At 39.1% G+C, this 126,900-nt stretch overlaps 11 protein-coding genes across 16 annotated transcripts; 6 read left to right on the top strand and 5 right to left on the bottom strand.

Annotated features, from left to right (window-relative positions):
- Positions 1-2,524: 2,524 nt before the first annotated feature.
- On the bottom strand, positions 2,525-4,189 carry LOC113023844 (claudin-9-like). Its single transcript, XM_026170250.1, has one exon. The coding sequence runs from the start codon at positions 4,003-4,005 to the stop codon at positions 3,337-3,339; it is 669 nt and encodes a 222-aa protein (XP_026026035.1). The 5' UTR covers positions 4,006-4,189; the 3' UTR covers positions 2,525-3,336.
- A 10,980-nt stretch (positions 4,190-15,169) lies between these two features.
- Positions 15,170-16,838, top strand: LOC113023235 (GTPase IMAP family member 4-like). The gene is made up of 2 exons (XM_026169262.1): positions 15,170-15,401; positions 15,505-16,838. Exons 1-2 carry the CDS (start codon positions 15,290-15,292, stop codon positions 16,356-16,358), a joined length of 966 nt encoding a protein of 321 aa, XP_026025047.1. The 5' UTR covers positions 15,170-15,289; the 3' UTR covers positions 16,359-16,838.
- A 1,185-nt stretch (positions 16,839-18,023) lies between these two features.
- On the bottom strand, positions 18,024-19,965 carry LOC113023234 (GTPase IMAP family member 4-like). Its single transcript, XM_026169260.1, has 3 exons — positions 19,798-19,965; positions 19,550-19,621; positions 18,024-19,151 (listed from the first exon to the last, which is right to left on the bottom strand). Exons 1-3 carry the CDS (start codon positions 19,805-19,807, stop codon positions 18,220-18,222), a joined length of 1,014 nt encoding a protein of 337 aa, XP_026025045.1. The 5' UTR covers positions 19,808-19,965; the 3' UTR covers positions 18,024-18,219.
- A 3,915-nt stretch (positions 19,966-23,880) lies between these two features.
- LOC113023841 (GTPase IMAP family member 7-like) lies at positions 23,881-35,845 on the bottom strand. Of its 2 annotated transcripts, XM_026170244.1 has the most exons (4): positions 35,786-35,845; positions 35,463-35,575; positions 34,454-35,016; positions 23,881-24,196 (listed from the first exon to the last, which is right to left on the bottom strand). In XM_026170244.1, exons 2-4 carry the CDS (start codon positions 35,554-35,556, stop codon positions 23,885-23,887), a joined length of 969 nt encoding a protein of 322 aa, XP_026026029.1. In that variant the 5' UTR covers positions 35,557-35,575; positions 35,786-35,845; the 3' UTR covers positions 23,881-23,884. The 2 variants fall into 2 exon arrangements, with proteins under 2 accessions (XP_026026029.1, XP_026026031.1); XM_026170246.1 differs by lacking the exon at positions 23,881-24,196 and having other exon boundaries at positions 33,764-35,016.
- Positions 25,169-27,043, bottom strand: LOC113023842 (GTPase IMAP family member 7-like). The gene is made up of 3 exons (XM_026170247.1): positions 26,992-27,043; positions 26,666-26,779; positions 25,169-26,434 (listed from the first exon to the last, which is right to left on the bottom strand). The coding sequence occupies exons 2-3, from the start codon at positions 26,757-26,759 to the stop codon at positions 25,596-25,598; spliced, it is 933 nt and encodes a 310-aa protein (XP_026026032.1). The 5' UTR covers positions 26,760-26,779; positions 26,992-27,043; the 3' UTR covers positions 25,169-25,595.
- An 8,788-nt stretch (positions 35,846-44,633) lies between the features above and the next one.
- Positions 44,634-46,352, bottom strand: rasd2b (RASD family member 2b). Its single transcript, XM_026169259.1, has 2 exons — positions 45,444-46,352; positions 44,634-45,275 (listed from the first exon to the last, which is right to left on the bottom strand). Exons 1-2 carry the CDS (start codon positions 46,069-46,071, stop codon positions 44,731-44,733), a joined length of 1,173 nt encoding a protein of 390 aa, XP_026025044.1. The 5' UTR covers positions 46,072-46,352; the 3' UTR covers positions 44,634-44,730.
- A 411-nt stretch (positions 46,353-46,763) lies between these two features.
- Positions 46,764-61,554, top strand: mycbpap (mycbp associated protein). Of its 2 annotated transcripts, none has more exons than XM_026170242.1 (18): positions 46,764-46,873; positions 48,003-48,056; positions 48,188-48,311; positions 48,436-48,542; positions 48,637-48,814; positions 48,966-49,081; positions 49,226-49,376; positions 49,698-49,816; positions 52,101-52,195; positions 53,765-53,864; positions 54,352-54,544; positions 54,667-54,854; positions 54,979-55,128; positions 57,952-58,050; positions 58,208-58,347; positions 58,486-58,648; positions 60,850-61,032; positions 61,389-61,554. In XM_026170242.1, the coding sequence occupies exons 2-18, from the start codon at positions 48,033-48,035 to the stop codon at positions 61,476-61,478; spliced, it is 2,220 nt and encodes a 739-aa protein (XP_026026027.1). In that variant the 5' UTR covers positions 46,764-46,873; positions 48,003-48,032; the 3' UTR covers positions 61,479-61,554. The 2 variants fall into 2 exon arrangements, with proteins under 2 accessions (XP_026026027.1, XP_026026028.1); XM_026170243.1 differs by having other exon boundaries at positions 46,765-46,873; positions 54,982-55,128.
- Positions 61,555-61,815: 261 nt separating this feature from the next.
- epn3b (epsin 3b) lies at positions 61,816-76,593 on the top strand. 2 transcript variants are annotated; one of them, XM_026170240.1, is made up of 12 exons: positions 61,816-62,115; positions 67,621-67,676; positions 67,848-68,006; positions 68,232-68,315; positions 68,455-68,752; positions 69,083-69,201; positions 70,474-70,560; positions 73,048-73,171; positions 73,271-73,441; positions 73,826-73,921; positions 74,353-74,646; positions 74,736-76,593. In XM_026170240.1, exons 1-12 carry the CDS (start codon positions 62,100-62,102, stop codon positions 75,026-75,028), a joined length of 1,797 nt encoding a protein of 598 aa, XP_026026025.1. In that variant the 5' UTR covers positions 61,816-62,099; the 3' UTR covers positions 75,029-76,593. The 2 variants fall into 2 exon arrangements, with proteins under 2 accessions (XP_026026025.1, XP_026026026.1); XM_026170241.1 differs by having other exon boundaries at positions 67,442-67,676.
- A 3,260-nt stretch (positions 76,594-79,853) lies between these two features.
- On the top strand, positions 79,854-94,686 carry qtgal (queuosine-tRNA galactosyltransferase). Of its 3 annotated transcripts, XM_026170236.1 has the most exons (12): positions 79,854-80,269; positions 81,306-81,422; positions 81,517-81,616; positions 82,811-82,875; positions 83,678-83,743; positions 84,575-84,670; positions 88,014-88,109; positions 89,186-89,310; positions 91,514-91,649; positions 91,773-91,841; positions 91,940-92,014; positions 93,522-94,686. In XM_026170236.1, the coding sequence occupies exons 1-12, from the start codon at positions 80,135-80,137 to the stop codon at positions 93,600-93,602; spliced, it is 1,161 nt and encodes a 386-aa protein (XP_026026021.1). In that variant the 5' UTR covers positions 79,854-80,134; the 3' UTR covers positions 93,603-94,686. The 3 variants fall into 3 exon arrangements, 2 of the variants coding, with proteins under 2 accessions (XP_026026021.1, XP_026026023.1); XR_003272608.1 differs by lacking the exons at positions 91,773-91,841; positions 91,940-92,014; positions 93,522-94,686 and having other exon boundaries at positions 89,186-90,357; positions 91,514-91,577; XM_026170238.1 differs by lacking the exons at positions 79,854-80,269; positions 81,306-81,422; positions 82,811-82,875 and having other exon boundaries at positions 81,555-81,616.
- A 7,303-nt stretch (positions 94,687-101,989) lies between these two features.
- On the top strand, positions 101,990-107,141 carry LOC113023837 (meteorin-like protein). Its single transcript, XM_026170239.1, has 5 exons — positions 101,990-102,332; positions 103,589-103,772; positions 103,858-104,083; positions 105,403-105,462; positions 106,296-107,141. The coding sequence occupies exons 1-5, from the start codon at positions 102,238-102,240 to the stop codon at positions 106,610-106,612; spliced, it is 882 nt and encodes a 293-aa protein (XP_026026024.1). The 5' UTR covers positions 101,990-102,237; the 3' UTR covers positions 106,613-107,141.
- Positions 107,142-110,795: 3,654 nt separating this feature from the next.
- Positions 110,796-115,768, top strand: LOC113023232 (polymeric immunoglobulin receptor-like). Its single transcript, XM_026169258.1, has 8 exons — positions 110,796-110,832; positions 111,040-111,366; positions 111,911-112,231; positions 112,359-112,658; positions 113,212-113,271; positions 113,526-113,627; positions 113,716-113,792; positions 115,364-115,768. Exons 1-8 carry the CDS (start codon positions 110,796-110,798, stop codon positions 115,526-115,528), a joined length of 1,389 nt encoding a protein of 462 aa, XP_026025043.1. The 3' UTR covers positions 115,529-115,768.
- Positions 115,769-126,900: the final 11,132 nt, after the last annotated feature.

Below are 126,900 nucleotides of genomic sequence, written 5' to 3'. Positions count from 1 at the left end.
CTGTGGTATTTCAACCTTGTACCAGCCTGTGATTCTCACACATCAATTCTTGGGTCAAAGAGAAAAATAACTAAAACAAAGGGGCCTTATTGAATGACAGAGTTTTCCTGCATAATGTCACTATAAAACAATATCCAGTAAATGCTCCCATGGTACTAAAATACCTAACAGCTACAATGTAGCTGCCATCACCAGTGTGTGAATGTGTGTGTGAATGGGTGGATGACTGGATATGTAAAGCGCTTTGGGGTCCTTAGGGACTAGTAAAGCGCTATATAAATACAGGCCATTTGGTTTTGTTAATTATTCCCATATATTCATATATTGAACATGAACATGATTTTTTAAAACATAATCTCCATTTCAGAATATATTTGTTTGTACAGGCACAGGAAAGAGCTTTGACAGTATGACAGTGACAGGGGATTTCTTTAAATCACCCTGTAATTCTTCAGCTAAGACACCTGAGTTAGAAAACACAGAGACTGCAGTCATTTTTACACGCGTGGGCAGCAGCAAACGCACCCTGCAACTGCACACTGCTGCCTGCGTTCCTTTATTTTATACATGTCTGTGTGTGTGTGTGTGTGTGTGTGTGTGTGCGTACAAAAATAACAACGTCACTCAGAATCAGCACACACTTAAGATTATAATTTCACTTCTATAAAAAACATGCTCTGCAGACCTGTAGTTTCCTGTCTACACTTACCTACACTGTACAGAGTGTACTAAAAGCAACGGTTTATTTCCCTTTTCTACATCTGTTCTCAAAAAGAGGAAATGGTTCAGTAGCTGAAAGAGTTCATCAAAAATTATTAGGTGAAAAAGTCACATAGACATTTAGATTGCTTAAACAACAGAAAAACACATTTCATGAAGCTGATCAAATTATATAAAAACAAAAATCTCTTGACAGACAGGGTTGTACATGCTTTGAGTCCATAACAGTCCATAACATAGAAAGACAACCACACATGCTACATGCTATTTAATGACTAATTGTAAAGATTTCCTTGCATTTAGCGTGTTGTTGTCAAATTCACTGGTGAGAACACTCTTAATGAATTACCTGTGGAGAGGTAATCATGACTGAGGCCACTCTAGCTTTGCAGCTTGATGTTTAACTTTTTATGCTGAGGCTCCAGAGCTGACCCCGAGTTCAGCAGGGAACTTATTCTTCTAGTCCCAAGAGAAAAGACGCTTAAGAAAGGTGTGAAAAAAGTTGACTAGAATTCAGGTAGTTTTCAGTTTTAAAATGACATTTTTTATGTTTACATTTCACCTTAACTGAATTTGACATGTAGATTGCTTAGTGATCAATAAAAAGAGCACATCTCATGAAGCTGATCACATTATATACAATTTTTCCTCTGACAAATTGTACCATATTGCAGCTGAGGGTGCTTGGAAATAATTAGACTGTGAATTATGTTGTGTCAAAACAAAAGCGATAAGGGTGACTGAAAATAAACTCACTGTTTGTTCCATTCCAAAAAGAAGAACTCCTCATCAATATATTGCCCAATTGCACAAAAGAGGCCTACCTTTAAAAAAAACTTTTTAACAAAAGTTCAATATGTTGCTGTGAGGGCAGCATAAAGGAAACACTACATAGAGACACATCTTCTCAGGTGATGTGTGCTTTGTTTCTTTCTGATGTAAAACTAAACACTGATCACATAACACATAATGACACCTAAACCGGTCCCAAAAGTAATATATAAAGGTTGTTGTTGGAATAGTGCATTGTTTCCTTACAGTTTACTTGTGCCCCCTTGTGTTTTTTGGGTGCTATTACTACTCAAAGTGCTTTAAGATCCAGCAGCATTTCATTCTTCTCTTACTCATACTCTGTATGGTTAAAACACACACACACACACACACACACACACACACACACACACACACGGTAGAACAAACATGCAGTAAATGGGAAATGGTTAACAAGAACAATGTGAGCCGAATGCTTAAATGATAATCTAGATTCTGCATAACGTTCAAGTTCAGACTGAAAAGACCTCAAAGGACAAATTTTGTTCTGTGTTCATAATCGGTGACATGTGAGGTAATCATTAACATATCATTGCAGCTGTCCTTCAGCGAGAATGTGTGTTGCTCTTGAGGCCATTTTTTTAAAGCAAACCCAGCTTGGATTTTTTTTTATTAGATTAGGAAATGTTCAATGTGTGGTAAAGTCTTGACAATAAAGAGCACTGGGAATAGAATTTTGTGAACATCTTTTTCTGGGATGGTTACATTCAATACATGTTTACTCAGTTTCATTAGACATCAAATATGAACAGGACAACCAGCTGTTGTGATGGCAAACACATTTATTGTTGTGCATAGGTCATTACAATCCAAATAAAATAATTAATTAAAAACAATAGGAATAAAACAATTCTTAGTAAAGTATATTGTATTATATTCATTGCATTTGCTGACTTGACAGAAAAAAAATGCAGTATTAAAACACAATCAGAAAAAACACAAGTAAAAATGTATTTGTTTTATTACACTAAAATAGAAAAACTGTGTTTACTGGAAATAACATTTAGATCAATAATTATTACTAGTGGAAAAAGTCCCAACTGTCATCAAGCTATAAAATGTATATCTAATAATAGCAGACTAAAATGAAATTTAACAATTTCTTTGTGTGTGTTAAAAGTAAATGGCATTGCTCCAACTGCCCACACATATTTTCAGTGCAAACACCAGCTCACACAGCTACAATATGCACACTGGTCTTCTGTACACAGACAGCCCCCCCACACACGCACAAACACAAGCAGAGGCTGATTGGAATCTGACAAATGTAAGTCACATGCATTAGTAAACATCTGCAATCCACCCACAACTCATTTCACTTTCTACTCTTTTAAAAAGCCCTTCTATCCATTTCCTTAGCAGCTTGTTCAAATTAGGATTAATTAGTTCTTTAAAACCTGAATCATGAAATAACTGCCAGAAATCTTTTTTTTTTTTTGATAATGGAGTGTTTGTTGAACTTTTAGACAAAATATATATAACATTATTTCAAATTTTAATCTGCATATATGAGTTTTAATTTGTATCACATTTGTTACATAAGCCATATTTTTGCAATTTAGTCATTAAATATTTGTCATGCAATTTATATCATTTTTGAGAGTAAAAAAGTCATAAGCCTTCCCCCTTATTAAATAAACTTAATTTAACAAACCAAACTTAACTTTATAATACTATGAAACCTATTATGTTCTGAATATCCCCTTGTAGATAATGACCTTGCAGTTTCCAGAAACTTAAATAATGAAGTTGTGACCTCTGTATCTGTTCAAATACCCACTGGTTTCATACAAAGGATTTCTCTTGTTGCTTTACCTCTCCTGTTGCTACTGTTTGTTGGTCGTCTTTTGCTGGTCTTCCGATAATGGGCAGAGCTCTTGCTCCTGGTGGAGGAGAGCCGATGTGCAGCAGAGCTCCCCCCACCAGGAGCAGTATGCTGGCCCCCCAACCCAGGTACAATGCCGGCCCCAGTTCTCTTTTCAAAGGCGCAGCAACATTTGGATCATAGAAGTCCCTGATGATTGCATAGGCAGTTCCACAGATGGGTATCAAGTAGGCAAGCCCAGCCACAATGAAGAGCACCCCTGCTATCCTTTCCAGTCTTGCCTTGGAGTCCTGGTTATTGTCTCCCATGCAGTGAGTACACTTGGCTCCTGACACCCCGAGGATGATGGCCAGAAGACAGAGAAGTAAAGACAGAACTGCGAGGCTCCGGGCTGCTTGGGTAAACATAGGCAGTGCCAGGGTGGAGTCATAGGTCTTGCACTGGATCTGTCCTGTGGTCTGAGACAGACAGTTCATCCACAGTCCTTCCCACAACACCTGAGCAATGACTATCTCTCCACCTACGAATGCAGATACACGCCACAGAGGAGCAGCACACACCAGCGCCCCACAAACCCAACCCAGCAGAGCCAGCACCAAACCCATCAGCTGAAGACCTGTTGATGCCATTGTTGCTTATGAAACTTTAAAAAAAATACCCAAAAGTGATCTTTTCTTTGAAATACCCTGGTTCAGTTTTTTTCTTTTCTTCTCCACTATATTCCAGTCATTTAAAGGGATTTTAAGCTGTTTGTATGGGTCCCTTCAATTCAGTTCAGTTCAACTGAATTTTATTTATATAGCTCCAAATCACAACAGCAGTTGCCTCAAAGGCACTTCTTCTCCTCAGTGTGCTTTCTTTTTCTTCCAATAGGTATGCTGCAAAGATGAAATCAACTTCAGGAAATTAATTTCATAGAGACACATTTCAAATTTGCTAAGACATAAAGTAGTATCAGAAAATTTACACAGCAGTCAAAATGTAGTCCTTTCAATAACATATCTTACACAAATTTCAACACTTACTTTAATCTGTTATCCACAGACGATGTGATGGTTTGTTAATCATTTGTGTGTTTCTAGTGATGGAGAGTAGCCATATGATGCAAGTAGTTGATGTCTTTCTTCTGTTGTGACTGACCAGTTTGTCTCACACACAGAGATGTAGGAGGGCAGCAGTGTAATAGTGCATACTAAATACACACCACATACACAGAGCTGGTTATGCAAAAAATGAAATAACAGCACAAGGACACTAGGACACTTTGTTACAGACATTGTTGCTTGCTACTATGTTCTCATCTCTTTGAGCTTGAGTGGGCAGAATGAGGCGGAGGATGAAGTCAGGGAGTAGTTTGAAGCTCATTAGCATATGCCAAACTGACTATAGTGGGATACTACAGAATTGGAAAAACTCTAATAAGAACTAAAAGTAACATATTAAATTATATATAATATATAATAAATTATATAATATATTGCTTTATATATTATATAATGTTTTAAGTTTTAAGCTGACAAAAAATTTGTTTGGTTTTTGTAAGTTGTTCTGTGATCAGACAGCCACTAGATGACATTAGAGACACTGCTAACACTACCACACTGGCATAAGGTCCATTTGAGGCCTATGTTTTCATTATTTCCGTGCTACACAGGCTTTCCTGATGGTGATATCCTGTTAACAGTTTTGAATAGCATCCACTTATACTCCTTCTGACACAGCTGGTTTCATTGTTTCAACATGAGGTCCCTTGTTTGTTGTCACTGCTTCTCCAGCTCAAAATAAACCTACTAAATAACGCCAGACTTTCTGAGAGTAAAAACACTGTCTCTGAATAAATTACCTAAAAGTCGAGTCGGCTTCTAAACCTTTGGTCCATTTATAACTCTACATAAATTAGTGTGAAAGTGACAAAATGAACGATAATGAAGGCAATTTAATAATCCATATAACAGGTAATTTAATGGAGTTGTATTTGTTTAATTTTAATTTTAGTATGCACTTTTAAGAGTAATGCTGTGTCTGGTAATGTGTTGTTTGTTTATGAGCTGACGATGTGCAGTGGGAGTTATGAGGGTAAAAACTAAGCAAAATCCATATTTGACATGTCTCACAGCATTAAAGAAACATACAAATAAAACGTGTTAACAGAGAAATGTTTGCTAACACTGTTGAAAAAGACCATTTAAGATGTGAAAATCTGACTCCATATTCAGAATGGATTTCCACCTTACAATATACAGAAATTACTTATAAGAATTACCCATTCCCGCAGTTAATAATCACTGTTGGTGTAAAGGTTTTACAGGACACAATTATCTTTTTTTATTATTTGAGCTATTATTTACTTATGAAAGTGGCCCTTTTGCATTTGGTTGGTTCATACTTAATTCCCACAATATCAGAAAAATGGTAAAAGGGGCCACATTTAAGAGCAAATTGTTGACACCTAGACATAAAAGTCCGAGTTTTTATAGCATTTACTTTGTTATGCTTCTTGTGTTTAGTACAGAACTGAAAGCCTTTGTGATCACTGTATTCAGAATACAATGGGATTAGGTGTGTTCCTCCTGCTTGTTGCAGTTGTAAAGATATAACATTAAATTATAATTCAAATATACTAAGAACACCATAAAACCACTTGCACACATTAAAAAAGAAGTAGCTTTACCATGATGTGAAATGTAATGAAATAGCATAAAATTTAATATGTAAAGTCTATTTTTAAGCAAATTAAAATGCTATTTTGAGCCTACTTATCAACATCTTACCTAAAGTGTGTTTGCCAATTCAGGGTGAGACCCTGTTCTATGGGGGGGAAGTGTGACGGCCAGTGGGCTGGCCTTGTGTTTTGCTTTTTCTTTTACCTGTTTCTTGCAGGTAGGTGGAGCTGACCCAATTACTGATGCAGCACACCTGAGGGGCCAGTCCCAGTGTATATAAAGACACCTTGACTGAACCAGGGTGGCTGGCTTTTGGCTTCCTCTGACGTGTTATGTTTATTTGGAAGTTTCAGTTATGGCTGTTATGTCCTTTAACTTGTGTTTAAGTTGCTTTACCTTATTTTCATTAAATATGTCTTACAGTCTTTAAAAGCCTGTGTGTGGTCTCCCATTTGTTTGTCACTTCCTATGAGCCGGGTTGTGACAGTGTTGCCTTGCAAGATGGCACCGGTGTACGTGGCTTGCCGTCCTCGGCTACATCTGCTTCGCTGCTTCTTACCCTCTCTACGCTCTTTATGGACCTTGGCATTGTATTTTTTTATCCTTTTAGTTGTATGCGCATCTAATGGCTGTGCACTGATTACATACGACAGGCAAACACTTTTAAATCTAAGACTCTCTCATTCCTCTCGGCCTGATCCTTGCTGGAACCTGAGTGACGCCACCGCGCCCCGACCGGACCCTCCGACCGGACCCTCCGACCGGACCCTCCGACCGGCTTCCTCCACCTACCTATTCCGAATCTACACAAGAAACGCTATAGGAAACGCAGTAGAAGGAGCGGCCATCGCGTTCGCTTCAGGCTCTACTTTAAAGCCAGAGCCACAGGCTACCCACATGCCAGCCTGGATATTTTATCTTCTTTCCCTCCTTCCCAGGAGCGCTCTGATGCTAAGTTGCTCACCCACCGTTGGATCTGCTTGGCCGACCACGAAGTCTACCCTGCGATTCCAGTGGCATGTTCTCCTGCTCGGGTTTGGATAACATTGCTCCGACGCGGCGTTTGCCGAAGCAACCTAAGTGTCCTACGACGCACCACCCGTGGCGACTTAGCCCCTAGGATACGGATGGCATTGCTTAATGTCAGGTTGCTGGTCAATAAGACCTTTCTTTTAAATGACTTCATCTCCACTAATGGGATTCAGAATCAGAATCAGAATCAGAATACTTTATTGATCCCTGGGGGAAATTATTTTTTGTTACAGTGCTCCATTTTAAACCAACATTAAGACAAGACAGACAATACGCTAACTAAGAATAGTACAATATATACATATATATACATACATAAGTCACTTATAAATAAATAGTTGGAAAAGAAACATGTGTAGCTGTAGCAGCAAACAGTGTGTTAAGTGGATGCCTTATTCCTGACTGAAACCTGGATTCGTCCTGGTGAGTTCATCCCTTTTACTGAACTTCTTCCGTCGGACTGTGTTGCTTTTAGCTCACCAAGGCTTACTGGTAAGGGTGGCGGCGTAGCCTCGGTTTTTAAGAATTCGTATGCAGTTCGGCAGCTACCCTCACCTACCTACTCTAGCTTTGAAGTCCAATTATTGGAGATGACTGCATCCACGACCACACTCTGTGTGGTGGTTTATCGACCGCCTAAATATAGCAAATATTTTATCACGGACTTTGCTGATCTCCTAGGCTCCGTTCTTTTTAAGTATGGTTGTGTTTTCATTGTCGGTGATTTTAACATACACACTTGCTGTAAGGATGACTCATTTGCTAAAGACTTCCTTGCCTTAACGGACTCTTTTAACCTGGCTCAGTGGGTTAATGAGCCAACGCATGTTAAAGGACATCTTAGTGCGCATGCGCCAACCAGCGTGCAGCCTGTTACAGTCGCTCCTGCTTTTCTCTTAGTTTAGCTCTTTTTTCTTACGTATTCTTTTTTTTTTCTGACTTGTATTTTCCTCCGTTTTCTATCTCTTACTCAATCATGTGGATTGAGAGAGTTTTTGTTCTTCTGGTGGCCGTGGAACTGTTACTTTTATCATGGAACGGGACCGCGGCACATCTCCTACACGCACGGACTGTTTACTCCAGAGATCAGCTGATCGCCCTGATGCTGGCCAGCTCGCTGGCCAGGCCCGCAGAAGTACCAGCTGAAATTTGGAGGAAAACACATCGGGGATGCAGAGGTCAAGGACAGAAGAGAAGAAAAAAGGTGACGGTGAGACAGCGGAGGCTCGAAGCGAGGAGGAGGTTTAAACCGTGTCTGCCGTCTATCGTGATGGGAAATGTGCGATCGTTGGCAATTAAAATCGACGAGCTCTCAGCACTGGTACGGAGTCAGAGGGAATACCGAGAGTGTAGCCTGATGTGTTTCACCGAATCATGGCTGCACCAGGACATTCCCGATGAGAATGCTTCCGTGGAAGGCTTCCACACTGTTCGGGCGGACAGGGACAGCATCGCTAGCGGTAAGCGTAAAGGAGGTGGGCTTGCTGTTTTAGTTAACAACCGGTGGTGTAACCCTGCCAACATAACAATCAAAGAAAGGATTTGTTGCCCGGACACTGAACTGTGTGCTGTTGGACTCAGGCCGTATTATTTACCCAGGGAATTCTCTCACGTCATCTTTGTGGCTGTCTATGTTCCCCCCTCTGCTAACCCCACAGCTGCATGTGACACTATCCACTCTGCCATAGCTCGGCTACAGACTCAGCACCCGAGTGCCTTTATTGTGATCTCGGGTGACTTCAACCATGTATCACTGGACAATACACTACCAACATTCAAACAATATGTGGACTGTCCCACCAGGGGAGAGAAAACTTTAGACTTACTGTATGCTAACGTCAAGGATGCATACAGCTCCTCCTCCCTCCCCCCACTTGGTAGGTCAGATCATAACCTGATTCACCTCACCCCCCGCTATGTGCCAATTGTGAGGAGGGAACCTGTGACCACCAGGACTGTTAGGAGGTGGTCAGAGGAGGCCTTAGCAGAACTACAGGGCTGTTTCGAGGTGACCGACTGGGAAACACTCTGTGAGCCTCACGCCGAGGACATCAATGGGCTTACTGAGTGTATCACAGGCTACATAACTTTCTGCACCGACTCCATTGTTCCAGCTCAGACTGTTCATTGTTACCCAAATAACAAGCCGTGGGTGACTAAGGACATCAAAGCCCTCCTCAACAACAAGAAGAGGGCTTTCAGAGGGGGCAACAAAGAGGAGGTGAGGAAGATCCAGGTGTTACTAAAGGACAAGATCAGAGAGGCTAAGGACAATTACAGGAGGAAGCTGGAGTGGAAACTCCAGCAGAACAGCATGAGAGAGGTGTGGAGGGGCATGAAGACCATCACTGGATTCAGGCCAACCAACAGCAGGGGAGCTGAGGGAGGTGAGAATAGAGCCGACGAGTTGAATCTGTTTTTCAATAGATTCGACACCACAGTGTCTGCTCCCACCCCCACAACCTCACCTGCAGTCAGCCTGGAATCCAGAGCCACACCACTGTGCCAGCCTCTCTCTTCACATGTTGCCTCCTGTGAGATTCCTGACACCCCTCCCCCACCCATCACCTTCACTCAATACCAGGTTGAGATGCAAATGAGGAGACTTCACTCAGGCAAGTCTGCTGGACCAGACGGAGTGAGTCCCCTTGTCCTCAAGACCTGTGCCCCCCAGCTGTGTGGAGTCTTTCATAAACTGTTTATGCTGAGTCTGAGTCTGCAGAGGGTCCCGGTGATGTGGAAGACATCATGCCTCGTCCCTGTACCAAAGACGCCTCGTCCCAGTGGCCCCCAGGATTACAGGCCCGTGGCACTGACCTCCCACATCATGAAGACCCTGGAAAGGCTCATCCTGGACCAGCTGCGACCCATAGTAAGACCCAGAGGTGGGACCAAGTCATTGTTTTGCAAGTCTCAAGTAAGTCTCAAGTCTTTATCCTCAAGTCTCAAGTCAAGTCTCAAGTAATGTCAGGCAAGTCAGAGTCGAGTCTCAAGTCACTGGTGTAAAAGTCCGAGTCAAGTCACAAGTCTGAAACTTTGAATTTCAAGTCCTTTCGAGTCTTTAAAAAAAAAAAAAACGAAAAAATAATGTTGCACTTATGCTAAATGTAAATATTAGACCATGTAATTTTTTAATCTGTGTTTTTCTCAACACATGACAAAATAGTGAACTTAGAAAATATACACAAATTGTGAAATTGCACCTCTTTAAAATGCAGCTCAATTAAACCTAGCTCCAAGAATAATTTTCACCGACAGTTCTGAGATAAGCTGCATGTTATTCTTGGATGCGGTTGTAGGACCAGCTTTAAAATCGCATGACAAAAATATCATACACATTAAAAAAAACTGAATCACCAACGTAGCCTGGAAAACATTTGCTAGTTAGATGAAGTCTTGACAACAATATTGTATGCTGTAATCGTACTGGGCAATTAGTGATACAAAAAACCTGTTTTATCCTGTGAATAAAAGTATATGTTTTTGTCAATGTACCATAATAACAGAAGCGAAACGCAATATTGTGTCAGGACAATTCACTATTTACAATAAATAAAGGAGCATAGCGCGACAATTTCTGTTCAGTGCCAGACTTGCTTGTAACCTATATCACCAATTATGTTATGAAAATGACGTATTAAGTACTAAAAGACACTGACCTTCGTGTAAATGCTTGGAGCAGACTAACCTGTGAGCTGGAGTGTTCTGGGACGTTATATTTGATCTTTGAATGGCTGCAATCCAGACCATCCGTCGCGTCTTTGTTACTTCGGAAACATGGCTCGAACAATTTCTCTTCAACGACGTAATCCGATAACAACCGATCTCTTTACCCGTCGGCTTCCCGTGGCTGTCATGCGACCGGCTATTGCAGTTAATAATACAACAGCTTCTTGACATTTTTGTGTTTCTTTTTATTGCTGTGTGACTGATTTCAATTGAAAGCCTGCGTGCGCTAGTACCGCTTGCCACGAGTTCCCAGAATCCTTTGCGGTTCTACCCGTGAATGACGTCACATTTTCAATCTCTATATAATATGCATGTTAAATTTTATATTTGGGGTAAAATATCAAGTCTTTTCAAGTAAACCGGTTCAAGTCCAATTCAAGTCCCAAGTCATTGGTGTAAAAGTCCAAGTCAAGTCACAAGTCTTAGAACATTTTTTCAAGTCAAGTCTAAAGTCATAAAATTAATGACTCGAGTCTGACTCGAGTCCAAGTCATGTGACTCGAGTCCACACCTCTGGTAAGACCACATCTGGATCCCCTTCAGTTCGCTTATCAGCCTCGTCTCGGAACAGAGGACGCCATCATCTACCTGCCCAATCGTGTCTACACCCATCTGGACCAGCCGGCAAGCACTGTGAGGGTCATGTTTTTTGACTTTTCCAGTGCTTTCAACACCATCAGGCCGACCCTCCTGGGTGATAAGTTAGCAGCGATGCAGGTGTATGCTTCTCTGGTGTCCTGGATTGTTGATTACCTGACAGGAAGACCACAGTATGTATGTCTCCCACAGTGTGTGTCTGACAAGGTGATTAGCAACACAGGGGCACCACAGGGGACTGTCCTCTCCCCCTTCCTCTTCACCCTCTACACCACAGACTTCAGCCACTGCACAGAGACCTGCCATCTTCAGAAGTTTTCTGATGACTCTGCGGTGGTTGGATGCATCAGCAGGGATGATGAGACAGAGTACCGGGCTGTGGTCGACTCCTTTGTCACGTGGTGTGAGCAGAATCATCTGCAGCTCAACGTGGCAAAGACCAAGGAACTGATCGTGGACTTCAGGAAGACCAGGAAACACTTGACCCCTGTTTCAATCCAGGGGGTCAGTGTTGACATTGTGGAGGACTATAAATACCTTGGAGTACACATTGACAATAAACTGGACTGGGCTAAAAACACCACAGCACTTTACAGGAAGGGCCAGAGTCGTCTCTATTTTTTGAGGCGACTGAGGTCCTTCAACATCTGTCAGAAAATGCTGAGGATTTTCTATGAGTCTGTTGTGGCCAGTGCGATCCTCTATGCTGTTGCATGCTGGGGGAGCAGGCTGAGGGTCGCAGATGCCAACAGACTTAATAAACTGATCCGTAAGGCCAGCAATGTTGTGGGGATGGAGCTGGACTCCCTCAAGGTGGTGTCGGAGAGGCGGATGCTGTCCAAGATAAAGACAATGTTGGATAACACCTCCCACCCACTCCATGACATGTTGGTCAGTCACAGGAGCTCATTCAGTGAGAGACTGAGATTACCGAAAAGCACCACTGAACGACACAGGAAATCATTCCTGCCTGTGGCCATCTCCCTGTACAACGCATCCACTTAACACACTGTTTGCTGCTACAGCTACACATGTTTCTTTTCCAAATATTTATTTATAAGTGACTTATGTATGTATGTATGTATGTATGTATGTATATGTATATATTGTACTATTCTTAGTTAGCGTATTGTCTGTCTTGTCTTAATGTTGGTTTAAAATGGAGCACTGTAACAAAAAATAATTTCCCCCAGGGATCAATAAAGTATTCTGATTCTGATACTTTGGACTTGGTTTTCTCATATGGTCTGGACATTTGTATCAAGGATATAAGTGACGCTGGGATCTCGGATCATTTCCCAGTTATATTTGATACTGGCTTATGCACTAATGAACTACATCCTGCGGCTCCCCTTCGCCCGCTACGTGTAATTAATGCTGAAGCGATGTCAAACTTCTCTATGTCTTTCTTGGATTCTGCATCTGTCACTCTCGACTGTTGTTCTTTTCACTCGGTTGATGACTGTGCTAATCCCTTCCTATCGCTGATTTCTTCAATCCTTGATACTGTTGCCCCCATTAAGATGAAGCGCCCTAGAACCTACTCTCAGTGTTGGCTTAATGACACTACGCGCGCCTTACGTCGCGAGTGTCGGCGCGCTGAGAGAAGGTGGAAAAAAGATAAACTTCAGGTTTCCCATGACATGCTACGGACTAGCCACTTAAAATTCCAAAGTGCTGCTAAAACGGCCAAAGCGTCCTTCTTGTCCAAAATCATCCTGGCCAATGACCATAACCCCCATACCTTATTTAAAATTTTTAAACTCTGTGGTTAACCCTTCCCCGGACATGCCTTTAATTCATTCTCAGGGTCTTTGTGAGCGATTTCAAACTCACTTTTTAAAAAAGGTCTCATCTCTTTAGTCCTCCCTTCCCCCTGCTTTATATCCTCTCCCCATTCCTGAGTGCATTTCAACTTTCCACCAGTTTGAGCCTGTGTCACTTTTGACTCTTAAGCGGCTAGTTGCTCAAATGAATAACACCAATACTGTGCTTGACATTCTTCCATCTCGTTTAGCTAAGGACTGTTTTGATGTAATCGGACCTAGTATCCTATTTCTTATGAATTTTTCCTTGCTCTCAGGCTGTGTTCCTTTGTCCTTTAAGCATGCTGTAGTCCACCCGATTCTTAAAAAAAGAAATTCTGACTGTTATGACCTTTCAAACTATAGACCGATCTCTAAGCTTTCGTTCTTATCCAAGATCCTGGAGAGACTAGTTCTCTCCCAGCTCCAGGCGTACTTGGACACGAACAATATTGCTGAGAAATTTCAATCTGCCTTTAAGCCATTGCATAGCACTGAAACAGCGTTGGTTAGAGTTCTTAATGATATTCTTGTAATCACTGATACTGGACGCTCTATGGTCCTAGTTTTACTGGACCTCTCTTCGGCCTTTGATATGGTAGACCATAACATTTTATTACTAAGACTTGAGCACACTGTGGGTATTAGAGGCACTGCCCTCGACTGGTTTAAATCATACCTCGCTGATAGATCCTTATCAGTTCACTTAGGCACCTTCTCCTCTTCCTCCGCTCCGGTCTGTTGTGGTGTGCCTCAAGGATCAGTTTTAGGCCCTATTCTCTTCTCATTGTATTTGCTCCCTCTAGGCGCAATCTTTGAAAAATACAATATCGCCTTCCACTGTTATGCCGATGACATACAAATCTATTTTGAACTTACTGACGACCTTGCTGTGTCCCTGCACTACTTTCAAGAATGCATGCGGGAGGTCAAAGAATGGTTCCTGAGTAATTCCCTCGTTTTAAATGATAAGAAGACTGAGATTGTGGTGTTCAACAGTAAAATCCCTCGTGCCCAACTCTGTGCTGCCCTGGGTTCCTTTGCTAGTTTTTCTTGTGACTATGTCAGTAACTTGGGTGTACTGCTGGACAGCTCGCTCAAACTCGATAAGCAAGTGTCTGCTGTAGTGAGATCTAGCTTCCACCAACTGAGCCTTATCTCTAAGGCTAGGCATTATATTCCGCATGAGGACCTGGAGAAGCTTATTCACGCTTTTGTGACCTCCAGGTTGGATTATTGTAACTCCTTGTATTACGGTCTTCCCTCTTCTCTTCTTCTTAGACTGCAAACAGTCCAAAATGCAGCAGCCCGCCTTTTGACTGGTACCAGGAAATTTTGCCATATTACCCCTGTCCTAGCTAGCCTGCATTGGCTGCCCATAAAGTACCGTATTCAATTTAAAATATTACTCCTTACTTTCAAAACTATTAATAAATTAGCGCCAAGTTATCTTAGTGAACTTCTCAAACCACATACTCCTGCTAGAACACTCAGATCTGCCACTCAACTACTTCTGACCCAACCCAGATCTCGACTGAAGTCCCGGGGTGACCGTGCGTTTGCTCTGGCTGCCCCGGTACTGTGGAATACCCTTCCTCTCGACCCCAGCGCATCTGATTCCATTGCACTGTTCAAATCACGATTAAAAACCCACTTATTCAATCTTGCCTTTCCCTCTAGTTAATATTTCTTTTATGATTTTATATCATGCACTTTTATGCTCATTTAAATTCTTGTTTGCTCTGTACCTGTTGCTTTCCTATGTATTAGTGACAGTTATCTGCTTGCATATTTAGTACTTGCTTTGGTCCTATTTCTATTATCCTCCTCCTATACTCTATTTTACTTGTTAAGCACCTTGGCATACCCTTGGTTTTTAAGTGTGCTTTATAAATAAAGTTTATTATTATTATTATTATTATTATTATTATTAAAGTTTTAGTTTCATTTTTGAAACCTCTGTGTTGTGAATAGTTTCATTTCACTGAAACCCACTGTGGTGAGCAAGAGTTTCATTTCACTGGAAAACACTGTGTTGGAGAGAGCCAGAGACAAAGAACGATAGAGGGTGACTGGCACGCCTCAGTATGAACATACCTGCTGTAGAAGAAAACATTACACGGAATAACAGACAGGTTTTGTGGGTTTTTTCTGTTCCTTTTTTTCCCTACAGCAAGATGGGTTTAACCACGACTGAAGGTTGGTATTTTTACTTTTGTGCATGCACGCATTTTCTAACATGCTTATGTAATCTGATACAGAACCCATGAGTTGTTTTGATTTTTAAAATCGATCCCCACAGACTCCTTTTCCCCAGTGATCGGTGACTTAAGGATTGTTCTGCTGGGGAAAACTGGCTCAGGAAAGAGTGCAACAGGGAATACTATCCTGGGTTACAAAGCTTTTGACGAAGAAATATCTCCATCTTCTGTAACAAAGATGTGTAAGAAAGTGACTGGACATTTTGATGAAAGAACTGTGAGTGTTGTTGACACCCCTGGAATCTTTGACACATCAATTAAAGAAGAGGAACTGAAAAAGGAAATAGAAAAATGCATAATGCTGTCTGTCCCAGGACCCCATATGTTTCTGCTAGTGATCAGATTGGATGTGCGCTTCACAAAAGAAGAGAAGAGTTCTGTTAAATGGATCAAAGAAAACTTTGGGGATGAAGCCTCAAAGTATACAGCAGTGCTTTTCACAAGGGGTGATCAGTTCAAAGAAACATCCATTGAAAACTACTTAGAGCAAAGTCCTGATCTGAAGGAGCTCATCGCTGAGTGTAAAGCTGGGTATGTTGTATTTGACAACACATGCAAGAAAAATCGCACTCAGGTAGCTGATCTGTTTGAAAAGATAGACCAGACAGTGCAATTAAACGGGAACCATTACACCGGCAGCAAATACGAAGAGGCCCAGAAACAGATGAATTGGAACAAATGGTGGCGCAAATGTGGAGACACATTGAACTCTGCAGGTAATTATTTGCTTGTGGCAGGAGCGGCAGGAGCAGCAGCTGCTGCACCTGCAGTTGGTGCTGCTGTAATGGCAGAGGAAGCAGCAGTCGCATCCGTTCGGCCTCTATTAATGTTTGTAGGAGCAGGGATTGTTAAAGGCATTGGGGGCTGGATCAGACCTAAAACAGAGAACAGCTAAGTATTACCAAGCCACAACCTTTATGAAGTCTCTTTATGAAGAAGAGGCTTTTTGTATACAAGGACAAATTCACGCTTGATATTATACCTGCTGTTTTAAACTTTATGAAGATCATCAGGTTTGGTGTACGGTTTATTTCATAATGCTTTTTTTTATTTTTATCATGCAATAGTTTGTTTCCATAGATAATCAAAAAAAGAGAATATTTATTGAAAACATATAGTTATGTAGAGGTGAAGTAAAAAGAAAATGATTCAACATCTCTTAATCATATTTTAATCTGCATTGTCACTACTCTCTCATCTTTGTATTGTATTACAACATTTACAGCACTTTTTAAGTAGTATTTCTTTTTTTTTTTTATTTGTTTTTCTTGTACAATGGTGCGACTTATTCAAATCATCTGTTGTGTAATGATAGACAAGCTGGACTATGTACCTGAAGTTATCTGATACTTACGGTTCATTATAGATATTTACTGTAAATTCTTGTCAGGATTGGGTTTTTTGTTTTTAAATTTAATGTATAATCTGATTTACAGTTTTATATTTAATTTTACTATAAAAGGGCATTTGAAAGTACATTTTCCACTAAAATCAATGCCATTTCTTGTGCTAATGCCTTCTTTCATTGTTTTAAATAAAGTCATCCACTCTGTACCAGAATGTCATTAGTTCTTTTTTTGCTCATGCCCCACCGCCAAGATTGTGCAAAAACCTCCATGTTGAAATTCATCAGTTTTGCTGATATACAACACTAATCATACACTGGCTGACAGCTAAATTACCATGTTATGATATCACATTCAAACTGCATTAAAATAATTAGATTTTACACTTGGTCTGGTTTAGGCTATATGAAAGGTCATAAGGTTTTCTTGGCATAAATGGATGGAAATAAACACAAAACGCATAATAAATAAACAAACCGCACTTATGACAAATGAAACTGAAACAAGAAATGATTCTTGGTACACGTTTTCTTGTAAGATTCATTAGCAAATAATACATAACACTCATTCCATTGCAGGTATTAGTCAAACAGATGAAAATAGACCAATCTAACCTGTAATACAGGTTGTAGGTGTAGTTGGCATTTAAAATATAACCTGTACATTTGAAGCACCACAACTCAGTTTACAACCTTTTCACATCTGAACACACCCATTATTTGATACTGAGCCTCCTTTCATTTGTAATTTTAAATAAATAATGTTCAGCTTCAGTGTGTTTTGTTCTTAATTGCAGAACAAGTAGCAGTGTCCTTACTTTGATCCTTTTGTGGCTGACAGAAACTGACTACCATTCATTTTAACATCTGTGCTGGTCTTATTTGTACTGATGGTATGCACTGACATTGTTGTAGTGGCAGGACAATGAGGACTTGCTCTGTTTCCGCAGACGTGATGGGTCAATGGACGTCTACCATTGTTTCTCATTTCCTTTGGGGAAATGAGCTCAGAATGCTACTAATAAAAAGTAAAGGAAGCAGTGTGTCAGTGTCTGCGCATTTTAACAGTTATAAGTTACCAAGGTATAATCTATAGGTGAAAAAACCTTTTACATTTGGGTTTTAATATTAATTATTTTGAATCCTACTAATGAGCCAAAAGAAGTGATACTCACATTCATATATAAGATGTAAACGATAAAAAAGACAAACAAGTACATTTCATACCATTTGTTTACTATTAGCTTTAAATTCACATACTCGTTTTGAAACAGAACCTAAACAAGTCACTTACGTATAGTTCCAAACCATAATGTGTGGGATACTAATACTGTGTATGGAATATTTCTGTTTTTTATTCAGTGACACAAACTGTAGCCGAACAATATCCTTGCCACTACCCTCCATCTTGTTATACAGGCACGTTTGCTTTAGCCTTGCATTTTATGCCTTTCCAAATGAAAATGGCAGATAAACCGCATAAGATTCCCAGGACAAGTGCAGGGGCGCCTAGAGCCAGGGCCACTGTGGTGTTAGCTCCCACTGCAATGACCACCCCAGCAAACACCAAGACAACAGCAGAAGCTGCGGCCACGCGTATATTCTTTCTTTGAACCTTTTTCTTCCTGATTTTCTTTTCCTCCTGCTTCTGTCTCTCTGCATCCCATATTTTCCTTTCCTCCTCTTTCTTCTGTTCCTCCTCTTGCTTCCTCCGCTCCTCCTCCTCTCTCAGCTTCCTCTGGGCTTTCTCATACATTTCATTTGTGTAGTGCTTACCACCGTTATCCTGTACCATTTCCTTGATCATGTTGATCAGCTCTTTTACCTGTATGCGGTCATCCACGTCAGTGTTGTTGAAAGCATGATATCTGCGTCCAAATGTGATCGAGAGTCTCCGCAGCTCCTTGCACTCCTTCAGAGCATTGTCAGCTTTAGCTTGATCTTTACACGTAAACAGCATGATTGTGTACATGGAAGCATCGTCTCCAAAGTTATCTTGGATCCACTTAACAGCATTTCTTTCCTCTTCCGTGAACCTTACTCCAAGCCGGATTACCAGTAGGAAAGCATGAGGGCCAGGAACTGACATTTTGACACACTCCTCTATTCTGACTTTTAATTCTTCCTCTGAGATGCCTGTATCAAACAGACCCGGAGTGTCAATAACCTGCACCAAGGTCCCATCCACTTCCCCACTATGCATCTCACAGTGTTTGGTCACAGACACAGGGCTGGGATCCTCTTTGAAGGCAATTCTTCCAAGGATAGTGTTTCCTGTTGCACTCTTCCCTGATCCAGTCTTTCCCACTAAGACTATCCTCAAACCTCCAGACAAATCCAGACCTGTGGTAAAAACAACAGACACAGAATTACTGGCATTTACAAAAAAAAAAAAGAATCCTTTCTTTTCTGCCTTGTTAGTCTTAAGTTAGTGTGTTTTTTTGTTGTTGTTTTTTAATTTAATCTCTGGACTGTCTGGAGAAAAAAAAGCCTTTAGCATATTTTCCTTGAAATATACTATTCATTCATTTGTTGTTATTTAAAAAAAATAGTAAATAAAACAACATTTATATATTGTTGTTAGTTACTGTTCTTACTGTCTTGGAGCTCCTGTGATCTGTGACCAAATAATTTCCCCTGGGATTAGTAAAGTATTCTGATTCTGATACATAATTACTGAAATTAGAGTAGAACAGCTACTAGTAGAGTCGAGTGACCAGAGAGAAAATGAAGGAGCATACCATCAAAGTTTTTCAGACCACACCCATCAGACCGAGGTAGAGTTTTCTGCTTCTTTTCTCTGAGTTGTATTTCTGTCACAAGTTACACCATTGAGAGAAAAAAAGGTAAGATTAGTCACTGACATCTTTAAGAAGGTCTGTATCTTTTTGACTTTGCCTCTTTTGCCCTTTTCAGTGTATCAATATCACATCCTAGAGTAATTAAATAATTAGTGCATTTTTAAACTAGTTCAGAGAGATGATCTTACCTTCAGCCATTACTTCAGATCTTGCTTTATATGTCCCAGGTGGCCAAGTCAGTTTTTTCAGACCTGAGTTCTGAACTTAGACAAGACAAACGTAGACTGTGTCTCGACACATTTCACATTAAGTTTGTGGGAAACTTCTGGAAGCCTAGGCACCGGGGGCTTCCCATTTCCTTGTATTGTCTTCAGTTTGAAATGTGAAAACTGTCTGTGTAGGCTGTCCGCAGCCCTCTAAATATGGTTAACAGGTTTGTGTTTGGACATTGCTGAGAAGTTTTCATAGCAAACCAACAAAAATATTAAGGTTTCTCATTTAATCGCATAAGAATATTTTATTATTTACATAAAATGTATATATTTTACAATAACTCTATAATGACTTTGCTCTCTTTTTAAAGGAGAGATATTCTTGACCCCCTCATGCTCAAGTTCATCTTATTCTTTTTTTAAAAAATGTAAAGAAATTTAAAATAAAAGAAAAGGATCTGTCTGAGCCTAGAGTTGTAGGTCAGTACAGATGAAAATGGTTTTACTTTGGTAGATGTTTGGTATTTGAAGTAATAATAATGACAGATTGCATTTATATAGCGCTTTTTGAGACCCTCAAAGCACTTTACAATTCCACTATTCATTCACACATTGGTGGAGGCAGCTACAGTTGTAGCCACAGCTACCTGGGGTAGACTGACAGAAGCGAGGCTGCCATATCGTGCCATCGGCCCCTCTGGCCATCACCAGTAAGCAGTAGGTGAAGTGTCTTGCCCAAGGACACAACGACCGACACTGTGCGAGCCAGGGCTCGAACCGGCAACCTTCCGATTATAAGATGAACTGCCAACTCTTGAGCCACGATCACCCATAAGCAAAGTCTCTTGTTTGTTTCCCATTTTAATTGACAAAAAAAGTGAAACTATAAACAAACAGTCAATAGGTAAATAAGAATGGAAGACAAGTGTATTCAAAAATTCATTTCATGCGGATGAATGGAATGCACAAACATTTTAAAAGTACATGTTATTGAAAGTTATTGTTCGCCACATTCTTAGCCATTATTTTCACTTTTTCCATCATAGAACTCACACCTATAGAAAAAGGTCCATTGTGCCATTTAATTGAATGTGTCCAAGTGCTCCAACTAATGTCACCAGAACATATGAGGGGCAACATGCTTCTACACCAAAAGGTCCCTGGCAAGTCTTCGCTCTAGTCTTTGCTTCCCCCCGCACATTTACTCTAGGTTTCCTTTCTTATTGATGTAGTAATACCATCCATTGAATATTACTATGTTCTCTGTTTAACCTAGAATTTCCCTGACTTGGAATCGATTCTAACTCGGGTCATTAAAGAGAGAATATCTTCTCTGAGTCACATATTAGTTTCTTTAAATTTTTTGTTCTCTTTCACATAACCATCAAAGGATTTACCCTCAAGCAAAACAGCATCTGTAAGCAGGACTATGGTTTATGTGGAAGCATCTGCAACAACAGTATCCTGAATCCGCTTCACAGTGTCCTGCTACTCTTGTCTGAACCTCAGTTCAGACTGATCACTAAAAGGAAAGTGTGATGTCCAAGAACTGATTGCTCAATACACTCCTCAGTGTTTACGGTCACTTCATCTTTGCCACTGAATGGTGTGCTACAGAATAATTCAGAAAGTCTGCAACTCTACTGTTGAACTGATACACTTAAAAAACCAACCAAATATAATCTAGAATTAAATAGATATCATCACTTACAAGGAGTGTAAGCTTATGAATCATCTTAATAAAAAGTAGCTCAGTGTGCCCTAACTAGTACAAATGAGTGGCGGAGACATTAGAGGTCTTTCTGAAAGTGCTATAATTAAGTTCAAGGATATAATTCCTCCACTGTTATCCTCTTTACTCCAACTCCCAACCACCACTGTTTGTTTCACACAGCAAAAATGTACAGTAAAGCTAAAGACATTTTGTAGCATTATGTTTCAGATTTAATGTAAGATAATATACAATAATATTATTTAATATCTATTCCTATTTCAAAATATACAAATAAAAGCTTATTTTTTCAAATCAAGCCAATTTCACTATGCCTGATGTGCAGAGAAAAATTACATATTTGTTTGGTGGTGTGCCGTGTGATTTTTCTAATGTGAAATATGTGCAGTGGCTCCAAATGGTTGGGAAACACTGTCTTAGAATATACACCACCTGGAGGAAAATGTGGTTTTGAATTTGCACTATATACATAAATTTGAACTGAACTAAATGAGGATGGTTCTACTGTGGTACATTGCAGAGGTGTGGACTCGAGTCACATGACTTGGACTCGAGTCAGACTCGAGTCATTAATTTTATGACTTTAGACTTGACTTGAAAAAATGTTCTAAGACTTGTGACTTGACTTGGACTTTTACACCAGTGACTTGGGACTTGAATTGGACTTGAACCGGTTTACTTGAAAAGACTTGATATTTTACCCCAAATATAAAATTTAACATGCATATTATATGGAGATTGAAAATGTGACGTCATTCACGGGTAGAACCGCAAAGGATTCTGGGAACTCGTGGCAAGCGGTACTAGCGCACGCAGGCTTTCAATTAAAATCAGTCACACAGCGATAAAAAGAAACACAAAAATGTCAAGAAGCCGTTGTATTATTAACTGCAATAGCCGGTCCATGACAGCCACGGGAAGCTGACGGGTAAAGAGATCGGTTGTTATCGGATTACGTCGTTGAAGAGAAATTGTTCGAGCCATGTTTCCGAAGTAACAAAGAGGCGACTGGATTGCAGCCATTCAAAGATCAAATATAACGTCCCAGAACCCTCCAGCTCACAGGTTAGTCTGCTCCAAGCATTTACACAAAGGTCAGTGTTTTTTAGTAGTTAATGCGTCATTTTTCTTAACATAATTGGTGATATAGGTTACAAGCAAGTCTGGCGCTGAACAGAAATTGTCGCGCTATGCTCCTTTATTTATTGTGCATAAATAGTAAATTGTCCTGACACAATATTGCGTTTCGCTTCTGTTATTATGGTACACTGACAAAAACATATACTTTTATTCACAGGATAAAACAGGTTTTTTGTATCACTAATTGCCCAGTGCGATTACAGCATACAATATTATTGTCACTGCTACATTTCTGTGATGCTACCAGAAATTATTTCCACTACTAATTAATTACCGTTGAGCTCAAAGGTTATATTAATAAACGGTTAACGAATGTGTATTTATGAAGACGATTTGTGAGACTGGTAAACTTATGATACGTACGATGGTCTTTCGTTCTACACGGTGCATTTCAAGGTCCTGCACCCATCCGTCGGTAAACTGTACCTGGGCTTGTTGCAGTGACCGGAAGTTACTAAACTTCATGAGTGTATGCACTCACTCCAAGAAGCGTATGATTATAAATATGCATATAAATATGCTACGATGAGATAGCTGACTTCATCTAACTAGCAAATGTTTTCCAGGCTACGTTGGTGATACAGTTTTTTTTAATGTGTATGATATTTTTGTCATGCGATTTTAAAGCTGGTCCTACAACCGCATCCAAGAATAACATGCAGCTTATCTCAGAACTGTCGGTGAAAATTATTCTTGGAGCTAAGTTTAATTGAGCTACATTTTAAAGAGGTGCAATTTCACAATTTGTGTATATTTTCTAAGTTCACTATTTTGTATGTGTTGAGAAAAACACAGATTTTAAAATTACATGGTCTAATATTTACATTAGCATAATGCAACATTAATTTTCTTTTTTTTTTTGAAAACTATTAAATTAATTCAGACTGTATCTCGACTTTTCACATGTGGATGTTTCTGACACTTACTGCTTGAGATTGTGACTTGACTACAAAAAACAAGATACTCTCGGTACATTGTTACAGTGCGATGAATTTAAAATATTAATATATCTACAAATCTGTTTCACAGTTGTTTCACATATTCTTGAATTGTGATTTGACAAAAAATACTCTATTAAAAAACAGTCACATTAGATTAGAAATGAATGCAACATAAAGTAAATATAAAGTGAATTGAAACGCAATTTAAAACCACCTAATTCCAAATGACAAAGATTTGATGCCCAGTGTGTTAGCCATTATATATTGGCCTTTTTGTTTTGTAAAGGTGTAAGGCCCAAGTAAGCATACTTATTATGCAATTAAAGCCAAGTCCTGAAGCTACTGCCATGAGAAAAGGTGAGGTATAAAACAGCCCTGCACCCAAAAGTGCTGCAGATGTATATAATATCATTTTACACCACTCGTTTAATTTGATCCTCTCCTCTTCTTCCCTTTTTCTTTGCTCTTCCTCCCTCCTCCTCGTTTCCCTTTCTTCTTCAAGCCTCTTCTGGGCTGTCTCATACATCTCATTGGTGTAGTGACTTCCTCCATTCAATTCCACCATTTTCCTCTATTTTATCTACATACACAAATATGAAGCAATTTCACAATACGTAAAATTATTCAACAAATGCTTCCCTCCGAACCTAAATTAATAGTGACTATTTACGCAAAATTTATTAAGGTGAGCTTCACGGATCGGATAAATGTTTGAAAAAAACAAGTAACGCCCCCTTCGCTCACTTACAGAACTTTAAATGCGCGTGCACCAATCGCCCAATGTACAAAGCTGGCAGTCTGAACTGTTGTTCAATTGATATTCTACAAATACTATTACTGCTATCAGTTGACAAAACATTAAACACCTTGTTCCTCCCCTAATGGAGATTGTGCACAGGGCACACAAGCTGATGAACTAAGTAGAGCTAAGTGATCCGGACTAAATGCTACGCCAAGGTTAACGGTGTTACCACTAAAGACGACGTACATCTATTTCTAAGAGCTGTGCAACACAGCCAGGAGCCTTACGAACATAACACCAGACACTTTTAACTCACTAATGGTGAAGAGACGTTATAAAACAAGCGTTTCGGCAGGTTGCCACATACCTCTGTTAATTTGCACCACGTTTGCAAAAGTTCCTAACGAGTTCTGTCCGCACTTCACAAAAAAGCCTCCAGCTTGTTTGGCGCTGTGAAGCTTTTAATATGAAGCAGCAGCAGCAGGAAGGTGATAGGTTTGTATCAGCGGTAGCTTCACCAGTTTTGAATCAACTGTTGAATTCCGTTGCAGTGCAGGAATCGTTCATCTATCAAAATATTTAAATGTTTTATTTTGAAAGTACCCGTCCAAGTGCTTCCTCAGGTGTGCAGTAGCTGTTAGGTCAGCAGCTTCTTTCACGAAACACATTAATTTCACTGAAAAACACTACTTAAACCAAGAGGAATGACTGACTGAGGAGGCTAAGTATGAAAATGAAAACCAGCCATTATAATTTAAACATTTATTTTATTGTTGCAAAATTATACACTGAGAAACCTTTGAATAAACAAACCCCTGCCCCTAACAGAGAAAGCATGCACATTTTCATCTTATTTTAAAATTAACAAAGTAGTAGTTCAAGTAGTGATTGCTGAAAACTATTTCTAAACTCACTCCTGGATCTTTTTTTTTATTTCCAAGTTCCTCTGTCTATATGACAGAAGATGATAGAAGTTGAGTCATACTGAGGATCATATAAATGACTCAGTAGAGTAAAATAAATATGCTATATGAACAGACTACAAAGTATTTGTTTTTTTAAGTAGTCAGTTTTATGTAACAGAAAACCCTGTCAAGTGATTGGTCAGAAATCGCACCACAGTATTATATAATAAAAAGTACAACCATCACTGGATGCATGACTTATTTTTTTCTTTGCTGGAGGAGTGGTGTAGGTTTAGTGGTCCTATCTCCCACACTTAAGTAAACATTCCCATTGTGCAATTTAACTGAGAATATCCAAGTGCTCCCCCTATTGCCATTAGAGCATATGATGAAAAGTATGCTCCTGCACCAAATAATCCCACGGAAGCGATACCAAGCATTTTACACCACTCGTTTAATTTGATCCTCTCCTCTTCTTCCCTTTTTCTTTGCTCTTCCTCCCTCCTCCTCGTTTCCCTTTTTTCTTCAAGCCTCTTCTGGGCTGTCTCGTACATCTCATTGGTGTAGTGACTTCCTCCATTCAATTCCACCATTTCCTCTATTTTATCTAGAAGATTTTTGACCTGTTTTCTGCTTTCTTTCTGATTATTGATGAGTGAATGGTACCTTCCTCCACACTTGTTTATCAGTCTTTGTAGATGTTTACTTTCTTTTACATAGTCTTCCACTGATTTATCCTGCAGCAGGTCACCATGTGTAAACAGAACTATGGTGTATATGGAAGCATCTGAACTAAAGTTATCTTCAATCCACGTGACAGCATCCTGTTCCTCTTGTGTGAACCTTGACTTCAGGCTGATGACTAAAAGGAAAGCATGTGGTCCAGGAACTGACTGTTCAATGCACTCCTCAATTTTTGCTTTCACTTCATCTTGTGTTTTGCTTGTGTCAAACAGCCCTGGAGTGTCAATCACAACAATTTTTCTTCCACTTTTGTCTACCTCTTTTCTGAGACAGCCGTCAGTAACAGACTCAGGTGAAATGTCCTCTTTGAAAGCAGTTGAATCCCCCAGAATGGTGTTTCCAGACGCACTCTTTCCTGATCCTGTTTTACCAACCAGGATGATTCTCAGTTCTTCATGATTTGCAGAGCCTGTGGAAAATTAATGATAACATTTATGATATGTTGGATGAACAAGGCAAAGTCCAACACTAGGTTAGTTGTTCATATGTGTTGATTAAAAATATATTTAAATAGACACGATGAAATATATTAGAAACAAATCTTCTTCAAATTAAGTCATTTATACTACAGCATGGGTGAACACTTGTTATGTTTATGTATTCATGACAAACCGGCTGTACAAGTTCTTATTCTGCTTACCTCTGTATTGACTTTGGCAGTCAGCAGTTTGTCCACATAATGTCAGTAACACCAGCAGGATGCATCCTTGGATCCAAGCTTTTGCTGCCAACATTTTAGTAAACTAGCAAAAAACTTTACATAGAAACGAAAAAAGGAAAAGTATTAAAGGAAAGTCTTTCTAATCAGATCGCAGGTAAATATTGAACTACACTGAGAATATATGTTGAATAAATCATGCCCCAAATTGGTTGTTTATACAATTAGCACTGTAGACTTTTTATAGAAACTCTATCAATAAAATTCGTCTTCTATTGAAAGATTTAAAGGTTCTATTTTGAACGTACCTGTGCAAGGACTTTCTCTTGTGTACAGTAAACTGCTGGGTCACTAGAATCTTTCAAAGCAGACAGGACACGCCCACTTTGCATTTCCAAGGAAAACAATACTTAAACCAATGCGGAATGGTCGGCTGAGCAGCACCAGCCAGTGGTGACAAGATGAACAGCATCATGTTCAAGTGAAAAATGTGTGACGGTAGGTCTGCTTTCTCCAGAAAATGAATGCATTGAAACAAAAATAGTTTTGCATATGAAATAAAAAAAAATATACAGTCATTTAAAGAAAAACATACGTTGACCTCTATAACTTGATTAATACAGATGTGAAGAGCAGGTTTGTGGGTAATTACATTTTTTTTTTCACAAATACCCTTTTATAACCTAGTTTGTCTCACATAATTGATAGTGACTATAGAACACCAGCAAAATAGGCAAGCATTCAGTAGGTAAGTAAATATATAAATTATCTTAGAACAAGAAGTCATCAGAAATAAAATGAAAATCAGCCTTTTTTATTTAAACAATGATTTTATTTTTTGCACAATTAAACACGGAGAAACTGTTGAATCAAATAAACCCCTGCACCAACAGAGAAAACACCGGCATTTTTATTTTATTTGAATATTAACACACTAGTAATTCAAGTAGTGATTACTGAAAACTATTTCTTAATTTATTCTTAGATCTTTTTTGAACGTTTAAACTTGTTTCAACCTTAAGAAACAACGTTTCATTTCATTTATTTATTTATTTCACACTTGGTCAACAGTTTCCACAGTTAGTTCTTTCAAATAAACCAACTACACTTTCTGTCAGTAAAGCACTGCAACCACGTGTGAAGAATACGAAAGAAAAGAAAACGTTCAAGTTTTTTTTTTGAAAACTAGGTCACATTAAAATCCAACATCAGTTCCTCGAATTCAGTGAAGTCATGCTACAAACATGGTTCTATAACTAGAGGAAAAAAGTTTAAAATTACATACAAGTATGATTTCAAATTCAGAACCATTAGCCTGACTCCGGAAAACAGATTTGCTGGATGAACGAGGAAAAGTACAACACTAAGCTATTTTTAATGTCTTTCCATGTTCAAGTATTCATGACAAACCAGTTGCACAAGTTTCTGTGCCACTTACCTTTGTATTTATTTTGACAGTGAGCAGTGTGTCCACAGAGTGTGAGTAGGACAAGTAAAATGCATGCTTGGATAAATGTTTGTGCTGCTGTCATTTCAGCCAACTCTCAAAGACAAGACAAGATACGAAAAGTATCAATAAAATACATTTTCTGGTAAAATATTTAACCTGTGCAAGTACTTTCTCGGGCATGCAATAAGTTGTTAGGTCAACAGATTCTTTTCTAAAAGGCAGAACACATCCACTGTTACACTGAAAACAATAACCAATGAGGAATCACCAGCTGAGCAGCCTAAGTAATGAAGAAGCCAGCCAGTGATGAGAATAATAATAATGTTTAAGTGAACACTGTTTTAGTGTGTTTGTATGTGTGCTTTATCCACAAAACATCAGAAATTCATTAAAACAAAATCATTTTGCTTATTAAATTTAATAAAACAATAATTTAAAGAAAAAATAGGTTGACCTTTTTTACCCTGACTCCTATGGATGTGACAAGCTGGTTGATGAGTATCTACAAGTTGCTTTTAAACATAACAGCTGGTCTTATTTTCTTTCTGCAGGATTTACAAAAAGATAATAGGGAAATGACAACTTTTAGACACAATAATTCACATATATTCTTATATATAATATAATGTACAAGAAAATCTGAGAAAGCAAAACTCTCTTTCCCAGAATGCCCTGGGCTCTTCTTGTTTTCCAAGGCGGCAAACTGGGAAAGTGGAATGTAGGAGGACAGAACTCAGCCCATGCAGATCAGATGCACCTGTGTCTCCCTCATCAAACAAAGAAAGAGGTTGGCTGTGGGTGAGTGCTTGTACTGTGCCCCTGCGCCATTTTATTAACACTTGCCCCATGTGGCCAAAAGAGACTGCTCGTCAGTAACGGTGGGGATACTGACAGGAAATGAAAAAGATCCTCTCTAAACTGATCCCCTCTAAACTTGATTCCCTTCACCCTCCAACTACTTATTGATTATAGTTCTGAGTAAAACTTATTTTATTAAACGCCGGCACAATCGTGCAAAATTCCTCCCAAACCCCTTCCCAAGGTTTTGCAATTCACCGCCTTGGATGTAAATAGACTGCCGGATATCACACACAAAGCTCAAACCAGTCTCATTCGCACTCTTACGAAACACACTGAAAAAATATGATTTGTGTTTAAGCCCCAATTACTCCAGTTATACTCCGTCACCCCGGCTACAAACTCACACCCTATACCTCGATTGGTAAAAGAATTGTGTGCCAGGGTGAAGTTGGTTTTGTCATGAAAACTGTTTAAGATCCGCAGCCCCCAACTTACCTTCCTGTACCTTCACTGTACAAGCACCACCCACTGAAAGAAATCTCCGTCATCCGTAGATCGAGTTTCCTCCTAAGGCGTGGGCACCAATAAGCAGAGTTCATCCTTTAACATATAACAAAATTAAAATATTCTCATGCATGATCAACGGTTAATCACGGTACCGGCCGGAGTACCGGGAGCAGTTTGGAAGAACAAGAAGACGCGGAGACTGTTCTAGATTGTGATTCCAAACTGACTCAAAGTTTATTCTCTGTGCAACAGTTTTATAGGCAGACAACAAGTTTCAGTTTCAGACCCTGCCCACTGAGTGGGGTGGCGTCCTGACAGTTGAAATCCTTTGTTCAGCAAGGGCAATAAAGATGCACTCACAAGACCAATAAATCTTACAGAGATCCTACATCCTGAGTTCTGACACAAAAACCATATAAGGAAGTTCCCCCTAATTCTGAAAGGGGCCTTCTATAATCTCAACATACTTTTGACAGGTCCATTAAACACTAGACAGTTAGAATCCTTTAGTGATATAAGTTTGCACATGGTAGAATACTACATGTAGTTATTTGCATTAGGAAATGTTTAACCATATATACCTAAAGGCACGTAATCAATGGTGTGTGATCTTTTAGCAGGCTGCACTGAGGAATGCACTGTCCCACGGCAGGATCAATGCAGCTATGCCTGTTCCAGTTTAAGTGCCTTCTTTACATATAGATGAACTGTTGGATTTTCCAGACCAGCAGGCCAAAAGAAATGCCCTGGGGTCGCAGCAAGAGGAGATGAAGTTAAAACAAAGGGCATTGCAAAAACAGGATCCTTTGTATAATATCATCAAAAACAATATCCTGTAAATGCTAACCGTAGTGCTAAAATTCACAACACCCACCTAATGTCTCATCCACGCCCCCTGTGTACCAGGATTTAGCAGAAGTTTTTCATGAGGATCTTGTCTTGTCTTTCCTTCCACACCGACCCTATGACTGTGCTATTGACCTGTTACCCAGCGCACCACTTCCCACATGTAAGCTGTAGAGTTTGTCAAAGCCCAAACGTGAGATGATGAAAAAGTACATAACAGACTCTCTGGCTGAAGGTTTCTTTTAGCCGTCTTCCTCTCATCTCTGTGCTGTTTTTTTCTTTGTGGAAAAGAAAGATAAGTCCCTTCAGCACTGCATAGATTTTTGAGGATTAAACATGATTACTCTGAAAAATAAGTACCCTTTGCCACGTCTTTCCTATGCTTGAGAGTCGTTACAGGGCGCAACCATTTTCAGCAAATTGGATCTCTGCAATGCCTACCACCTGGTAAGGATTAGAGAGGGGGACGAGTGAAAGATAGCCTTCAACCCTCACCTTGGACACTTTGAGTATCTGGTAATGCCCTTTGGACTAACTAATGCACCTGCTGTTTTTCAGCTCCTGGTAACAAAGTCCTGCGAGATTTCAGAAATCATTTTGTGGTCGTGTATCTGGATGACATCCTGATCCTCTCCCAGTTCCTTAGTCATCATGAAGATCATGTAAGGTTAGTTTTGCAAAGATTACTAGAGAACAAGCTGCTCGTGAAGGTTGATGAATGTGAGCTTCATGCAGAGAAGGTCTCCTTTCTTGGTGAAAAGGGACATTTCCGTTCCAACTAGTCTTAAGTACAAGCAGTAATGAACTGGCCTATTCCAGAAAACTGCAAACACTTGTAATGGTTCCTTGGCTTTGTTATCTTTTAACACAGATTTATCTGTGACTTCAGTAGAATTGCTTGCCCCTAACCCAACTTATCTCACCTGGTTTCAGTTCCAGTGCACCACCATGGCACAAGATGCCTATGATAATCTCAAACACCGCTTCTCTCAGCTCCCATTTTGTCTTTACCGGAACTCTCCAAACAATTCTTCATGGAGATGGATGCAACAATCTGAAGGTTAAATGCACCCTTGGACTTTCTTTTCTCATCGCCTCTCATCCACAGAACAGAACAATGATGTTGGGTATCGACCAAGTCCATGCACAAAAATCTTATGAGCTTAAACTATCTAAAAATTGCATGGATTACAGTGAGACACTTCAGGTTTAAGCAGATGTCACATTAAACTCACTACATGTCACATGTTTTTTTTACACCAAGTACATCTCTTCTTCTTCTGATCATCATCAGCCTTTGTGATCTCTTCTACAATTTTCTTCTGATCTCTTGTAGTCTATTGTCATGCAGCACTTTTCTTTGCAGTCTTCTTTCATTGCTTTCTCTCTGGACCATTGGAAATGTATTTTGGCCTCTTGTTATAAAACATAACAAAAGGTAGCTCATCTGTGTGTTCTTGGCTGGTTAAAAAGCTAGGTATTTCTCCTGATTTTGATTCCATTAAAAATTGACCTTTAAAAAAGAATGCAACTATGTGCACAGCCCTCCCTCTAGTGAGCATTAGAAAGCATTGCAACATATATAGTACCAGGGGTCTAGGTGTCATTTGAAAACTGAATTGGAGAGAAAGCATGGGGGTGGAGATCCCCATCCAGATTTTTTTTTATTGTTCTAGATATTACATGTGTGTGTGTGTGTGTGTGTGTGTGTGTGTGTGTGTGTGTGTGTGTGTGTGTGTGTGTGTGTGTGTGTGTCCTGAAAGACCAAGAGAGTGAGGGAGAGAGATTTTGTTGGCAACAGCTGCTGAATAACTTTCAGAGCACAAAAATCTGAGAAGCTAAACCAGAAGAACTGAACAGAGAAGAGAGGCAATGAGTGTCTGTGTGAATGTTTTCGCTTGTTTCAGTGTTAACATTATGTTTCTCTTCCATGTAATTGTGTGACAAGCTGCCAGGCTGTCTCCATCCTTATCTCTATGACATGATCTTGCTTTAGCTGCTGTGAATTAACAGCTGATTAGACTGTTGACAAATACAGTCCCCCATGCATAAGGTGTAGACAGCCTTACATTTCCACCTCATGTCTGATAATAGTGGTTCTTAAGGTCCGAACCTATATAGTTCGTTGTAAATGTAAAATACAATAAAGGACTATTTTATTCTATTTTATTCTATTCTTTTCTAAGGAGAGCAGAAATCATACTATAAGAGAAAGTACCTTTAACAACTAAATTACACAAATATATATGTAAGCTACAAAAGCATAGATGGGCTTTGCAGCCTGCATGTTTTCTATTCCTATTCAGGGTTTAGGTGTTGAAGCGCTCAGCTCAGTGTTACAAGACGACGTACATCTATTTCTAAGAGCTGTGCAACACAGCCAGGAGCCTTACGAACATAACACCAGGCACTTTTAACTCACTAATGGTGAAGAGACGTTATAAACAGTGTTGGGAAGGTTACTTTTAAAATGTATTCCATTACAGAATACAGAATACATGCCCCAAAACGTATTCTGTAACGTATTCCGTTATGTTACTCAATGACAGTAACGTATTCTGAATACTTTGGATTACTTAATATATTATCATGCTTTTTACAACAACGTGAATGTACTATTGCTGTGTGATTTATTACTGTTACTGAAGGTCCGCGACTCCGAACTGTAGTAAAGGGACCTCTGGCTAATACGGCGGGGTCCCTGTCAGCTCGTAGCCGAAAAATAGCTTTACTTTGTTGTGTGGGTCAACTTTTCTTGCGAGAGACAGAGAGAGGCGTTGAAAGGCTGCTCCAACAGAACTTATTGTTTTCGGAGGAAAACACGAACAAAGTGTACAGTCGAGTCTTAATAGCTTACTTACAACTGGGCTCGTCAGGCTCTCTTCTTGGCTGCAGTGGTTATTATCATATTTACATGCATCCAGCTCCCGTTTTTGCTCGATGACAACTCGTACCTTTCCACTCCCCTTTTTTCTCACAGACCCATAACGTGTATGGCAGTCCATTCACCCTGCAACACGGACTACACTGCCCATGATGCTACATTCTTTAGAGCTATGCTTGTAGCATTCTGCCTGTTAGCTTAGCACAACAACAACAACAACAACAACGAAAAGTGAAGCTTTTAATATGAAGCAGCAGCAGCAGGAAGGTGATAGGTTTGTATCAACGCTAGCTTCAACAGTTTTGAATCAACTGTTGAATTCCGTTTCAGTGCAAGAATCGTTCATCTATCAAAATATTTAAATGTTTTATTTTGAAAGTACCCGTCCAAGTGCTTCCTCAGGTGTGCAGTAGCTGTTAGGTCAGCAGCTTCTTTCACGACACACATTAATTTCACTGAAGAACACTACTTAAACCAATGAGGAATGAATTACTGAGGAGGCTAAGTATGAAAATGAAAACCAGCCATTATAATTTAAAAATTTATTTTATTGTTGCAAAATTATACACTGAGAAACCTTTGAATAAACAAACCCCTGCCCCTAACAGAGAAAGCATGCACATTTTCATTTTATTTTAAAATTAAAAAGGTAGTAGTTCAACTATTTCTAAACTCACTTCTGTATCTTTTTTTTAATTTCCAAGTTCCTCTGTCTATATGACAGAAGATGATAGAAGTTGAGTCATACTGAGGATCATATAAATGACTCAGTAGAGTAAAATAAATATGCTATATGAACAGACTACAAAGTATTTGTTTTTTTAAGTAGTCAGTTTTATGTAACAGAAAACCCTGTCAAGTGATTGGTCAGAAATCGAACCACAGTATTATATAATAAAAGGTACAACCATCACTGGATGCCTGACTTATTTTTTTCTTTGCTGGAGGAGTGGTGTAGGTTTAGTGGTCCTACCTCATACACTTAAGTAAACATTCCCATTGTGCAATTTAACTGAGAATATCCAAGTGCTCCCCCTATTGCCATGAGAGCATATGATGAAAAGTATGCTCCTGCACCAAATAATCCCACGGAAGCGATACCAAGCAATTTACACCACTTGTTTAATTTGATCCTCTCCTCTTCTTCCCTTTTTCTTTGCTTTTCCTCTTTCCTTTTTCTTTGCTCTTCCTCCCTCCTCCTCGTTTCCCTTTCTTCTTCAAGTCTCTTCTGGGCTGTCTCATACATCTCATTGGTGTATTGACTTCCTCCATTCAATTCCACCATTTCCTCTATTTTATCTAGAAGATTTTTGACCTGTTTTCTGCTTTCTTTCTGATTATTGATGAGTGAATGGTACCTTCCTCCACACTTGTTTATCAGTCTTTGTAGATGTTTACTTTCTTTTACATAGTCTTTCACTGATTTATCCTGCAGCAGGTCACCATGTGTAAACAGAACTATGATGTATAGGGAAGCATCTGAACTAAAGTTATCTTCAATCCACTTCACAGCATCCTGTTCCTCTTGTGTGAACCTTGACTTCAGGCTGATGACTAAAAGGAAAGCATGTGGTCCAGGAACTGACTGTTCAATGCACTCCTCAATTTTTGCTTTCACTTCATCTTGTGTTTTGCTTGTGTCAAACAGCCCTGGAGTGTCAATCACAACAATTTTTCTTCCACCTTTTTCTACCTCTTTTCTGAGACAGCCATCAGTAACAGACTCAGGTGAAATGTCCTCTTTGAAAGCAGTTGTATCCCCCAGAATGGTGTTTCCAGACGCACTCTTTCCTGATCCTGTTTTACCAACCAGGATGAGTCTCAGTTCTTCATGATTTGCAGAGCCTGTGGAAAATAATGGTAACATCTGAAATATTTGAAGAAGTGTACATGACTGACGTGACTTTTTAAAAACTTGTCTTAGGGTAAAGTGAGAAAAGTCTCTGATACAGTTGAAGCTTTCCAGGTAGTTTCACTGACACTAGTGATTCTGTAGTCTCATACTTGCAGCTTTTATATGCTGGTGACCACTTAAATTAAAGTTGTTGTAGATGTTCACTGAAAAAAAAAACCAGACTCCAAAAACAGATATTTTGTCTGAACAAGGCAAAGTCCAACACTAGGTTAGTTGTTCATATGTGTTGATTAAAAATATATTTAAATGAACACAATGAAATATATTAGAAAGAAATCTTCTTTAAATTAAGTCATTTATACTACAGCATAGGTGAACACTTGTTATGTTTATGTATTCATGACAAACCAGCTGTACAAGTTCTTATTCAGTTTACCTCTGTATTGACTTTGGCAGTCAGCAGTTTGTCCACATAATGTCAGTAACACCAGCAGGATGCATCCTTGGATCCAAGCTTTTGCTGCCAACATTTTAGGAAACTCTCAAAAACTTTACATAGAAAAGAAAAAAGGGAAATCATTCAAGGAAAATGTTTCTAATCAGATCACAAGTAAATATTGAACTACACTGAAAATATGTTGAATAAATCATGCCCCAAATTGGTTGTTTATACAATTAGCACTGTAGACTTTTTACAGAAACTCTATCAATAAAATCTGTCTTCTATTGAAATATTTAAAGGTTCTATTTTGAACATACCTGTGCAAGGACTTTCTCTTGTGTACAGTAAACTGCTGGGTCACTAGAATCTTTCAAAGCAGACAGGACACGCCCACTTTGCATTTCCAAGGAAAACAATACTTAAACCAATGTCGGCTGAGCAGCACCAGCCAGTGATGACAAGATGAACAGCATCATGTTCAAGTGAAAAATGTGTGACGGTAGGTCTGCTTTCTCCAGAAAATGAATGCATTGAAACAAAAATAGTTTTGCATATGAAATAAAAAAATTATACAGTCATTTAAAGAAAAAAATACGTTGACCTCTAACTTGATTAATACAGATGTGAAGAGCAGGTTTGTGGGAAATTACATTTGTTTTTTTCACAAATACCCTTTCATAACCTAGTTTGTCTCACATAATTGATAGTGACTATAGAACACCAGCAAAATAGGCAAGCATTCAGTAGGTAAGTAAATATATAAATTATATTAAAACAAGAAGTCATTAGAAGTGAAATGAAAATCAGCCTTTTTTATTAGAACAATGATTTTATTTTTTGCACAATTATACACAGAGAAACTGTTGAATCAAATAAACCCCTGCACCAATAGAGAAAACACCCGCATTTTTATTTTATTTGAATATTAACACACTAGTAATTCAAGTAGTGATTACTGAAAACTTTTTCTTAATTTATTCTTAGATCTTTTTTGAACGTTTAAACTTGTTTCAACCTTAAGAAACAACGTTTCATTTCATTTATTTCATTTATTTATTTATTTCACACTTGGTCAACAGTTTCCACAGTTAGTTCTTTCAAATAAACCAACTACACTTTCTGTCAGTAAAGCACTGCAACCACGTGTGAAGAATACGAAAGAAAAGAAAACGTTCAACTTTTTTTTTTTTTTGAAAACTAGGTCACATTAAAATCCAACATCAGTTCCTCGAATTCAGTGAAGTCATGCTACAAACATGGTTCTATAACTAGAGGAAAAAAGTTTAAAATTACATACAAGTATGATTTCAAATTCAGAACCATTAGCCTGACTCCGGAAAACAGATTTGCTGGATGAACGAGGAAAAGTACAACACTAAGCTATTTTTAATGTCTTTTCATGTTCAAGTATTCATGACAAACCAGTTGCACAAGTTTCTGTGCCACTTACCTTTGTATTTATTTTGACAGTGAGCAGTGTGTCCACAGAGTGTGAGTAGGACAAGTAAAATGCATGCTTGGATAAATGTTTGTGCTGCTGTCATTTCAGCCAACTCTCAAAGACAAGACAAGATACGAAAAGTATCAATAAAAACGTATCAATAAAATACATTTTCAGGTAAAATATTGAACCTGTGCAAGTACTTTCTCGGGCATGCAATAAGTTGTTAGGTCAACAGATTCTTTTCTAAAAGGCAGAACACATCCACTGTTACACTGAAAACAATAACCAATGAGGAATCACCAGCTGAGCAGCCTAAGTAATGAAGAAGCCAGCCAGTGATGAGAATAATAATAATGTTTAAGTGAACACTGTTTTAGTGTGTTTGTATGTGTGATTTATCCAGAAAACATCAGAAATTCATTAAAACAAAATCATTTTGCTTATTAAATTTAATAAAACAATAATTTAAAGAAAAAATAGGTTGACCTTTTTTAACCTGACTCCTATGGATGTGACAAGCAGGTTGATGAGTATCTACAAGTTGCTTTTAAACATAACAGCTGGTCTTATTTTCTTTCTGCAGGATTTACAAAAAGATAATAGGGAAATAACAACTTTTAGACACAATAATTCACATATATTCTTATATATAATATAATGTACAAGAAAATCTGAGAAAGCAAAACTCTCTTTCCCAGAATGCCCTGGGCTCTTCTTTTTTTTCCAAGGCGGCAAACTGGGAAAGTGGAATGTAGGAGGACAGAACTCAGCCCATGCAGATCAGATGCACCTGTGTCTCCCTCATCAAACAAAGAAAGAGGTTGGCTGTGGGTGAGTACTTGTACTGTGCCCCTGGGCCATTTTATTAACACTTGCCCCATGTGGCCAAAAGAGACTGCTCGTCAGTAACGGTGGGGATACTGACAGGAAATGAAAAAGATCCCCTCTACACGTGATTCCCTTCACCCTCCAAGCACTTATTGATTATAGTTCTGAGTAAAACTTCTTTTATTAAACCCCGGCACAATCGCGGATATCACACACAAAGCTCAAACCAGTCTCACGCGCACTCTCACGAAACACACTGAAAAAATATGATTTGTGTTTAAGCCCCAATTACTCCAGTTATACTCCGTCACCCCGGCTACAAACTCACACCCTATACCTCGATTGGTAAAAGAATTGTGTGCCAGGGTGAAGTTGGTTTTGTCATGAAAACTGTTTACGATCCGCCGCCCCCAACTTACCTTCCTGTACCTTCACTGTACAAGCACCACCCACCTAATGTCTCATCCACGCCCCCTGTGTACCAGGATTTAGCAGAAGTTTTTCATAAGGATCTTGTCTTGTCTTTCCTTCCACACCGACCCTATGACTGTGCTATTGACCTGTTACCCAGCGCACCACTTCCCACATGTAAGCTGTAGAGTTTGTCAAAGCCCAAACGTGAGATGATGAAAAAATACATAACAGACTCTCTGGCCGAAGGTTTCTTTTAGCCGTCTTCCTCTCATCTCTGTGCTGTTTTTTTCTTTGTGGAAAAGAAAGATAAGTCCCTTCAGCACTGCATAGATTTTTGAGGATTAAACATGATTACTCTGAAAAATAAGTACCCTTTTTCCACGTCTTTCCTATGCTTGAGAGTCGTTACAGGGCGCAACCATTTTCAGCAAATTGGGTCTCTGCAATGCCTACCACCTGGTAAGGATTAGAGAGGGGGACGAGTGAAAGATAGCCTTCAACCCTCACCTTGGACACTTTGAGTATCTGGTAATGCCCTTTGGACTAACTAATGCACCTGCTGTTTTTCAGGTCCTGGTAACAAAGTCCTGCGAGATTTCAGAAATCATTTTGTGGTCGTGTATCTGGATGACATCCTGATCCTCCCCCAGTTCCTTAGTCATCATGAAGATCATGTAAGGTTGGTTTTGCAAAGATTACTAGAGAACAAGCTGCTCGTGAAGGTTGATGAATGTGAGCTTCATGCAGAGAAGGTCTCCTTTCTTGGCGAAAAGGGACATTTCCGTTCCAACTAGTCTTAAGTACAAGCAGTAATGAACTGGCCTATTCCAGAAAACTGCAAACACTTGTAATGGTTCCTTGGCTTTGTTATCTTTTAACACAGATTTATCTGTGACTTCAGTAGAATTTCTTGCTCCTAACCCAACTTATCTCACCTGGTTTCAGTTCCAGTGCACCACCATGGCACAAGATGCCTATGATAATCTCAAACACCGCTTCTCTCAGCTCCCATTTTGTCTTTACCGGAACTCTCCAAACAATTCTTCATGGAGATGGATGCAACAATCTGAAGGTTAAATGCACCCTTGGACTTTCTTTTCTCATTGTCTCTCATCCACAGAACAGAACAATGATGTTGGGTATCGACCAAGTCCATGCACAAAAATCTTATGAGCTTAAACTATCTAAAAAGTGCATGGATTACAGTGAGACACTTCAGGTTTAAGCAGATGTCACATTAAACTCACTACATGTCACATGTTTTTTTTACACCAAGTACATCTCTTCTTCTTCTGATCATCATCAGCCTTTGTGATCTCTTCTACAATTTTCTTCTGATCTCTTGTAGTCTATTGTCATGCAGCACTTTTCTTTGCAGTCTTCTTTCATTACTTTCTCTCTGGACCATTGAAAATGTATTTTGGCCTCTTGTTATAAAACATAACAAAAGGTAGCTCATCTGTGTGTTCTTGGCTGGTTAAAAAGCTAGGTATTTCTCCTGATTTTGATTCCATTAAAAATTGACCTTTAAAAAAAGAATGCAACTATGTGCACAGCCCTCCCTCTAGTGAGCATTAGAAAGCATTGCAACATATATAGTACCAGGGGTCTAGGTGTCATTTGAAAACTGAATTGGAGACAAAGCATGGGGGTGGAGATCCCCCATCCAGATTTTTTTTATTGTTCTACATTATTACATCTGTGTGTGTGTGTGTGTGTGTGTGTGTGTGTGTGTGTGTGTGTGTGTGTGTGTGTGTGTGTGTGTGTGTGTGTGTGTGTGTCCTGAAAGACCAAGAGAGAGATTTTGTTGGCAACAGCTGCTGAATAACTTTCAGAGCACAATAATCTGAGAAGCTAAACCAGAAGAACTGAACAGAGAAGAGAGGCAATGAGTGTCTGTGTGAATGTTTTCGCTTGTTTCAGTGTTAACATTATGTTTCTCTTCCATGTAATTGTGTGACAAGCTGCCAGGCTGTTTCCATCCTTATCTCCATGACATGATCTTGCTTTAGCTGCTGTGAATTAACAGCTGATTAGACTGTTGACAAATACAGTCCCCCATGCATAAGGTGTAGACAGCCTTACATTTCCACCTCATGTCTGATAATAGTGGTTCTTAAGGTCCGAACCTATATAGCTCGTTATAAATGTAAAATACAATACAGGACTATTCTATTCTATTCTATTCTATTCTATTCTATTCTAAGGAGAGCAGAAATCATACATTACACCAATATATATGTAAGCTACAAAAGCATAGATGGGCTTTGCAGCCTGCATATTTTCTATTCCTATTCAGGGTTTAGGTGTTGAAGCGCTCAGCAAAACATCTTAAAACATCAGTGAAAGAAAAAGATGATTAAAAATACATTTATATGTTGTGCTGCGAAGCTGAACAAAAAGGAGTATCAGCCCATTTTCCCCATGAGCTACTAACTCAAAGCTTCTCACTTCCAGTTTTAAATTAACCTTAAATTGGCTCTATGCTAATAAAACAACACCTCTCCTTTACTGAGTTACATTCAGTTCTGTTTTTTCAATTTCAGTTCAATTCAATTTTATTTATACAGCACCAAATCAACACAACGGTCACATCAAGGCAGTTTATATTGCAAGGTAGACCCTAAAATAATTCACACAATAATAATACATTTCCTGTAAAGCTTTTTGGGGGGAATGTAAAAATGTGAGAATAACAAAATGGATCCACATTGTAGAAATGGGGACTTGTGATTGTGAGCTGCCCTGAGTAGAATAAGAAATGTGGAGGACAAGGCTGAGTAGAAAAACAGCATCACGTTTCAGCAGTCCATGCACTTAAGCAAGCAGTTAACTTATGTGTGTGCGTGTGCCCATTTGTATGTCTATGTGTGTGTCAGAGAACAGAGAGAACAACAGGAACATATGTCAATGCTCCTCACGTGTAGGGACAGGAGCATCTGTTCAGATAAGTGTTTGTGTGTGTGCATGTCTTTATGTGTGTAATGATGGCTATACAACAACAAAAAAGTATCACTCCACGTGCAGTAAAGTCACTGGGACCCAAGCAGGAGTGAAAATTGCCAGAGTTTCTTGCAATATGAAGTTCACAGCACGTGACTGCTTCACTGCAAAAACACAACCTGACATTAGAAGCAATCAATCAATGTTAATGAAAGATTATTTTAAACGTTTCTATGTAATGCATTTCTTTTCACAAAATGTTTATTTCACCGATTCACTGGTGTTACATGCTCTCAAAGATATTCTTGCAAAAGTAAAAGATAAGATTTTTATTATCAGTATATCAGTCTATCTTTGAAATGCCCATGTGGTTTAGCATATGCAGAGAAACTGAGATTTAAAATTTCTGAACATAAAAGTAATTTTATTTGAGTTGATCATGATGTTGGTTGTCTTTCAAGGCACATACATTTTACCAACTCCTAACAACAGACAAGAGTTTTTCCCCTATTATATATATGATGTAATTTTATGTAAACATTAGGCTTACGGTATTTTCTGTCATATACCTTGTGCAGAAATACTAGTGATATTTTGAATTGTGTGTTGAATAGTGTAATATTGAGTTTGTGATCAATGTACTTTTTTCACTGATGATTCACTTTTTTGTTAACTTCTTGATGTTGATGTTGTCATCTCCTGTAGTGTAGTATATTGTGTGTGTGTGTGTGTGTGTGTGTGTGTGTGTGTGTGTGTGTGTGTGTGTGTGTGTGTGTGTGTGTGTGTGTGTGTGTGTGTGTGTGTGTGTGTGTGTGTGGATAACCATGGCCTACTCCAGGTGAATTAACATGTGGAGCTATTGGATTATCTTGTCCTGCAGTCATAATACATAATCTACATTGACTACTTATCTGTTTAGCAGTAAAGGAGTGTAGGGGCAATGATGGCCACTTAGATCAGAAGTCAGAGAAACGTCATTAAAAAATATAATGAGAATTTCAGGTAGTAAATGGTTACCTCTGTACAAAATAAATAAAATGAAAGGTGGACTGCAGGTTTAGACTACAACCTGCATCCACCCAGTCACACAGCGCTTTATCCTACGCTTTTTACCTGTCATCTTGCCCAAGGACACTTTGACACGTGGGTTGGAAAAGCAGGGGCTCCAACCGTTCAGTGCAATACAACCAGCTTTATCTCCTGAGCCACAGCCTCACAACTGCAAAATAAAAGAACAAACAAAAATAAATAAAAACAGGAGTCAGGTTTTAAGCAAACAGTCATTTGTAAATATACTTTTTTTTTTTTTAAATATAGGTGATGAAAATGATACACTATTCTCTGGTGGTAGTACCTTTCAACAAGCAGTTAAAGAATTTAACTTGCAGCTTCATAAGCTGTGAAAATGATGACATGCATGTCTCATAAACCTACATTTTACTCACAGTAAAACATATTAAATGATTAAACTGAGACATTTTATTATTGCCTGGAAATATTAGCTCATTTTGGACATTTTAGACAAAATATTGGGAGGGTCAAGAAAAGGTTGGAGACTGAAGAGGCAGTTTTACAGAAGTAAAGATGAGTAGTGGTTCATCAATTTGTGTTTATAAATTGTGAAACAATTTCCTTAATGTAACATTGTGAAGTCTTTTAATATCTTTCTTTCAGTATTTAATCATCTACAATGCATGATGTCATCAAATTCTCAGATATAGATTCTCAGAATCTGGAGAAATCTCTGTGCGCTAAGGACAAGACCATAAATCACTGTTGGATACCTGTGATCTTCACTCCCTCGGTTAAAACTGTAGTAAAAACAGGCATGATTCTGTCATGGTAATCGCTACATGGTCTCAGCAGCACTTTCATCATCTGTGAAGACAGTTTGACGTGCCATCGACAAATACAGGGTAAAGCTTTAATTGTGAAAAGAAGAAGCAACATGTGAATCTGATTCAGAATGCCGCAGTCTCTCACGGCCAAAACTAATTTTAAATGGACTGAGGCAAAGTGGAAGATGAGGCAAACTGGTCATATGCATCAAAATTTGAAATCCATCTCTAAATTTATGGGGGGGGCATTAATGTCTATAAGATTGGTCATTCATACATCTAGAATGAAAGGTGCTGAAAGGTATTTGCAGGTTTTAGAGCAACATATGCTCACATCTAGATGACATCTTTTTCAGGAAAAGCCGTTTATATTTTAGCAAGACCGCTAAACCACATACTGCCTCTGTTACAACAGTATGGGTTTGTATTAGAAGAGTCCGGGTTCTGAACAGGCCTACCTGCAGACCATAACATTCACCAGCTGGAAACATCTGATCTGTTTTCTATGCACTGTTGTGAATAAAATGTGGATGGGGGAACGCAATATGCTTGAATACATTGCAATAAAACTTTTTGTCACTTGATTATGCATTTCATTAACCCACTGAATCAACATTTTAGCCCATAATAACCTGATTCTCTTTATCTGTTCTGTATGTGTTTCTCCCAGATGTGTCTAACCGTCTGTCTCTCTTTGGTTCAGACATTGTTCTGAGGCTTTCAGGCATCATGACTCACACACTCACAACACGAATTTTAGAATGGAGCCCAATTTTCTTTTTCTTTTTTTCTTTTTTTTTGTTGTTGAGAAAACCGCATACAGAACATTAGTGTGATTATCAAGATTAAAAGAAGTTTGAGAGTTCACATTTCAATCACTATTTTTACATGATGTTGTTGGAAGGGTGTTATTAATGCTTTTATCAATGGACATGAAAAGCAGTATTTTATTTTGCTTGTTACAAATGAGCACACAGGAAAATAAACCCCTGCAAGGTTAGGATCACCTGAATGTAAAACCTGAGTCATCTGTTAGTTGCAGCTCAATAAACTCAAAAGCAGTGCCCATGGAAACACATATTTCCGGCATGAGAAGTGAAAAGCCTTCTCCGAGTGCACACATAAAGCACCCAGAGATAAATCTTTGCAAGGTTGCTTTCTTATTGGCATCAAGCTAGCAAAATGTGTCATGTATTGCTTCTTTAAAAAAAACACTTGGAATCTGTGACTCAAAGCCTGTTGTTCGAAGGGAGACTTCTTCAGCTTCAAAATATAAAAAATGAAGAACAACCATGCAAGTGAAAGCTAAATAGTTGAGTTCATAGAAGCCCTTGAGTGGTAGGCTTATATTAGGAATAATTTATAGGGTATGATGTAGGATGAGGAAAGTGTATGCCAACTGGAAACCTTTAAGCTGGTTGTTTGGGATGTGTGGGATTCAGATTGTGGACTGCTGGCAATCACGAATCCAGTATTACACACACAGAGACTCACAGGAAGCGAAAACAAGCGTGGGTGAGGAAAAAGAGTTGCCATCTAATAGATTTCTGAATATAGGTTATGCAATAGTCATACAATAATCAAATAGTCAAGGTACTGACTCAACCTCCTCCTACTTTGTCCATACTCAGAAAGAAAAAAAGAACACACTATAATATTAAAAATATTTTATTTCAAAAACATTTCAAGTACATGTAAACGCACAATAAGGCATTATTATTATTTTTAAATAAATATCGGTGCTTTATGAACTGTGTTATTCGCTCTGTGTTTCTTCTCATAGTTTGTGTGTCTCTCACTGAATATAACATTTCTCCAGTCCTTTGCCGGGCTTCCTTGTCGTATGTGGTCCAATAACCTGACGAAGGTCAGTGGTAAAACTCGGTCGCCGGGCCAGTGGGTACAGTGTGCCGCAGGGAACATCTCTATCAGAGACCTGCTTCCCCCTCCCCGCTACACGGCCGCTCCGCATTGCCTGATATGAGCGGAGAGAGACTTTGCGGTGTTGCGACGGGCCAGTTTCGGTCGGAAGCCCACCTCGCTTTGCCAAAGTCTCGAATACTTGTTCGAGATTAGTGCTCTCCTTAGCGGACGTTTCAAAATAGGCGCAGTCATCCCCGAGGGCTTGGAGAACCTCTGCCTTAGTTATTTCTCTCTCGGATTCCTGGAGATCCACCTTGTTGGCGCAGACCACCAGAGGAACCTGTGGCTGTGCGCAATGATCTGGCACAGTGGATCTGATGAGCTTGGATTTAGCAGCCAGAATTTCCTTTCGCAGTGCGCACACCTCTTCGAAAGAGCTCCGATCATCTAAACTGAATACTAGAAGAAAAATGTCCCCTATAGAAGAAAAACAAAACACAAGTTTTTTTTAAGACAGAGTTTTACACATTGCGCATACAGTTTCACATCCAAAATCTTTATTCTTATTCAACAAACACATACAGGCATTTTTTTTAAATTGTTTATTTTTAGCAGAACAGAGATTATAACCGAGAAAATACATACCAGTGAGGATAGACAGCCGCCGCTTGGCTGGGAAGTCCCGTTCCCGGGATGCATCCAGGATGTCAATTTGGTAGGTCTCCCCACGGATGCGAAACAGTTTCCTTAGGAAATCCTCGGAAGTGGGCTTGTACTCCTCCACAAACCCGTCTATCATGTATCTTCTTAGGATTGAGGTCTTTCCGACCCGTGGAGCACCAAGAACTACGATGCGCTTAGAGTTCTGTGGCTTGGTGAAGTAAAGAGGATCTTGTGGGTGCCCCTGACTAATCTGGCGATGCCGGGTTTGACCATGGAGAACCAGAGCTGCCAGCTGATCAAGTGGGGATCTCTTGCAAGGGTGGCTGTTGTTGGCAGCAGACATTTGCCTTACTGCTGCTCCTGAAAGCGTCTTTTTTTCCTGTTTCCATTGGGAGGTAGCGACTTTAAGTATGCCCAAGCCCGCTTTGATTCCAGACGAATTCAAGTGCTGCGATGCGTTTTTGTAAGCCAGTAAAACTTTTGATGAACCAGCGCACTGCCCTTCCATATTACCACGAAACGGAGGGTTTTCTCTTGTAGAGCGTTTGATCTGGTGGGAAACTGTGACGGGGGTGGGTGATGTGCCGGTAGAGATGCTACCCATTTCCATCTTTTTAGGATGGTTCCGGACGCTGACTCCGCGCTGTTGCAGCTAGATAGAATCAACGATCTGCCGTTTTATGGAGCTGCTCAAGCGTGTGTTTGGTTGGGCGGCTGATGTCACTTGTCTTTATATAGATATCACAGCCTCGTGGTTTGATGACGTCATGCTGATTGACAGGAACGCTCGTTGTGTTCTCCAAGAGAACACCTTGTTTAGAAAGAAAAAGATGAAATAGGATGTGCAACCAAGCAGAGAAAACTCGACCTACTTAATGCATTAGTCTTTTCTACATGATATGGGAGACTACCAAAGAGAAAGAAAAGAAAAGAAAAGAAAAGAAAAGAAAAGAAAGTGCAGCAACAATATGACAGAGTTAATTAGCAGCTAATTTGTGTTGTTTGCTGCTAATAGAGCAGTGCACTGATTTGATTTTAATTAATTTCATTTTTAATTAAATCAATTAATATTTTAATTAATTAAAACACAAAATATAGTTAAATAAAATAAGGAATGGGAATACAATAAAAGGTGTAGAGAAAATTAAAAACAATACGTAGGTTAAACATTTTTTTAAAAATCTGAATAGATCAGTAAATAATATAGTAAGATAAAGGGAAAAAAAACTTCTATTCCCTCCACTAATATTAAATATAACTCTAATAGTTTGCTTTCTCGTGTCTGTGTAGCGACTCGTTGCGCAACGTAAGTTAGGGCGTCTGTTGCCCTGGTTACTGTACACCAAACTGGAGCTTTAGCTTTGCTAATGCTACATTGCCTCTCTACTGTATAAAAGGGGAAATGAGCTGCGGTAAGTTACCGAAGAAAGAGTTAAGAACTTGAAGTTATTCGGGTGACCTACAACCCCTCTGTATCAGTCATTCACCTCTGTCTGCTTCTTCCTCTTTTCTATTATGTCAAGCTAAATTTGTGTCGCTGTTTGACTTCTCCACCTGTCAGTGGTTTCACTGGTGATTGTGGATAGTTTATCATATGTATGTAGCTACATGTACCTTTCTGTACTGTGGCGGAGGAAATACGTAGACTTTTTACTTTTGTAAAAATAATACAGATAAACAAAGTCAATGAAATAGTTTACTGTTGTTCTCGCACACGTCTCTCCTGCATTCCTGTGCAGTTCTGCAAAATCAAAACAACCTAGCTTCGACACATAGAGAGCAGATCCGAACTAAACTAGGATTACAATTAAATACACATAAATAATTCTCAACTTCGGTCTGTTAACTTTTTTCGACCTGTTTTTTCCCCTTTTGTTGGTAAGTTTGTGATTTACCAGTGAGATTTTAGCCAGGATCAACATAAACCATAGTATTTCTCTATTATGTCTTATATTTGTGTACTTGATTTTAATCGAATCTAGACTATTGAGAGCTCAAGATATGCATTTGAAATACAAAGGAGCAATATAAAGTCATGTAAAGCTTTAAATTAGAGAGATAAAAACACAAAATCTCAGTCAGAATATGTGTCAGCATCAGTAACTTTTGGTTTCCAAACATGTGTAAAAGCACTGCAGCAGATTCTTTCCTCAAAGGACAAGGCCATCTTTTGGTTCTCATCAAAACCAGTTTGAAAACTGTATTGAACCTGTGATCAGAAGAATTGAAAAAAAGGAAGAAAACGCTTAGAAAAGCCAGAAACTAATTATTGTTGTGGCCATGGAAACTATAACAAGGAACTGTTGGATAAGGACAAATTAGCAGTATTGCATAACCATGTCAGTGTTCCAAGGCACTCTTTGTATCAGCATGTGTACATGTGAGCATTGGACTTTATGTACGGTGAAGTACAATCTGTTTTTACATTTTAAAGCCTTCAGTTGTGGAATCACAACAAAACATGGCACATTTTAATTTGCCTGTTAAATTAGCCAGAAAACACAGTGTCATAACACCTCGTTTCTAATTTCCTCTTCTCAGGGACCAAGAAGCTGCAACGGGACTCTTACCATGTATCCACAGAAGCTCAGTAAAGTAAATTTACTTCATCAATATAGACAGTATTAACAGTTCATTAGCAAAACTTTTGTTTTAATCTAAATTCTCCTTGATGCCACTTAAATGTTTAACTTGGTATATTATGACTACTGCTTTGTATGCTGAAGATACCAAAGAGCCATCAGAAACAAGAGCTTATGGCACGTGTAAGTAAAACATCAGCAGATGATGAAATGAGAGCTAGGAAGCAAGAGAATTTGGATTCTGACTGCCAGCTTCTCGACTTCAGAGGTCAGTTGTTTTCTTTTGCTCTCATGGACAAATGGATTATTATGTTGGATATTAGATTAAGTTAAATATATCCTGTTTGTGATATGCAACTTTTCTTTTTTTTGTCCCTGTCCTTTCCACTCAGGATCAATGGGGGTTCGGTTTGATGAGCACGGGATGATTCTTCCACACACCATCCTGGGTAGCTTAGAAGATTACAGAAGTTATCTAGAGGCTAAAGGGGAGGCAGAGGTATTTTTTAAATGTTCCAGTTTCTGTAGATGAACAAATACAACTGTAATTCTTTGACTTCACTGTGTTACTAACCTTTCCCATTGCCAACCAGCTGGTGAAGCGAATACCAAATTCCCTAGGAGATCCTCTATGTGAGGCCAAAGAAAGGAGTCCCTCGGATGCTGTAGAAACAGAAACTCTTTCAAGCCAAAGAAACATCCAGGGTAATGCCTTACAGAATTGGGACAAACATGTGAGACATCGAAGACAACAGCAGGACTTCTTATCTGGTGAGCTGATTAGAGACTACAACAGCCTGCACCGAAAAGAGATAAACTGTGCATCATTATTAGAGCCTTTACCCACAAATCTCTCATTAGAAGCAAATGCAAATTTCCTAAGTCTGCGTTAATGTCTTGTCTCTCTTTCAATGGTGTCAAGATTTGCTCCATAGGCCAGTCGAAAAACTTCTGATGAATCAAGCCAACCATTATAGAGAAACTCAGGAGCAGAGGGAATTTCTAAACCGAGTCATGCCACTCATCCACTCAGGATATGTATGACACATATTTGCTTTTGCCGGTCTACTCTGTCTTTAGTCATCCATCAGACTGTTGGGTTTGTTTGGTTTTTTTTTGTTGGTTTTTTTTGGTAGTTCTCCAGTGACTAAAATCTCTAAAGCTGTTCTTTAACTTCTCTAGGGTTATCGTGTGGGCAGTGAGTTTTGGAGTCTCCCACAGCGTTATGGAGATGAAATGAGCGGTATTACAGCCACTCTGACTCAGACCGAGTGGGGCAGACAAAAAACTATCACACAGATGGGACAACCACGGAGGATATGCCAGGAATCAGGTGATCACAGACACCTATGCTATATTCCAATTTTTACCCCTTAGCCCCTGTTTTGATGCAGTTTTTCTCATTGTTTATTCGCATGAAATTGCATTTTCCCAAGTCAAAAAAAGATTTATGAAAGGACAGTTTTCTTGTAATAATTACGATTGGGATAAGAGAAAGAAAGCCCTCACGTCATAAAATGTATGTTAAGTGGTTGCATACAAACAAACAAAACAAGCATATAAATGCAGAATGATCGTTCAGTTGGGAGAGCAGGAAACTCCTACACATGAGCAAATTCAGTCTGTAAAACTGAAATTCATTTTTTTGCTCCAGGAATCATTTGTGCTGAGACTCTACGGCCAGCTTCACGAACTTGGAGCCAGAGCACGTACTTGCAGCATCAGCGCCAGCTAATTAAGGAGGTTTTACAGGACATGGACATAAACAAGCCAGTAATGAAAAATATCGATTAAATCTTTTAACCAATAAGACAAAACACTCCATAGGATGGGGTGGAAGAGGACTTCCCCAACTATGGGGAAAAAGCTATTTCTCTCTCATTTAGTGTATGTTCTGATGATCCTGTATCTTTTACCTGATGGGAGGAGGACGATCTGTGTCCAGGGTGCACTGAGTCTTTGATAATGTTGCTAACAGTGCAGCAGTGCTGTCTCTGCAGTGCAGCTGCTGTACCACACTGCGACACGGTAGTGCAGAGTGCTCTCTGTTGTGTACCTGTAGAAATTCACTAATATATGAGATGGGAGTTCAGTTTTTTAAGCTTTAAGCTTTCTTGATAAGAAAAGCCTATGCTTAGCTTTCTTTGCTAGAAGGGAGGTGTTAATGGTCCCTGCCAAATCCTTAGTGATGTTGTGACCCAGGTATTTGATGTCACTGAAACTTTCTACCCCCTCACCATTTATATAGTGTGGAGAGAAGTCACTTTCCTAGTTCTCCTGAAGGCAGCAACTATCTCATTCACTTTAGGTGGATTTAGGACTAGTTACTCTACAAACACAACCCAACTGGTTGTTGAACTCTTTTCTCTATAAATATTTCCTCAAAATTCCAGTAGTCTTAATTAGATATACCACATTTCCACATTAAAATGTTTTATGACAAATCACTCTGTCATCATCTTATAGCTTTCTTTATCAAATCAAACAGTTCCTCATGATAGTAGTATAGTGTATAGTATATGTAGTATATAGGATCTTGTGCAGCACCCTTATTTGCCTCCAACATATTTTCCAGTATAATATTGTGCACCAATACTGATGTTGTAGAACCCACTCCTGAAAACCTCTGATTATATCTCAAATCTAAACCACAATCCAAGTCACAGTAAACACTGTGCAAGAAAAAGCTGAAAAGTTGGACTTGGACAGTAATATCACTATGCGCTGTGTAGGAAACTAATTTGATATGCATAGTACAGTTTATCATTGCATTTAGTTTTTTGTGTTTTTTTGTAAGAAAGCTTCATTATTGAACAACTCTATCCTCAGAAAAGCTGCTCACTCCCTCAGGACACTCTGTCTCAAGCAGGTGCTGCTAGCTCATCATAATCAGTCTCTATCTTCACAAACAGCTTGTGATCATCCAGCATTGGGCACACTGTCCTTGGTTTTCTGAACAAGGAACAAACTGCAGTATGTGGACGAGGCTGACAAGCACATGTACTCATACATCCACTCAAATCCACATAAGCCTGCAGCTTCGAGGGCATAAGCACACCTACACGCAAAAACTGTTCTCATATTGCAAATATACAGTGAAACATTTTATTGAAGTATATATTCAGTGCACTCGTGTAATAAGATTAATTAAGCTGGGTGGCCCTTCCATAAACCCTAACAGTTGTTCACATATATGCAAACACAGAAATGGTACGATTATGAAATCTGAAGCGTGTCCTGTCATAGGGTAGAACTATTGAGACCTGTGAACTAACAGAACCCAAGAAAAGGGACTGAACATGCCTTACCTCTCTCTCTGCATTATAATTACTTCATCAGTGCAGGCTGGAGGTTCTGGGGTAAACACCTAAATAAAAATGTGCTTCTCTTCACAGCCAGTTCCCATTTAATCTTATTAGCTTAAAGTAGCAGGTGCTCAATATTGGAAGGTTTATTCAAATGACATCTTTTTAATTATTTATTTATTTATTGATGGTCTCAGCTGGTACATTCCCCCTATGTTTTATTGTCCTCCCCCATCTTTCGCACGCACACCAATTGTGCAACGATACAATTAGAGAAAATGGTTGCACTGTGTTCTGTCAGGCTGGTGGCTAATGTGATGCTCAGGTGATTTAGGGTCTGGAGTACCTTGTGGCAAACAGAAACGGCTTGTTCTGATAGCATGAAAAAAATCGAGATGTGGGTAAGAGAGTGAAAGAAATGCCAAGCCTATGGAAAAAAATTAACCAGGATGAAATTTTTGTTTGTCCTCTGCCCTTTCTGTGTGGGTCAGAAAGACCAATAGCAAAATAATTATATATCCTCTAGTATGGTCAATGACAACATACATTGTGCTCCACAAAACCTGATATTCTAAAGCTGAAGGGTTTGTCACCACCTGACTGTCACCTCTCTGCCTGACATGACATAATTGGCCATATCTGTTGGAGTGAAACGAACTTAGGGTGTCAGTAACAAGAACCAGAACGTTAGTTATCGTACATAATTAACCCCTACCTTCCAAACCACTCTGTTGTCTATCTGTCTATTACAGGACATCAGTGAACTGGTAGTGATTGGCTCTGGCAAACCATCCTACAGTCCTTCAATAGAGAACAAAGAAGAAGAGATGGAGAGCAAGCAGAACCTGTAAGAAATAACTGCTTTTTGCTGCTTGATGATTAATTAAATGTTTTCCATACTTAGAAAAAGGCCAGATTTTTCTACTGTTAATATCAAAATTAGGCAAAATGCTATCCCTATTTGCAGAGTGCTAAGAGTTCATTGTGTCTAAAATGTAATTGAGTCACTGTTAAATGAAGTGTTAACCCTTGATGTAAATAATGGAACCACTTCATTATTAGAACCTTCATTACAACCATGGTTGGTTCTTGGATAGTTGATATCAGCCTGGGTATTGTTATTGTCACAGTGTTGCAGAAAAGCAATAATACAGTATTGTAACATGACTCATTTGTCCAGAGTGTATTGAAGTTACATAACATGTATTACAAACACACATTGTGTAATTGGCTTTTCAATACTGTATGTTGTCAGATTTGTTTTGCTGCAAAGCATTTCATGATTGAGAAGAAGAGTATGAATGTGGCTTCTTAGGGAATGACCCCTATAGTTTACACGGGGAACGACTCAAGCACTGAGAGTATATCCTTTCATAAGCTGCCCACTGAAGGTCAGGGCTGTGTTGGTGAAGGTGCATCACATTATTTGAAGTTATTAAGAAACCCAACTCAGTTGGTGTCAGCCACACTACATTTACACAGAACAGTTGTCAGAAATATGTAATTATGTTGTATATTGTTTTCAGTTTTTGGTTGTGATGCAATTTCCTGTTTGCTAGCTGGACAAAAAAGAAAAGGTCATGTTCTTTAGATCCTTGGCTGTTGATACACAGCTCTCCACTCACTAGAACCTAGGACCAGGTGACATATCGTGCACAGATATGCACAAAAACTGAAGTAAAGTGTTTATGAAATGAGAATCTGTTGTGAGAGTATGCATAGCTAATTCATACATCAGACTATGTATCCACAAAGTTTTTAGTCAGTCTTCATAATGTGAAGTGAGGTGACTATTAAGGCAAGACAGAACTGAACATAAAACAGTATTTCACAAAGGTTGTATTTTGTATCATCTCTATTTTATATTCTCTATTTTATATTTACGAGTTCACAAATATTAAGAAGTAAATTGTATAATTTAAAAAAACTGCCCTCTAAATAATTTAGTGTACTAAATTTTATGAGGCCTTTATGATTGATTATAATTATGTAATTATTGCTGGATTAAATAGCTCCCCCATGCCTCCTTTCATTATGTGAACAGAAGAGCCTTTTTTGCATCTCGCTTCTGATCCAACCATTCTTTTCTTTTCTTTTCTTTTTTTAATCTCTGCCAGCGTCTTTTACAAAATTACAGTGTTTATAACATCTGCTACAGTTCCCATTTTGTCAAAGTGTAATTCTTTTTTGCTCTGTCTAAAAATAATTCAAACAGAGATTTTACAGTATAGCCAAACAATGTAAGGAGGAAATATCTTCACCTTTTAATGGCTAATGGTGGGACTGAATATCAAGTGTATATGCACATACATGCTGGTCTGGAATTAAGTTGTCGTCAAACAAAATATTTTTTAGCAATAACTGACTTACATTAAATGTAGTCTTAGTTATTCTGCTTTGTGATTGTCTCCTACAGTGATCCACTGGCACAGCATGAAGATGTTCACTTAGATGTGCCTACCTTGAGATTCTGTGGTCAGGTTGCTACCTGGACTGGAAACTCTCTCTCAAAGCAGGTACAGAATGAATTCCTTACCTTAGAGAGAGCAAGAGAGAGGAACAGGTGCTTATTCAGTTTTTTCTGAAAAGTCTGTATATTGTATTGATAAATTCACCAGAATAGGCCACTTTTCTTGCTTTTCCAAATACTGATAGGATGGAAACAGTTTATGTAGAGTACTTGCGTTAAGGGTCTTGTAGTCCTCCCTATACAGTTAGACTTTAATGAGAAAAACAGCAGTTTTGTTGACAATTGTCCCTTAATAACCACTTTTTTATATAGGTTGTTACATGAGTTTTGACTTTTAAAAACCATGTTTAATTAATAATGCAGTTTGTATGATAATGCATGGGCTGCAGGCGACTTTGGTCTGATTGTATCTTCAGCACACAAATAACACATGCACAGGTATATAAAAACACGCAATGTAATGACATATTCTGTTTGGTACCTTTGACAATTAACACTTAATTGCTTTTCTTTCTCCAATGCTCACTTATCAGGGAGAAGTAGGAATTAGTGCTACAATATTCTTTGAAGCCCTGACTGGAGAAATAGTCACATCCCACCTGGACCTACATAATGAGGGCAGCACCGTCATCTTCTACAGCTGGCAGCAGCTTCCCAAGCCATACAATTTTCCTAATCTCCGTTTGCAAACACAGAAAGTGCACTTCTACTTTAATGCCTCCTCTGGTAACCACACAAACATGATCCGAACACCTGCCGCCAACATTTGTACGTCATACACCGCTTGTCTATTGACCCATCACTCAACCGAGTTTTCTGTTTTCCCTGTTGCTTTCTGTTCCCTGTAGGTGTCATTCTTCCAGGTGAGACCCAGCGAGTGGAGTTTCTATTTAAGTCAGAGAAGCCAGTCATCAAAACAGAAATTTGGCAGCTCAGCACCCATCCTGTGCTGCTGCAAGGAGCCTCCATGCAAGTTGTCTTAAGGGGAATATCTCTGTACCAAGACAGAACTGCAGATGAGAGGCTTTTCATAGAGGTAGTTTTACTATTCAGCTGAGTCCACGAGAGTGAGATAAAAACACAAATAAAGAGATAGCACTGGTATTTCTCTTAACACAAATAATCTTTCCTCTTTTTTCTGTTTTTGTTTTGTGGACAAGCAGACAAAACTGGAAAAGGTAGTTCGGGAAAAGATCTGCCGATCGATTGTCTATGAGGTGCTCTACCAGGTCCACAGTCCAGAAAGACCAAGCTCACCCGCAGAGCTCTACATCACCACAGAGCAACTATTTCTGAGCAGAAACCCAAAGGTGGAACATATGCACAGAAAGAAGCTATATTTTTAGTGTATCTCAGTTAAACTTTTTTTAATTACCGGTATATATATTTTTTTAGTTCAAATCAATATTAGGACCTCAGCATAGGCCATAGAGAGTAGATGACTTTGACATTTTTAACTCTTTCCTTTTTTTGATAAGTAGTGTGAAACACATTGCTCATTGTGCAGCAGGGTGTAGCACTAATGCATGACACATTTTTCTTTTAGAGTGTTTTTGTTCATATTGATTTCAGTCTCAATCTTAGTCACGCCACCTGATTCAGTGTGAGCTGACCCGCTAATGTGTTCTTCTATTTGAAAATTCACTGTGTGTGCAACAGTATGATTAGCTTGTTATGACTTCCCCTCCTCATCCTATATTCTGTCTTTGTCCCTATTCATTCAGCACCAAGTAATTGCATTATTTATGGAAGGTCATTAACTAATAATATATCATAACCACTAATATATAGAACCAGCCACTGTTGCCTCTGTACTATGCAATATGGTTTGTCTTCCCCGAGCACTACAATAGAAACCAAGCTTTAACTGGGCTAATTAGGAGGCTGATTAGACTACTTTCCAGCAAATATAGAGCATGATGGCCTCCTAAAATAATTATCAATGGACATGGGACATTATGTTTAATAACAGACAGTAAGTTGTAAGCAGTCATTTGGATAAAAATGTTTACTTTTAAAGATTATTCTAATTTGAAATATTAGAAGACTTTTCTCATTAAGTCATGTCAGTTATTACCAGATGGTGATTGTTCTTCTTAGGGCCTTTCACATGGCCATGTTTTATATTGATCTCTTTCCTTTGCCATAAGAATAAATAAAAATGATGACATCCATCATTTTTAAGGGTGACTGTTGATGGTGATAACCTTCAGGTTTTGTGGCAGTAATTTCTTTTGTGTGCACAGGCGCATACAACCTCACATTTGATTTGATTTGATTTTATTGATTAGCATTCAAATATCTCAGTGAAGACAGAACAAAGATCTACCACAAAGCAAGAAAGCATGAGACAAGGCTAATCAAAAGGTATTGGCTGAAGCATTTGCTTATTACGCCAACCCTTTTAACAAAAGATCTTTTTGCATGCAGCTCCTGTACACAGGGCTCGAAGCAAATAATAAAACAAAGCAAAAACAAAACAAACAAACAAACAAAAAAACAAAAAAAAACTTTCCACCTTAGATAAGTAACTACATCAAAGCAAAAGAATCAAGAGTTTTTTGGGTTGTTTTTTTTTTTTTTTGCTCTTTTCATTCTTGATTTATATATTTTTCTAATACTCTATTTTTAAACATATTTTTAAACAAGGAAAATGAACTACACCTTTTTAAATCACTGTCATAACTATTCCACAGGTTAACTCCTCTAAAAGAAACACATCTCTGCTTTATATTTGTCCTTATCTTGTTTTTTTTTAAGAAATCTGTTCCCCTTAAGTCATATTGACTCTCTCTGACTTTGAACAGCTTCTGAGTACTGGGGCAAAGCAAGTTATTTTGTGCTTTACACATTATCTGTGCCATTTTATATTCAACTAAATCATAACATTTCAGGGTATTCAGATTAATAAACAAAATGTTAGTTGGTTCTATATAGTTTGATTGGTTTATAATTCTTATAGCTCTTTTTTGTAACTTGAAAATAGGAAGAGTGTTCGTTTTATATGCATTATCCCATATCTCCAGACAGTAAGTCATATATGGAACAGAGTACAATAAAGTGTGTATGAGGATTTTTTGTTCAGGACATGCTTTGTTTTATAGAGAATAGCAATGGTTTTTGACATTTTTGTTTTCACATGGTTTATATGAGACTTCCAACTCAGCTTATCATCAATTATCACTCCAAGAAATTTATTTTCGTACACTCTTTCAATTTCAATTCCATTAACCCTTATTTTAGATACATTTTTAATTTGTCTAGTGCCAAAAATAATCAATTTTGTTTTCTTTATATTTAATGATAACTTATTTACATCAAACCAGTTTTCTAATATATTTAACTCCTTTTCCGCTGTAGTCAGAAGCTGTTCTAGGTTTTTACCTGAGCAGTACAGAGTGGTATCGTCAGCAAACAATACACATTTTAACAGTTTGGAAATGCTACATATGTCATTTATATATAATATAAATAATTTAGGGCCCAGCACAGAGCCCTGAGGAACACCACAAGTTACCTTCAACTGCTTAGATTTTACATTATTGAATTCGACATATTGATATCTTTCATCCAGGTAACCTTTGATCCACTTGTATGCTAACCCTCTTATGCCATATCTCTCTAGTTTATTCATTAATATAGAATGATCAATTGTATCAAACGCCTTTTTTAAGTCTATAAAAACACCAACAGTATATTCCTTATTATCTATAGCATTAGATATCCCTTCAACAAGTTCCATCACTGCCATCGAAGTGGACCTTTTCACTCTAAAGCCATATCAGTTATCACTTAGGAGATTATGCTTCTCAATATATTTATCAAGTCTATTAACAAATAACTTTTCTAAAATTTTTGAGAACTGTGGGAGTAGTGATATTGGCCTATAATTGGTAAACTGACATCTCTCTCCGTTTTTATGGATTGGAATAACTTTTGCTATTTTCATTTGTGAGGGAAACACACCAGTTCGAAAGGACAGATTACAAATGTATGCAAAAGGTTGCACTATATATTCTATAATACTTTTAACTAATATCATGTCAATACCAAAACAGTCAGTGGACTTTTTATTTTTAAATGTCTTCACACATAAACTGCTTCAGACTGGTGAACACGTTCTATGGTTTTAGTTGCAGTACCGGGATGAGCCAGTGGAGGGCCTGAAGGCACTGTGGCAAAAATTGGATCAAGGAAGCACCTGGGACTACTCTGTTGATACTCTCCGACAGGTATACACATTTATCTAGTAGTGACATGAAACCTGACACTACAATGAAAAGCAGCAAATTTAGTCTTTTTTATAATATATATAGGTGAGATTTCATACGGTGTTGATGATAAAGGACATCATATTAGTGTGTTTGTTTTTCTTACCACATATTTAAGGCTGTGTTGTCTCTACCTGATGAAGAGTCATCCCAGGACTCCCTCACAAGAGAAGAGGGCCTGGCCCAACTCAACTCTCTGTATTTGCAGCTTTCTGAACCTTCTGGACTGAAACATCCCCTAACAGCTGGCACCTTAGGGTGAATTCCTTAACTTCTGAGTAGTAATGTAGGACTAGTTTCTTAATGTGTTTCTCTGTTGTACACATACCAATGTTCTGTACTCTGCCTCTGTGCAACAACCCTTCAGCTTATATTGGTGTGTGGTGCCACCTGCAGGCGGCAGCTGTGGAGAAAACTGCTGGACAGAATGACTGCTGAGGCCATGTGGCTGCAGAACCTGCTGGGCCTTCCAGAGAAAGAAGCATGGACTGATAAAGAGGATAAACTTATAATCACTGATGCTGGGGAAATACAAGCACTTTGGCAGGACCACAGACATGTATATATTTCTTTTGGTTTTGCATACTAGTGTGCCATTAAGCATAGATTTCACTAACTTTTATATCAAGAGTGATATAAAGGTCAGTGAAGCTGCTATTGAGGAAACTAATGGAGCGAGATCCAAATTTTAAAAAGACAAGATACCAACAACTAACAAAAAAGTAGAGGTGAGAAAAAATTGTATTTCAGCAGGAGAATGCAAAAGTTAGAGGTATCGTGCAGGAGTGCGTGTGTGTGTGTGTGTGTGTGTGTGTGTGTGTGTGTGTGTGTGTGTGTGTGTGTGTGTGTGTGTGTGTGTGTGTGTGTGTGTGTGTGTGGCTGAATGACCTTCATTCAAAGGTTTTTGTTTGGGATCATGAATAAAGTGTCATTTTGTAAGATATGACACATTACTTGAGCTGATACAAACATGAGTCACCTTCACCACTTCAGGCGAGCTGTCAGCTCTTCATTCATTCATCAGTCATTCAACAGATGCCTGTTTTGTTGTTACTACTGACTGCTTGTTGTCAGTAATACAGACACCTGCAGTTTTCTGTTCTATAGGGTAATTTCCTAAAATACTTTTTTATATGTGTCATAGTATGTGTGTTTGGTTTACAGTGCTTAATTTTAAGTAAGGAAAACATTTTAACCATTTCTATAGTTGCCTGCTGGAAGCATCTTTATGGTACATTCATTTGGTCTCCATCCACATTCTGTCTTACCACTAAAAAACTAGTAATACAGAATGTGAAATGGCTCTATTTAGTGTTTTGCTCCCTAGAGAGATTATTATAATGGATAAGCAAAACATGGTACTGGCCATTCGTGCTTTGGCAGATCGGTTAAGATATTCAGCAAAACTTTTATTCAGTACTAATTCTAATGCATTTGATAGTTTTTGTTGTTGTTGTTGTTATTTTTGCATCTATCCACAATGCATCCTACCTCATTATAATCAGTCTTATTCACAAATTATGAGCTTGAGTGATTGAGAAACTTGAATTGACTGTGTTGTTCAAGGATGATGAACTGCTGTGTCAGTTCTGGACTTGAACCTGTCACAGCTCTCCTCTAATGGTTCACCCCTCCATTTTCCTGCTTCAAAGATTTTCAAGTATTAGATTACGGTAGAAGCACGGCTTTGTCTGTGTGACTACATATTTTGCTGAGTGATTTTCTGCTCTGTATGACGGTTGAGTCATAGGTAAGGTGCAGCCTATTACTCGCAGGGTACCATGGTAACAGAACACTGTGTGAAAATGTGCACCTGCTCACCAACTGTGTGCCCAGGGTGTGAGTCCAAGCCATCTGTGGCAGCTATACATTAACTCAAAAAGCACAGGGCATCCAGTGTACAACATGACATGAAATAGGTGGTCGTTCTGAACTGGACAAGCCGTTTCAGCTCATTGCATGGCCTCATTTCCACAGGTCTGCAAAACAGAACACAGTGACTCTCGAGCCGTTTAAATCCTCTGTTAAAAGTACTTCAAAGACAACATGTCAGATTCTGCAATTCAGCAATTTGACTTAAATATATATATGAAAATGTACTGTCTTTTATTATGTCACTTTTTAATATATATGTACAATTCATAAAAGTAGGGCGTGGCTGTTTTTACTGCAGCATTCAGAAACAAAATAGATAAGTCACTGTGTTTGTCAAGTGTTTTCCCATTGTTGCTTCTTGTTTCATGTTGTCCTAGCATCCAGAATCTTCTACTGTCTGGTTTTGCCTTGCAGCACTTTCCATGACAAAGACTCCTGAATAAAATATGCATTTTCAGTTCAGCATAAGTGGAGCCTGCACGAACATCCCAATATATAGTGGATTGTATTTTTTAATTGTGTGCCACATGTATGTTTGTGGATGTAGAAACAGGATGAAGAGTATTCACTGACAATAGTTTGATGTCCCCCAAACCCATCCAGAGATTTTCACGATAGAATTGTATTTGCTTTTAATACAGTGCTTCCTTGAAGAACATGCCCATGCAGTGCTGGTTTTAAGCCTTGTGCCTTGCGTGTAAAGAATTATTTTGATAGCTGCCTAGAGATATTATGATGCTTAGATAGGAAAATTCCTCGTAAGTTTATGTCCAGAAACATTACAGAAACAATTTTTAAATTCTTAAATTATTTGCTAACAATATTATTTCTCTGTAAGCAATACTGATATCTTTCACTCATTAATTTTAACTCTATCTTCCACAGGACACACAAAAGAAGGGGGAAAGAGAAAAGGAAACAGGAAAAGGGCATCAGGGAAAAACAACAAAGATAAAGGGAACTTTGGAAAACCAAGAAAATGAGTCAGGGAGCATCCTTCAACCGCCTCCTAAACAAACAAATGTAGTGAAGATGATGCCTGTTTACACGAGGCTTCTGCACAGCAAGGCACGTAATTTAATTGACTTCAAATACTCCACACTGATGTTTAAATTCAGTACTTGACAAGAGTTTCCATAGTTTGAGAAAATTACCATGATGACATCATCATATATCTGAGGCCAGGCTGGAACACTTTGGGAGTTTTAGACGGCATTACAAACTGCCTGTGTTTCTGAATAGTGGGGATTTCGATAGGTAGAGTCTGCTGAAAAGACTAAACTGTTGTGTGATTAAAAATTGTGTGAGTCTGCATTTTTAAGCACTCTTGAGTCATACCCAGGAAATGTAGTTAGAATTTATGCCATTGCTTTAATCTGTATGGTCTTCCTCATACCAAATATGTGTCTCTACCTATCTGACAGGTTTATGCTCTGATGGAGGATCTAGTGGACAACCTGTGTGACCTGATGGATGAGCTTAATATGGAAGATGTGAAAGACACGCATTATTAATAAGAAGTGAGAGGGGAGTCACAGCATTTTGGAGAATATTTGCAAGCATATATAATAAAACCTGTTACAGGATGTATGCTATATTTTGTTGTGGAATTAATAAACTTTATTCCTCTGACACAGTGGATTTGGAGCATTTTTATGTATGTATTGTATGTATTTACCTGCCTCATTCACTCTTTGTAACTCCCATCAGTGGATGATAGTAAGGTAACCTACCACTGAGTATGCAAACGAGGCGCCCCCGTCCCCGCCTCTTTTTTTACGCTCACCCACGTGACCGCTGTGTGTGCTATGCGTCCCTGGCCTTGCCGGTGCTGTATGAGTGTGTGGACGGGGCTGCCTGAAGTGAGAGAGACTGTGAGAGAGCCGTGTGCTGTGGCTTATCCTTGTCCTATGCGGATTTTACCACTGACTGTCAGGCCGAGCGGCTCGCATCATCTAGGGCAGGCCCCCCGTTCAGACACCCCCTTTCAAAGATTCCTCAAAACGCGCACCGCTGGAGGATAATTGTGGTTGCCCTGCTTAGTCAGTTTTATTTCGGGGGAATATTATCGACGCTGAGGACTTGGGAGAGGAGAAAAGCGGAGAGGCGAGGATGCTCAGTGGGCAAGGCGAGAGATGAGCAGTGGGCATGGTAAGCTGCATGCTGTAGGGTTGATGATGGAGAGGGATATAGTTTCCCGAGGTTCTTGGAAAATTACTTTCCTCTTAAGTGAGTCCAAAAATTAATGCTATATGTAGTGCTATATATAATGTTGCGTTTCTGATGGAAGACAACTCCAGCAGCAGTTGGCTTTCCTCAGGAAGCTGCCTCACATGGCAGCCCGCACAGGGTTTCCACCGCAAGAGGGGGTGTGTTTGAGAGAGTGTGTGTGTGTTTGAGAGTGTGTGTGTGTGTGTGTGTGTGGGTGGGGGGGGGGGGGGGCATCATGCAGACCAACCACGGGCCCCTTGTCCCCTCTCCTTTGCCCCCTGAAAAAAAATGTTGATTGCAGTGCTCGGGACTTTTCTGGGGGAAATGATGCCCGTTTCCGCTTACATTAATCTGAAGCTGTCTTTATCCCTAATCCACGCGATCATGCTTAATCTGACCTCCAATCTCAGCCTTGCTTTAAGGAGTTTTCGCCGTTTATTCCCAAACCTTGGACTCTAATATTCAGCTAGAAAAACACAGACGTTTTCACCTGTTTCAACAGCACGCATGCGCATCTACAGACGTGGCCGACGGAGTGACGTTCGTGTCTGAGCAATTTGACGCGTCAGATGGTCAAAGTTAATCACCCTAACTTGATTTTCTTTCTCCACGGGATAATTGTTCATTTTAATTGACATTTTAAAAATCGCTGATACATGCAGCTCTCACCTCCAGGAGCTGAACATCACAAATTCACTTTATGATGTAATCAAGTGAATACTTTGGGTACTGGTTCCAATTAAATGACTGAGAGGCTCAGGGAACTTTTGTTTGAGTTGTACCTGCAGATAAGCCATTTGGATATCGTGTATACTCTATGGATATGGATCTAATAATGGACCAATAGCCAAACCTCCAAAGTGCTCTTATTCATAGATTGCCCCTGTGCTGAGACTTAATCAGATATGTGCATTAGAAGTGAGCTGTACAGACTTATCTGGGAAACACTAAACTATACAAACCCCCTGCTCTTTGAAAATTGGGATTCATATATAAATCAAATGGTGTATGTTATAGCAGAGTTAGAAATGGGTAAATGTATTTGTTAGACTCATGAAACCTCCTCTCACCCGGCTCATCCTTTTGTCCAGGATTCCTTCCACTTACATGCTCTGAGAATACACACAGAGATATAATATTACTTCCACAATGTGAAGTTTCTGCTCTCAAATCTCCAGATAAGTTGATTTAAAGAACTGTGGTCTAAAACATCTCATGTAAGTAGAAAGCACCAGACTGCAATAACCTGTGCTTGTTGGTGCATATGTGTGTTTGTGGATCTGAGCTGAAGATGATTGTGCAGAAAGATGATACTGGTAAAGTTGCTGAGCATCACTTTCTTCTTTGTGCCCTTCGTTCTCACTCACTCCCTCTCTTCCTCTTGCACGTCCCTCTCAGACTCATCATCCTCTCAGAGTTTTGCTCTCTGTGTCCCTGCTGTGTGCATCTCATGTCCTCTGTGCTTCTGCTGATGTTGGCGTTTCAGCAGGAAAAGGCGTCCTGTGACTTGTTTCAGTCTTTGTGTACTGCTGTGCTACAGCAAAAGTTCAAATTAAACACAGCAGATTTGTGGATGGATTACTGAATGGTACTTACAGGTGCATGCCCAGCTGCCCAGTAGGTCAGTGTCCACATCAGAGTCCTTGTACTGGGAGTTCCAACTTACTATGTAATTTTATTTTTTTTATTTAATACAATTATTAAATATAAGAATATGTTGGATCGAAGTACATTTCTACTTAGGGAAGACATCATTTGAATGATATAATCTTGTTTTATTTTCAAATTATGTGTCACCATATTTTTGAAATATTTTTAAGCAGCAAAATGATACAGAAAGAGATACTAGAAATATTTTACTAAAAATATTTAATACCACCCAACTATTATTAAAAAATGTTTCAATATCTATATATGTTGTTTGGTGTTCATTTTAATACCCTAACATACCAAATATTTATATGTAAAGGATATAGGAAATTATATTATATATTGGTATTAAAATAGAAGTCCCTAAAAGTCTAATTGCAAGCAGGGCGACGGCTTTATGGCTTTAAGGAAACTCTTTTGTTTCATAACATAACTATAGCATAAATTAATTAATAACTAACCTATCTCAGAAGATATAAAAGCTTTGATTTGGCAGAGTTATACAGTTTTGCTCTGGATACCCTTACTGTCGCAACCCCAAAGGGGATTTGTGTCTTCACTTGGAAGCAATCCAAATATCTTTGGCGTGCCAAGCAAATGTGTTAACCACTACATCATTATCCTCGTGTGCTATTGCTCACTATCATTACCTCGGAATCAAATAATAAAACGTCCAGCTGTGTATATATTTATTTAAACAGTGTTTTACTTATATAACACCTTGTTATTGCATTGCTCAGCAATCTGTTATAAAAAATAGTTTTCCATCATAGTATTAGAAGAAAATTTGTGTGCTTTGTCTAGTATATATTACATTATAGTCACCCAAGGACACTGTACAGAGCAAATAAGACAGGCATAAAAACAGGAAATAAACACAATAATAAAAGAAAGTTTAAGAGCATGGAGAAGTTATATAGAGTATGCTATCTTGAACAGGTGGGTTTTGAGGGTGGACTTAAAAAGAGGAATTGAAGTGATGTTTCAGAGGTCAGAGGGTAGGGAATTCCAAAGTCGAGGGGCAAAGCGACTAAAAGCCCTGCCCCCCGTGGTAATAAGACGAGAGTAAGGAACAGAAAGGAAAAGAGAAGAGAAGGATCTGAGGCACCGGGATGGGATGGAGATCTGTACCAAATCAGAAAGGTATGTAGGGAAAGAGAATTGATAGCCTTAAATGTATAAAGGAGTATTTTAAAATTAATGTGAATTGTTTTTCTGAATTGCTTATTACCAGTGTTTATGGTAATATGGTTCTGGTAAGTTTTTATGTAACTTTTATGTCAGAAGATGCATTTCGGTTAAATCTATAACCTCTTTTATGAGAGTGACCAGGCCAAAATATAGATAGCAGCACAATTAACAGGGTTGATGACATTGCAGTCATAGATAGAATAATTTATATAATATTCTAAATAAATTACAAAATTATGAAGCCTGAATATTAGTTATTAAATATTTGCCACAAGGGGGATAATAAACTTGGAGGCACGCACATCTGGCTATTTGTTCTGTGTTTTTTTGGCTGCTTTTATAAGACATTGTAAGGTGAAGACCCCGCTGTATTCAGGAGAAAACCCCAACAATCAGATGACCTCCTATGAGCAAGCAGTTTGCAACAGTGGGAAGGAAAAAGTCCCTTTTCAGCAGAACCAGGCTCAGACAGGGGCAGTCCTCTGCTGTGACTGGTAGGAGGATGACGGCAAAGAAAAAAGTAAAAGTGAGCATAGTGAGACAGAACAAAATACAGAAAATACAGTAGAGACAAACATTTAATGACATGCCTCAGTAGTATGTAAACATAATAAAAGTGGTGAGTGTAGAAAAAGAGCTCAGTGCATCCACTGAAGTCCTACGGTAGTCAAAACCCATGGTTCCTGGTCACCTGATCAAGCCCTAGCTATAATCTTGGTCCAAAATGGTAAATGGCCTGTATTTGTATAGCGCTTTATAGTCCCTAAAGCGCTTTACACAACTAGTCATCCACCCATTCACACACTGGTGATGGCAAGCTACATTGTAGCCACAGCCACCATGGGGCACACTGACAGAGGCGAGGCTGCCAGACACTGGCGCCACCAGGCCCTCTGACCACCACCAGTAGGCAACAGGTGAAGTGTCTTGCCCAAGGACACAACGACTGAGACTGTCCGAGCCGGGGCTCGAACCGCCAACCTTCTGATTACAAGGCGACCTCCCAACTCTTGAGCCACAAGCACCACTAATCAAAGTTTTAATTCTACTCTTAAAAACAGAGAGAGGCCTGAAACCTGAAGGTTCTGCCTCCTATCCTACTTTTAGAAACTGTAGGAACTACAAGTAGCCTACAGTCTGAAAGCATTGAGATAACATGATACTATGAGGTCTTTAAAATATGATGGGCTCTGATTTTTCAAGACTATAAAGGTTTCAAACCTTTAAAGTCTTGAATTTAAAAGAAGAAAATTATTGTGATTTATTTCAGACGTGCACTATTGTAGTTTAGTCATCTGGCCTCATAGATACATATAGTTGGGTATCAACTACATAGGAATAAAAATGTATGTAGTGTTTGTCATTAGAGGGATTTTTTTAAAAGTATATTTTCTGTCATCTGACAATTTAGTGAGTTGAAGACAGATGAAAAGAGATTTAATTTAGGGGGGGGGGGGGTCACCCTAGCTCAGCTTTGGTTTAGTAGGTTAATTACGTTCTGTGTCAGTGGAAGCTTATAGTCGCTGGCAGAGGGAAATGTATCACAGGAACCCTTAATGATCAATTCCCCCATGTCCTTTGTGAAATACGAATTTGGAAGAGCAAATTGGGTTACAAGTGTGTGTCTACGCGCACACAGACTGTGCACGGTGGCCTGAATAATATAAGCTACCAAGTAGCTTCATCAAACACCTGAGTGCCAGAGTTTTAGTATGACCTACTTCTCCATAACGGGGCACAAACTAGAAACCGCTCTGTCAGTCATTGTTTACATTGTCATTTCACTGTTCTCTAATTGACACAGACAACAAAGAAATTGCTTTTAAGTTAGCTTGTTGATTTAGTGGTGATGGTCAAGTTAGAGGGCAGCGTCAGTCTGTTGATGGTTTTCTTGATACATTATTGGTGATTTCTGATTGAGTCAGCACATATGAAACGGTGAAATCAATGACTATGGAAGTACACAAATGCAACAATAGCAGCAACTGCTCCACTAGCTTTACAAATGTCCAGCCACTGTGTACAACATATAAAACTGGATCTGGTCTGGAAATCACTCAAAGTCCTCATCTATCATCATGAAAGGTCCACTGAAGGTGTGGAGAGAAGCACACCACCAGGAGAGTGGGTAGCGCCACTATACACACAATACAGCAGGCATCAGTGACAACAAACAGAGCATTACATAAATTAGAGACAGCATCAAGGGAGGAGCTTGGCGGGTTGCAAAGCAGCTTGCATATGTGGAAAGGCAGCTAAAATAACAACATATTTGAGATTTGATGATTGGATGTGTACAAGCCCAAGACGAGGGCTGCATTATGTTTCTGCATCAACCAGGGCAGATCGAGAAAGACGTAAAAGTACTTCATAAAAGTCATACTGTTCATACTTTTTATATATCATCTTCATTTCTTTCTTACAGGGGCATCTTACAATTCCCGACAGAAAAGAGGAGCCTTCACTGGCATAGCTACCTCCCCACTCTTCCCCTCCTCCCATCCACATTTCCCTCTTCTCCCCCATTCTTAAACCGTTGACCGTTTGTTTATCGCCTTCTCTCCCTCCATATTTCCCCATCATCTGTCACCATGACAACCTCAGCCCTGCGCAGGCAGGTGAAGAATATTGTACACAACTATTCAGAAGCAGAGATCAAGGTATTGTATTAAATGTGCTATCTTCTTCGAGTGTCACTGTTTATTAGTCATATTAGATTAAAAACAAAAAGTCTGTGCTTCTTTCACTGCTGACCATCATACAGATAAGCACTTGAGATCTCTCAGACGTAAAACATAAATGGATGTTATTCCTGTGCTGCCAACGTGCAGGTTCGTGAGGCCACCTCAAACGATCCATGGGGGCCATCCTCGTCTCTCATGTCAGAGATTGCTGACTTAACCTTCAATGTGGTGGCGTTTGCTGAGGTCATGGGTATGGTGTGGAAGCGCCTCAATGACAGCGGCAAGAACTGGAGACATGTCTACAAGGTGATTTCATGAAAAGACATGAGTGTTGTTGTTTAATCTGACTTTGTAAACTGTAGCTTCTCTGTACTTGTTGGCCATCCACCGACACTCACTAGCTCCACTGAATAACAGTCATGCATCTTTAAATTTTGTTCTTCTGGATGAAAATGTCAGTTGTAATGTGCACAATATGTTGACTACAAAAAGTATTTGGGAATAAATGTGCTAATCATGATTTGACTCCAGGCCCTGACACTGTTGGATTACTTGCTGAAGACAGGATCAGAAAGGGTGGCCCAGCAGTGCCGTGAGAATGCGTTCACTATTCAGGTATTGGAGTGCAACAAAAAGAGCTGATTGATCATTGTTTATTGATCACATCATGTTAACCACAACCCTGCGTCTGTTCAGCTAGCTAAATTTTATACTTAAAAAAAACTCACTGTGATGTCTTTTGTGTGTGGTTCAGACCCTGCGCGACTTTCAGTATGTGGATCGTGATGGCAGAGACCAGGGGGCCAACGTAAGGGAAAAAGCACGCCAACTGGTCTGCCTCCTTCGGGACGAGGAGCGGCTGCGCCAGGAGAGGAGTCAAGCCCTTAAGACCAAGGAGCGAATGGCTGGTGGAGGCAGTGGAGGGGGTGGAGGTGTTTATGGAGGTATACCCCCAGCGTATCACCCAGGCAGACGCACAAGTCAGCCCAGCATGGCTGTGCTATACGGGGAGGAATTCAGTCGCTCCAGAGGCTCTCCGTCTTCCTTTAACTGTGAGTATTGTGAGTAAACTGTGAGTAAACTTATCTGGAACACTAACCGCCTTCTATTGTATGATAGCAAGTTGCGAATAAATAGATCAAGAGTTAAAAATACACATTTAAATTCAGGATCATTGCCGCATCCCTAATTAAATGTTTTTTGCGCTGTCACCCAGCACTTTGGACAACCACATGGATTATCAATACTGCAGCGTAGGCCTGAAAATATTCAAATGAGCCCCATACTTTGTGTGCTTCTTGTCTTTCTGGAACATCATCATCCCCACATCAATCGTTTCTCCTAACTCGGTCTTATTCCATTCTCCCAAAATCCCTCTGCAGCCTCGTCCTCGTCTCCTCGAGCCGCTTCAGACCTGGAGCAGGCTCGACCTCAGACCAGTGGGGAAGAGGAGTTACAGCTCCAGCTGGCTTTAGCCATGAGCAGGGAGGAGAGTCAGAAGGTAAAACAACACACAACAATACACATACACACACACACGCACGGTATGATAATGTGGATGTCCTCAGGTGTAGCTCCTGTCCACATATACACACAAATAAGTCCTCTGTATTCAGTGCCTCTTGATGATTCCAGTAATGAAAATGAAAATGTTGCAAACATTTTGAACATTCGCCCACCTTCAGCTAGCCCTTCCTTCCCCTGTTACCATAGAGACAGATGGAGACACAGAACTACAGACTGCTCAAAGCCTTAGCCTAACGGAGCATGTGCAGGTACACACAGAAACACACCTCAGAGCTTAAAGTAAGCAATTATTAAATATTGTGTGTCTTTTTGTGTATTTGACGACATGGCTCATATGCTTTTACTGAGATTTTCCTGGTATTTTTAAAATGTAACATTAATTTGATATTTCTTTTGTCATTTGCATTTTTTTAGTTATTCGTCTTTGTTCTAATGTATACATTTTCTTGGCCATTAAAGGTACAAACTGAGAGCATGATTTTCAGCTACATTAGCTAAGCACCTCCAGTCTCTTTGACTAGAGGCTGTCATTTGTGCTGTGCACCTGGTGCCAGTGAACCAACAGGCACAAACTTTACATTTTACATGACAGCTCCCTCATTTGGAGAATAAAGAAGAAGCACATTATCCAAAAATAAAACACTGAAAATTAAGTGGAACGTAATTGACTTGACAAGATGCGGGGAATAAAATTAATAAATGGCAAATTTAAAGGGAAAATAGAGTTAGGACGCATTACTGTGATGTAAATAAATATGGAAGCAAATTTAAACAGAAATACAATTAAGTTGCATTTTATAAATTGATTAACGCTTACATTTATTTTTTAACACTGTTTTTGCACATTTAGTGTATTTTGAGTCATTCATTCGTGCGTTTCTTTATTTTGAATTTTTGGCAGTTACAGTCCTGAATAATGGCGATCTCACTAACCCTCTTCTTCCTTTTCTCCAGCTTTTACCACCTGTCTCCTTATCAGGAGATATCATCTCATATGATTTTTCATACAAGTACTGCTTCAACTCTCATGTGTAATTTTGGAAGATTTTCTCTCTGCTTTGCGCTTACCCAGCTTCTGCTCTTTGTAAACTAAATATTTCAACAGTACAAAACAGCCACCAGTGCCGCGTTCGGTCTGCTGGGCCAAGCAGCAGAAAAGTGTTTAACCAATGCCAGTTTTTGTGTGCGGGTCTGCACTCATTGCCACGATGGTAATGCTGATGATGTCACAATACCGCCCCTGCAGGAGCAGCGCTGTCGCCAAGGAGACGAGTCACTGTTACAGAAGGCCCTGGATGAGAGCCGGAGAGAGAGCCAGTCAGAGACGCACGAGGTGAGTTCAAAAATGTGTCTGTATACAATGGATGCCATGTGTGTGGGTACATGCATGGAACATGAGTGTGAATTTGTATGAAAAGGTGGGCGGATGCATTTGTAGGTGGTTGCTGGCAGGCATTTGGAGAAAGAAGTTGAATATAGGCTGCAGACTACGAGGCAGGGATGGACAACAAGCCTAAAAATAAAATAAAATAAACAACAAAACAGCCTTATGATCGAGTGTTGAGAGAGAGACAATAGAAAGCTGAGAGAAGAGAAAGAGGTGCTTGCTGAATGATAATGACTCTGTCGTGTCTAACCTTGAGCTCAGCATGACATTTCCCTGAAAGCATACTTCTTATCTTGTAGCACATCAGCTCCTTTACTCATTGGCCTGTCAACAAGCCAATCAGAGTCAGCTGCAGTCTTATGTAAAGGTTCCCAAGCCTTGTAACTGGTCTAAAAGTAGGATAGGAGGCAGAACCTTCAGGTTTCAGGCCTCTCTCTGTTTTTAAGATTAGAATTAAAACTTTGATTAGGGGCGATCGTGGCTCAAGAGTTGGGAGTTCGCCTTGTAATCAGAAGGTTGGCGGTTCGAGCCCCGGCTTGGACAGTCTCAGTCGTTGTGTCCTTGGGCAAGACACTTCACCCGTTACCTACTGGTGGTGGTCAGAGGGCCCGGTGGCACCAGTGTCCGGCAGCCTCACCTCTGTCAGTGCGCCCCAGGGTGGCTGTGGCTACAATGTAGCTTGCCATCACCAGTGTGTGTGTGTGTGAATGGGTGGATGACTGGTTGTGTAAAGCGCTTTAGGGACTAGTAAATGATCGAAATCACTGTTATGCCATCACATGAAAAATAGAGGGAAAAGGGGAAAAGTTAACCTCTAAATGGCTCTTTCACTGACAAAATCTTAAGATTTTGTGTTTAGCATAAAGGATACTAAATATAAGTATACTTTATTAGAAAAGTCAGTTTGTTTTAACTACCTCCTTAAAAAAATTAAAACTTACATAAGTTTTCTCTTAAGCCTGTTTTCAGTGTGATTGCACTGGGGCCCTGTCTGCACTTTGTGACCGATTATGTTGAACATTGAACTCTATTGAACAGATTCTCGTGAAAGCGGCCCTCTAGTGTCAAATTGGAATTTACAAAAAGCAAAACCCTTCTTTGTGTGGAGCAGAAATGTAAACACATAAACCTGACATTTCTTTCTGCTACCTTTCAATTTTCACATGCAACAATCTGATATGAACATATTTGAAATAATTAAAACTGAAAACTGGTAAAGCAAAACTAAGAGCAGTGAGAAAATAAGCTTGACTGACTTACAAAGTCAGGAATCATAGTTCAAGCAGTAGATCATATGTCGCCATATTTGTGTGAAATGGCAGTGATGACTTGTGTTTTTTATGCCATTTCAGTTTTTTAAATTAAAAACAAAGTAGGTGTTTGTTTCCATGTTCTAACTCACAGTTCCTCTTAACATGGCATTACAATGCAGGTTCAGCCCAGTATGATATAGTTTTACCACATGGGCAGGGTCTGAAAGATAACATAGAAGCTTCATTTGATGCTTTTCTGTGAGTAGAAATAGAAATTTCTCTGTAGGTAGATATCTTCCTGTTTACTGTCCTGTAGGATTCTCTTCTGCAACTGCTGTGCTGCAGAGTGGTCTCTAAACAGTACAACCTGAGAAATTTATGAAACGATGACACCGTTTCTGAATGACCTCAAGCAATTTTCATTTCATTATATAATGTACGCTTATTACAACATACATAAAGCACAAACACCAGATGCAAGATGCAGATGCTGTGGTGGATCTTATTAATAAATTATACTCTACAGTAATAGCGCAATGGACTGTGTAACGCAGAAGGGCGTCAGAAATTATCATAGCAATTGTAAATGTGTGTTTTCAGCAGCAGCAGCAGTGAAACATAACTGCAAAGAAACATTTTCAAGTGAGCTACAGTAAGCTCTTTATTGGTAAGGGAATAAACAGAGCAGCAGATTCAGTCTGACTTTAGGAAGTTGCCATTGTTCTGTGAATACCATGGATCTTTTCTTTTCATGAGTTAATACCAAAAAGCAGATCTGTGTTTGTCTTTTTTTGGAACACTGAATAGATTTCTCTTCCCAGAAAAAAACATTATATTTCAGTAGAGCTGAAAATTGCAACAGATCAATAACTCTTAACTGGAACACCAGCAAGTGCACATTTCTGTACTTTCAGTGTACAATAGTTTCTTACTCAGTTTGACTCTCAGATATTTACATAACACATTTTTACTCAGACAATTCATTTAACTTCATTTGAATACAAAGTGAAATCATTAGTGTTAATACAGTTGTCAGTGGATTTTACAGTCACACTGACTCTGTGAGTTCTCCGGCTGTCCTCAGTAGGATTGGGTGCTTTGAATGTTTCTCATTAACTTACACAAACCTGGAAACAAATAAGACAATGTTTGATCCTGAGATGTTTTCCTTTGCTTGTAGTCTGCCATGTTGGATCTAGTGGACATATTTGGATCCTCATCTGAGCCCCCTCTGCCACCTAGTGACCCTTGGAACTCTGCTAAGCCCACCAGTAATGTCTCTTCTGACCCGTGGGACTCTGTAGGTAGGTGGATCATCACAGACAAATCACATGAACATCAGTGTGATGCAAGAGTGCATTCAAAACAGCAGCTTCAAAGTGAATCTTTTCTCTCCCTAACAGCAGTCCACTCAAGCACTCCTGTGATTGGTAGCCCCTGGACAGCCCCTCCCTCCTCCAACAACACATCCAATCCTTGGGCTCCTTGTACCAACTCACGCACAGACCCATGGGAAGCAGCACCTGCTTCCTGCAGTCCTGTCAATCATGCGTGGGACAGCCCAACAGATGGAGGTGCTTTCATTAGGACACACACAGTCGTGTTTTCATATCTTTGTGGGGACATCTAATTGACATAATGCTTTCCCTAGCCGCTTACCCTAACCATCAAAAATGAACCCTAACCATAACCTAATTGTAACCCTGACACTAAAACCACATTTTCACTCTCACAAATGCCTTCAAACTCGTGGGGACGGGTTTTTGTCCCCATAAGGGCTGTTGGTCCCCACAAGTATAGTAACGTTCCAAGTTTTGGTCCCCACAAAGATATGTAAACCTAGTACACACACACACACACACACACACACACACACACACATATATATATATTGATTGTTTTAATCCAAAAACATAAGCACTTCTGCTGTTTTCATTGATTCTCATTTTTCCGTGCAGATGCTGATGGGACGGATCCATTCGCTGCACATGAAGAAGAGAAACCTAAACAGGAGATTCCCGCAGTGTCCTCACCTCAACCTGCAAGTCCCACAGGTACTATTGTACATAAAAGAGAGAACTGTGGGCTTTACTGTAAGATGAAATCATGACAGAAGCGACTTATATGGTTGTAGTATGGTTGTGGTTGTAGTAAGAATAAGAATAACATCATGCAATATGATCTTTGTTATACCTGTGATACCTGTGATATTTTGTACTTTTAGAGGTACTATGGCTTGTCACTGGGGTGGTACCGTTCAAAGTAATGCCATGGCACTTTTTTCTGCTCTTGTAGTTTATTACCTACAAGAGATGGGTTTTGAACTTTTCGTGACAATTTTGTAGCTCTGAAAGTTTAAATCTCACAGAAACTCTTTGTTTTGTTTTTTTTGTTGTTTTTTTTTCATTTGTACAACATTTAACATTATGTAATATTATCGTTCATCAAAATCTAATTTTAAAATCCTTTTTTCTGCCTTGTGAAGATGCAGAGTTGTTTGGGACAAAACCAGAGTCTGACCCATTTTCTGGTCTAGACTCCAAGCAGGACCCATTTGGAACGGAGCCACCAGTGAAACCCCAGGTAAACGGACGAGATTCAGCCAGCCCGGAGATGTTTGACCTGTCACGGCTAGCACCCCCGCTCAGTGCCCCGGCTACACGTGTGTGTCGGACTCCAGAGGCTTTTCTGGGACCTACGGGGGCCTCGCTGGTGAATTTAGACACTCTGATACCCCCCAACCCCCCTACAAAGACGCACAATAACCCTTTCCTCTCAGGTAAAACACCATTTTAAATTTACATACAGAAATATTACTGTGATATTGTTAGTTTTAAGTTTTTCAGTGGCACAATTTTGTCTTCACAGGTCTGAGCGCACCATCTCCTAACAACCCATTTCACTGCGACCAGCCTCGCCTCACCCTCAACCAAATGCGACCGTCCTCCACGTCCCCACTGCCCCCCCACATGCTGTCCTACAGCCCGTCGCTGCCCCTTCCACTGCTCCACCAGCCTCCCATCCTCCCCTCTTCTTTCACACAACCTCCTGCTGGACTCCTGGACCTTCCCTCTAACCTCCCACAGCCCCTGCTTCCCCTTTCTCCACGACCAGCACCCCGCACTCAGTCACAAACACACAGTCACAACCCTTTCCTCTGAGACTCTAACATCTTGCAAGCTCTGGTCTGCAGAGAGAGACAGAACTGACTCTTTTTGGGTTAATCTATGCTAACTGCAATGAGACTAGTTTAAGCGAGCCTGAACTGGGTCCTGGTCTGATGTCATTGTGCACACTTGAAGTAGACTCGGATGGGATGTATTTGTGTCTGTGTAAGGACACAACAGCTGCTACTTAACCTGAACTCTTGAAGAAAAGCTCGCTCACGCACACACACACCTATACATGCACTCAGGCGCACTTTAGGGTGCACAGACACAACAAACATGTACACTGCACCAAACTAACAGGGTGTATCTCAACAGTCCCTCTAATGCCTTTTCCCCATCAAAAGAGACAACTCCAAGTATCTTTTCAATCCTGAACTTTTCCTTTAAAAGCCTGGGATGAAGCCACACTCTTTGATTGTCTACGAAGCTTCACCAGGATCCTTACCGCTGCTGCTTCACCGACAAAAGCATGAATGCCTTCCCCACCCAGGATTCCAAACTACGCTACTCTCTTGAGCACCTGAGATGAGCTCTTCAAATAGATCCTATTTTTTCAACAAGTTGACATCTAGAGCTTTCTGTCACTTGAGAAAGTCCAAAAGTGTGGTACTGTAAGATTTAAGAAAGCATAGACAAGAACTAATCAATTCCCTCCCACCTTTACATTATAATATATATTTTGCATTGCCTTGCTGCCTTGCAATCTCAATAGCATCTGATCCTAAGTTAGCTTGGTTATTTATCTTTCAAGATAAGAAGCCTCAACATGATCCTGATGGATTCAAAACTGGACTAGCCTAGCCTAAATTCAATTGTACAATCTGGCACTAAAGTGATCACTTCTTTAACCCCCCCCCCCCCCCCCCCGTGCCTGTCTCTACATCTTACCCACCATGCATTCTTAACCAGTGCATGCTAGCACTAGTTAGGGGAGGGGTGTACAACTAATTTCCCCCACAGGCAACATGAGAAACTGAGACTGTTTGGAGGAATGTACCGATAAGCCAAACTCAGTTCTGCTGGGAAATAATGTCAACTCTGTATATGCTTATGGGGCGCAGCCCTTCACAACAGTCCCGATTACTCATGTGGCCCTTTGGGAAAATGAATTGGCCACCCTGAATTAGGAGGACCTCAGGGAGACTGCCCCTCTTTCAATGCGATTCAACCTCACTAAATAGAAAAGTATTTGACTTTAAAAATAAACAGGAGAATAGGTGATTTTATTTTTTTCTGATTAAAAAACGATGGGAGGATGAGAATATATACAAGGAAGCAAGGAGATGTGGCGGAACAGATCTAAATGAAGTTATTACAGATTATAGAACAATTCATTGAGCTGTAGCTCCTCTTCTCCTCTGCTCCTTGTTCATGTCAGTGTTAGGAACAAGAGAATCTGAGATGAATAAGAGATGTTTGGTCATTACTGCACTGAACCTGGACTTGAATGTGAAATGCCTGCCTATAAATACACACAGGCTTAGTACATATGTATTTAACAGAATGATAATGCTGTATTATTAACTATTATACCAATAAATTGATGGTGTTTGCATTATAATTTCTGAAGTATTGTCTTTTTTTTTGTATAACCCCTTTTTTGAACTATGACCACTAGATGGCAGTGCTGTGTAAGACGGTTTTAATGCCCTGCATGTTTTGCAGCAATGCAGTCTGGGCAACATCACCCCTGGGATATAAGACAGATAGGGTTACTTGTCTGGTAGTCAGCACACTTGAAGTTCCAAGAAGCAGTTCAAACATTTCACGGTAATCACCGTGTTGATTGTTGCACCATAGCAGCTGATCTCTAGCCATGTACAAACAAGCTTTTAATCCAACCAAACATCTTACTTGTTGCATATAAATTTATGTAAGGAACTGATTAACTCTATTAATCATCTAGCTTTCAGAAGATGTTTGCAAAGATCTTTTCATATGTACAATTTAATCTACACATGCATCAAGAAGAAACTGTAAAGAAATCGATTCCTCACACTGTAGTTTGTTAACATTTTTAAAACAAGACATCAGAACCCTGAAAATTAGACTTTTAGTGTCACAGGCAGGTCTTTGGACTGCCTTTGCTCGGAGAAAAATCTGAGGGGTGTTATGAAATGAGAGGGAAAGTTATATTTCCATATTAAGGTTCTGCTATCATTAGATATTTTCCATTTATTACCCATTCATAATGGTATTTGTCAGCTTCCTATCTGCATGGCTCCAAGATCAATTAAAACAACTAAAAGGGCTTTCTTGCAAACTCTCAATGGGTCAAATATCTGGGTTTCCAAAAGTGAAACTAAATGAATCGAGAAAATCCAATCATGCCTGTACACCCAGAAACACTCGCACACTTCCCTTTCTCTTTAATGTCTGGCATTTCTGTCCAAACAAAATCAAGTGCAGTCTGATCACAGATCTAAACAGCTGCAGTCTCAACCTTCTGATACAGTAAATCAACTGGTGTGCACATTTGATATACAACATTGCCATGTGGTGTTGATTTGGTGAAGGCAGGGGTGGGGGGTAAACAGGCAGCAGTGAGTGATTGTGGGAACAGTTGCAAGTGTGAGTGAAGACTGTGCTCTAATGCAAAAGTACCGATTAGGTTCTTAGAGACCTTGTGGGCCTGCATTGCAAGGAAATAGATAAACTTCACTTCCAGCCAGTACATAACCTCTGCTTGAACCTCTAATTGTGTTTTAGTTAATCTTGCATGACTCACTACGACTATCTATCTCTATCAGTCAGAAATTAATATCTGCCTTGCTTCATAACCTCCAGCGCAACAGTCTAGTGAAGATAAATAAGACTGCCGTTTGCAGAGAGAAATAAGAGACTGATTACACATACAGGCACGCATCCATAAGAGCAAACGGTCATTGTCGCAGGTGTGGGCCTACTGGTGTTGGCCAGAGGGGCGGATGGCGCGATATGGCAGCCTCGCTTCTGTCAGTCTGCTCCAGGGCAGCTGTGGCTACAACCATAGCTGCCTCCACCAATGTGTGAATGCGAGAGTGAATGAATAGTGGCATTGTAAAGCGCTTTGGGTGCCTTGAAAAGCGCTATATAAATCCAATCCATTATTATTATTATTATTATTATCTGTGCATTGAGTCTAAATGTTATCTAAATTCCACTTATCATACATTAAAAAAATAATTCCTGGTTTGGACCTCATCTGATGACACTAGCTGTTGTTCCTGGCCTGCAGTGAAGCAGCTGTCCAATTTAAAGGATCATTCAGAGTTATAGATTAAGCTAAGCCTGACTGAGATGTTACAGTAACATGGGAACAATTAGTCTCAGCACGTGCACATAAACACAGTGTGTATTCACTTAAAACAGTTTTTTAAACGACATCCTGTCCATGCAATGCCCTGATTAAGGAGGACCGTGTGTGTGCAATAAAATTCAGAACTTCATTAAAAATTATCTCAGGACATTAACCAGAAGAGGAAGGCAGTTTATGTCTTCATAAAGTGGATAATATACAAGTTAAGCAGCTTGGTTCCTCTAGGCTTTTCTCTTTTTATTGCTCATGAATGGTTTTATCAGTGCACAAAAAGAACAAATGAGGATTATTTTGAGAATAACAAGGGGGTTTAGCAATCTATACAGTGGAAGTGAAGCTAATGTGTAACAGAGTTTAGATATCATGCCTTCAGCATCACTAATTCCTACACACACAGACAATCTTCCCTCGTGATTCTGTTACTTTTGAAAATAAAAACGATGATATAAAACAATAGCCCATCCTGTTTTTCTGTCTGCTCACCAAGACAAACATCCCATGCTATGGCTGCCAACATTAACATGAAAAACACACTGATCTGGTCCCTATTCAACATGAGAGCTAAGAACTGCACAGTTGTATGTCATCAGTGCTGAGTCTGACCAAACAGAACAAAGAAGCCAGAACGACACACCCAGCTGTTTACTTTAGTGAGTTATAGGGATAAATCTTCTTCCATTTACTTGAAAATAAAATTTTAAGATACTACAACGCATCGGTGACATTAGCAGAGTGTATGACTTAGTCTTTTATTGTGCCAAGAACAAATCAAGCATGAGGCACGGTTGTGCTTTAAATTAAAACGATGATGAAATTTGTTTTATAAACATTTAAAGTCATTTTAATTACCTGATAATATATGTATTATTAGTTGATTTAAAGGATTGGGTCCTGATAGATAGATAGATAGATAGATAGATAGATAGATAGATAGATAGATAGATAGATAGATAGATAGATAGATAGATAGATAGATAGATAGATAGATAGATAGATAGATAGAATTTTTTTAAATTTATTACTTTACTACTTTTTCACATCACTGTAGATAAATAGGTCGATCGATTAAAATAAGTAAATAAGACAATAACCATAGATAACTATAATAACTATAAATAAACTTATTGTACGAGTCACTTATTTATTTATCCATTGTGATATATTTTACTGTAGAATTTTAAGTAAGAGATTAGGCTTCTGTTTTGTAATTTTGCGCAACGGATTAATAACAATAATAAATATTAATGAAAAGGGGAAATATATATATATATATAACAAGCACAGCAAAATATATCCCAATAATATCCCAATAGCTTGAATTAGACAGTTTGTTTAATAATTAAGCCTCATCCTACACTTTGTTTTCAGAAACGCGGTATCTTCAAACAAACAGCAGTCCATACGCTTCGTCTACGTCACCGCTTTAGATGATTGACAGTGAACCGCAGCGAATCCGGTGTCTGTCCGTGTTTTGCATGAGCCAATGAGCGTCCGGGAGTCATTATTTGCGGAAGTTATTAGACTGCTAGCAACACTGTGGGTTTGAGCTACATCTTTAGGATAAATTGTCACCATGTCCGCTGTTAAAATTCACAGGAGACCTTTTAGGTGATGTTTGTAGTAGAAATGGGTCCACTTCATGTTGAGAAGTGTCCTAAAATGGCTTTGCTTTAATCCACGTGGATTTCGCGTGTCTGCCTGCCTTTCTGTACATGTACACACATTTGTAACCATTTCTTATAGCTTATATTCTATACCCTCGAGTTAGCGGTCGCTTGGCTACTTTTTATATTGGCCCCATGAGACGTAGCGAGGACACGGAGCAGCAGGTCTGGGAGTCAGAGGTCGACATGAACCCGCCGAAGCGGCTACGCACCACGGAAACACTGACAGGAGTCAAAGAGCGGGAGGTGGAGAAGAGCACTGTGGATGTGGTGGGTGATGATGACTCAATTTAATGTCGATACTGACATTAAGGAGAGTAAAAGTTATAAAAAGTGATATGTCCACTATTACCACCCTAAATAGTTTGTTTACTGAGCATACAGGCTTTATCCTCGTCTCTATCTCGGTGGTGTGGCATTTACTTGCGGTTTTAATTTGTTAAGAGCAAACTAATAGAGCAACAGGCTTGTCTTCTAGAGATAAAGGTCTTGAAACGTAAATATTCGCTATAGTTATTTTAGGGAAACCATTACAGATCCTAATAATGAAAGTGGCATCTGTTGGGCTACACCAGTCAGCCACAGTATTTAAACAGTGGATGGACAGATGAATAAAATAACCACATATTACAGTGTAATGCACTCGGAAACATTGAGTGCTGGTATTTATGTGACTCTCACTTTGACACCCACACAAATGTTGTCGCAAACCAAGCACTCCCCAACATCAACGGCCTCCAATTCAGCACAGGGCACCTAATGACAAGATGGAAAAAGCAAAACAAAACTGTTCCATTAAAAATGAAAAAGTCCCTAAATTGTTTGCCCAGTTTCTTACCCCATGAAGGATTGACATGAAGTCTGTAAAACAAGCCAGATTGATGGAGATCCCACCCCAGAAATCCAGGACCCACTGCCAAATTATCAGCACCAAGTACCACTTATACCCCCACATGTCCCAAGTCTATACCTTAGTTGTGTCAGTTATTTTGGCAGCTGTAACAGGTTCAGTATAATATTAGAAAGCTGCTTGATTGGTCTGAACCAAGTTGTGCCTAATATACTGGAAACGTTGTACATATAGACACTGGCAATTTCAACTTACTTACTATATAGGAGTTTGACTTTTGTTATTTCCATGCCCTTTTGATTAAAGAAGTGCTACAGTTGCAATTTTACTCATTTTCAAGATCACTTCCCTCCTGCACTTCCAGTTTATACCATCCTGCTTGATTGTTGTTTTTGTGGTTGCCAAAGCAGCAGTTGAACTGAGTGTAAACTTTCTATTTGTGTCTTCTTTACTCAGAGTATTGTCATGCCAGTGTATAATGCATCATGCTGGCTGGATGAATGTCTGCAGGCCATATTGGTCCAAGATTTCTCTGGATCCATGGAGCTGTCGGTGTTTGATGACGCAAGCACCGTAGGTTTTGTAGGCATATTTACACAAGTGAAAGAATACATTGTCTCATAGTTTGAGACATCACTTAACTCTTATGCATGTGCGTGTCTTTTAGGATGACTCGAAAAAAGTGGTGGAAGGTTGGAGGGAGAGGCTAGAGGCAAAGGGCATCTCAGTGGTGATCTCTGGTCACAACTCTGAACAACCTAAAGGAGGTCAGTAACTTTTGGGATGTGATCAGCAGTCAGTCCACGCTCCCAATCAAATTATGTGACCTTTATTTTGTAGTTGAACATGAAGGCCTTAATGCTAGTAGATGCTCATAATTCCCGTAACATCTTCCCAGTTGTTCCTATCACCATTTGTGGCAGCTAATGATATCAAATGAAAGCCATTGTTACATTCCCCAGAATAAACCACGTCTGAGGTGAGTACTGACAAGTTTCTGGGGAGAAATGGAAAGTATGTGAAAGAAGGGGGATTTATTTACATGTAAAATCAGTTTATATGAACATGGTTGACATAAAGACCAGCCATGCCGCAGCCCTTATGCTGAAACAACCAAAAACAAAGGCAAAAGTTCAACCAAACACAATCTCCAAAGAACGGTGAAAGCTACTGAGCTCATTAACAAGAAGGCAGCTTGAATGCTGCCAAATTGGCCTACTGGCAGTAAATGAGCCATTTCTAACAGTCTTTATACTCTGGGCCCTGCTGATCAGTAGTGGGATCAGCTGCACTGAATCTGCACGTTCAGCATTTCACGAGGGTTACTGGGTTGAACAAAATGTTTCATTGAAATTGTGTCCAACAGGCTTTGAAGTACTTTTACTTTGTTTGGTGACTGTCAGAAGCGTTACACAGTTGGTAGCGAGGTCTGTATACAGCCCACTGTATTAAAATAAGCAGTTCAGACAATAAGTCAGTTTCCATTGGTGCAACAGCTTATCAGGGGCCGTTTAAGATCTGGTCCTTAAAATCTTCCACTCTGTGATGAGTGTTGGACTTACTCTTGTGAATGCTTAATTAAGGAGAAGTGCAGAAATACAGTGCAACCTTTAAGAGACTTTTTTTCCGTGACTGAAACAGGAACTGGTACTCTGCAGCAATTTATACTGATTTCAGATGGTTGTGTTAAGTTCATGTCTGTTACTTATTTGTAGAATGTGCATTGTAACGTAGTGCAACACATTTCAATGCGCTACAATTTGCAGTACATTTGAAAGCCCTCAAGCTAGCAGAAATGTAATAAATGAGCCTTTACTTAAGCGCTTACACACCGGCAGCGCTTTTTCATGTTGTCTGGTTTGACAGTTCATTAAGAATCCAAGCACACATTTAACAGTCTCACAAAGACATACTTAAAACCGTAAGAACAAATAAGCATGAAATGTTCTTTTGTCTTTCAGTGGGATATGCAAAGAATAAGGCCATATGTCAGAGTCGTGGGCAATACTTGTGCTTTCAGGATGCGGTGGGTGTGACCAAGTGTGCTTCATATCTTTCATAACACATACAATAGTATGTCCAAAATAATGAAATCATACCGGGGTGTTCAGTTATCCAGAAAATACATGCAAACACAGATCTCAGCAGTCAAGTTACCGACTGATGGGCTAAACATGAACATGAAAGAGAAGTTTAAGTTAGATTAGGATAGCTCTGTTTTTGACACAGTGCTTTGTAGCTGCTTATCTGAAACACTCATCTGACACACTCATCTGACACAGCCAAAAATGAAAGCTCCAAACATCTGACAATCTTCCAACCTCTGATCGCCTCTGGCTATATTTGTTCTTATCTTTCGGAGTCGCATCATATCAACTTGGCTGTTTTCTGCTAACTTTTCACAGAAAACACTCAGTGCCTATGAGATTGGTTTATCTGAAAGCAGTCAACTAGTTCTGTTTATTCTTGTGACTCTTTTTCTGGTAATGCTGATATACTGATATATTTTACCCTCTTAAACTTTAAATACAGCCTTTATCTCAACCACGCTATGAAGATAAACTCTTGTTCTGTGTACATCAAGTTTTTTGCCTATTTTCTATCTATCATTGCAGTTAGACAGACCCTCCGAGATTATTAAAAAATTGTTTTTTATGTTAAAATGCTAAAATTGTCAAAACTAACAATAGAAAATTCAACCTAAACCATTTTGACCAAGCTCTAATATAGTTCATTAAGTGCAAATGAAAAAGAATTGTGTGTATTGTCCATTTGTTGTCACATGTTATTGGCATAGACATTTAAAATAATTATTTTCTTAACTTTAGGATGACATTATGTTGCCCCAAAGAGTTCGTCTGCAGTATGAGGCGTCCGTCTTGCACAAAAACACTGTAAGTTCTCTCTTAAGCGTTTGCTTAATCACTTCCTTCCCTGTCTTTTCTTCTCACTTCTCTTCCTCCTCCTCTCTACCTTTCCCTCTGACTATCAGTGTTAAAATGAAAACAACAACAACAAAAAAGATATTGTTTGTAAGAGTGAGCATGTGCATGCGTGCGCGTGCTGCTGTACAGTTGGCATGTAGAACAGAGTGAGTATCCGGTGTTGATGCTTTCTTTGACCTGGCAGGTCAGGGGTTATAGGTCATGTGTGTGTGGAAAATAAGGGCGACAGCATAGAGACAGCAGGCTTGCTGTCCTCCATAAACAGCCTGCCTGGTTCTGTTCCAACTGTAATTTTTTTATAGTTGTAGGTGAAAAAATGGGACCCGTATTTTGTTTTTCAGTTTTCTATAATCTCTCTTTATGTATCCTCTGATTCTGATGTAATTCTTTCTTTCCTTTTTTTGCTTGAATATGTCTCATAGGAAACACGATATGAAGCAGTAGTTTGCATTATTTGGGTGAAATGTATTAGAACTTTTAGATGACTTATTAGTTATTCTGCCAATAATATCTTAGTTTTTTTATTATCTGAAATAAAAAAATATGTTAAACAATTCTATTAAACTTCAAAATCAAGTTAATATTTCAAACTCAGCCTTCAATCTGAAGCATAATTACTCAAATCGTTGGAAATTTGTGCAGCTCGATTTACAAAAAAACAAACACAGAAGCTCTCTGATACAGAATTTTGTCTAAAATGATTGAAAATGTTTTGGGTGGTTCTTGGAGTGAAATTTTTTATTTTACTCACAAAGTTGTGTATGTGTGTTTCCATGATAGCTGATTGGCTGCAGAGTCCAGCGAGTACCGGAAGGATCTACAGAGCGTTACACTCGCTGGATCAACACACTCAGTCAGGACCAGCTCATCACACAGGTAAATGAATGCAGCTTAGCGGAGCATGTTTTGATTGCTGACTAATGTGTTTTCGCATGCATATGTGAATGCGTGAGGTCACGTGACAGGCAGCTACTAGGTCAGTTTGAAACAGGATACATACCTGCTGTACGCAGTTTCCACGGAAATGTGTTTGTGGAGTGGAGAGAGGATGCTGCATCACTCCTGACCTCTCTGTCTATCACAATCCCAGCAGAGGAAACAGACCCCAGTGTCAGCTGTCTGCTGAGGGCAGCCTGTAGTGGAAGCTGGTAAAAGTTTTGAGCTTTGTGTAGAAAGCCTTGTGCAGCTACCAAATCATCATACACAAGCACTTTAGTTTTATTATACTGTAAAGCTGTCTGAAAAATTGAGTACATCATTTAAAAAAAATAAGAAAAAATAAGAAAACAGGTAGCTCACTACTCAATAAACCTACAAGCTTCAAACGGTTTCTGTGCTCCTTGTTATATTTCATACATTGACGGCATCTGCAGTCATGCCAAAGGACTCGTTATATATATGAACCCTGTGATTCAGTAGCTTGTAGAGCCACCTTTTTAAGCAATATCTTGAAGTAATTGGTTTCTGTATGACTTCATCGTTTTCTCACATCATTCTGGAGGAGTTTTGGTCCACTTGTCATTACAGCGTTGCTTCAGTTCATTGAGGTTTGTGGGCATTTGCTTATGCACGGCTCTCTTGAGGTCTTGCCACAGCCTTTCAATCAAGCTGAGGTTGGGACTTTGACTGCGCCATTGCAGCACGTTGCTTCTTCTTGGCTGCTGTGTTTGGGATCATTGTCCTGTTGCGTGACCCAATTTGGGCCAAGCTTTAGCTGTTGGATGGATAGTCTTACATTTAGCTCTAGAATACTTTGGTATACAAAGACTTTATGGTCTACTCAAGGTGCCCGTGCCCTGTGGTTGCAAAACAAGCCCAGGTCATCATCCCTCCACCAGGGTGCATGTCAGTAGGTATGAGATGTTTGTGCAGATATACTATATTAGGTTTTCATCAAATCTGACACTGTGCATTATGAATAAAATCTCCATTATTCTATTAGTATTGTGGACTCTTCTACCGTGCTCTTTTTAGAGGGATATAAGCCAAATAAGCCATGTTTGTTCAGTCTTTTTCTAATTGTCCTATGATGACAGTAACATGTAAGTTCCAAATTCATTGGTAAAGGGCTCCATAAAGACATAAAAGGTAATGGTGTTAAACATTCTTGACCTAAGTGCTGACTACATTAATGAAATTATGATTTCTGTCATAGATGGGAAGCCATAAGGTAACCAGTGAATACACCCTGATAGATGCATAACAGATGCACAAGCTGTTGGCCCTGGCAAGAGGAACTATGAACTAATCATGAGCCTTACTAATCACTCAAAGCCATGAAAGCATTTGGTCACTTGACCAGCTTGGCTACGTTTTTGCTGTAATTTATGACTTTATGCTTGTACTCATAATCAAATATAGTGGGCAAGATTTGAGAGTTGTGTCCACTTGTGTTTGCCATACAAGCGCTCTAAATAGGCAAATTCCAATACTTATTCACACTATAAGTATTGGAACATTTTTTTAGAATTTCTTTGACGATGTGATCAAGTGAAAATATTTACCCAGTGTGTTTTTAAAAAGTTACATTATTCACGAAGTAATAAAAAAAAACAGTGATATAAAAGTAAAACCCCTGGAAGTATGTCTGTTTTTGAAGAGATGGAAGTCTGCTGTTTCTGACTTAACAAAACACGCTGTCACTAAGGATACAAGACAACCTGGACTGGCTCACTCTCCCTAACACACACACACACACACACACACACACACACACACACACACACACACACACACACACACACACACAAGGTCTGCATAACTCCTTAGCAGACATTCCAGGATATTTATATGATATTAAGTTTCATGGAGCATGAGAATGAGATCATACATTGATTCTGCAGTCTTAAAAGCCGCTCCTTTTCCTTTTCCTTCCCCTTCTCTTTCTTGACTCTATCTGCCTTTGCTTTTACTTTCTTGACAAAGAAACTGGACTTAACCGAGTTAAACTTTAAAATTTACATTGAGCACTGCTTCTTTTACTCTAACATTCATCTGTAGGGCATTAGATATGGTTGTCTAAAATGTTCTCTACCCCTCTGATTACTCACGTTCACCCTAATGCTCTCAGTCTTTCCCAGAACTTGGTCTCTTATTCATGCTTTTGGCCACAGCTTACATCTGCAAAATGTTGCAATATTACTACAGAAAGGCAAAGAGATGCACGTAGGCGGACACACACACATGCACACACACTCATACACTCCAGATTCTGTCCAGCTGTTCAACTGCCTGGATCCAGATGTTTTGCACAATTATTTTCATCTGTGATGCATTTCTGTTACGCAGTAGTATTTCCACTTCAACCATGAACAATCACACAAATACAAATGCATATGCACACAGTGTGTAAGACAGAGTGATGTAGTGGGAGAGGGAAGTAGGACCACCTGAAATGACCTTTAGATTCAGTATGCAAAAATATTACTGTTACAAAATGCACACAGAGATGAGGAACAAGCAGGGGTGGGGAACTGAGAGGGGGCTGGGTGCTGGTGTAACAAATGAGTTGGGGGCCTGCATCTGTAAAAAGAGAAAGAAATATAGTGGACATAATCTGATCCTGATGTATTAAAAGAGTTTTGCGGTCAGAGAAACGAGGAGAAGCCAAAACAAACTCATTAGTCAAAGAATCATATGCGAGAGGATGGAAATGTGTATCCTTCCCCTGCACACTTCAGGAAGCACACACACTGCTTTAAGAAAGCACATGTGGCTGCACTCTAACCTATTTTGTTTTCAGGAATAGAACTAAACTTCTCCTGAGTGCAGCTTGTTGCTTAAATACTATTGCGAAATTTTTCAGAGCCAGTAGCTTCAAAATCCATCCAGTAAAGTTCGCACAATGTGAAATAACAGAAATAGTATAAGAAAATAAAAACATAGTAATTAATAACCTTTATTTACTGAAAGTGGCACAAGAAAAAACTTTTTTAAAAATGTGTTGACGTTGCCTGTGCTCCTCCTGGCACCCTGTGAGCTAAAGGTAAGAACGTGTAAAACCAGATGCATTAGATACATTCTTGAATAAAAATGTGCATGAAAACTTTTTCAAATGAATCTCAAGCACAGCAACACAAACAATTAATTTAAGTTGGACGGTGTGTAGCTAATATGACACTGTATATTGTCTCTTTATTAGGTTATTGACCAGAATATACTCCTACAGATCTGCCACAAACTGAAAATTTATGAAATTCTAACAGTTTGTCGGTTTCAGGTGTACACCTCCCATGGGCCCAGTGTTGTCATGCCAACATGGTTCTGCTCACGGGAATGGTATCAGAAAGTTGGGCCGTTTGATGAGGGAGGCAAGGTAAGCATTCCTATTACTCAAACTGACTCTCTGAGGTGTTCACAAACCCACTTTGTTGCTCTTGTCGACTCACCAAATGTCAGAAATAATAGTGATCGGTCACCTCTATACACCTGACCTGTCACTTCTTGAATGTATGAATTGGTTGTGAATGTCAGAAAGAATTACCCAGATGGAAAGGTGTGGAAACGGAGGAGTTTTCAGACACTGTTCGAGCAGCTGATAAGAACATCCTTTAAAGCATTCGACTTCTCACCCCTACTCATATCAGCTGTTTTCACACATGAAAACTAGGAAATTCTGTGAAAATCCAACTGAAACCTTGCCTGACGTTTTCCTTTCTCACATCTAGCACACTGCTAAAAACACAATTGTTAAATGTTCTCACTATCAAAAATACATTTGATATCTGATATATAAGCCCAAATCCAAGAAAGCTGGGACGCTGTGGAAAATGCTAATAAAAACAGAAGGGACTGATTTGCAAATCCCGTAAATCCATATTTTATTCATTATAGAACACTGAAAATATATCATGTCATTTTACTGTTCCATGAAAAAGTGAGCATAACAACACAAAAGGTTAGGACAGGGTTTACGAAAGGCTTGAAAAGTAAGTGTTGCTAAAAATCATGAAACTACAAACAGGACAGACAACACCCAGGACTGTTAACCAGCTGGAGTCTTATATCAGATAAGAGTGCAACACGTTAATCTCCCAAACATCCAGCAACTGGTCTACTCCTTATTTGTGGACTGTTGTTAAAAGAAGAAAGGAACCCTTAATGTTAGCATTTAAATGTTGCTATATTGTATTTTTTGAATCAGAATTTACAAGATTCAGACTAGAAGGTAGTGTGGCAAGTTATCAGCTAGCACTTCCAACATGGACTAGATGGTCTTTATTTAGCCGCATACCAAGTCATCTTATTTGTCAGACAATTCAGTTTAAAAAGCACCAAATATTCAGGAGGTTCAGTTTAGTGACTCGGATTAGTGGAGGTAAGGCCTAGCTGCAGCTCTCTGTGTTTGGGCATATGTCATATCATACCATAATTCTTCTTCTCTGTCTCCAGGGAGTCCCAGAGGATCTTCTCTTTTTTTACCAGAGTCTTCGTCATGGTGGGGGTCTGTTCCGGGTTGACCAGTGCCTGCTGATATATCGTTATCATGAGAAAGCAGCCACTCACTCCGTAACTGAGTCAGTCCAACCATCATTCCTCTTCAGCTGCATTCACACACACATACTTGGACATGGTGTTGATCCTCCACCTACTCACAGCTGCCCACTGGCATCCCAGATTTTCTCAGAGCTCACACACAGATATACTCACACACATACACAGACACGTGTTTTAGTAAGCTTGAGTTTGTGGAATTTCAGTCACTTTCCCAGCGTATGAATCAGGAATTTCTATGCGTTTTCTTCTCTCTGTGGAATGCTCAGTATCTGTCCAGTGGTGCTGGGAGGGAATCGGATTGCGTTGTGAACAGAAATGTTTGACATATTGCGTAGCGTTGTGTGTGCGCGCGTGCACGCGTGTGTGTGAGCACGTGTGCATTCCTGCTGTTGCCTGTGCATCAGCATGCAGTCTCTGCAGGTGTGTGGGTCTGTCTCTAAATCTAAAACACACCAAAGAAAAAGATCTTTCCTGCCTTCTCTCCACTCACACTGCCTAACCTTTCATCCCTTCTTTCCTGTTATCCCACCTTCCTTCCCTCTTTCCTTCCTTTCTCCCTTGCGTCTAACCAGTGCTCGTATATCTGCCCGTGTTGACGCACTCCTTCACCAATCATCCTCCTCTGTCTTCATCTATCATCTATTTTTGGAGATCTATTTCAAGCTAGCTGCCTTCCACTCTCCCCTACTTCTTATAACCCCTTCCCATGTACTGCCTACTTACTTCCTCTCTTTAGTGAAATGAAACCATTATCTTATTTTTGTCTATTTACGTCGATCTTGCTCATGCATGTAATTGTAGATGTGCTAAATGTGAGGTGTCAAGTCTTTTAAAAGATACTGCCAAAAAGTAACTGAGTTGGGAGGCTTACTTACACAGAAATGCACTGTTTGTAAATGAGATGAAAAGGTTTGTGTGTAGTTAATCTCTACCATATTGCTGCCCTGCCTTAGAATCAAAGCCTGTATAGAGAATGCATAATAACCAAGGAATCTGGAGACCACCCGAGCTCCACGATGATGGTGGAATCGGGTTTGCTTGCCATATGAGGCCCAGTGCTTAAAAAAGTAAGAAGTTCGCATCAAGAGATGAGAGTGAAGCACTTTCTGAGAATGTCTGCTTGATTTCTCATTATTAGTGCCTTTGTTTTAAAATGTGAGTAGAAGGGGGTTAAGCTTGTAAACATAGACAGATTTAATCTTGAGGGTGTGTGTGTGAGAGAGAGAGAGAACCCTGTACACAGTTGTGCAGAGGTTACAGGAAGTCAAACTAATTTACATGCATAAAATTTTCCATCTACTTAAAGCAACAGATCACAACTTAATAAATGTAGTACTTGCCGCTTTGTAAAGGTATGACACCGAAAGGATGGTTTAAATTTGTAGCTTTAGCTTTCATTTGTATTCACTGATCATTTACAATAGAGCACAACTAAGTTAGGCTGTCTCAATCAGACCGGTTGTAAACAAACTGACCAACATTTCATCAGCTGCTTTTTTTTCGATCGGTCATTGGAAGCTCTGTTTTGTACCCTTACACTTGCTCCTCCTCTAATCCCAGAGCTTTTGCAGTCAGTGTAAATGACGACTGCTCAACTTAAATCTAATTTTTGGGGAAGTGGATGAAGGGATTCAGATCTGGCGAGAAGGGTAGGTAATAAGAGAAGAGGGAAACAAGTGGTTTTGATGTATTTTGACTACAGCACATGTTACAGTTCACCAATGGTAAATATTCTTCCTCAGCCACTTTAAGGAGTTACAGTAGAAGTCTTTGTTTTTTTTTGTGGGAGATTAATTGAATCTAGGAAAGTCAAATACACAACAAACATACTCGTAGAGTCTTTTACTGAAAGCTGTTGTTTAGTCCTTAGCTCATAGCCTAAGAGCCAGCTCATGTCACTAGTAGTGACTCATAATGTGAAAGTTTGCTCATTTTGACTCAGTAGGTGATACTTGCTCTTTGAGCCTCAGTGTGAAATCGCAAGTACAAGTGGTCAGAGTGGGACTTCCAGAGAGAAATCTCTAAAAAACAAACAAAAAAACCCCAGAAACTGTTAAACGGGTTCAGAGGGGAGCTTCTCCCAAGACCTTCAGCTTCCTTGAAAGTGTTCAACCTGCTGCTTAGATTCAACTGCTTCTTTCCCCACACTAAATAAAAAGAATCTCGGAGTTGTACCAGTGACAGTCTGATTAATTTAGACTTCTCTGGCCACTCTGTTCACAGAGAGACTATTTGGAAGCTGCGAGTAGACTTCCTGCAGGAGAGAGTTCTCAGCCAATGGGAGAGCTTCACCATATGGAACGCTGGTAAACAAGGCCGAAAGCTGTACCGATCGCTTAGCCCAGCCAATCAGAAGAAAGTATGTTGCCTTCAGATGAAAATAACCAGCCAAATCAACCTGCTTCCTGTGTCTCAGTAGATACAGATAATGAAAAAAGTTGTGAAATGGGTGTTTGAAATTAGTGTCATTCTGTTATTTTAGGTCAAGGCTTTCTGTGATGTGGATGAGAACAAGATCCAGAAAGGCTTCTATACATACGAGGAGTCCAAGGTGAGATCATATTTGTTACATTAAACAGGTCTCCAAGATGGCTTTATTCCAGTGATTTATTTTTTATTAACCTCTCTCGTGTTCCCGTATCTTTCTAGGAAAGGCCTAAGCCAAAGATTCAAGTTCTGCATTACAAAAACGCCTCCGCTCCTTTCATCATCTGTGTCAAACTGGTGAGCAAAAAGCATGTTTGTGTGTTGTATGTTTGCTGTTTCTGACCATCTGTTCCTCAGGTCTGTAATCTATGTTAACAACATAATGATGAAGGGCGTGTGCCCACTGCACGACATAACACACACAAACACAGGAGAGGCTGTCAGGAAATGGGTAGAGACAGCAGCCTGATCTTTGATCACACGATGCTTGTACAAACATTACATGTTTTTGCCACTATTGTGTTTGCATATAACACATCATGGTTTGCATTTTATGCTCCAGATTGTGGCAGTACACATAGGCTTTACCTAGAACAATGGCAGTTTCTTTTTATTCATTGGTTTTCAGTATGTAATGACACACACATCCATTGTGGCAGTTAAATCACGTAATATCTATTTATCACACAGCCAAATTCAGATTCAAATCTATGGTGACCCCCACCCCACCCCACCTCAGGGGTCTACTAATTGCTCAATTATGGGAATTGGGAGAAGTAATCAGAGTCGGAGGAGATGGAGACCTGGACCCAATCATTCTCTCTCTTGTTCTCTATGACATCCACATAAACAAACACCTGGACTCAATCACACTGGGTTTACACCCAGGTGTCAAATATTTATTATCAGCAAATATATTGATTTCAACTTTTCTCAAAGACTCTGGTTCAACCTAAATTCCTTTAGTTTAGTCAAACATTTATTGTTGTATTTCTTTTGGCTTAAAGCCGAGGGAGTCTATCATGTTTTTCTATCATTGGTCAAATTCCATAAGGACCTTTTAGCATTTTGTAATTCAAGTAGCCTCAAAAACAAGACTTCTGCAACTCCTCTTGGATCTGTTCAGGATTTTGAAAATTTGGCCCTTGATAGGAGAGTTTGGTATTCACAAGAGACGGGATGTTCCAAAAAACTGTTGTTCAAATCAGGCATTCCTTCATATAAAGGAATGCCTGATTGAGTGGCAGAAAATCCTGCAGGAAAATTTGATATTCCAACATTAGCAACAGCTGCCTGCACTGGAAAACAAAAGAAAAAAAAGGAGTAAATCTATCAAAACAAGAGTGTCAAAGATGGTCTGATAAGTGCAATAAATGTGCTAATATCAGCATTTCAGAAACATTTCTACTGTATCAGCTTCAAAATGCACATCGAGCATGTCATTCTTTTCTTGCATAGTTAGTCTGTTAACCTTACTTTCACATGCAATCAAAGGTAACAGCTAGCTATGTAAAAAGCTCAATGACACAGTGACACTCCCCCCCCCCCCCCAGTTTAAAGACAAAGCTGCAGGAAAAGGTTGTTTTCTCACTATTTATTTCCTTTTCCTTCTTGCTTGCTGCTGCTTTAAGTAAGAAATACCAAGTCAAAAGAATTCTGAAGTCCACAAACCCTGATGGCTGATTAGTCCACACTTGAAAGAAAATGATGATGTTTGTGAATGAAAGTTGTGTTGTAGAAACTGTGGCCTGCCATGATGTTTTCTGTTAATGTTCTTTCTCTCGTGGCATCTTTTCATTCGTAGGACATGACTGGAGGCAACCTGGAGGAAAATCTAAATTCTTTGCAGCTGAAGGAAGGAATAGATTATTACCACTTCAACTGACTGTTCAGGGAGATGGGGAAGACTGGAGGAGGCTTGCAGGTTAACAGGCAGTGGAATGCAGAGGAATACGTCACTTTCACATATATGCAAACTGAGAAGTAGGCAGGTAATAACAGGAAAAGAGTGAACACTGGAAATAAGTGCACATTTACAAAGATGAGGGTAGGAGATGGCTGTCGTGTATTTTAAGTCTTAAAATGGGTTAAATGCCATTTTTTGTAGTTTCACTTTGATATATCGGCTAATAAAGTCACAACAGGATATCCCAGCTCTGACTTTTTCTGACCCTCTCCTTAAGCATAGCACAAAGGTTTGTAAGGCTAATTCCACATTTCTTGCTGAGTGATGAGTAATGGTTGATACCAGACTCATATATTACAAAAAAGAAAATATAAAACCAAGTGAAATTTAACATAGCTTAATTTAACAACAATTACAGCCTAACACCTTTGAGTCTCCTCATCTTTAATACATACAAAAATGTACATAACAGGTCAAATGGAAACAAAACAATTTAGTGTCTTACAAAGGTGGGGACAGATTTACTAAACAGGCCAAGGTGTGGTTATTTTATTGATTTACAAAAAAGGCACTAAGTTCATTTCAATATCAAGCGCAAAAAATAAGACCTGATTTTTTTCAGAATTAAATAGCTGCGCAAGCAGTTACTGACATGTCGTAAACATTACTAAAATAGTTTGGATGCTTGATTTAAATATTCTCCTCCCTTTATTTTGTGCCTTGAGAAAGGAACTCCCTGAAATACGCATGCAACAGGTTTAGCTGTGATAATACACTAAGCTAAGCTGACTGACTGCTGACACGTTTATTATTATTTTAAATTAAAAAGCGTGTATATTTCCCAAAATGTTAAACTGACACTTTTAAAAGCAAAAAGTAACGATGAACTGAACCACAGCTGAAAGAGGCAGCACAAGGGAAGATATGAAATGATAGAAACAAATGTGAAGATCTGAAACCCTTGTACTTTACAGATGACTGTTCTATATCATGCAAGAGGACATTGCCAGTGTTCATTACTGAAGGAATAAAATATCACACAGTCTGTGTGAAGCCAGTTCGATAATTGCCAACCTGTATTCTTGAACTTGTAACTGAAGTTAAAGGGAAGTGCAGTCATGACAGAAAGTACAATTTATAAAGGGTGGGATGTTTTATGACTACATTTCTTAACAATTGTTCCCTGATGCAACTGTGTAAAATCAGATGCACGCACACATCTGCAAAGAATGTGCAAACACAGATTCAACTCACATTTGTTTTTCTTTCCCTGGGTCTCTTATGAAATCTAAAGAACAATAACCTCTTTAAGAGGGCACAATTTTGATACGTAAACACATAAAAAAAACATTTATGTTACCTCACAGAGTGAGGAGTTTTTCTGCCCAAAGGTAAACAGACCTATCCACACAAAATATCCCCCAATGTTTGCTGGTTTGGCGTCGTGGTTTGCATTACTGTAAATTTGGCCACAACAGTTTAAAGGGCAGCGATGGTTAAAAAAACGGTCGTCATCCCTACCAAAGTTTTATTTTCGCTACCTTTGTTATCATAGGCACAAAGTGACACATAATCACTGCACCACATTAGTAGGTAGGATTGGATTTAGTGTTGGATAAATAGCAGGAGTGAGTCAGGTTTGAGGTGAAAGCCCCTTGCCTCTGCCACCCACACCGCACAGTGCTTTGTTTGGGCAGAGAAAAAAAGATTCACATCCACTTAGCCACTAGCTTCTATCTACACCCCCTCTTCCCTCTCTCCTTTAAACTCAAAAACTTAAAGGAACAGTACAACCAAAATCAGATTTACCCATTTTCCACCTCCACCCTGGAGTGCGTTTTATCCATCCAGATTGTTGTTTTCATGTCAGTTGCCCCGGCTGTAAAAATTAGAGATGGACCGATCCGATATTACGTATCGGTATCGGTCCGATACTGACCTAAATTACTGGATCGGATATCGGAGAAAAATAAAAAATGTAATCCGATCCATTAAATATCACGAAAGCACCTCGCAAAACTTGCAACACGCCGTAACTCACCTCAGAACGTTAGCAGTCGGAGCAGTATGCATCACGTGATAGAGCGGCTGTGGCATGCCGGACCTGTCGGTGGTCTGGATAGCATGTGGAGCTTCGCTAGCAACCTGGCATTTCATCTCCGACAAAGTTATCCCCGAGAGAAGTAAAGCAAGTGTGTAAGTCCATCTCTGAATGTTTGTAAAGCATTCCCACGTTAAGCTTAACGAGCGACTGCCTCTCGCTCTCCGGCTGCTACTTCAATCGTGAAACTGCTTAAATGATCAGCTGATCGGCTTTTCTGTCGCGAGTCCGTGTCTCTAGTTTGCTTTTGGCCCACGTTGCACCAGAAAGAGGAAACCAGCGGCTGAACAACAGCAGAACGTTTAAGCTTGATCAGCTGTTGTTAGAATTTATTTAATATTTCTTTCTACTCGAGGATCTTTTTCTACGTAGCTGACGCTGGTAACTGTGCAGGGGCGGATCTAGCAAAGTTTAGCCAGGGGGGCCGATAGGGCATGAACAGGGAAAAGGGGGCACAAAGACATACTTTTCTTTCTTATTCTCATTTAAAATGTCGAGCTTTTAATAAATAATTATCTGACACCCAAAGTTTTAATTTGATGTAAAATGAATAGAAGTCAATTACTGTATATAGTGACTATTAAGTCTAATATATACCCTAGTAAGCTATAGTACTTTTTACTTTGGGAAGGTACCATCTGTGCAGTCTGCAATTTTGTTGAAGAAAGATGTTGAATCTATTTAATATTTCTTGAAAAATAATTGATTTCTGTGCATTTTTTTTCACACTGCATCAAATTAAGGTTGATTACGTCGATTAAGCATCATGAGGTGGCGCGTGAGGGGTGGTTCCTTATTTTTTATTTATTTATGTTTGTTGTTGCTGGGAGTTGGAACCCTATTAGTTAGGTTGCTTAATATTTACGCTAAGTACTCTTTAAAATACTAGAATAGGGAGGATGGTGTAGGTTTAAGTTTATTAGATTGATCAGTATTGCTGAACTATGAAATATTTTTTTTGTATACAGGTATAACAGAATAGCTTTAGTGTAGTTGTTGTTTTAAACTTGAGTATGAACTTGCAGACTTGCAAAATGCAGCAAGATATTTTAAAAAACAGTTTTGTTGATTAAAAAACACTATATCGGATTCATATCGGTATCGGCAGATATCCAAATTTATGATATCGGTATCGGTATCGGACATAAAAAAGTGGTATCGTGCCATCTCTAGTAAAAATGTCTGTCTTTGATATAATAGAGCTAAATTAATGGAGTTAAATGGCACATTTTAGTGTGCTGGGCAGATTGTTGTGTCCACACCAATGACCTAGGTGATTAAAAAAATCCCGTAACACAGAATGATTTTTTGTAGGAATTATTTTCTTTCTACTGTCCATGTCCACCGAAAAAGGAGAGTGCAGCTAGCTGATATTACATCTCAGCTGAGTGTGGGACACCATTAATGCTTATGTCCTGCCGAGCTGTCGCCTACTTTTTGTAACAGGTGGATGTATGCTTTGTTCTGCAGATCGATAAACACAGCTGGTATAGTTTTTACAGTTTTGATCTCCATAAAAAAAAGTGCCATTTAGTTCTTTTATATTCAAGAGAGGGGTTAATGCGTCTGTAGCTGATTTCTCCAAACAGAGTGACTCACACCAAAGTAATGTAAAAAACCCAAAACAACAACAACAATGATTTGGAGGTGAATTTTCCCTTTAATCAACAAGGCTTTTCCAGAGAGAGACTTTGCATGTGATTTGGGGTTTTTTACATAAATGATTTGCCGTTTTGTTTAAGGTGGGGCATATTTGAAACGTAACATTTATCTGCTTCCGAATGCAACCCGTCATTCAAAGTATGTGCAGTCATAAAACTGTAATATTCTTTGGATGAATGAACACAAAATATTTGAGAACAAGCTGTTTAAGTAAGACCGCATCCTGTCTAAATAACGCACTTTTTAGCCAGTCTGCCCTCATGATGAAGCACTTGGTGGATGATCAGAGTGAGCTCTAATGGAGGATCTATGAAAGAGAGTAAACAGAGCTTTACTCAGTGTATACACTCTGGTGCTCTGCAGACATCAGACCTCATAATGCACACACACAAGCGGACCGAATGACCCCGACCCTGGAGCCTGCTTGCCCTCACTGGTCAAATAAATCTACACGTGTGTAGAAGAAATATACACACGCATTCTTACACAGCTGCATGAGCTCTGGCAGTGCAGCTGATAAGAAAAAGAGATAAGAGAGTGGAGTGTTTGAATGAAGGGGGGTCACGGGTCAGAGACTGAGGGCTTTTTCATTCACCTGGAATGATACAGCATTCCTTTGTTTCGACATCTCCCTCCAGAAGAGGTTTTTGTGTCTGAAAAGGAGATGCACATGCATGCTGTGTAAAATGCTGCACTATAAAGAGAAAGCACACTGACTATTTGCAATAATTACCATCTGTTTTACCTTTGGAAGTGTTATGCAATAGCAGCGTATAATCAAATTAAAAGCAACTAACTGGGCGGTTCGATTTTTAATCGAATCTCTACGGAGCCACAAAAGGTCTTTGAACCTTATGATGAAGGCAAAGCAGCCTGTTTAACTATAAATACTTTGGCTCTTCATTTTCATTATTACAATGTCATGTTTTATGGCAATTATAGGCCTAAAATAACAAAAACTGATAGCTTTGTTAATTTTATCACCAAATAGGTCCTTTTCTACGATTCTTGAGCACCTACAGCACTTTATACAACATGCTTCATTCACCAGTGCACCTTTTTTTCTATGTCTAAATTCTCTCTAACTCAAATGAAGACTTCAGAGAGCAGCGTGGGGTTCAGTATCTTGCCCACGGATAGTTTGGCATGCAGACTGGAGCAGTCACAGATAAAACCACCATCCATCTGATCACTAAAAAACATGCTGTAACTCCTGAGCTACAACCACCAGCAAAACAGAACTACTGTGAAGTGGAAGGAAAAATATCTATTTGCATGTACATTCCTACTTTGAAATAGTAACTACAAAGCTGGTTGGGCTGGTCTGATTGGCCACACAGAAGCCCTTCCTTATGAGGTTTGCATGTTCTCGCTGTAGGTGTGTGGTGTTACATCAGGTACTCCAGCTTCCTCCCAGAGTTAAAAGACATGTTAGGTTAACTGGTTATTCTAATTTGGCCACTGATGTGAGGTATATGAAATGTTTCAAGTGTACAGAGTAAACCTCTTAACAAATGTATGGTCAAATGATCACCAAGGCCAGAAAATTGCTAGACATTTACAAGTCCTTAAAGCTAATACCCTTCCTCTCGACCTCCACACATCTGATTCCATTGCACTGTTCAAATCACGATTAAAAACCCACTTATTCAATCTTGCCTTTCCCTCTAGTTAATATTTATTTTATGATTTTATATCATGCACTTTTATGCTCATTTAAATTCTTGTTTGCTCTGTACCCGTTGCTTTCCTATGTATCAGTGACAGTTATCTGCTTGCATACTTAGTACCTGCTTTGGTCCTATTTCTATTATCCTCCTCCTATTCTCTATCTTACTTGTTAAGCACCTTGGCATACCCTTGGTTTTTAAGTGTGCTTTATAAATAAAGTTTATTATTATTATAATAGCTGAAATTTAATTTTTACTCTGACATGTACCATTAAGACCTCAGCATCATTAGCAGTGAAAGAAATCAGGCCACAAAATGTCAAATACTGATTTCCTCCATGATGTCTTTGGGATATGAAATCTATAGTCATGCAGTCTTGGACATGACTATCCAGAAATGGATAATCTTGTGCAAGACTATGCTGGCATTTCTGTGTATACATCCACAGTAGCTACTGCCATTAAGACACTGCAAAATTAATTGGATCGGGCACCAGGTGATAGGTGTAAACCAAGACAATTATGAAACATTTAAAAAATTTCAGAGTACCTCAGGTTACTGGCTGGTAATTAAACATTTACACTGCATTGAATGACTCGAGAAAGAAGAAAATTGTGTTTGTAGAAATTGTGTTTATTTATTTTTGATCAGTTGTAGTGATGACAATTCTGCTCAGCATATATGGTAAATGGCCTGCATTTGTATAGCGCTTTTCTAGTCCATAGGACCCCAAAGCGCTTTACACTACATTCAGTCATTCACCCATTCACACACACATTCACACACTGGCGATAGCAAGCTACATTGTAGCCACAGCTGCCCTGGGGCGCACTGACAGAGGCGAGGCTGCCGGACACAGGCGCCACCGGGCCCTCTGACCACCACCAGTAGGCAAACACGGGGTATAAACAGTATAAGAAAACAAATCATTACAGTCTACAGCGAAGTAGATGCTCAGCCCAAAAATCATATTCCTCACTTTCACTGTCTCACTGTCTTCCTTTGTAGGGAAGCATGAAGTGGTGTTTCATTGGCGTGTGTTCAGTGTTCCTTCCTTTTATTCAACAGCTACTGTCAAGCTGCCATGCGTAAATTAGGATTTCTTAATAACAAAAACAAACCAAAAAAGACTGAGAGAAAGGAAGTAAAGGCCACAAAGGTTGTAATGGGAGATAGAGCAATTGTGTGTTTGGCTCAGTGAGGAAGAAAAGTGTAGACAGACATGGCGTTCCTCCTGTCAGTCTGCTTGAGAAGAGCCAGGTGACTGCAGGGGAGAAGGTCAGAGGTTCTGCTGCTCTGTAAATACTTCACATGGTGCAGGAGCATCTGAGGTCAAACAGCACATCAGAAAGAGTCCTCTGTGGTGGTGACAGGATTAAACTCGAGAGTCCCTGTGTAGGCAGTGTCTACCCCTATTTCAAACCTAAGGAGAGATGCATTTTAAGGATAAGCACTTGTTTACTGATTCATTAACAACGATAATTATATTGTAATACTTTGTATAAGCCCTTTCTGAGAGCGTTTATTCACACAGTTCACAAATCAATTCAAATACGAGTGCAAACATAATATGTGAGAGAAATATTTGTAAAGGCTTATAAGCAAACATCATACATATATAAATCCGCAAATACATTACCACGGTTACCTAAATCATTAAAGATCCCAACATTACCCTGGGAATCCCAACATAGAAATAACAGTAAACACTGCATCTAGACAGTGGCGCATGGAAATGATATGAACCTCTTGTGTATATAAGCTTATTCTAAATTTGTGGTTTAGAATTGTCCAAATAATTTTTTTTCACAGCCTTGTATTCCAAAATATTCATATTACAAAGGAGGGTTATTCTTTACTGTATTTTTTTTTTAAATTTAATTTAATGTCAGAAATCCAAGGAAAAGGGCATTTTTATTTATCAGTTTCACAGGGAGGCATTATGGAATGTGTGTGTAGGGTGGGAGGGGGAGGGGGGGTAGAGGAGTTTGTTACAGCATTTCTCGAAATGCGTCAGATTGCTCTGGCTGTCCGGGGGAATGTGACGAGTCAGTAACATGCTTGCCTTCTGACTGTTTTCTCACGGGAAAAACACCAAAGAGACAAACAGACGCTTATGTGACCGTTTTTTTCATGTCATTTTTTTCTACAGGTTTGTATTTAGAGGAAACCAAGCAGCAGGACTGTAATAGCAGCGGCGCAGGGACATTAGCCGCAGCTACTGCAAAAAGGGTTACAAAGAATAAAGTAACTCACGTGCGTCCTTGAATCGGGTTAAACGTCCTAAAACATGACAATAGAGGAAAAGCGCTAAAAGGCAAAGCATTGACTATTTCACATGTTTTAAGGGGGACGTTTGAGGGAGCTGCAAAAATCAGGCTGCTGCTCCAGACCTGCATGCTGATCTAATTTTCACGCTGATAATATGATCCATGTGTTTATAAAGCCGGCATGCACATAACCACTCACATAAGCAGTTTGAAGAAGAATAAGGGACCTGTTGGACTTCAAGGAAGCGCAAAGGTGCTTACCATGGTAGAAATGACACATTAAACTTGTGTTTGCATATATATGAAAACACATGCAAACACAGGTTTAATGTGCCTCGTATTCAACTTTTAATTCTGCTGCTCCACTGTCAGTGTCTGCTGTATTTTATCTATCAATTCTTCCGTGTCATACAAACTAACACGAGCGTTTATTCCCAGTTAGTGGGTTCAGTTTTATCTGTGCATAGCTGGCCAGTACGTTCGGTGTTCAGCTTGGAGCTCTGTCTCATACACATATCTTTCCGGTGTATCTGTGGGAGTGGTTTGGAGTCAGCGCTCGCGTGTCACTCAAGCGGAGTCAGCTGCTGGCACGCGCCCCCGCTGCAGTGAAGCGGTGCTCGCAGAGCGAAAGTTTTTTTTTTTTTTTTTTTTTTGAATAGGCTCTGTTGTCTTGCTGTGGGCGCACTACTCCTTTTACAGACTTCTTGTCCTGATGCTTTCCAACCTCAGTCGCAACTTTTACCTCGGTTGATCCAGCAATGTAGCCCGCAGGCGTGCAGAAGAGTATTTTTGTGTGATATTTTAACTGGATACTTTTGTTTCGGGGGCTACAGAGCGCGCAGCTAGTTGGGCTGGTCTGGTGTTGTGTGGTTGTGCGGGATCCGGTGACCGCTGGGGCAGACAGGCCACCATGCTCCGGCCGTGGGCTGCGCACTGGGTCGCAGCTGTGCTGCTGTGTCGGGCGGTGGCACAGTACTCCAGCGATCAGTGTAGCTGGCGAGGAAGGTGAGGATGGAGACGAACAAAGGATTTGTGGTCATATCAGTTCAGGAGCAGATATCTTTTCATTTGTGAATGTCAGGCTGATAATCTTGAAGCATTGCGCCGTTTTAAGTGATGGCACGGACAACACATGGTTCATTCATATAGGCGTAGATTATTAAGGTTTGGTTAAAACAATCTTGTGACTTAATGTGCTGGTTACTTACCCCGTGTTTTTCACAAGTGATGAAAGAAAGAAAATTCAACCGTGTGTTAAAAGGATAAGTGTTTCTTTGAGCCAGTTCTGTTACGCATGGTTTTGGCGTTAGATGAGTAGTTTTAGTAAGATTTAACTTTATGTTCAAGAGGAGCCCTCATGGCTCAGAGTAAAATAAGTGGAAGAAATGTCAGTGAAAACAGGAGATGTTTTGGAAGTGCTTGTGGTTATTGCTGAGAAATGTAATGACGTCACATTTCATTATTAATCCTTAATTCGTTTACTGGATTTTCTTTTTTTTTCTTTTTCTTTTTTTAGCTCAGTCAATACTCTCGAAAAGGAAAGTGTCAATATGACAAACAGATCATAAGAGTGATTTTCGTTGGTTTATTTTGACAGTGTTCCTCTCTGTAGTTTCTCTAAAAATGCTTCCTTTAAGATTTTATGTATGCATGATCACAGGAATGTCTCTAATCTAGCTCCTATCTTAAGTAAATACAGCCACATGGCGCCTTTGATCACTCCTCCAAGTCCCCAAGTCATAAAAAATGAAAGCCTGTTCTTTACACTCTGTGTTGTAAAGTTCATCAGCCTTAAACTTCTAACAACTTAATTAGTCCCTGATGCTGAGGTGGCTTATCAGCACAAGAGACAAGTGAGAGATTTGCTGGCAGACAGCTGCAGGAGTTCTCCTCATTGGTCTTAATCCCTTCTATATGTTTCTTTAACTTTGTTTGTCCAGCACGTTCCCACTCCCTTTCAACATGTAAATGAATCAGAACGGTAGCAATATTGAAATGTATTGAATTTGGTATAGTATTTTTTTCTCTCTCTTATTTTCTTTATTAAATGTACCTGTATATTGTTTACTTGTTTGAAATACATTAACAAACAAACATGTTACAGAAATTTCTACATCCACAAAACTGTTGTCTGGATTCTGTAGCCTAGGAGTACAATCTCTGTAGTACTGGTTAAAGGTTGATTTGATGATATTATATTATAGTCCTTTTATACAGCCATATGTGATAAAAAAAAAAAATCATCGTCTTTTTCTCTACAGCGGTTTGAGCCATGAGTCCCATCGCAGAGATGTGGAGCAGGTCTACCTTCGCTGCTCTCAGGGATCTCTAGAGTGGCTTTACCCCACAGGGGCCATAATTGTCAACCTGAGATCAAACATAGAGTCTTCACCAGGTCATATGTCAGGTCTCCATGTGTGCATTAAACCTCAAGTTTACTCCCAGGTAGAGTATGAGACCAATGTTGAGAAACAAGCCTTAGTGTATAATCAGGAGTTCTGAATGTGTTTGCTTGGCCCACCTTGTTCAGGGTTCTCATGTGTACCTGGAGCATGCAGGGGATCTGAGGCTGCTGCTGGCAGAAAAGGACCAGGCTCAGGGAACAGTGCATTGTTTCAGCCTGGCAGAGGGGGTGCTATTTGTGGAGGCTATCCCACAGGCAGACATCAGCCGGAGGATCACAGCTTTCCAGTATGAGCTGGTGCCCAGTCAGGGGCCAGCGATGCACATGTTCCCATACCTGCAACCTGGTTTAGGTAACAGCCTGCATTTTTTTCTTTTTCATTATTTTGTGTTTTGCTCTTGTGTGACTGGTGAAATTCATTTTCTGGTAACTTTATGTAATGCTGAGTCATTTCCTCTTGATGCATGCTACTTTTCTTAGCTCTCGGTATTCAGTACTCAGTCCCAGTATTCAGTGTTACTGTTCATAACACTCATTAAAGATTAAATAATGAAACCTATTTCTCTATTTGCACAAATATCAAGCCATAAAATCCAGAATATTTTAGATTGATTTCACATAACATTAAAAATTAATTGACTTTGTTGTAAGCAGGGACTATATAAAGAACAGTTCATTAATGATGCAATAATAACCTGATATGTCAACATGGATTCTGGTAAGCTCAGAATCCATGTTGAGCATTCTTGTGAGAAATGATATCTAAAATTTAAATAATGAGCAGAAAGCAGTGACAATTTCCTAATTTTAAATGATACTTAAACACTGAAAAAGGACAAATATTCATTGTATTATGTAAACTCAAATAAATTCCCAGTGATTGCAGCTCAATTTTCACATGGTTTTGCAAATTGTCCACAATCTTTTGGTAACTTGGTAAAATGTTACTTATAGCTGGCAGTTTAGTAACGTGAAATGAGGCTGACAGACCAGAGCTGGAAAAGCAAAAAGGTTTGGTAAGCATGAGGCCTCATTACTGTTTCACCCTTGTTTCTTCATACCACCTTGAAGTAGCCCCTTTTCTGACACCCCACCCCCCTCACACACTTCCTCACTCCCACTCTTCCCTGTATCAGCCAGACATATAAAAACAAGCAAGCCAATCGAAAGGTCTCACTAGGGTCAAGCACAAGGGTCAGCCAATCGTCTCCCAGCTGTCAATCAAGAGCAGATCTTCGCCACCCCCATTAGAACAGGAAAATTTGAGTAGCCCACCCATATGAGGGAAGTGGTGTTGAGAGGAACTGTGGTGGGTGGAGAGTCGCACTGGACTATCTTTATGAGAGCGAAGAAAGCCTTCCCAGTGAAACTTCCTGTCTGAGTGTGTCAGTGTGCCTTGGTGTTTTATAGCTGTTTTTATAGCTGGCAGGGTCAAGGGGTAATTCTCCAGCTATATCTCTTCCCTCACCTGCTGTCTTCATTCACATGCTCTCTATACCTCTTTTGATGTCTGATATCTAAGAAAAACCCACCAAGACTTTGAGAGTGAAATAGATTAATGGGAAACTAGATTAGATAAAAATACACAAACTAAGGAAAAATGTTTGTCTTTTTTATAGTAGCTCTTTATTAAAGTGTTGTTGTTGTTTTTTGTCATATTTTCAATTTCAGTCGCCTGCAAGCCTTGTTCAGATGAAGAGGTCCTCATGGCTGTGTGTACTAGTGACTTTGGTAAATAAATATCCACATGCATACAGATTAAATAATTGATTTCACATTTTGCAAAATATACTTTGCTTATTACCTTTGAAAGGTTTGGAATTTAAGCCTTGGATTAGATTATTGCCATTCAAGAAACTAGAAAGAAAATGTCACACCAAAACTAAATTGGAATTATGTAGTGCAGTGTTCTTATGTTAAATTTATAGTACTGTGTTAAAATGACTCCATAGCTATAGCATAAACTACACACACATATATATGTATATATATATATATATATATATATATCTATATATATATATATATATAGATATATATATACCAACACGGCAAGCTGATCCGTACTTTCCCAGAAATGTAGGCACATGCAGCCCAGACTGCGACAGCTTTGATCAGTTTCCTAATCACATTGATTTGCTGCGTAAACAAATCATATCAATTAGCACAAATGTACTCAGACATTAAACAAAATGTAATGGGATATAATTGTATCTCGCTTGCTCACAGTGTTCATTAATGCATTAGCCTGTGTTCTGCTAAGTAGTCTTGAGGCATTTTCTTGCTTTTATGAATCTGACAATCATGTAGATTTAGTCTAAATGTTCTCTTCATTCTTCATCTTTTCATTTGAACATTTATAGTTAACAGTCAACAGAAAGACTCAGACTTGCACAGTAATATAACTCTGATATTAGCAGTACACCAGGGTAGGGAGGTTATGACAGCAGTTTTTTTGGGGTTTTTTTTAAAAAAAAAAAAAAGCTTTCATTGCTTTCTGAAGTTTATTTAATTTTAACCTGTTGATTAAATTTTCTTTTATTAAAACTGTTCCTTCTCTGTAGCTGGCAGTGGTGTCTTCCAAGGCGTTGCACCAGGTACTAACAAGCACTCCATGGCGACAGTGACTCTGAGACGACTGTTTCACCAAAAGAGCAGGGTGTTTGCTTGGGGTGGAGCCAGAGGACGGAGTTGGAGTGGTCGTATCAATGTTCCTGCACAGTGCAGTGTGCGTCCTGGAGGGGACGAGTATCTTTTGACTGGCTCTGTCCATTTTGGAGAAGCCTGGCTTGGCTGTGCACCACGCTACAAAGACTTTCTAAAGCTGTACATCCAAGTACAAAATGCAGGAACAAACCCATGTCAAGTAGACACAAACTGAGAGATCTGTTCTCGGCTCTGATTTTAAACAAGGAGTGCTTCAGTCAGCGAAGAAAACGTGCAAAGGTTACAATTTGGAAGATGGGTCAATAAGGGACTGGAAGGAATCTTACAGATTTATTGTTTTCGTTACAGGCTACGTCTTCAGAATCGTATCAGTTTTATGACATTTTAATAGCCAACGTGCTACTTAAACCGAAATGTCCCTTTGGCTTTATTTTGCTACTGCATATGTAAATATGTTTGTAAATCTGTGCATGAGTGACTGTGAGTGAAAGAAGGAACGAGAGGCTTAAATTTAAACTCGTGCCTACCTGGTTAACATTTTTATTCTCTTGACGATACTGCTCATTCTTGAAATGAAAGTTTGCTTTGTAAAAAGCTTTCTGTAAAATTTAGGAGTCTTCTGACAGAAGTGTATAGTACGCAGCTCTGTGAGTCTTTGTGTGTGTGTGCTGCTAATGAGTTCAAAGGGACTGTACATATTTACAGAAATTAAAGATATGTGTTGTTATCTCACCAAAAAGGTACACACTTGGCGTGTTTTTCAGGTTGTGAATGTGTTAGTATGACCTCTATGTCCTGATAGAGGGGCCCTGTTTATAATTTATTAACAAATCTGCCACTATTTGTCAGATACTGCACGGCACAAAGGGGCTTAGTGTGGCTGGCATGCGGATAATTGAAAACAACTGACAAGTGAAGTTTGTAGTAGGAACAGAAAGTGAAGGACCAAAAGTTACCAGGCTTTCTGTCCACCCACATGGATGCAAACAAAGACTTATTATCCACCTAACTAACCAAAAGAAAAAACTATTATGAGTGCTCAGTGACCATTAGCTGGCAGGAGAGCAGCAGTGCGTCAGTGCTGGCGTTGCTGCCCCTGTGGAGCTTTGATGAGCCACTGTTCTGTTTGGCATCTGCTTTCCCTGCACATGTATATGTGTGTGTGTGTGTTTGTGTGTGTGTTCACTACTGAGTGAGAGAAGTGGAAGCAATTATATTTTCCACCATAATAATCCGGGTAGCTCAGATACTAATATGCTAATGTTTTTCTCTCAAATTTTCAAGTTTATACTAAACAAAACCTTTACAGTGTACAGCCCTAAAGGTACAGGATATTCATTGTATACTTAATGTAGGAGTAGTTTTGAATTGTAGCCTAATGGCAGGAGAAGCATGTCTGCCAAAATAAAAAGGGACTGCCAGATGGATTGATGGCTGAAACTACTAAGGCTTGATGGGCGGAGAGCTGAAAGACGAGGCGGATGTGTGAATGACCTTAGAGGCGTGTATGTGCACCTTTCCTGCTGCCTGCTGTCAACAGTCTGTGTGTGTGTGTCAGTTTGTGTGTGTGATGTTTTTGCTCTTTCCTCAGGAAGACCAAGAATGGATGGAATGTTCCCCTTTCACACACACACGTTTGGTTAACTATTGTTGTGAGGACACTTGTTAAGATAATGATTCCCCAGGCCCTTACCTCAGCTCATCACAACAGACTGCCTAAACATATTTATTACCTTTATTATTAAACTGCGTCTGCACCTTCAAACATCTCTTTGAAGATGTGTCTTAAAGTGATTACAGTCCAAAATGTCCTCAGTCTGAAATTTTCACTCAGCTCATAAAAATGGTTAGCCAAGCAAACAAATACCTCAGTCAATCCAAACATAAGGTTGGATTATTCTACTTTATTTTTTTTTAAATTGCGATGGTGCCTGGCTCGGGTTTCTTTTTCTTTATTGGTGTCTTGTGAGCCTACATGCTGGGCATATTGCTTAATGCATGACACAGTAATAGAAGTAATTCCTCCTCATTATCTTGGCCATTATACTGAAATACTATATACTGAAATCAACAAAGCTTTTAAGCCTGTTGCTGAGCACTTCCACAAACACTTCAGCAACTTTATACTGCAGTTTTAGAAAGTTGGATGATTCACAAGAGCTACATGAAACAAAGAATGTTCAACACTGAAGGCTGAGATAATCTGACCTTTGATGGTGTGTACAGATAGTAAATTTTAAAGACTGGATTATTCAGGTTTAATGGAAACAATTGTGGGTTAAAATTTGTGCAGCGTGACCTTTAAATATTCCAGTCTTTATGCATCTGTTCAACAACTGCTGAGAAACTAGAAGAAAAACACGACCAGAACTGGACTTCTTAACTGATCAAAAACTAAGTACAAGGACACAGAGTTGAAGTTGTCATCGATGGCTAGCTTAACATGCAGCTAATATACGATGTGTGCTGTAAGTGCTATTTGTCATAAGTGAGGATGGATCTGAGTGAAAAACTATGAGGAACTGAATACTAATATCATTTTTAAAATAATGGGATTATTTCATAAGATGTACATTCCATCTGCAAAGTACTCACAGCGTTTCACTTGTTCCACATTCTGTCATGTTACAGCAAAATCATTTTACCTCAGAAATTGTAACAACAGTTAACTTAAGGCACTTTATATTGTAAGGTAAAGACAAGTTATTTCATTATTATTTATTACTGGGCAAGGTTTCCGAACTTTTTCCTCTGTACGAATGCTAATTTTTCTCATCTTTTTGTTTAATCTATAAAACAAGGTTAATTTCTGTTATTTACTTTCAGTTAACATGTAGAGACATATAGAGAGGCATCAACACATACCATTAAAGCTAAAGATAGAGACCTGAGAGGGTCAGCTCTATATAACAGTGCAGAACATCTTAACATACTAAGGTTCTGTGTGTGTTGCATAGGTGTGCTTGTCTTGGGTTGTAGTTTGAGAAGACCACAACACACGCGCCCTGCGCACTGCCAACATGCACACAGGCTACACTGCAGAAACCCAACCCACAATAGCAAACACTCAATACCCCCTGGCAACCCATCTTGGCAATGGTCCAGCTTGCCTTGGCATCCTCGCTAATTCGGGACACACTTATCCTTCTGCATGGGGGTCTTAATGCTAACCTTTAACTGTGAGAGTGTGTGAGATATGGAAACAGTTTGTGCTACAGTATGCAAGGGGCACAGCTGAGCGGTCAGCTGGAGTCCAGGGAATGGCTGAGCTCAGGGAAAATACACATGTATGCTTCCACCCACATACTGTATACTACCAGTGGCATTTTATAATGCACTGGTCAGGGTGGGGTCAGTGCTTTTTACATGGTGGCGCAATATTTTAGGTTGTAAGTATGTCTGGTTTCTGAAGGAGAAGGCTGTGTGTGTGTGTGTGTGTGTGTGTGTGTGTGTGTGTGTGTGTGTCTTTAGAGACTGATGCACTTAATCTTTAAATATAGAATGGGAAAAAAACATCTTTAGTAGTAAACAAAAGTAGATGCAGCGTGACATTTACTGAAATTCTTTTTTTGTGTTTCTGCGACTGTGTTCCGCAGTGATCTTGACAAAATTTTTGAGAAAAGGATGATCTAATTATTAACTTCTAACTATTACTATTATTAACTATTAACATTTTGGATGATATTTGTTAAAAGAAAGACAAAAACGAAATGAAAAAGGAAAGAAGGAATACTTCTGGAAAAAGAAGTAAATGTTTCTGATGCATATCAGTTAAAAATGACCTTTTATCATCAAATTATCAAGATGTTTGAGAATGATAATAAATAATAAATAAATATTCTAATACCATATGGTTAGAGTGTTAATGATGATGACCCAAATTGATTTGCACTGGAAATCACAAAAATGAAAAACTATTCAAAGTCTTGTAAACAAATCCTGCAAACAATATAAATCCAGAGCTATTTTAACACAATGTAAAATTATTAATCAGTATTAATCAGGGAATATTAATCAGTCATGGTCCTGTTGTACATGAACCTTCTTATTATGATATTAGGTTGTACTGCCCCTCAGTGGCAGGAAAATAAAATTCTATTCTAAGTGTTAAATTTGTCAGCTGAACTGTTTTAGTTCAAAGGCACAATGTTCCCGCAATTCATCAGACAGAAGTCATTTTCTAGTACCAGTCTAATCACTTTGAATTACATTAAAGAATGTCGAAAAATTTCTACATTAAAAAAAAATGCAAATGAGCACGAGTTGAAAAACATTTGTATCTCAATGCAGAAGTGAAAGCTTCAGTACTGCCAATGACATGTAGTAGCTCAAACTGTGGGTGTCCCATTTTCAGTACGTTTCCTGTCAGCTTTTTGTTTCTACGAAACAAAGCAAAGATGTGGATCCTTCGTAACCTGCTGTTCACCATCTGCAGTAAGTTGTCTAAATAGCTACAAAAGTAAACAGATGAAGAGTACAAATTTAAGATTTAGATTTATATGCATTAAATCTTTTTTCTTTTGTAGTTAAGGTCAGAAAAACAGCTTTCATTAGGCTCGGGAATGTTATACATGACTCTTGCTCTGACAAAATAAATAATTATATGTATTTTTTTTAAACTATATTTTCATGATTTTCCAGTTGCTCTGAGGTGTGTGACCAGTGCAGTAGGGGTGATCCATGTGACTGGATATGTGGGGAGTATAGTTAAAGTTTCCTGTTCCTATGATGAGGGTTACGAGTCTTATGAGAAGTACCTGTGTAAGAACAACTGTGGTGACAGTGATGTTCTTGTTACAACATCGGAATCAAGGAAAAACAAATACAGGATCCATGATGACAAAACAGCACGAATCTTCACAACGACCATCTCTGATCTTCATTCTGCCGATGCTGGGAAATACTGGTGTGGAGTGACCAAAACTGGAAAAGATATCTACACTGAAGTCAAGCTTAAATTAGTACGAGGTAAATAATCCCCTCAGCTTAATCTGTCTGTCCGTCCTTGTCTGTCTGATCTTGTCTAATCTAATGTATCAGGACCTAATCCTTTTAATCAACAAATAATACATTAACATGTATTAACACATGTTAAAACATATTAACATAATACATTAATGATACATTAACATTAAAATGATTTTAAATGTTATTAATTATATATATATATATATATATATATATATATATATATATATATATATATATATATATTTATTATATTTATTATATTTATTATATTTATATTATATATTATTTATAATAATTTTATATGTCACCTAACCACATGATGGTGAAAAAAAAGAGCGGCCTTGATCATTTATTTCCGCTGAAAATTATTGTGGTAATCTCAAGCTTGTGGGCGGTGAACTCTCAATAGACATCAATGCCTATCTGAAAGCACAAATGCATGTGAAGCAAGAAAAAACCCACAAGAACCTGAATATAAAAATGTCATGCTGCTCTTCTGCGACTCTAACATGTCATTTGACACTGTTTATATTTTTGACAGACAGCTGCTGTGACACTGTGACCAAAGTTCAAAGTTATGAGGGATACTCTGAGTCTGTCAGTTGTCCGTATGAGTCTCAGTACCAGAACAGCTTGAAGTACATCTGCAGAGGAAACCGGCCCTCCACATGTCTGCAGCAGGCACTGATCACCTCTGACACCAAACAAAATGGGCGATTCAGACTTGATGATGACAAAGTGTCAGGAACATTCACAGTGACCATTAACAGCTTGGTCAAAAGTGATTCAGGGTCATACCTCTGTGGTGTCCAAAGAAACTCGGACCTGGATGTTTTCTCTGCTGTTGAGCTGAAAGTCAAAGGTGAGAGGTCATAGTAATATCACTTTACACCAACTGAAAGACAGCCTACAGTACAGTTTTCTGCAAAACACTTTTTAGGAAAGCTGAATAGTTTGTGATTTCACAATTTTGTCTTTCCATCTGACAGAGTGGTGCTGTGTCAAGTCAACTCAAATAAATGGTACTGTAGGACATCCACTAATTTTTCAGTGTCCCTATCCTCCACAACATCGGGATAACAGGAAGTTTCTCTGTAAGGGAGACCATCGCAACAAATGCACAGACATGGTGACAAGTCAAAGTAGATTTGCAATAGAAGATAATGGTTCTTCCAGCTCTTTCTCAGTGATGATCACTAAGATACAAGCAGATGATACTGGGACATACTGGTGTGGGTCAGACTCTCAGTGGAGCCATGGAAACTACACCAGGATTCAGCTTTCAGTCGGTGAGACGAATACTTGTGCATGAAATAACATGGTTAGAGCTGTAAGTTACACCCTATTCTCAGACCATTGTGTTAGTGTGTCATGTCATTGTGTCATTTGTAGCGTGATGACTGAGGATACTCGTGTAAAACTAGGACTACGGAAAATCTCATTTACTGCTGCTTACTTACACTTTTTTGGTGGCTTAAATATAGACACAGCCTCTTCCAGCCTCGCAGAAGTACCTCTGATTGTGTACTTAGTTCTCCAAGCTAAAAGCTAAAACATTATTATTATACATAAACATAATATTATTCTAACTAATTATTCTATTTTCTAATGAAATATTACCAAAAATGAAAATATATATATGATGATTCAATGATGATTCAATTCATTCAATTCTCGAATGAGAAAAACATGCACCTATAACAGGGTGTTTTACTGTTTAAATTAGTTAAAGTCTAACTTTAGCTCAGTGAATACTTTCAGAAAGACTTAACTGACTGCTAGAGTTCTACTCCTTCCTTTATTTTTAAAAAAAAGTTGCTAAGAGCCTTGTTTCTCCAACAGTCTTTCAGCAGCACACTGGCAATGGAGCTTCCACAGTGGAAACACCAGCACAAATTTCAGGTAAACTTATGAAGGGTACGGTATATACAGTATGCATCTTTTAGTCTATAGTGCTGTTGATCAGTGTTGTGAGATCAAATATTTTACCTCTCCATAAGCTATGGATACTTTTTGGAACTAGTTATAGTTTCATGGCAAAACAGAGTGTGTGCACCCGTGGCCAACAGCAAATATCAATAAAAAGAAACATTATCACAAAGGATAATGTTTGAGGATGTTTTTTTACTGTTTCTGTTTTGGTTTCTGTTTTTCAGATGCAGGACAATATGTGGTTTACGCTGTGCCCGCCGTGCTGCTGGTACTTATATGTGTCCTTGTGCTTATAGTTTATAAGTGCAAACGTCAGAAAATAAAAGGTATATTCTGGATTCATAGACATGCACAAATTTCATGAAATGTACATGTGAAAAGAGCATAACCACGTTTTATGCTGTGTGTGTTCAGGTAATGAAGCTGTCGTGAACAGAAATACATCAAAGACAGGAGGTTTAGAGGAAGTAATGGGTACAGCAGAAAATGGCGTAAGACAACAGCAGACAACAAGTCTCACTATACCACAACTAACTGTTTTTATTCTTAGCTGTGTTCAATACAGTACTTTGCAAAAGACTTTCATGTAATTTTTAAAAAGTTCTCAAGGCTTTCTGAAGGTCATTCAAAGTTTTTCTTTGGACATTGGTTCACACTCTCGTTTTTGTTTGTTTTTTTCCAATAAAAATAAAAGTAATGTTCGAATCTCCACTTCTCCAAAGCTGTACAGCCCTACTATATCCTCCTCCTCCTGCATATGAACTGAAATCAGCTGATTGTAGCACGAGTGAGCAGGAAGAGCATATAACTGAAGAACCTTTGTAATGCAAGTAACAACATAACTGTAACTGTAAGGGAATTACAAGGCGTCCCACATCATAAACATTTCATCGTTTATGAGTTTTTATAATTTAACAGAGCAGAATTATGTCAAACATCAGTTTGACACTAGATGAAAGCACTGCTACTGCTATGCACAGCTTCATGGAGCCTATAGCACGGCTTCAGTCTTGTCATGTGACAGTGTTGGCGTTTAGTAAAGGTCACAGATCACCAAAATTGCAATTCAAATTCTTTTAAGCAATTTCACTTGGAGAGCAAGAGGTTTGCAGGCATTGATAACTATGCCTTATAACCCTTACTGTTCTGAGCATGATATCACTGAGATCCCTGGAGAAAGATTCTACAAAACAGGAGTTTGAACTTAAGGATGAACATAAGCAGTAATTTAGGATTTGATCAAAATATTAAACTTAAATGTCTGTGTGACCACAAAAAACATGTTTACATTTAACTCAAGAATTCAAACACTAATAATGTTCAACACTAATATAGGATCAAATAATTAAGTAATCACATTTAAAATCACCATAATTGCAACAGGTGTGACAGTGATTTGATGACAAAACTTGATGCTCATCTTGAAATTGTGGGGATTACAACTGATTTGAATTAGTTATCACAACAACAAGCACAGTTTAAGGAAGAAATAATCAGTTAAGATTTGAAAACATAAGAGAAAAAAGAGAAGTAGTCCCTTTGCTGGTTCTGCAGTTCTACAGTGTGAAATTAACCGCCGACTAAAAAAATTTATAGTAGTGGATTGTCTCATTGAGGTATTTGGGGATAGCACGAAATGTTTTTGATGACATACTCTGGCCCACAGGCTACACTTAAGAGAGCTGCAGCTTTATACTTTCTATGATGTTGAGCTGAGAACATGTGGGAAGCATCCAGTTTTAGACTTTTTAACTTCTTTTCACCCTAACACTTGGGTAAACTATGGAATTTATCTGCAGCAATATTTGAAACATTATTTGCCTTTAGTGTTCTATCAGATTGTAATTGTTGGTCAAACATAATGTATTTTATACACATCTCTTACTATAATTCTTCATATTGTGAGTCTGGATAGATGTGGTTTTACTCATTAGTGGTGAAATCAGATCATAAGACAATCTTAGTTTGAAAGTGGTGCCAGAAAAAAATGTTGTTTTTTAATGTTTGCTTTATAAAATGTTTCCATAACACCATCATGTGTTTTCCATTGGTTTCTGAATAGATTTATGGAAACGATGAAGTTGTGAGGTATTCAGAGAAGCAGACCTCCAAGAGTGCCTGTAACGACTATCATGATGCAGGTGAAGATGAACCAGACTATGAAAACTGCACACAATCTGAAGAAATCTACTGTAATGAAGATTTCCATAAAGCCAATAGAAGATGAGACTAATTACATCTGTGCGTACATTCAAAAACAGATTCAAAGTGTTTTGTTCACCAGGGCTTGCACTTAATAAATGTTCCTTTGTTTTTCATTCTTTTGCTGTTTTCACTGCCTTAGCACATTAAACCTGTTCAGGTTAAGGTATTGCTTGCTGTTGACAGCATGATGCGGGCTGTGCTTCTGAAACTGTGAGAAACCAACCAAAAATTAAATGTAATCATTGCTTTTTTCATTTTATGATACTTTTTTTTCCCCATTGGTTTCAATTGAAGATTTCTGACACAAGCAGTTACTGGATTCAATTTTGCAGACAAAAGTAAACATTATTCATCAACATGTGTCACGTAACCATCTAATAGCAGCACAAATGTGGCAGGTTTCCCCCGTGGAGTGCTTCTATTAACCGACGTATATTTTTGGTAATGCTTGGTTTAATTTTGGTAGTACAACCACAGTACTAAGTGAGATAACCGCAGTATTGTATTGCTTAAATTTATGATGATGTATTTATATATTTTTTGTTTTTCTTATTCTTCTATGTAGGAAACTTTTTTTCTCACTTCTAGAGAGTTTGGTGCCACTTGAATGAAACCTTCAACTTTAATTTTCTTCTGAGGAGATTAAAAAAAACTCAACTTCCATCAAAAAGTCTCACTTTCATTGTCACTGGTTAGTGTGTCACAGTGACCCTGTGGTTACAGCACCAGTAATTTTCCTGCAGTATTTTACAAGAGTGCAGTTTGCATCACTTGTTAATAGGTATAAAGATTGGATACAGGTATGTTTCTTGCAAAACTTTAATTCTTGCCTTTCATTTTATTGTAATTTTTAAAAATAAGTGCTATATTTAATATTATAACTTCTTTTTACTTTTCACTAATGATGTGGCACCAAATAATTGGTTATGGGCATAAAGTGAACAATTATGACGGTATTTGAAATGATTAGATTTGCTTTTCCAGGGGACCATTTTGGACTTTCCAGACAGACAGAAATAAAGACGACAGAAAAACATGACTGTTGTTCCTCTTTTGTGATGAATCTTTCTGTGAAAATTGGAAGTGACTGTAGTGGTAAGCATATTGCAAAGGAAACTTTTAAATATAAAAATAACAACACACTTCTCACGCTGGATCTGGATATGTCACCCAGTTGCTTAAAGAGAAAATCAGCTAAAGGTTTTCTATGAACAAATCTGTTTTAATTTGTGCTCATTGCATCACAATAGAAGGAAAATACAATTCCAAAGCACAATATGACAAGAGAACAGGGAACATTTAAGAAAATGTTGGCATACATGGGTGTTATCAGCTGCACTACCAAGCTTAAACCAAAAAGGATGATAGTTGCTCCATTAGCATTATCTGACAGAACTAGTTAGCTGCTTTACCAAATATATGGGGAGTTTTTAGAACTGTGACTGTAGAAATTCTTGGTTTACTGACCAAATTTAACTAAAAAACTTTTTTTGATAATTGTTCTAATAATTGACATTTCTTGTGAAATTAGACCAACTTTTCAAGGACCCAGCTTTTTAACCTCCTGAGACCCGAACTCTTTCATGCCATGCATTTTTAATTTTTCTTTGCTATTTGGGCTGATTGGGACCTGATGAAAGTAAAAACAAAGAATTACCTGATTTTTGGGGGGGGGATTTTTGTTTCTGAGAAAAATGAGATCCACATATGAGGACATTTGTTTTAAATTTCAATAGAACAGTGGTAGTATACTCTCCTCGTAAGTGGATATCATGCCCTTGTAGAGGTTAATTTGTATTTTGGTCTAGATAATCCAAAACGTGATGTCCGCATATGTGGACACCAGGTCCCAGGAGGCCCTTGGGCAAATTCAGCAGTTTTAGTTTTCTGGTTTGGCTACTGGTTGGATAAAGTAGCATTGTGGTGGTGTTAGTTTAAGTTCTAAGACTGTTGCTTCTGAACCATTAACATAATTAACAGAGAATAAAATGCATGTTTGCTGTGCTTCTTTTATGTGAATGCAACATTGATAGTAAGATATAAAACTCAAGGGGCCTGTTTATCGAGTGATTTTAGTTTCAGTTCTTTAAGCACAGTTTCCTAAATACACTTACAGTTAACAATTTCAGTGCAAAACCTAACTTTTACAGTGTTCTTTGTGTGAAGTCTGTGAATATTTCTTTCAACACTAGGAGGCATACGTCAGTTACAAATCTTAAAATGCCTCTAGAAGATGTCCAGTCACCTCTGTACTGATAGTCTGGCTCCACCCTGGCTTCCTTGTTGTGTGCGAGTCATTCCTGTCAAGTTTCTGTTTTGATTAACCAAAGCAAAGATGTGGATCCTTCAAAACTTGCTGTTCACCCTTTGTAGTAAGTCGTTTAAAATAGCTACAGAAGAATAACAAATCTGTTATTGGGAATGTTATTATACATGATTTTCGACATGACAAAACAAATAATTATTACATTTTTATACTGTCTTTACTTTACAGTCGCTCTGAGGTGTGTGATCAGTGCAGTAGGGGTGATCCATGTGACTGGATATATGGGGAGTGAGGTTAAAGTTTCCTGCTTCTATGGCCAGGGTTATGAGTCTTATGAGAAGTATCTGTGTAAGAGCAACTGTGGTAACGGTGATGTTCTTATTAAAACATCAGAATCAAGGAAAAACAAATATGTTATCCATGATGACAAAACAGCACGAATCTTCACAACGACCATCTTTGATCTTCGTTCTGTGGATGCTGGCAAATACTGGTGTGGGGTGAGCAAATTTGGAAAAGATATCTACACTGAAGTCGAGCTGAAATTAATGCCAGGTAAATACATTCTTCTCAAAATGTATTTTATAATGAAGTAAAATAATTAAGATGATGTTAAAGACAATCAAGTTTGTGTTTCCAGTGATTACAAGGTGACATAAAATGTAAATATAAGGTGTAAAGGATTATTTCCTTTATCTTTTTGACAGACAGCTGCTGTGACACTGATTAAATCACACAAACTCTGGGTCTCAGGCAATCTTGTTGCAGCAAGCTAAATATAAAACATCCTCTCTCTATTCTGTGGCTGTACAACATTTTCTGATTCTATTTATAATTTTGACAGACAGCTGCTGTGACAATATGACCAAGCTGGAAAGCTATGAGGGATATTCTGAGTCTATCAGTTGTCCGTACGAGTCTCAGTACCAGAACAATTTGAAGTACATGTGCAGAGGAAATCAGCGCTCCACATGTCGTCGGCAGGCACTAATCACCTCTCATAGAAGACAACATGGACGATTCAGACTCGATGATGACAAAATCTCAGGAAAATTCACAGTGACCATTAACAGTTTGACCAAAAGTGATTCAGGATCATACCTCTGTGGTGTCCAAAGAAACTCGGACCTGGATGTTTTCTCTGCTGTTGAGCTGGAAGTCAAAGGTGAGAGGTCATAGTTATATGTCATTAATTCAGCCAAAATGAAACACTGTTTTCTGTAAAAGTCTCTTTAATAAAGTTGAATGTGATTCTTAAATACTTGGAGGAAAGTACACAAAGATTCAGCTGTCAGTAGTTAAGTTGAACAGTTGTGTATATGACAGCAAAATTAATGTCTTTGTTTGCACCCAACTTGTTAACCATGGACTGCAGTTTTTAATTCAATTGTCTGACGTGATGAAATAGTACAGCAGCCAACTGGTTTCACACTAAATGCAAGAAATCTGCCAAAAATGGAACTGCTGAGAACACTGCGTACTAAGGCACATCACTTCCCACAGTATGCATCCATGTTGATAGGGCCTCTTCTAGACTCTCAGTGATTGCATTTTTTTCACAGATTATAAAGTAGTTTTTGACTTTCTTTCATATAAAACTGATGATCAAAGTACTATTGACCTGCAAGTTCTTTAACAGCTTTTATATCTGTCTATCCACCCACCCATCTATAAATCGATCTTTATATAAGCATAACTAAGCATATCTTGCTTTATCCAACACAGCCCCTAACACATTTTTTAATAGTGTATTTAGTGCTAAAAGCTAACCCCAGGTGTTTATATAGGGGGTTATCATTTATACAATAGAAGACAAAAAGATATGCACTACCTTTTTTATACTTTCTATGTTATATATGTCATTTTTTCTCTTTATGCCAGTGAAATACTTTGAAATTTACATAGGCTATATGAGGCTTTATGAGTAACAGAAAGAGTGAGTGTCGGAGCCACAATCCACAATGAAACACAGAGCATCCGGGAAATCTTGAGACAAGCTGCTCCAAGAATGCCTCAGGAAGCCGAATACAGATGATGATGAGCCACAGAAAGAGGAACTGTCATGGATAACCAAACCACATGGGATGCACCATCAACAGATAGAGGAAGTGGCTGATATCAGGACATCCTACCAAAAAGGCTGGCTTAAAGGAAAACACAAGAGACTCTGAACAAGGAGCAGAAGACCACAACTAAGATAAATCAGAATCCCACCAGAGCACGACATCAAGAAGAAGGAGGACAAGATAACTGTGAAGTACCAGGGGCAGAAGGAACAAGTAGACCAGTGAAAGGAGGTAAAATCCAAAGTGATCCAGTGGTAATTGTACAACAGCTTCAAGCACAGCTTAATAAAGGTCGCAGCAAGTCTCAGTTTCATCTGTGAAAGGAAGACTTTGAGCTACAGGTTTGACAGGATGAGTTGCAACAAGAAAGCCATTGCTAAGAGTAAGACAAAGAGGCTTGTCTGGGCCATGAAACACCGCCATTGGACTACTGAATACTGGAAGGAGGTATTATGGACTGAGGAATCTAAATTAGAAATCTTCAGTTCATCGCGCAGGATTTTTGTATGCCGTCAAGAAGGCGAAAGGATGGTTCCACAATGTGAGAGGCACCCTGAACCAAAACTGCTAGCACAGCATTCTGCAGCACCATGCAATACCCTCTGGTATGCATCTATTTCAGAGTGCAATCAGACATTAAAGTGCATAATTATTTTATAAAAAACTGGAAAAATTGGGGTGTTCTAAAACTTCTAAAACTGAGCCGTAGTGTATATATAACATTTGTAATTTTTTTTCAGATGTTTTGGATGGGTTTGGAGCAGAGATAAGTGTCTGGTTTGAACAAATATGTGAATGAATTCGTCCCAACTTAAAGTTTTCTGTGATTATTTCTTTTTCAGACCATTCTCTATAAACTCTAGAGGTAGTGTTTTCCAACTGACCCGTCAGGCTCCAACAGTCATAAAATGTTCAACTGAGCACTGAGTTTCTGACATGTGATTGGCTTATTAGACTTATATCTTCATGAGCAGTTGAACAAGTGTGCCTTACAGAGAGGCTGACAAGTGCATATTGGTCTGTTGATGTGGTTCATGGTTACAATGTGGGTAATTCCCCTGGGATTAAACACAAGTAAAGTCAATGTGCTCGTAAGTGTCAAAACAGCTGTGTAAGCGTGCACCTGTGATCAACAGTTGTGCTGAAATGCCAGTAACTGAAAATGAACTTTCTATTCTGTTTTTAATTGGTTTCTATTTTTCAGAAGCGGTGTTCTACGCAGCCTACGCTGTTGTCCCTGTGGTTTTACTAATATGTGTCCTGGTTATTATTTATAAGTACAAATGTTACAATGTGAGAGGTATGCTATAGTTTATATTTACACACATATTCAGACTCTACACTCAAATGTGCATGCAGAAAGAGCTGAAGAATTTCTTAAACTGTATTTTCAGCAACTAAAGCTGTCATGAGCAGAAATACACCCAAAGCAGATGATGTGATAGATGCAGAAGAAGGTGGAGTAAGTCCAAAGCCTATATGTGTATAATACACACACACACACACACACACACACACACACGATTATTGATTAAACTGAGACATTGACCAGCTAACTGGTTATCAGTCTGCTTTGGTTTGGATTTAAACTTGTTATCTCAGGGACGCTTGTGGACAGAAGGAGTTTTTAAAACTAAAAATGATTTAGTGATGAAAAGAAATGTTATAGAGTGGTGTCGACTACTGTGATGTTTAGAACAGAAAAGTGAAAAATTTAAGAGAAGAGCTCACTCAGCTGGTTTTATGCTTCTTTAGTATAATGTGACATTAATTGGAAATTAATGGATTTTATAGTCGTGCTATGATGTGTGGAAGTCATCCAGTTTTAGAACTTGTAGCTACTTTAACCTCTTAAGACCCAAACTCTTCCACGACATGCATTTTTAATTTCTCCTTGATATTTGGGCATGTTGAGGCCCAATTAATGTAAAAACAAAGAATTACTACATTTTTTTAACCTTTTTTTTTTTAAGAAAAATAAGAGCCACATATGAGGATATTTTTTTTAAAAATTTTGATAGAACAGTAGCAGTATAATGTCCTCGTAAGTAGAAATCAGGCCCATGTTGAGCAAAATTGAGTATTCTGGTCTAAATAACCCAAAATGTGATGTCCACATATGTGGACGCCAGGTCCTAGGAGGTTAAATCAGCTTCTGTGGTTCGGTCAGTATCTGTCATATGTAAAACATCTGCATTTAAAACATTTTTATTATATTTCTTGTAATAAAAGTTGTCACTACATATATTATATGAGCCTATGTATACTCATATACTGCAACCAGGGTCTCTGCAGCATATGTGGTTCCCTAGCCTCTAACTATCTTTGTTGATTCTTTAGATTTATGGAAATCAAGAATTTGTGGTGACCTTCAAACAGCAAAGCGCCTTGAACCACTTTGATGATCCAGGCGGAGATGAACCAGATTACGAAAACGTTACAACTGAAGAACGCTACTGCAATGAAAATTACCATAAAGCTCACAGAAGATAAATATGTACATATGTGCTTAAACTGTGGGTCTCAATTGTATGCAGATCCTGTTTGATTCATCCTTAACACGAGGTGCTCACCAAAGTACCGCTGTTGTTCAACATTGTCACTGTCTTACAAAGTCAAAGTCAAAGTCAACTTTATTTGTCAATTCTGCCACATGTACAGGACATACGGAGAATAGAAATTTCGTTACTCTCAAACCCTAGATGAAATAGCAAATGAACATTTAAATAAGAGAGTGATTAAAAAATGCAAATAAAATAATTAAAAAGTAAAAATGTAAATAAATAAATACAATACAAATTAACAAGAAAGCTATGCAATATACAATATTCAGGTAAGGGTAAATGACATTGAGTGTAAACCAGGCAGAGTAGTGCAAATAGGCAAATAGTGCAAATGGAGATTTAGTAATGTACGGTAAGAGATAGTATAACAACAAAGTCTTATGAGGTAATGGCAGTCCAATGCTCCACAAAGTGACTGGTAACTGGTGCAGGCCAGTGAGTGAGTCAGAGAGTGTGTGTGTGTGTGTGTGTGTGTGTGTGTGTGTGTGTGTGTGTGTGTGTGTGTGTGTGTGTGTGTGTGTGTGTGTGTGTGTGTATGTGACAGAGTTCAGTGAGACCATGGAGGAGAAGAGGCAGAATTGGGAGGGAGTTAAGCTTCCTGACAGCCTGATGGATGAAGCTGTCCTTCAGTCTGCTGGTCCTGGCCTGGAGACTCCGCAGTCTCCTCCCTGACGGCAGCAGCTTGAAGAAGCTTTGCATTGGGTGCGTGGGATCAGCCGCTATGCAAAGGGCTTTTTTAGTGAGACGGGTGCTGTAAATGTCCTGGAGGGAGGGGAGAGAGACACCAATGATCCTCTCTGCAGCTCTCACTATGCGTTGGAGGGTTCTATGACAGGACGCATTGCAGGCTCCAAACCACACAGTGATGCAGCTCGACAGGATGCTCTCGATGGTGCCTCTGTAGAAAGTGTACATGATGGGGGCTGGTGCTCCTGCTCTTCTTAGTTTGCGGAGAAAAAAGAGACGCTGCTGTGATTTCTTGGCCAGTGCTGTGGTGTTGTACGTCCAGGAGAGATCCTCTGTGATGTGCACACCCAAGAACTTGGTGCTGCTCACTCTCTCCACAGACGCTCCGTCAATGGTCAGAGGAGCATGTTGGGTGTGCATTCTCCTGAAGTCCACAACAATCTCCTTCGTCTTCTCCACATTCAGAGAGAGATTGTTGTCAGCACACCACGTGGCCAGGCGTCTCACCTCACTTCTGTAGTCGGTCTCATCCCTGTTGCTAATGAGACCCACCACCGTTGTGTCGTCCGCAAACTTGATGAAGAGCAAAGAAAGTATTCAGCTCGTTCAGCAGGGGGATAGTGCTATCACAGGTCTGTGGTGGGGGCTTGTAATCTGTGATGGTCTGAATGCCCCGCCACAGGCTCCGTGAGTCTCTGCTGTCTTTGAAGTGATGAGATATTTTCCTGGAGTACTGTCTCTTAGCCTCTCTGATGCCACGGGAAAGGTTGGCCCTAGCTGTCCTCAGGCTCGCCTCGTCTCCATCTCTGAAGGCAACATCCGATCCCTACTTCATTAATATCATGAAAAACATCCTGTGAATATTTATAGATTAAATTACAGATAAAAGCAAACGGGCTGTGTCAGTCAGAGGGAACATGTTTTGCAGGTGGGTTTTACTGCTTCTCCTTAAAGTATAATGTACTGATAAGACTTCTGTATTTTAACTAAAATAGTGAATGAATACTTTTTTTTCAACCAAGCAAGTGTGAATATTTTTTTCACTGATGGACATCATGTCACGGTCCATGGTCCGCCTTTTTTATTTTGGGCTTCCTCATGGTTTTTACACTGTAGTGTGTTTTTCTCACTGTGTCTAGCTCCCTAGCCCTTTTGTATTTTCTGAGTCCAGTTTTAGGTTTTGTAATGTGGCTTCCCTGTGTTCTGTATTTCCTGTTTTACTTTGATAGTCCCTGTTCTGTGTGTAGTGTGTCTGGTTTTGCTCTCCCTTGTCTTGTCAGCCCTGATTTGACCCAGCTGTGTTTCCCTCCTGTCTCTTATCCCCTGATTGCTCCCTCTGTGTATTTTAGGACGGTGTTTCTCTGTGTCAGTGTTGCATCGTTAATGTCTGCTCACCCTCATTCCCCACTCTGTTTTCCGTCTGCCAATTTAGTTTAGTCACTTTACCAGTTTTGCTAGTTTTCAAAATTTGTTGAAGAAAACCGTCCATTGAGCAGTTTAAGAGTTTTCACTAAACCCATTTTCTGAAACTGGTCTCTGGGCAGGCATTTAAGCCGTACAACCATTTATGACTTTTAGTAAACTGAAAGTGAAATAAAAAAAAAGGAAAAAGCAAAACTCTTTCAGTATTGCTGCTTAGTGTGTCACACTGAGCCCTCTGCTGGCACTGTTTCAGTGTAACACTGAATACAGTAATTATGCTGCAGTATTCGAAATAAGCATCACTCATTCATATTGAATGCGTAAAAAATATAAATGACTGTAGTGGTAAGTATTTCAGGGTATCCAGATATTAAAATTGAAATAAAATTATATCACAGTGTCTTTGCATAAATTCTGGATGGTTCAACATGCTGTTTAAAGGCTACAGGAACAGTTTCCTAAGAACAAACCTACTGTGGTCTGTCTTTGTGATTGTTATTTTGATAGACAGGGTCATGCAATCACTCATGAAATGATCTCATCCAATTTTTTTTCTTCTTTTTTAAAGTTTTTTTTTTTAACATATGCAATATTTGATATCTAACTCCTCACAGCATCCTCCATAATAATCAGCTAGCTCACGCCCTTCACAATGAATCCAACTCCTATTCTTCAGCTCCACACTCTGAGAGAAAAGCTCTCACTCCTTGCAGTTGCACAACTCCATGTTTTTCTTTAGCTGCTGAGTATCTTGTTCTTGTGTCTGAGTCATAATTTTCTGAGGCTGAGTCAATGCTGGTTCCTCAGACACAGGGTGGTTAAACACAGAAGTTCATGTAATGTTTTGACAGCAAAGCCTAGCAATACTTCTTTCACCACTAGATGGCATATATCAACAATTTTATAAATTTTTAAATTCTTTTACGAGAAGGGCCACCCAAGAATGCTCCATCCCTGCTGTTCTGACAGTCTGTCTTTGCATTTGGCTTTAACGTTTGCATGACATAAAATACCTCTAATGTGAGTGGGCGTTAAGGTGTCTGGGAAGGGATCTCAAAACTGGATGGCAGACAGTTGGTGTCGTAAACCACCGCCTCTGTTCAAAGATGGTCGCTCACAGTGGACATAAATTGCTTCTTTTACTCCTCTTTCAAACCATCTGTCTTCTCTGTCCAAAATGTGAACACTGGCATCCTCAAAAGAGTGACCTTTGTCCTTTAGATGCAGATGGACCTTGTCTTGTCCCGTGGAGGTGGCTCTTCTATGTTGTGCCATATGTTTATGAAGTGGCTGTTTGGTCTCTTCAATGTAGAGGTCTGGGCATTCCTCGCTATATTATACAGCATACACCACATTATTAAGTTTGTGTTTAGGAGTTTTGTCTTTGGGCTGAACCAGTTTCTGTCTGAGTGTGTTGCTGGGTCTGAAGTAAACTGGGATGTCGTGCTTGGAGAAGACGCTCGTGAGTTTTTCTGATACACAGGCCACATAGGGGATGACAATGTTGTTGTGTTTGTCTTTCTTATCCTCCCTAGATGGTGTCTGATCTTCTTTCCCGTGCATCTTTGCTGACTTGATGAAAGCCAATTAGCATAACTGCATGTTTTGAGAGCTTCTTTTACATGTGTGTGTTCTTTCTCTTTCTCTTCAGGCTTTCCAAGCTCCTTAGACTGTTGTTTATAATACAACAACAGTATACAGGGAGTGCAGAATTATTAGGCAAGTTGTATTTTTGAGGAATACATTTATTATTGAACAACAACCATGTTCTCAATGAACCCAAAAAAACTCATTAATATCAAAGCTGAATGTTTTTGGAAGTAGTTTTTAGTTTGTTTTTAGTTTGAGCTATTTTAGGGGGATATCTGTGTGTGCAGGTGACTATTACTGTGCATAATTATTAGGCAACTTAACAAAAATCAAATATATACCCATTTCAATTATTTATTTTTACCAGTGACACCAATATAACATCTCCACATTCACAAATATACATTTCTGACATTCAAAAACAAAACAAAAACAAATCAGCGACCAATATAGCCACCTTTCTTTGCAAGGACACTCAAAAGCCTGCCATCCATGGATTCTGTCAGTGTTTTGATCTGTTCACCATCAACATTGCGTGCAGCAGCAACCACAGCCTCCCAGACACTGTTCAGAGAGGTGTACTGTTTTCCCTCCTTGTAAATCTCACATTTGATGATGGACCACAGGTTCTCAATGGGGTTCAGATCAGGTGAACAAGGTGGCCATGTCATTAGTTTTTCTTCTTTTATACCCTTTCTTGCCAGCCACGCTGTGGAGTACTTGGACGCGTGTGATGGAGCATTGTCCTGCATGAAAATCATGTTTTTCTTGAAGGATGCAGACTTCTTCTTGTACCACT

Source organism: Astatotilapia calliptera, chromosome 6 (genome assembly GCF_900246225.1).
Source record: "Astatotilapia calliptera chromosome 6, fAstCal1.2, whole genome shotgun sequence".
Taxonomy (NCBI): domain Eukaryota; kingdom Metazoa; phylum Chordata; class Actinopteri; order Cichliformes; family Cichlidae; genus Astatotilapia; species Astatotilapia calliptera.
Note: the sequence above shows the minus strand (reverse complement) of the source record. Positions and strands in the feature narration are given on the sequence as shown.

Coding starts and splice junctions, on each gene's coding strand:
- LOC113023844 (XM_026170250.1), bottom strand. CDS start 4,005: ATGGCATCAACAGGTCTTCAGCTGATGGGTTTGGTGCTGGCTCTGCTG.
- LOC113023235 (XM_026169262.1), top strand. CDS start 15,290: ATGAACATACCTGCTGTAGAAGAAAACATTACACGGAATAACAGACAG. Junction 15,402..15,504: donor GGGTTTAACCACGACTGAAG/GTTGGTATTTTT, acceptor CGATCCCCACAG/ACTCCTTTTCCCCAGTGATC.
- LOC113023234 (XM_026169260.1), bottom strand. Junction 19,152..19,549: donor TGGTCTGAAAAACTTTGATG/GTATGCTCCTTC, acceptor TTTTTACCACAG/GTCTGGATTTGTCTGGAGGT.
- LOC113023842 (XM_026170247.1), bottom strand. CDS start 26,759: ATGTTGGCAGCAAAAGCTTGGATCCAAGGATGCATCCTGCTGGTGTTA. Junction 26,435..26,665: donor CTGCCAAAGTCAATACAGAG/GTAAGCAGAATA, acceptor AATTTTCCACAG/GCTCTGCAAATCATGAAGAA.
- LOC113023841 (XM_026170244.1), bottom strand. CDS start 35,556: ATGTTGGCAGCAAAAGCTTGGATCCAAGGATGCATCCTGCTGGTGTTA. Junction 35,017..35,462: donor CTGCCAAAGTCAATACAGAG/GTAAACTGAATA, acceptor TATTTTCCACAG/GCTCTGCAAATCATGAAGAA. Junction 24,197..34,453: donor TAGATAAAATAGAGGAAATG/GTGGAATTGAAT, acceptor TAGAGGAAAATG/GTGGAATTGAATGGAGGAAG.
- rasd2b (XM_026169259.1), bottom strand. CDS start 46,071: ATGGAAATGGGTAGCATCTCTACCGGCACATCACCCACCCCCGTCACA. Junction 45,276..45,443: donor GCGGCTGTCTATCCTCACTG/GTATGTATTTTC, acceptor TTTCTTCTATAG/GGGACATTTTTCTTCTAGTA.
- mycbpap (XM_026170242.1), top strand. CDS start 48,033: ATGTATCCACAGAAGCTCAGTAAA. Junction 48,057..48,187: donor ATCCACAGAAGCTCAGTAAA/GTAAATTTACTT, acceptor TGTATGCTGAAG/ATACCAAAGAGCCATCAGAA. Junction 61,033..61,388: donor CGAGGCTTCTGCACAGCAAG/GCACGTAATTTA, acceptor CCTATCTGACAG/GTTTATGCTCTGATGGAGGA.
- epn3b (XM_026170240.1), top strand. Junction 67,677..67,847: donor ATTCAGAAGCAGAGATCAAG/GTATTGTATTAA, acceptor GCCAACGTGCAG/GTTCGTGAGGCCACCTCAAA. Junction 68,007..68,231: donor ACTGGAGACATGTCTACAAG/GTGATTTCATGA, acceptor ATTTGACTCCAG/GCCCTGACACTGTTGGATTA.
- qtgal (XM_026170236.1), top strand. CDS start 80,135: ATGAGACGTAGCGAGGACACGGAGCAGCAGGTCTGGGAGTCAGAGGTC. Junction 83,744..84,574: donor CCGTCTTGCACAAAAACACT/GTAAGTTCTCTC, acceptor TTTCCATGATAG/CTGATTGGCTGCAGAGTCCA. Junction 88,110..89,185: donor CGTTTGATGAGGGAGGCAAG/GTAAGCATTCCT, acceptor CTCTGTCTCCAG/GGAGTCCCAGAGGATCTTCT.
- LOC113023837 (XM_026170239.1), top strand. CDS start 102,238: ATGCTCCGGCCGTGGGCTGCGCACTGGGTCGCAGCTGTGCTGCTGTGT. Junction 102,333..103,588: donor CAGTGTAGCTGGCGAGGAAG/GTGAGGATGGAG, acceptor TTTTCTCTACAG/CGGTTTGAGCCATGAGTCCC. Junction 104,084..105,402: donor ATACCTGCAACCTGGTTTAG/GTAACAGCCTGC, acceptor TTTCAATTTCAG/TCGCCTGCAAGCCTTGTTCA.
- LOC113023232 (XM_026169258.1), top strand. CDS start 110,796: ATGTGGATCCTTCGTAACCTGCTGTTCACCATCTGCA. Junction 112,232..112,358: donor TGTTGAGCTGAAAGTCAAAG/GTGAGAGGTCAT, acceptor TCCATCTGACAG/AGTGGTGCTGTGTCAAGTCA. Junction 113,628..113,715: donor CAAACGTCAGAAAATAAAAG/GTATATTCTGGA, acceptor GTGTGTGTTCAG/GTAATGAAGCTGTCGTGAAC.